The sequence below is a fragment of the Melitaea cinxia genome, chromosome 5 (assembly GCF_905220565.1).
Source record: "Melitaea cinxia chromosome 5, ilMelCinx1.1, whole genome shotgun sequence".
Taxonomy (NCBI): domain Eukaryota; kingdom Metazoa; phylum Arthropoda; class Insecta; order Lepidoptera; family Nymphalidae; genus Melitaea; species Melitaea cinxia.
The window spans coordinates 10,677,749-10,821,927 of record NC_059398.1 but is presented as its reverse complement, the minus strand read 5'-3'; the positions used below and the strand labels follow the sequence as shown (position 1 = coordinate 10,821,927).

Sequence of the window (144,179 nt, the reverse complement as noted above, 5' to 3'; positions counted from 1 at the left end):
ACTTCTTATCATCTTCATACATCTATCCATATAGGGGGTTTATTATGTGATGTAAAACTATTTGTATTCACATGTTTGTCTAGTTTTAAATAGCAGCAATACTAAATTGTAAATATACTAAATTAAAGATCTATCCATTTTAAATTTATATATTATATTTCATCATAACAATATTAAGTATATGCGACATATTTTTATAAATCATCAGTAACAAGCCACTAATTGGGTAGGTATATATTTAAAAATGGTTTTACTTACCATAAATATGTTATTATTTCTCTTGAAAATTTTCCACTTCATAAGCAAAGTTACTTTCATCACATTCGAGTGAAATTGTTCATCCAAATAATAACTCACTTAAATAATTCATTTACTCATAATAAAAACAGCGTAAGTATTTACAATCATATAATGTTTACAGAGACATCAGACTCAATACCACAGTCGAGTTCTAAAAATACTCCAACACGATAAAACAGTATGAATGTGTTAAAACATAAAGCAACACAACGATGACAATGAGCAAATGTGGATCGCGAATCCGGATTAACCACTACGGTTCATCTGAGCATCGATGTGTGAGACGCTCTCAACGACTATTGCTACCCAATACTTAAATGATAAAATACAAACACCAAACATATCTAAAATTACATCTCAAATGATACATTAATTTGAAATTGCTATACACTCAAACCTTAGTTTAGTTAGCAAGTGATAAGTGCCTGACACAGAATGATATAGTAGTGTTAGTTACGGAAATAACTTTAATAAACACTAGAAAGTTAAATGTAAATTCTTAAAACTGAATTACATATTCAAGTAGACCACTACAAACAAAAGGACAAACTGCACAGAGAAGTACTCGCAATAAATTCAACGTGAGCAACGCAAAAATGTACTGTTGCCAATACAGAATACACCATAGCATAGATTATACACTTATATACTGGTATAGATCAGTATAGATACGCCTCAGAAATAAAAATTGATGTATCATGACCTCCCCCACCAACAGATGGCGTGCACGTACAATTTTATTTCTATAATAATACTACAGATGGCGCTGTTTAGTATTAATCAGAAGAATAATTATTATTCAAGTAATATACTGTATGTAGTTTTCACACTTTTTCCACTTATTTATTAATATAAACAGTTTGTATTAATAAATTGGTGGAAATAGTGTGAAAAGTACATACAGTATATTACTTGAATAATACATTAAGAATATTTTCTATTTTTTTGTGTTAAGTATTAAAAATTTGATTTCAAATTAATTCTATTTTACCTAATATTAACAGAAAATCGAGAGTTTAAAAATAAAACACCAGTACCATATATAATTTATAAAACTGTTGTTTATTTTCATCTTTTATTATAATAATCAAATGCTTGTTTTTTAACATGATCATTCCTACCAAAATTTTAAAATTTTCATTGGTTTAACTTCTCTGTATGAGGATATTCCCATTTGGAAAAGCGATGTAAGGGTCCTGAAAAATTTTAATATTCTTAAAATATTGCTTTATACATAAAAGTGATACTAAAGAGACAATAGTGAATTCTAAATGCAATGAAAGGAATAAAAAGAGTTAATTATTACGTCTATTTTATTAAGGGTGTGATTTAAACAGTTTGCAAAGTATTTGTATCACTGTTAGCAAAAACATATTACTGATTAGCTAGTATAGTGGGCAGCAACATACAGTCAGCAAATATTTCTAAATCCGTCTCCATTTTTTATTGTCTCTGAACAGTTATAGTATTTTTTTTTGCGGCTGAATATATGTAAAAGCAGCAATTAGTGACCCACGTGCTGGTAATATAGGCCTTTAAGATAATTATGCCTAAATAGTATGCCAAAAAATACCTAACTGCAAAATTAAATTAGAAAACCAAAAATTTGAAAGAAAGGGATCCCTATTTAGTAATAATGGGATAGTGTCATATATATAGCTTTATTTTTATAACCGTCCCACCCACTTTTAACGAACACTGCTGATATTATTTGAAAACAAAACGTAATCTATTTTTATTGCTAACCAAAATTTAAATATGAATGCCAATCAATCTTGCTCCACCAAATAATTATTTTGCAGTATGACTGTTTTTTTTTTTGCAGATACATAATAAGACAAGCTGCCTGCTTATGTTTAAATTACTATTATTATGATTTTATAAAGAACAAATTTTGCAGCCTGATTTTATTATTACTGAAAAAATCCTTGTATGCTTGCCAAATGATTTATAGGCTGTTTTTCTTGCTAACCCAATTTTAAAATGCCAAACAAATTAATTACTTCTTTTATAAAAAAATTTACTAAGTCGAATAGAGAAGAAAAGAGTAATCTTGGTATAATACTTAATGTCTAAATACTGCTTTGAAATGTTTCTTTAAATAATTTGAATACTCACCATCAATATCACATTTGAAATAACATTTTAATTCAGCTGATTTCAGCATTTTAAAATACTTAATCAAACTGCAAAAATTGTAATCCGTGTAATAAAGAGTCAAGTTATCAGTCATGCAATCAGTCCGGGGTCCAAGTAACAAGCCAGATGATGTCGTAACACGTAGAACATCAAAAAGTCCGTAAACAAGCCAAAACGTAGGGAATAACACAATAAAATTAAAATCACAACGAACACTGAACAAACACAAAAAAACAGTGATTCAAAATTCAAATATGGCCGACTAACGCACGATGGGCCTCAATAATATTGCCACGGCAAAAAATATTGGAGATAAATTAAAATATACTTATATTTTATAATATATTTTTTCATACCTATGAATCGTACAAAACATGTTTGATTGATTATTTAAATTAATTATATTTGCAAAAATTCTCGACTCTACTGCTGCTACTGCCATCTATTTTTGGCACATTAATATATCACCCCGAACTCACCCTCCTCGTCCAAAAGATGGCGTTAGTTTGTATGAATATTTTTGAATTACGATATTGTATGAGAGTTTCACACCCCTGATACACCACAATTACACCACTGAATACACCACAGATTGCTGATTTATCTGTTTATCATTCAAGTCCCAATGAATATTGCAACAAGATGCTGCTGTCTCACTTTTTCCAACTATCCAACCAATGACATATTTGTACCACACTACGAATTTAAAAAATATTTATTAGATAAATTTTTCATTTGAACTTTTACAATTTGTTATAAATATTGATAGTAGTTTGTATGTTAAAATTGAAGCACTCATAACATTAACTTGTACTTCTTTAACATTACGAAATGACTATTAATTTATATTATGCTAAGAAAATGTGCTATATGCTAACTGACCACTAGCCACTGTGCTAGCTAACCACCGAATAATAATTCTCGAGATGATGCTGCGAGAGTCGATATTTTTTAGACAAAATAAATATAGACACGGTCAGTGGGAGATCCAGGTTTCTGGAACGTGGAGGTCGCTGGAACGGTCGATTTTTAATATGATATTAAAAATTGTGTAAAATATAGAAAGTTATTTGGATTCCTTTGAAATAAAATCACAGGAACAAGTACGTTTAGCCAGTAGTAACAAATAATTTACGTAAACGTTGCTTGGATTTCACCTGTAACCTGTCTTTGAAACTTGTAACTAAACTGCGATCTAGATAACCAATCAGTTTTAAAGTACTTGAGAAAATGAGGGGTATAAAATCAAAGGCAGCTAAATCCATTTCCGATAATTTTTCACAAACAAAAAAAAAAGCTTTATTTTTACCACAAACTGGCAACATTGTATGAACAAAACTCATAATAAGTAGTGGGGAAATTAGAACTTGATGAATAGCACACTGAAAGACCACAGCTACGGGTTATTTTTCTGTTGAATAAATTAAAATGGAGTTAGCTGTATTTGTTACCAACTTTTGGATTTAGCTAAGTTTGATTATGACATAAGTGGATATGGCTGGGTTTGTTTCTAATAATAATCCAGTCACGTGACAAAAATAGTGATGTATTAAACACACCAAAAGATAAAATAAGTTTATTTATATGTTTAATTATATCACTAATTCTAATAAGTCGTTGTATTATTATAAGAAATAAAAGGTGTTTATGACATTAAAGCGAAGTAAAACAATAAACAAACACATTTTAATTATGAAATTACAATTTTTTATTCATGAAAAAATTTGTTTCAGTAAAGTTTTGCCTTATCTTTAACTTACACCCGTATACCACACTCTTCGTCTTGAGAGCCCATCTCACAATCAATTTCTTCGGTGGGTTCTTCATCTTCATCGATTTGAACACTCAACACGTTTGTGTAGAACTGCAATTGTTGCAGTTCTGCCCAATTTTCGCCATAATGCTTTGTTAATAGCTGCTTAACATCTCGTAATTTAAGGCTTTTCACCACCACGCCTTTCGTAATAATAGATGGTTTTATCATCTCGGTTGTTTTGCCAGCTTTGCAGATGGTCTTTGATACTCCAGTATCGGAGTTATAGAAAACTTCCCCACGCACCAACACATTTTCTCGGGTTTTAGACCTCTTTAAGATGAATCGTTTGCACTGCGATATTTTGAAATGAAACTGAGCAGTTGTTTTCAAAACTTGCAGTACGCATGTTTTCCAGTCGTAAATGGGTACGCTTGTCAGTTCCGTAATGGTGGCGTATTTGCCAATAATGTCAATGTACTCCGAAGGCGATGTGATAACTTCTTTTTTCCGTATTTCTTTTTCGATGTTCCCAAAAACTCTATCGGCAGGCATGTATGAATGACCGGTAACTGGAAATACCAGCTCAATTTTGTTAATAGATTTGTTATCCAATAGCCATCGACAGCACATAGCTAGCATTGAGCTATTTTTATTCTGACCTCCACATCCATCTGCTATCAGACGGATGTGACTGACGTTTGTGAAGTCGCTTTTATTTAATCGGTCGTAAACGGCGGAAGCTATTTCATTTGCACTTTTAGCAAATTCATTCTCGGTCCATGTATAGGCAAACGACGTATCTTTATTTAACGGATCTTTGGAAGATCCTCGAATCATTGCAAAGTTATACAGGTAAAGTTGTCTGCTATAGTAACAACTTTGATCCGGCAGTTTAGGCAGAACTAAGTTCTTTTGGCAATCAAAAGAAAACGTTGCCATTCCTTCCTTTTTCTCTCTGAGCATGTTAAAGAATGCGCGTGCCTTAAGTCTGTGTATTCTTTTTTCTGTCATCAGGTTAACTTTTACCGATTGATCATTTTCAGTTTTAATTTTTTCACTCAATTCAATACATTTTGAACAGACATCGGTTCTCGGTGTTCCGAAACTCAGGTTAAAATCTGCGTTAAAGATAAACCTGAAGTACGAAGATTTCACAGTACTGTCAGGGTTTTGAGACTTGTATAACTTATACAATTTATTGATGTTGAGCTCGCTTGGGAGATATTTACGCTGTTGCGTTGAACTTCGGCAATAATGTGATTCGACACATTTCAACGATTTTATAAATTCACGGACAGATTGTCTTTTAGCGGCATACTTCTGGGTCTTACGGTCGCCACCCCTTTTTTCGTCAGGAAGTTTTCCTGTGGTAAAGAAATTCTGCATCACAAACTGCACACGATATTTTTTTATTCCAAGTGTATTCAAAAACACTTGTTGGCATACTGGCACAATTTTTTTTTGGGCATATATAGCATACTTTATGGTATATTCTCTGCATTTCCTGACATTTTTTGTAGGCCGCCTGCGACATGTTTTTTTTATAGTACAGCATTTTAGTATTAATGCATCCTGTTTAGCTTTCAATGGTGTTGCGTAGAACCTGTCATGGAATTTTTGTAGATCTCGTACTTTTAATTTCTTACACTGGTAAGTTTTTGTGTCGTGATTACAGGTAATCGGTTCCGGTAAACTGTGCGATGAGTACCTGTAAAAAATACTTTGAGTCAACACTATAGGTAATATAATTCAGATATACTCTGGCCACTCTGGGCTACCCAATGGTCCAGTAATGTAGCTAAATATTGATTAGATTCGATTAATTTCTTGATGTTAGTGAAATTACATGTCGAAAAAATAATGAATTACAGAATAACATAGTATATACTCAGATATTTTTTTATATAATCGGTAGGTACCTACTCATAAATTTTTATAAAGTTTAAGTTTTTATATAGTTTTTTGCAGTACGAGGTAATATTGTATGGATCTACTTTAATTTTGCTCGTTCGATTTTACTAGCTTACATACTTAACTTGGGCATGGGTGGAATTTTTTAGCTCTAAATAGGTTTTTAAAATACTTAACTTCACCAAACGGGTAATACTATCTTCCAAAATGTCGACAACAAAAATATTGAAGCACATCACTAGCGAGTACTAACCTCTCTTTTTTTGCCAAATTTGCTTTCCATTTCTCTGGTAATTTTGGACGTTTTCTGGACTTCCCCGGTAACGCTTCTGTTACAGGCACCTCCATTATACCTTTAATTAAGTGTTCCACTACGTTTTTCTATTCAAGCTTCCAAAATAACAATGAATTTGAATTAATTTAATAAGACACGTTCGAGCTCGACAGTATGCGGACGGCCATTTTGAATGAAGGACAATGAAGCTCTCTTATTGGTCGTTTGCAACTTTAGCTGTGTTTGATTCTCACTAACCTGGATTTAGCTACCTTTGTTATTAAATGGATTTTTCCAATGAGATTTGTGAGCGATTTAGCTGCCTTTGATACATAAAGATTGTCGAAACTAGTAGCAATTTGTTAGACGCATACAATGACATTCACAACTCAAAAATTACAAAAAGTGGATTTAGCTGCCTTTGATTTTATACCCCTCAAATATCCTTATTTTCGTAAAAGAAACTTTACAAGTAGTAAAACCTTTTATAATTGATATAACCCAAGAATTCACAGTGGATGCAGCTATAATAGATAGGCTCATGTCTCAATGGAGGAACATAGTAAACATTAAATAGGAATGTACGTCTTCCACCGTAGAATTCTGGAATGAAGTAACTGATTACAAAGATGCAGCTGACAATAACCCCTTTGCAGATTTATCTCTATTGGCATTATCTTTATTATCGCTACCATATTCTAACGCAGAAATTGAACGCGTTTGCAGCGAGATGAATGTTGTTAAAATTAATCTTCGCAACCGTATGTTGATAAAAACTTTTAAATCCTTTTTATACATCAGATTTTGCCTAAAGAGAGTGGGGAAATGCTGTTATTTTTCACACAGTTCCAGATAGCGTACTGCGCTCTATAGGTACCAAGGAGAGTTATAATCTTGACAATGAGGATTCCACTTTTACAAGTAAATCTGCTGCAGAAGTAGACCAAGATATTAACATTGTATTAGAAACATATTAGATTAGATCGTAAAATTTTGATCGTAAAATAATGAAAAAAAATCGTAATTGATTAAGAAATGTTTAAAAAGATTTTGTTTTGATGTTTATTTGAAAAATATTAGTATATTTTTTAGCATTACCACTTAGCTTTTTTTTTTAACAGCAGTTTAGCAAATTTTGTATTAAACTTGTTGGCAGCACTGTGTCAATGAAGTGACACGTGAAAGACTCGAATCCGGCTCTCAATAAATAAAAAAAAAAATAATGAAGTGACACCTCTTTACTACTTTCGTACCAGTATCCAGTACCTATCCAATTTTCCGTTTTATTCTTATAAACTCTTTGGTTTCTTTGTTTGGTGTCGTTTGCGTAACAAATAGCTCTGATAAATACTGTTTCGTCGTGATTATTTCATGTATATTTTAAGAATATTGAGTTCAACGTATAAGTGCTAATATTCAGATAATTGTATTCAAAAATAAAGCAAAAACAAAATGGGGAAAGGATTCAATAATTATATGTGTAAAAAGTTCTTCCATCCAGCGTCTAGAGATAATTTGAAACGGGTAAAAATATATTTATAAAGTAGCTTTCTAATGTTATCGTAATTATTACTTTACTATTTCTAAAAACATGTTTGGTTTTCTACCTTCAAAATTTATTAATAGTTTAAAATTTTTTAATGTCTAATGTCTTATATGACTCATTACACTACCTGAATGATTTATTGTAATTGTTACAAACCAGGTATGGATGGCAGAACAGAAAACAGAAGCTTATAAAAAAAAGCAAGAAGAATTAAGAGTACAGTATGAGAAAGAGCAAGAATTACATGAAAATAAGTAAGTTTTGAAGACGGCAAACATTATTAAACTTGTTTATTTATCTGTTTATACAAATAAACAAAGCTGAAGAGTTTGTTTCTTTGAAAGCACTAATTTCAGAAATTACGGAGTTGACTTGAAACATTATTTTCGTTTTGACTAGTCCTTTTGCCATTATAAAATCGTAGTAAATTTTCTCCCTCAAATTAACACCGCAACCGCAAAGCATGGCTAATTAATAATAAGTACATTAATACATTTTATATTATTTTCAGAGCTCTATTGAGTAAAGACAGTAAAGATAAACTAAGTTTAAATTTCATGTATGAGCCTCCACCAGGAGTTAAAAAGGAGAGAGAACGGGAAGACAATGAACCTGAATACAAATTTGAGTGGCAACGCAAATATAATGCTCCTAGAGAAAGCTATTGCAAAGGCGACAATGAAATCAGAGACCAACCATTTGGTATTCTGGTCAGAAATGTCAGATGTATTAAATGCCATAAATGGGGACATATAAACACAGGTCAGGTGAACTTTCTTAATAAAATAGGGGGTTGTCAATTCAACTGTATTTTTTTATGTTTGTTACCTCTAGAGATGCACCAAATTTAGGTTTAACCGAATACGACTGACTATTTGGTCCAAAATGTACCGAACCAAATGTTCGGCCGAATCATTCGGTTCAATTTTCCGTGGTAAACAGGTTTGTACATGTCGGTACGACGCTCTGCAAGAGCCGGGCGGCGTATGTAATCGCCCCCTCCCTGCCCTTTGCTGAATGAATTGCGAAAATATGATGACACGTTAGCGCAGCGGTCACAGTTCGGGGCGAGGTGGCGAATGCTAGCACGACCCCATCTAGCCGCACCCAGGCGAACGACTGCTCACACGTGGTGGTTTTGTTGGTCAGTAGGAGTCTGACATAACCCTCTGACGCCCCCGCGCTAGAGGGTATCCATGAAGGATGTTCCCCACGTAAAAAAAGTGACTGTTGCGCTGGCGGTCGCGAGTTCGATTCCCGCTTACGACAGATATTTCTATTGGCCATATAGATGTTTGTCGTGGTCTGGGCGTTTGTTCTTGTGTATTGTGTGTGTTTCTGGATCCCCAACACTGGAGAAAACCATACTGGGGGCCTTTGAGTGTGAAGCGTTTATTTGAATGGAGGCAATAAGGCGAGGAGCTATCTCATTTAAAAAATTTTTAGCACTGCTTCTCCAAGGTCCAAGTGTTTCGACCGCAAACGGCACAAAAATGTAATTTGGAATTAGTGACGAATATTTGTGCCTGTGCTTCATCAAAAAGTGGTGCACCTAGAAGACAAAATGTACTTGAAGTATTTTTAAATTAGAAGCAATTTTATTAAATAATTCCGCTGCCAAATTAATTTTGGAAAGTGGTAGAAGATCTGCGAAATAAATTTAATAAATAATTCTTCTTCTTCTTCTTCTCCTTCTCCTCCTCCTCCCCCCCCCCCCTTCTCCTTCTTCTCCCCCCCTTCTCCTTCTTCTCCTTCTTTTCCTTCATCATAAGAAGGGCGCAAAGGGTACGGTACGAGGTAATTAGTACGGGTAAGGGGTGTAGAGGGAATGGTAGGAGAGCTTTGGGATTGATGAGTGATTTGAGGAAAAAGCTCTATAGGAGAGCTTTGGGATCGGTGAGTGACTGTAGTTAAGGCTTCTAGCCTAGGCGGCGCTTGAGAAGCTGCAGCATAGAATAGCCGGGGCAGATGAGGCACACATGATGAAGCCGCTGTGTAACCAATACTCTCTTTGGTCATAATTAGTTTGATTTGTTTTTGCCTTTCATGCTCTGGACATTTTCATCTGAGACAGAACAGGTTTCGCCAGAGTGAGGTTGAGCACATTTGTAGCATCGGGGGGTGGAACGGCACTGGCCCTTACTATGACCAAAACGGCAACAAGCAAAGCATTGGATGATCGGTAATTGGTGCAAAGAAACGGATGCGTGAAAACAGAATACTCTCTCAGATAAATTCTGTCCGAGAAAGGTTAAGGCAACTGTAGTAGTAGGTAGCTATTCAGGTTTCCAATCGGTAATTCGTTTTTTATTTAGGCGACGAGCTTTGATGATTTTACCGCAGTTATGAGGGTATTCTATTCCCTCGACCATATCTGATAAAGACCATTCAGTGGGCACAGAGCGTACCACGCCAATCCTCGTGACTTGATATTGTGGGATAGAAGCCGCGTAATTATTTGCGGATAGAAGAGGATTATGGACAAATAAATTTGCTAGATCAGCTGACAAAAAACCCACAGAAATCCCATTTCTACCTAGGTTTTTAATGCCTCCGTTAACAATTCCATTTATGGAGTTTTTATGAAGAAACTGGGCAAAATTGAGAAAGCGAATAGATGGACCAGGTTTTTGCACAGATAACAATTTAGAGATATGAACGGAAAAGTGACCTTTATTATCCTGATTATAAGCAACTTTAATACCTGTGAAATCTGGATCAGTATACGCATCTTGCACAGAGGTAGACGGAGGAGAGGCTTTCTTAACACTCGGGTTCAGGATCCATTAATAAGCGTCCTTTATTGCCTCCAACGCCGCCACCTCCCCCATCAGGAGGAGGTGAAGCGTCCCAATCCATATTAGGGACTACCACTTATTACACAAAAAAAAACAGCACTACTATACAAAACAAACCGGCACAGTACACAAAATATAACAGTAAACACAAAAATTTCCACCAAATAACGAAAAATACACTAGTGCGTGTTGACTCTCACTTCCCCTCAAACCAAAAAAACTCATAACTTCTTACTGGGTAGACAGATATTTTTGGTATTACAATTTTGAAAATAGATCAAGGGCAAAAATGCACAATGTTTATTATTATTTATTCATTTATTAAACCAGTTGATGTTACCAAACATTTTAAGTATTTTTTGTATAATAAAAGTATGTGTTTATATATATTTATGATTAAAATATAATTTTTTATTGATTATTGTTATAATATAATTTTTAATTACAGATAAAGAATGTTCGATGTATTCTCTGTCAATGAGCGAAGCAAGAGCTCTTCAAGCCTCAGCTTCTGCTCCTGAAGAAGAAGAAGAAGAAAAACCCGATGTTCCTACATTGATGCAACAAATGAGAGAGACAGGTCTTGTGATGAAGGCGGGAGCTATGCCTCTTGCAGCTAATAGAGTTCTTGATACTGACTCATCACTTACTGAAACTGATCTTATTAGCCAGCTAACAAAGAAACAAAAGAAAAAGCTATTAAAGTAAGTAAACAATACAACACATATATATGTACTAGTTGACCCCGCAAACATTGTTTTGCCATATATATGTTATTAGCCCCCTTAACCCCATAACCCTTTATAACTTAGGGGTATTTAAAAAAGATGTTAGCCGATTCTTATACTAGCTGACCCCACAAACATTGTTTTGCCATATATGTTATTAGTCCCCTAAACCCCATAACCCTTTATAACTTAGGGTTATGAAAAATAGATGTTAGCCGATTTTCAGACCTAACCAATAATATGATAACTAACATTGTGACACTAGAATAAATAAGATAGATATTTAACTTAACATTGCTTATTTTACAGAAAATTGGAGAAACTAGAAAAAAAGAAGGAGAAAAAACATAAACATAAACCCAAACATTAAATATATGTTGTAGAAAAAGTACAAAAGAGGTGTTGCTAAATAATAGTTCTAGAAGTAGGATTATATAACTATAAATCATTTATTTCAATAAAAAGAATATTCTTACATAAGAGAACAATATTTCACACACTTGTTCTTTTATTTTATGTTTATCATCATTTACTTTGTAAAATAATCTTTTACTTTAAAATAAAAAAATAGACAAATATTCTCGACATTATGCATCTTATTTTAAAGTTAATAATGCAAAATTCTTTTTCAGAGGATATAATATATTAACTTTAATGGACTACATTAATTAATTTAATTAATGTTTTACTGTCTTAAATTTGTCAATGTTTCACTTTTTGTTTTTATTGTACAATTAAAGATCCAGGCTAAGATCTAGACTAAGAAAAACCGAATTATGGGGTTTTTGGGTGTGGAGGGCGGAGGGTGTAGGGGAATCTATACAAGGTAACACTGTCACACCTCAAAACCCCATGGTTATAGAGATATCCATGGTTGAAGTTTTGAGGTTAGAAGAAGAATTTAAAGCTATTATAATACCTTTGAGCTCGTACTGTTTGCATTGTGTGACAAATCGACACTTTTAAACAAAAAAACGCGTCAGACATAATATTCTAATAAAATTAGTAACATTGCGTGCTAGAATATAGGTTTAGAAATTCGAAAAATACCCAAAACCGAATCGGAACACCCCACTGTCCACGTGGTCTTGGTCTGTCCTACCCCTTGAGTGTTTTTTTATGCCGCGGAGGCGCGGAGGGAGGGCAGCCCTCGCCCGCCGTGCGAAAGCGCGCGAACGAATGCGTAGTGGAGCGGCTGAGGCTCCGCTGCGGAACGGAGCATGAGTGAGCGTGCTTTCGCACGCAAGGGCGGAAGGGCTGCACTTCCCGCAGCGCCGGAGCCAAGCGTTCCTCTAACTTTCGAAATTCTTCTTCTAACCTCAAAACTTTAACCATGGCTATCTCCATAACCATGGGGTTCTGAGGTGTGACAGTGGTACCAGGGGTAGCGTTCCCCACCCCCCCCCCCCCTTCCCCCACGGTCCCGAAATTCGGTTTTTCCTAATCTAAAGCTTTACCAAGATCCATTTTTTTTTTAGAGAAACGCCATAATCTTACCTCTTCTGTTTTTGTTCAGCTTCCCTTTTTCAGACAAAACCCTATGCCTTTTTTTTTAAATTATTGATTAGTGAAAACATTCCATAATTTTTATTTATTCATTTTGACACTATAAAGAATGTCTGATAATTGTGATGCAAATTAGGGCAGATCTAGATGATAATTCTAACAAAAAATATATTAATTGTAAATTTTATTTCCTTAGTAATATTAACTGTTAAAATGTGTACCTGTAATGAAGATACTTAATAGTATATAATAACACCGTTTTTTCGTACATTATGATTTATTATTTGGATACCACAATATTAATCTTATTTAAATATTATAATTATTATTCATAACATAAAATCACAGATTTTTTAGTTAACTATAATAAGTCTAAATTTTTACATATGTCTTTTCATCAATTTCTATAATATCTTGTCTATCATTTCTTTCCTTCCAGTGAAGATATAATACACATCCTATTATAATAACTATTATTGCAGTTAATACAAAAACACTCTTGAGAATAACCTTACTAGGAGTAACAAACAATTGCGCCCTCCATTGTGAAGGATCATTCGGTGGAGCTGGAATTAATACTATTTGAGAATTTGGAATTATCTGAGTCCAGCTTTTAGAATAACCTGACAGGCCAACGGTTAGTGTATCCACAAAATTTGGTGTTCGGTCGAGTCCAAATATTGAATAGGGTAGCTGTAAAGCAAAGTAAGCTGACTGTGGTAATTGTGCACATACTCCTGTTCTGTAAGTGCCTTCTTGAGACCAAGTGTTGTAACCTATTTTCGGACCTGGTAAATTAGTTCCTGAAATAAAAATATAATTACAATAATATCCAATTGGTCTTAACACTAATTCTAAATAATGATTATTACAAATTATAATCACTTATAACTTACCAAAATTTACTTTCCTAGAGTATAATGTACCATTAATAGTAGGTATTTTCTTATTACTTAGGCCAGTAACAACAATTACTTTAATGAAATTTGTATCATATTCTAACTCATTTTTAAAGGCCTTCATCATATATTTTTGAGTTGAATTTGTAATATTTTTCTGTATATAAATAACATCTAGAACTCCATCCATATAAAAATCATAAAATGTCGCCATAACGACGTTATTTCCAAAGGAACTAAATTTTTCCCACTGAACTTCAAATGTTCTATGAAATTTACACCCGGGTAAATTACACGCAACATTATGAAGAAGAAAGACTTTTGTATTTTTGTTGTTGACAGGGCTAAGAGTCATAAGAATATCGGGATACCCATCCATATTGTAGTCTCCACTCCGCATTGTAATCGTATCTAAGTAAACTTCATCTCTCGGAGGCACAAACCTCCACAGAGAACCTTTACCATCATTAAAATCAATTTGCAAATCATGCCACTGCTCATTGTCATATATCAATATGGTACTGTTTATGCATTCTAAATCATAACAAACTGGTATCACTAGGAAAAATTCTCCAGAAAGTGCAACATCGATGAACAATGCCTGACCATAGATTGTTGGATGTCCAACCAGTAATTCTATACTATTATTATATCTGAAGCCATTAGATTCTTCATTCAACCAAATTTCAACATCTAATGCAGTTGTCACTAAAAGATCTGCAGCATTATCATCATTTACATCTAAAAAGGAATGCGAGTGCGGTAATTTTATCTCCTTCGAACTTCCCCCAGTCATCAATATTTCCAGAGGAGTAGACCTTGTCTTATCAAATACCCAAAATACTCTTTTATTTTGAGCATTTATACCAAATAGGTCCAGAATCATATCTCTATTGTAGTCTAATACTAATGGTTGACCAATAGTTATTGCTTTTATTAGAAGTGCATCAGAACAATTTAACGCAGGCATGCCACCCCATAATATTCTTACTTCATGGATATTAGAACTCACATTTTGAATTTGAGTAGTTATCAGTATATCCATAAATGCATCCCCATCATAATCGCCTGGTACAATACTAGTAATATTGAGATTATTAAAACTGCAAGAATAAACTGATGGTCGAAGAAAAGGTTCTTTATCATGAGCTAAAAATACTTCTATGCTTGAAGCGTTTATAATAAAAGCATCAGTCAGTTCATCTGAATTGAAATCTCCAAAAGCAGCAATAAGGCCCTCATTGTTATTGCCAAATGAACTCTCCGTCATATCACTATTAACTAAACAATGGATGAGCGCCACATTTGACAGAGATAAATAGATAAAGATAAACATTTTTGAATACATAGCAAAACATAAGGCCTTATATTATAGTTAAGTGTTACGAGAAAGTCGATTAATAAGTTTACAATTGCAAAAGAATTAATCACTTCACTTCAGCAACCTTTGTTTCAAAACATGTAAAATCACAATTAATGAATTAACTACCTACTTATAATACATATTGATACCATTATTGCTACTTTATTGGTTTACAACTTTACATTTACAAGTGTTAACTGTCAGAGTCATAGATTATACACTTATATATGGTCAGAGTTAACAACAGTGTGACCAGATTTAAATCGAACATTGTGCCAGCTACTCGTTTAAATTCTGCCTTATTCTGCTACTCGATGGGGTCGTAATTCGTACGAGGATTTAAAAGAAAAAAAGGCAAGTTAATTATTTCAAATATTTATTAATCAATTACAGCTCCTAATTTTATGTGGCGTCCATGTTTTTTATATAAAGTTGTCGAGCTTTATGCTGTCTTTACCATATTTTTTGATGGCGTAAAATTAACGCGTCCACCTTGTTCTGTAATTGCCTGTTTCACATGTAAAATTGCAGCAACATGTTCATTTTTTTAATTTGTTCTGCAGGATTGTTTTTATATTGTTCATTTGTGGAAATAGGCGTTCCCAAGCTTGTATTATGCAGGCAAAATCATTTGCGCCTTTGCATAATCAACCAAGTGCGGATACTTTTTAGATCTACTCGTATCAGCCCTCGTAATTTTTGAAATGTGGCCCCAAAACAATTGTGTTCATACTCATAGGCGTGGGATTAGAAGTTCCTCTATTCTAATAGACCGGTCGCTGCTTTGTCCAAGTTAAGCCCCTGATATTCTGAGTTAATTGTTTGCATGGCAGATTCGTTAACTAAATTAGAAAATTTAGAAACAGTTCTGGCCAAACTTGTGAATTCATTGTAGACAACGTTTTGTGGATTAAAAAATTGCATTTGCTCAAATAGTTTATTATGTTAGGTTAGGTTAGCAACGCAAAACGATTTCTCTAAAATGTGCTCGAGTGCTGCCAGTGCATAAAGAAAAATCTGATATTGTTTTGACAAAAGTAAAATATGTTTTTAATACTACTACCTAACTGAAACATAGCTAATTGTCAAATCCTATTACAATTCGATTGCGAAGGTTTTATAAGATTCCGCCCAGAATTTCCTTATTTTCAGAACTGCGACAATCTGCTAAACCTTAAATTGGGAATCTAATTCTGCTAAAATAGCAGAATTCTGCTAAATCTGGTCACACTGGTTAACAACCAAACACGCAACATGCACGCAACCAAAAGACCGTGACTCTCTCTATGCTTCATGACCGTGACCATGGACCGTGACCATTCGTGACAACAACCAATGCACTTGAGATATGATTCTTTAACTAATTAATAACTTGAATTTCTACGATGGGACAGATTATTATAGTAAGAAAAATTAAGTCATAAATGCGGAAATCTGGTTTTTTTATTATTGATTTAGGCGTAAAAAATCAACCTGACGCAAGAACGAAATTTTCGCAACTATATTTTTTCTTATTGAATTAATACAATTTTATATTTTATTAAAAACATTATAAATAACGGGCACAACGCCAAAAATGTATTTTTTAATCTCTCTTGCTATTGCTATCTCTTGTATATTAATTATTTTAACTTTAGAAACATAAAAATACTTGGGGCAAACATAAAAACATAAAAATACTTAGGGCAAAGGAAATGGTCTTGCTGACGCTAGACCATTTGCTTTGCCCTAAGGTTGCCTGGAAGAGATCGCTTTTTAGCGATAAGGCCGCCCTTTGTACCTAATGAATATATTGTCAATATTTTTTTTTCTTTCTTTGATATGTATTATTTCTGTTTTTGGTGTACAATAAAGTGTATTATTATTATTGTTAAATACTTTCGATTTTGAATACCTACCGTTAACTATCATGAATGCTTTATTTGTGCATATTTCTTGAATGTTTGTAAAGTGACTTACGCGTATTGATATATTAGTGAAATTAGTGTTGGTAGGTTTGACGCTTGACAAGTTGACACATTGTAACTGTAGTTGGGGACAATGTCAAATTGTGAATTCTGATCAATAATATTAAACAAAAATGGCTGATGGAATGTTAAAGCTTAGGCGTAATCGCCCCGGTTCAAAAGCGAAGGTAAATAATTTATACCGCAAGACCTATCAATTAATCTCACAATATTTCAAACGAATCGTTTTTTAATTAGGACTTCTGTCGGTGGCCTGATGAACCTTTTGAAGAAATGGATAGCACTTTAGCTGTTCAACAATTCATACAACAAACCATCAGACGCGATCCTTCTAATTTAGAAGCAATACTTAAAATGCCAGAGGCACAGGACGAGGGAGTGTGGAAATATGAACATTTAAGGTTTCAAAATTAATTATATTTACTTTTAATAACTCATATTTACTTGTGCAAAAAGCTAAATATGGGTTTTAACTTAATACCATTACTATTACAGACAATTTTGTATGGAACTTAATGGTTTAGCAGTAAGATTACAAAGTGAGTGTAAGCCAGAAACATGCACCCAAATGACTGCAACAGAACAATGGATCTTTCTATGTGCTGCACATAAAACACCTAAAGAATGCCCTGCTATTGATTATACGAGACACACTCTTGATGGAGCTGCCTGTTTGTTAAATAGCAACAAATATTTTCCAAGCAGGTAACAGTTTACATTTATTGAAGGTTCTAAACTTTTAAAACATCAAATAACCCATTTTAAACTATTTTTGATATTTGTAATATTTTTCAGAGTAAGTATAAAAGAATCTTCAGTGGCGAAATTGGGATCAGTATGTAGAAGAGTCTACAGAATATTTTCTCATGCGTATTTCCATCATCGTGCAATATTTGACGCTTTTGAAAAGGAAACACACCTGTGCAAAAGATTTACAGAATTTGTTACAAAATACTCAATCATTTCCAAGGAAATTCTAATACTGCCAAAACTGGATGATGAGACACCTATTACTCAACCAGTTGGAGAATCAGAAGCTTAATGCAGATGTAAAAACATTTCAGAATTTTGTTTACTCTTTTTAAATTATTAAAAGGATAAATTTAAACATCTCGAATACCACCAAAAGTATTTCATATTTAAGAACAGTAAAATCATTATTGATTTGTTAATAAAACGAAAAATTTGTGATTTACTTAAAACCTTTTGGTATCCAGTACCAATACTAACATTTATTACTCTTCAATAGTATTGTAGTAAATATATTTATGTAACATGTAACCTGTTTACTACGACAGTTTTTTTTTATTAAATCGAACAAAAATGTGTTGTCTGAATAATATTTATCAATATAATTTTCATTCCCTTTTGAAATAAAATCTTTTATGACAATTTTCTTTTTTTAATAAAATTTATATCCAATCAATTATAATTAGTAGATTTAGTTTTGAAACATTATCTTAAAGGTTTTGAAACTAATAAATAATTTAATAATTAACATTCAGAGTACAAAATAATTTGATCTGTTTTTAGCCGACTTCAGAAAAGGAGGAGGTTACTCAATTTGACTGTATATATATATATATAATATATATATATAAGAAAATAAAAAAATATAAAAGAATATATATATATATACTTTTTTTATGTATGTTCGGGGATAATATTTGGAAATATTACTAAATGAAGATCTAATTTGAAGTAATGTGAAAACAGGTACAATATGTTAACAGAAACATCTGGAAAGGACACTCCAAAGAACTTCACTATGGATAAATTTCATGGAAATGATTTAAAAATAGGGCAATCGGGTGAGCTATTAACAAAATCTAAAGAAGATGTTGAAAGGCGATATTCCACATGCAAGTACAGAAGCACGTGTTTAAATGCAAAGGATTTTTACATAACTTGGGACGAGACAACAATAAAATCAAAAAAAAAAATAATTTATTCAAATAATACATTTCAAATATTCCGTACTTGAAGAAATGTAACAAATTGATATATTTAATTCTATAGTATTTGTAAAAAATGCTAATATACTGATCTTAAGAATTTTAACAATGTACTTATGTTTAATGATGACCAATCTGCAAGTGATGTGCTGAATGTCTATCTGCAAATATCCAAGTGAGAAAAAAGGTATCCATTATTTTATGGCAAACCTTAACAAGATCTTTTGTGTTATTTAAGTTTCATTAGGCATTTAAATTTATAATTGTAGCTTATATTGAGATACTGTTCAATCTTTTAATTTAGATTTAAAATCACATTTCGTATTGTCCCATAATATTTTCTTTTTTGTATATTCTTTATAAAAAAGTTTGTTTGAATTCTTCTTTTAGTATTTAAGGTGTACTTGTAAGTTACAATGCATCATATTACACAATACAAATGCATTAATTTCTGTAGTTTCAAGGCCACACACTGACATATTGATTCAAATAAATTAAGATTATTAATAATGTAGATAGTCCAGATGGACTTTATGACATTTATATCCATTGACTATAAACTTATAGCATTTTCTACTGTATAAAATAGTGATCACTCTTGATTTTCAATTTTCCTTTGTTTATTTGATTTTTTTGACTTAAATGACTGCTGCTTCTTAGGATTATTACTAGAAACGTTTTCCCAAAACTTTTTACCGAGAGGACTTTGGTATCTGAAAAATAAAAATTTTGCAAAAATAAAAGAACAATCAAATAAAATTTGGTACTGACTTTAATGAAGTATATTTTAAAACAAGTTGATTATTTATGGCTCTATTGATTAAATATTATTAATCTTCATACCCAAGTTGATTCACATCTGATATATCTTGAATTGATAGTAATATGTGTATTACAGGTACTTGACGTTTCACTATAATTGTTTCAAGCCCATCTAACTTTGGTTCCCAGTATTCCTCAACACTGAAAAACAGTTTATATGTTAATTTTTGTCAAACATAAAAAACATTTCTTTTATGATTATGTTGTGAAACATGTGACAATAAACCTTTTATATGCAAGCGATGTCACTTGGTGCGGAATTGAAAATTGTCGCTTCAAGATCTCTGCACATGAGATGGCTTTGGCTATTGCTACACCAGCTCCGGTCCATACTACAGCGGTCGTCGCTTTGTCTTCTAAAATGCCAGTTGCGTGGGATATTAAATTAGTCATCTTGCTTCCTCCTTTAACCTATATAACATAAATAATAAAATGATTGTGGATAAAATCTACAATAATAAACAATTATACAACTGTTTATTATTGTGACTCAAAACGTAAGCGAATTTAAAAGTTCTTCAAACCTGCATCCATAAAAAGTTTTCAGGGATATCCTTGAACGGTATTTTACTCCGTTCAATTTCTTCTTCGACATTTTTACCTTTGAAGTAGTTTTCCATTGAAACGATTCACTTTTTAAATCTCAGAACATAATTATTACGATATTTAAAATAGAGGCGTTTACACCTAACCTTTTAATTGTATACAACTGTTTGTGACTTGTGTTTGAAGTTGAAGTGTTTGTTTTTTTGATTGATTTACTTTACTGACATACAAATACCACAGCTTATATAACGTACTGAGTTCAAATGAATGAATGAATATAAGAATATGGAGTTCTCCCTCACGTCTGCATATAAAAATGTTTGTCAAATTGAATTTGTGGCAGAGTAACAGGGTTTGGTAGCGATACGATACGAAGAGTAACTGCGGAGTTTCTTGCCGATTCTTCTCTGCAGAATCTACATTCCGAATCGCTGGTATATAGCTTTACTTCTACAAATATAATAATTAATTTTTAAAGTTTTAATTTGTGAAATGACGATTCGAAAGTGCTCTTGGAGCCTATTTGAATAAAGCTGTGTTTGATTTTGATACTGATAACGTTACCTCTGACGTCACTAAGATGTCCTGCCCGGATAACGTATGTATCTTATGTAAGTTGTTTTAAATAAAATAAATAAATGAAATGAAAGTGATTTCCAAATTGCGATCACGATTATGGGGAGGAATTGATATTACAAACTTCAGTGAAGTTTACTAGTTAAATTTGTGGCGACATCTATCGCGCGAAATACGAACGACTACAAACTACGTAATTAGAGAAAACTGACGTATTCTACATCGCGCTATCAGAGTTTTCAAAGTGATTAAGTATATATACAAGATCCCGACAATGACCGTCGGGGCGTTAGCCCGCCAGACACAACACCCGTCTGGTCGGAGGATCCTCCCTTTGCGATGGCGGACGAGGAACTGAACACCTTGTTTCTCACACATTACCAAACTGGTGATCCCGAGCATGAACATCAGCGCAACCTTCATCGTTATCATCACTTCCTCAAGCTTTCGAGCAGCGAATAGCATCCAGCATCTACTACTTCAGCCAGCCAGCATTTACGGCTACTACGGGTATCCTGACCACCAGCATGCAGCGGACGCGCATTCCTGGTCATCACCCACAGCCTTCTCAGCGACTTTGGCACAGCACACTGCACTTCGGCCGGTCAGCAAGCAGAGACGCACTTCTCTCCTGGTCGACGCAGCAGCAGCCACTACGCAGCACTGCACTACTCCGACTCACTGGAGCATATGCAGCATCACCGCAGACAGTTCCGACTCACCGTGAACTATGCGGCATCTGGTTCCGACTCACTGGAACATTCCACTGGCCCGGCAAGCATCACAAGATGAATGGACGACTTAACATGCTATCGACCTCCGGTCTCGGAGGGGAGTGATGTGGCGACATCTATCGCGCGAAATACGAACGACTACAAACTACGTAATTAGAGAAAACTGACGTATGCTACATCGCGCTATCAGAGTTTTCAAAGTGATTAAGTATATATACAAGATCCCGACAATAACCGTCGGGGCGTTAGCCCGCCAGACACCCCTTTCCCCCAGATCCTCCCTTTTCATTGGTTGATGAGGAATTCAATCACCATGTTCCTCATACTCCCAAACTGGCGATACCCGACGTGATCAACACCACGTTTCCATCACATCCCCAAAAATTTTATAATTTCTCACTTTGAAAAGGTCTTCATTAAATAAAGCTAATATTTCATAATAAGCTACCAATATTTTTTTATATTTCGCTATTATACTTTAAAATAAGCTTCGAATATAATTCCAGAATCATTTTAAAAGGCAGTGATCTGTCCGATACAAGGCAACTCCTCCAACAACTCCGGTGAAAAAACTGTACTATCAAACTACCGACCAATCTCTTTGCTCTCTGTCTTATCTAAAATATTGGAGAAAATGGCAAATAAACGAGTGTAAAATTGTTTAGAAAAAAATTAATTGCTTAGCAAATATTAATTTGGCTTTAGGAAAAATAAATCAACGGAAGATGGAGTGCTAAAATTAACGAATTTTAACATAAGTGACAAGTGTTTGGGAGTCTTCCTATATCTTCAAAAAGCGTTCGACATGGTATCGGTACCAATACTCAGGAGTAACGTTTAGATAATTTTGGCATGAGAGATGTGGTTCTTGAGTGGTTCACGAATTATTTATTGGAAAGAACACAGTGTGTGAAGTTGGCTGGTAGTAATAATAATAATAATCTTTATTCCTTCAAACATTAGTACATCACACACATATTACATCAATTATACTTAGACAAAAAAACAATATATCTCTGGTCCCCATACTAAGATTCCCTGTGTCGTGGGGTCCCTTCCGTTACTTTAAAACAAATATGAAAAGGAATGCATTTAAAGTTTACATTTTGTATTTTATTATTCCTTAATTTGTATTGGAACATAATTGTATGTAATAAGTAAGGCAACAAATGGTGAGTGTGTGTATTTGAGTGCGCGTGCGTGCGTGTGTGTGTGTGTGTGTGTGTATGTGTGTACATCAGTGTCATTGTATATGAATAATAAATAAATAATAATAAATCAATTCAATCTTTATTTTACCTAATCATCAAACTACAACATAAAGATATCAGAAACATGTGCGTTACAGTTATCATATATTTATATATTAGATACAGGCAATATAATAGTTAATAGATACATTATTTACATGAACAAAACAATAGTCAATGACAAGAGAACAAAGGACAACTCAATAAATACTTTACACCAGTGAATTATAAAAGCGACAGCCGAAGGTTGCAAAAAAAAGCAAAGTTTAATTTAAAATTAAATTTATTATTACTAAATTATCATTAATTACACGTGACAATTGTTCGATGTGAGAAACAAGAGTGACTTAAAATTATAGATCGCTCAGTCGGAGCATCGGGTTGTTTTGGGTTCTTCATGTTGGGTCGTTTTCATACGGTGCCCAGGTGCGATGCTCAGGTGCGATGCCCAGGTGGGAAAGTTTTGTAACAAGCTTCGGCTACCGATTTGAGACGTGGGAATGTTTCGAAGCAAACCCCAGTCAGCAAATCCTGGCGTAGAGCGTTTCGTAACAAGTGCGTAAACATAGAACAATCGCATCGTCATCGTAATTTTTTTTTTTGTAATTTGCGGGTAATTGTAAATTACAAGATCGCCAGGACCGACCGCTTATCCGACTTTCTGTAACTGGAGGTTATGGAAATATATTAGTTTCTATAAAATTTCTATAAATTATTATATTTTTCTTTGTAATGCTACGAGTACATGTGTACTGCTTATTTTAACTATCTGAAAATATATTCGTACACTGTATTTTATACCCCCGACGTCTAAAGTAGTAAAGTGTTTGATGAAGTGTGTGAATTGTGTCTGTCTGCAAGTGAGTGTGAGTGAGTGTGTGTATGTGTGTATGCGCGTGTGCGTGTGTGTGTGCGTGCTCGTGTGCCTGTGCATGTGTGTGTGTGTGTGTGTGCGCGCGCGCGTGTGTGTGTGTGTGTATGTGTGTGTGTGTCTGTGTCTGTGTGTGTGTGTGTGTGTGTGTGTGTGTGTGTGTGTGTGTGTAAATTTTTGTACTCTATTGTCATCTTTCTGCCCTTATCCCACTTATGTAGGGTCGGCACAACATGTTTTCCTCTTCCATTCCTCTCTATTATTCGTCACTTCAGTGCTTACTCCTTTCTTTCTCATATCCTCACTCACACAATCCATCCATCGCTTTTTCGGTCTGCCGATCGCTCTTCGTCCTTCGACATTCATCCCTAACATTCTTTTACCGACATAGCGGTCATCCCTCCTCATTACATGCCCATACCACGCTAACCTATTGCTCCTCATTTTCTCTGTCACGGGTGCTACTTTCAAACTTCCCCTTATATACTCATTTCTAATCCAATCTTTCCTCGTTACTCCACACATCCATCTTAGCATTCTCATCTCGGCTGCGTGCACTCTTCTTTCATCCGTCACTTTTGTTGCCCAACATTCCGATCCATACATTACGACAGGTCTTATGATCCTTTTATAGATTTTCCCCTTAAGTTTAAGGGGCATTCGTGGATCACAAGCTGTTCCAGAGACCTGTCGCCATTTCATCCATCCCGCATTTATTCTATTTTTCACGTCACGTCTATGTTGCTGTCATTTTGTATTAATGACCCAAGGTAGCGGAAGTCGGAGCAGACTGGTAGGGATACACCATCCAAGGCAATATGGGAAAAACCGGACGAACCGCTGAAATCGCAGAACAAGTGCTCGGTTTTAGACCTACTTATCCTCAATCCCGCGCCCTCCAGTCTTTCCTGCCATTTTCCCAGTCTGCTCTGTACCTCAAGGACATTATCTCCGACAAGAACAACGTCGTCAGCAAACAGCATACACCAGGGTGCTTCCTCCTGTATGTCTGATGTTAGAACATCCATTACCAGGAGGAATAGATATGGGCTTAAAGCCGACCCCTGGTGCAAACCTACAGCCACACTGAACTTGTCAGTTACCCCGGCTTCGGACCGGACGTGGGTGCTAGCTCTATCATACATCGCCTGAACAAGTCGTACATACTTCTCTGGCACTCCTTTCCCTTTCATAGCCCACCACAGAACCTTATGGGGGACCCTATCGTATGCCTTTTCCAGATCTACGAACACCATATGTAGGTCTTTTTGTGCGAGTCGATATTTTTCGCAGAGTTGGCGGAGTGCAAATATGGCGTCCGTAGTTCCCCGGCCCGGCATAAATCTAAATTGGTCCTGTGTGACCTCACATTCTTCTCTCATTCGTCGCGCTATCACTTTCTCCCATATCTTCATACTATGTGACATGAGCTTTATTCCCCGATAGCTGCTGCAGTCCTGTATGTCACCTTTATTTTTAAAAATGGGCACCAGTGAACTGTAGCACCATTCCTCGGGTATGACCTCTTCTTGCAGCAACTTATTGAAAAATAAAGTCAGCCACTTCCATCCATCCGCCTTCAAAAACTTCCATACTTCCGCTGGTATACCATCTGGCCCAACTGCTTTTCCATTCTTCATACTCTGCACTGCCATCTTCACTTCCTCTATACTTACCTCTTTCACCATTCCTTCATTACTTCGTACATTTTCTAACACTCCGCTCCATTCATTTTCTTCATTCATCAAGTTATTAAAGTATCTCTTCCATCATTACAGCCTATACAGTCCACTGCTGGACATAGGCCTCCACAAGTTTACGCCAAAAATAACGTGAACTCATGTGTTTTGCCCATAGTCACCACGCTGGGCAGGCGGGTTGGTGACCGCAGTACTGGCTTTGTCGCACCAAAGACGCTGCTGCCCGTCTTCGGCCTGTGTATTTCAAAGCCAGCAGTTGGATGGTTATCCCGCCATCGGTCGGCTTCTTAAGTTCCAAGGTGGTTGTGGAACCTTGTTATCTCTTCCAGCGTTCTTTTATTTCCTCATCGTCCGTCAAAATCTTCCCCGCTTCGTCTTTTATACATTTCATATGGTTTACATCTCTTGCATTCATCTCTCTCTCTCTTGATATTCTAAAAAGATTTTTTTGACCTTGTGGGCTCTCTAAAAAAATGATACAACTTATCTTGAGCCTTGGCCCTTGCGATAGCGACTGCTTTCTTAGCCTTCTTTTTAATGTTTTGGTAATCTGATCTTTTTATTTTCTTTTCTCTGTCATTTCCATCTTCCACTCTTTTCCATTCTTTGAAAGCATTCTTCTTTTCTTTCAAAATCGTCTGTACTTCCTCATTCCACCACCATGTATCCTTCTCTATCTTCCTTTTCCCTTTCGTTTCCCCTAAGACATCCCTTGCCACACTTCGCACCCACGTTGCCATCTCACTCCAGCACTCGTTTACTCCCACCCCCACCATATCTCCCATCTCTATCATTTTACCAACCACTCTTTCCCGGAATTCTACAGCCACCTCCCTATCATCCAATCTGTACCATTTCGTTCTAACTGGGGGCTTCGGGCTCTTATTTAAACTCTGAACTTTCAGAGTTAAGTCCAGGAGCAGTAGCCTATGCTGGGAGACGAGACTCTCACTCGGTATTACCTTGCAGTCCTTGGCCGATTTTAGCCTGTTTCTTCTTAAAAGAATGTAGTCAATTTGGGTAAAGTGTAGAGCACTACGGTATTTGATAAGGTGTTGTTCCCGTTTTTGATAGAATGTGTTGGCTATTGCTAAGTCAAAGGCCAAGGCTGCTTCAAGTAGAGCTTCACCGTCTCGGTTCCTAACTCCGTAACCTCTGCCCCAATGCACCCTCTCATACCCGTCATTCATCCTTCCCACATGTCCATTAAAGTCCCACCCAATGTATATTTCCTCACACTCTGGTACTTTCATTATTACCGCATCAAAATCCTCCCAAAATCTTTCTTTCATACTGTCATCGCATCCCGTTTGCGGCGCATACACACTAACGACATTTAAAACCGAGTCTTCAATCAACAGTTTTACTGCAATAACTCTATCATTCACTCTTTTCACATCCATCACCTTATTCTTGAGCTCTCTATCTAACACTATACCTACGCCATTTCTTTTCCCATCACAGCCGCAATAATAAAACTTATAACCCGCCCCTATTTCTCTTACCCTTCCACTTCGTCTCCTGCAAGCACGCTATATTTATCCGTCTCCTTTCCAAAACATCTGCTAGCTCTCGTCCTCTCCCAGTCATCGTACCCACATTCCAACTGGCAATCCTCAAGCTCACCTCCTGGACTCGCCTCTTACGCTGCCCCCGTCCCTGGAGCAGCAACCCTTGTCCATTTCCCACAGACGCCGGGTGCTGCATCTGCGCGTCGCATGTGGGGTACGCCCTAGCATTATCGCATACTCTAATTCCCAAGCTCATGTTGTAATGTGATTTGGCTTGTATATTTTACGACCGGCCGCCTGCCTGAAATCAACCCTCCTTGGGAAATTTAAGGTAAGAAGAAGGATAGGTGAGAAGGATTTATGTGAGAGAAGGATCTGGGGTTGCGGATACCAGTGTCACGGATCACGGGGAGGGGTGTGTGACACTAGCAGCTAGAGTAGTCCGGGGTCGCGTACCCGTAGCGGTTCCAACCAGTTATCGGATAGATATCTAGTGGCCCCACCCTCTGGACTACTTTTGTACTCTATTGTAATTTATTGTAATTGATATAACAATCATTTGTATACTTCGTACCGCTTTTCTATGACCTGTCCTATACCTAAAGGTTATCTGGAAGAAATCGCTCTTTTAGCGATAAGACTGCTTTTGTATGTATTTTCCTCTAATTGTACTACTTTTGTTTGTATCTTTTAATGGTGTGCAATAAAGATTATTATTATTATTATTTGCTGCCTGCTGTGCCCTACCTCAGTTAATATATATCAATGAAAAGAGCAATAAATCAGGATGGTTTATAAAGTATTTTCTATGGAATGAAAAGTTACAATTTATTTTTATGCCCTTCATTTCTAATGCTGGGTAAACTTATAAAAAAGTACTAACATTAGTTTTGTATTGTAGGGCTTGAAAAAATTGCGAAAAAATTGGTGCAGCTTTCCCATTACATAGTCTAATAAAACATATTATTATACCCACTTATATAACAGTATTATTGAAGTATTTGGTGTCTGTTAGTCCCAATACGTAGACAGCTCTAAATACGTATAGGAAGATACAAATGTGCCAACTTGCGTAATTAGGTACATAGAACCGTGCAAAGGTTATCGTTTACGATATATAAGTATAATTGAAGTCATGGTTAGACATTTATCGAAAAATGTTATTAAGTGAGACATAATTTTATGTCGTTACAAAAATGAAACCTGTAAATTGTGTAAAAGTTATATTTATTTGTTTGTACCTGTTCAGCGAAGAAGCAACTGCAAGTCGTTTAAATATTGTAAGTGTATACGAAGAAGCAATATGCAATATTAAAACATCATGCCTAGAGTGTCTGCGACTATCCCAATGTTCCTGGTATTCAACGGAACGCAAATGTTTTTCAGAAAAATTGCTAAAATCTGAAAAATATTCTGAGAAAGAGATAATTCGTTACCCAAACTACGAAAGTGAGTACCGATTGAGATACAGATATGAAAAAAACATTAATGCGTTGTATAAATATAAATAAAATGCATGTGCAGAAACTTAAATTACACCTAAATGTGTATAATAATGAATGTAAAAAAAAAAATTGTTTTTATTTTCAGTGAGTTCAGAAGACAATGCAATATGCGCGTGCACTGGTGGTAAATTGGAAAGAAATTGCCGTCAACCAGATGCATCATCAACAACGCCAGAGTGTTCAGGCCGTGGGTCTTGTATATGTGGAAGATGTTTTTGTGATCCTAATCCTGATCCTGCACACCCGAGCAAAGTATGTCAAAGCAATACCTTAAACAGTATAAAATAACAAAAATTGAGTATATGTTAAATATGTTTTTTAAAGTACACATAAAGATGCGATGATGACGAGACTGATCTGAGTTGGTTTAGATACAATTAATTTTAAGCGATGTAATACTGTTCTACCTACATCTTGTTAAATTGTTTGTATACTTTGCACGTAGTATAATAATTACTGTACAGATAAATGTATGTATTAATACCATCTTTATCATCTTCTCTCGTGAACTTCTCTTTCTTTATATATTTGCCGTAGAAAATATCCTTTTATTACTATATTCATGAAAAATTTATGTCAAAATTATAGACTGATAGTTTGAATACACTGGTTGAAGAAATTTCTTTAATATGCTTATTTTCACGCTTTATTTCAAGACATATTTATGTTATGTGAGTTTTTGTTTTATTATCCACATTACAATAAGTAATTTTGATGATAAAATTTTTCAGGTAATAATGGGAGAATACTGTGAATATGACAATTTCTCATGTGACGATCCTAAATGTAATGAAGGCCCTTATTCAATTTACGAGATGCTGGCAAATGAACAAGCAAGATTTTTGGAAATTGAGAAGCAATAGTTACGATTTTTGACCACCTATAAAACCATATACAATATACGTACAAAATTTTAACCTAATCGGTCAAGCCGTTTAAGAGTTCAGTGACAAACACATGTACAGAAGAATTATATATATAAATAAATAGTATTGTTTTAGCTCTTTTATTAAAAATAAAGATACATTTAAATAAAAGTAATGAAAAATTTGCAGGGATAGACGAGGTATATATAGCACAAATCCTATTATATAGAAATTAGCTGACCCGGCAAACGTTGTTTTGCCATAGGGTAAAACCGGGATAGATGCCTCACTTTTTGAAATAGCCACCTAATTTTAAAAATATGATTTTTATACGAATAATTTTTATTAATGTAGCTAGCTCAATCCTTTATGTTGAATTATGACTATTTTTTTTCAACCTAGCCAATGCAGATTAAGCAGAAATTAGCTCTTCGTGAACCCTTTTTTTTGAGGATAGATGCCTACCTATATGGATAGTTGCCTCGCCATGAAAATAGTGAATAGGATAGATGCCCTTTAAACCGTGTAAACGAAAACCCAAAAAACCAAATGTTAGGTTAGGCTACTCCTAAAACATCGATTGTCTCCAAGAAACATGGGCAATAGGAATGAAAAAAATTTGTGTTTTTTTTATATCTCTTAATTGTTATAATTATATTTTTATATCACACAGATTACTATATATATAAATTTAATTAAATTTTACAAGCATTTATTCAACAAAAGTATAAATTCTTAATTGTTGGTCTAAAATATTCATATCTAGTGTCAACATGCACATTGCACAATCATACTTCCAAGAACATACTCGAGCTCGCATTTCTTCCTTTCTTTTATATTTTCGTGGCATAGTTCTGCTAGAATCAGTAAAACATCCAAACATAAATATACCTAAATACGTAAAAAATATAACAGACACAAAAAACTTATTCATATAAACTTAGTCTGTATATGGTGAATGAAGGGATACTAAGGGCACCTATAACTCAAAAAATCAGGGCAACTATCCTTTGTGATTGGGATAGATGCCCACGTATTTTTTAAATAAATTATAAACAAAATAGCATCTATTTACAACTATATGCAGACGCAATGACCCAGTATATAGACGCGATAAAAAATATAACGGAATTTATTACTATTTAAAAAATTATACAACCTTAAGTAACTAACCTTTAAAACTTTGACGTGTTTGTAAATTTCGCCACGGAGAAAATTACACACACGATCCAAACGCGTCCTTGCCACACGAATATCTGTGGATATCTGAGGTACGGGGTGTCTTCGACTCCTACTTATGCGATTAATTTTTATTTGTGAGTTCGGGATGTTAGGTTTTTAGAACATGAGGCATCTATCCCACTGCGGCATCTCTTCCGGTTTTACCATATATGTTATTAAACCCCTTAACGCCCCCCCCCCTCCTTACAACTTAGGGGTATGAAAAATTGATGTTGTTCGAATCTCAGACCTACCCGATATGCACACACAATTTCATGAGAATCGGTCAAGCCGTTTCGGAGGAGTTTAACTACAAACACCGCAACACGAGAATTTTGTATATTAGATAAAAAATTCTTGTTGACAATATAGGTACATTAGGGCATAGCTCGCTTTAGCCAGTAATATCCCACTGCTGGGCTTTGGCCTCTTTCCCCATGTAGGAGAAGGATCAGAAGTTAATACACCACGCTGCTCCAATGCGGGTTGGCGGATATATTACTTATTATGACTAACGAACGCTATCAGTGTACATGATAAAAACCCGGGACCGATGGCTTAACGTGCTCTCCGAGGCACGGTGGGGAGACCCACAAGGACTGCACAAATACCTAGACCACGGCAAACATCTATATGGTCAATACAAATGTTTGTCATGTGCACCAAAGCCACAAACCAGTGCTGTGACCATTGCGCCAACGATCACAGCACACATGGGCATAGCGGAAGATTATTATTCAAACATCTGAAATATAATAAGTAGTCGTGTATACCACGGTCGATTTTTCTAGGGCAGCTAAACAGTATTTCAGGACACTTCTCATTTTATCCCTCTCCTTACGCCTACATCGATTTTTGCACTTTTATGTTTAGAAATATTTACATTTTAAGTAAGGAAAGTTGAAAATTGAACACTTCTCTGTCTTCTCAAGACCTATCAAAAATTTCTGTAGCTTTTTGAGTGTCTCTTGACATTCTCTTTAGTGACACAATAAAATATTCATAATTTTTTTGTTTAACTTTGAACTGCATTTACAAATCTTCGTTGATAAATAAATAATATTAGCGTAGGAAGCAAGTTATAACGCTATGATGGGAAGAAAGCGCGCTTCAATTAAGAAATTGATATGAGGCGGGCGTCTGTCGCCGATAGCTCATCTAGTTCAAGTGATGCCTGTTATGGTTACGCGAAATTAGATTTCAACGACTCTCTTTTCTTTTCTACCACTTTTTTACGCCTTTATTTCCACTAAAACTTAAACGGTTCCCACTGAAATGTTGATAACTAGGTGCCTATTAATAACTTACTTTTAATAAATAAAAAATTTCAGGTTCGATTTGAATTAAGTACCTACCTATAAAATAGTAAGAAGTAGGTAGTAGACATTTCTAAGTATTCTGATATAGCTACTCGTACTTACGACTTTGACGTATTGACAAAATTATGGTCTTAACAAAGTGTAGTAAGTATGTTTTTAATAATGCTGCAGCTCAAATTAGTTCTATTTTCTGTTTACTCATAGAGGCAACTCGATTTTGCGTTCAATAATTTTATCGGAATGTAGTCGTGGTGAAGCTCGTAGCGAACAATTCAATTAAGGAGAGACGCCTAAATTGTTTTAAAATTGATCACCATCATGCACAAAACTGGTAAATGTCGAGACGTCTTTACCACGCTTGTGACATGACTTGAATAATTAATATTCGTACACACTCATGTGCGTATGTTCTATTTTTTTCATACACATAGGTGTATGTTTTATTTTGTTCAGCGAACTTTTTGACCTCATTAACAAACATTATGGTTCCCATTTCCATGTTAGACTTTAAAATTGATAGATATATTAGACTTTTGGCTTTATCATGATTCAACTATACTATTATAAAGCTGAAAAGTTTGTTTGTTTGTTTGTTTGTTTGAACGCGCTAATCTCAGAAACTACTAATCCGATTTGAAATTTATTTTAGTGTTAGATAGCCCATTTATCGAGAAAGGTTTTTTTTTTTATAAATAAAGTTATGTCCACAGGCTTAAAGTGCCCATGCTTTTGTTATTCCGATTTTTAGTTTTATTACTGATCGTTTACTTGTTACACTACTGCAGCTTACATTAAGAGAGCTAATTATTCTGTCTTAGTATCCCTAATGCAGACGTGAGTCCACCGACCAAAATTATGCTAAACTTAATTGATATCTTACATGCAAAAAGACATAGAATTATATTGCGCCTTACTTTAATTATTGTTGTCACTATTATAATTATTATTATTATCTATGTTTATATATACACTTATTTGCTATCTATAATATATGTACACTTATTGTCTAGTTAACGTATATGTACACTTATGGCCTACTTGGCCTACTTACAATATACACTTAACCTATGTAATTATTAGTAATTTTTTTTTTTTTTTTTACTCCTAGGTTTTTTCCTTACATTAAATTACAATTTATTCCTACAAATAAGGTGTGCTACAATTTTAACATTTCGAGCACACCCTCAATGACGGCGGCATCCCTGTGGTGAATCGCCATCCTGAGGCTGTGCTCGAGGATGTCTTTTTCAGAAGTTTCCGCTGCCTTCTACACAAAGCGACCAATTGCGTCGTCACGGTCGTCGGTGTAATAGACACAGGTGTTGGTGTGCCTAGTCACCGCGACTACAGCGTGCGAGACGCTGTCGTGAATCTTGAGCCTCCTTGTCTTCGTCTGGAGGACAATGACGTCCTCATAGGTCTGGCCCTGCGCCTCATGGATAGTTAAGACGCGCGATCCCTCACCGGACCCGTATCCCTGGTCAGTCAGCAATCTCTTCTCCTCTTGCGTAAAGACCAGGTACAAGATCCGGTCCCTTCCTACAGGAATGCGCGCGCCCGTGAGGCTCTCCTCTTGCAAAGATCGGATCTTTGTGCTTGAGCTGTACACGGTCTTGTAAACCTCACTGATGGCAAAGGCGACGTCTTTGGGGTTACGATGCGTGCATGACAACTCACATGAGATGGTTGTTAACAGGGTTGGTCTGCGGTATCGCATTTCGAACAGGTTGTCCCTGTCGATGTACGGCAGCTGATTTATATCTCCAATGAGGACTACCTTCTCTGCTCCCGATAGTCGGGCGGCCATTACTATGGCTCCGAAATGGTTCATGAGGGCTTCGTTCACCGTTAGGCGTTTGATTTTTGAGCCCTCACGGAAACCATTTACCAGCATGGATGCCATAGTGCGCACCTTTTGCTTGGCCTTGTTGCCATAGCGGTGCGCCAGTTTTTCCTTTAGGTCTTTGGCCGCCTCGACTGTGGTCGTAATCACGACCTCCGTGTCCTCATCGAAGTCCCTGACTATGCGAGTTGTCTTACCGCATCCTGGTACACCGTTTATCCACTCCAGCGATGGTAGCCCCCAGGTCACGGACGGTAAACCAGCTTCCCGGTCGCCCGAGATGGTTTTCGCCATCCGCAGCATCCGGTCCCCCAGCATTACTTTCGTGCATCTGGCCACTACCACCACCGGGTCCCCTTCAGGTGTGTCGAAGGTTTGAGACTCCTCGTCACTCCCCTCAGACTCGACCGCGCTCACGAAACCTGCTGTGATGTTATATGCAGCCATATACCTACCCGACATCTTGCCCTTGAGTATTTGTCGGGTTTTGCTGTTGTATATGGCTGCTTCGGCTTCCTCGAGTTCCACCTCCAGTAGCCTTTGGTGATCGTACTGGTAGGCCGGCATGATCTTTTTGCAGGTGGCCAGGCTTACCTCGCGGTTTGCCTTTATTATGGCCAGGAACTCGATTAGGGCGTTCTCCGCATGTTGAAACGGTGTGGACGCAGGTCGAAGTCTTGGTGGTTCTACTTGTCCCATATCGGCCCTAGTTCGAGCGGCGAGTGACGCCTCCGGGTGCCTCGGACTGTCGTCTTTGGTGAACCCGCTCAGCGCCCCCGATAGTCGCTCTCCCTGTCCAGCCTTTTTGGGAGAGGGGTGATGCGGGAGCTTACCTTGTTCCGGGGAGATGGTTGCCTGGATAAAGGTCGCCAATGACATCGAGCTCGGCTTAGACTCAGGTGCGGCCCTTGCTTTGCGTTGTTCAACCTTCTGGCTCTCGATCTTTTGTTGTAGGCGCTCCGAGCCACTAGGTGCGGGTTCGCTGACAGTCGGCAATGCAGGGGATGAAGGTGTTTTGGATTTCGGTCTTAAGTAACCAAGATCCTCCCCCCTGTCTTCGTAAACAATGACCTCGCTGTTCTGAGAAGCCATTAGGCAACCGTACCTATCCGATATGTTGCCTCTATCATAACCGACTCTCATCGAATCGACACTGATTCTTCCGGGGATTCCCCCGGGGATCTCGCCCAAGCGCTGTAGCCACAAGCTGGACTGCGCGAAGGCGGACGTCTCTCCCCATTCGAAAAGTGCGATCTCTTTGTTTTTCAACCGCAATAAACGATAGGTCGGGTCGCCCTCCTGCTCTTGCGCTAGCGCTGTGATTTTTGTGCGCTTTATGCTTGTTTTTTGGGTACTACCGTTTATCAGTAAGGCGAGCCCCGGCGAAATCGTCAGCTGATTGCGTTCTTCAGAGCGACAGAAGCTTATCCCCATCCTCTCCGTTTCGCTGTCTATGAATAGAGCCACGCATCTGGTCCTAATACCAACTTCTCCACTTCCGTTCACTTCACTGGGCGAGGATTGTGTCATCCTGCTCTGAGTCGGTTGCGGAGGTGCGTTTTGGTTGGCTCTATTCCTGAACAGGTTCTGCAGTTATGAAGACATGGTCCTAGTTATTTGGCCCAGAAGGGTGCGGCCAGGAGACATCCGCGGAGCTGTGATGTTGTCCCGCTGAGTTACTTGTTGGACACGGTTTTGTTCTATTTGTGTTTGTGTGTTGTGTGTCTGAGTGTGTGTTGTAAGAACGACGGTGTTGGTATTCTGCGTAGGTGTTAAAGCCAGTGGTGGAGAAAGCGTGCTGTTCCTCTTTGCGGCTGTATTGACGGCCTTTCTCGCGAATGTGAGGAAGGACGTTCTGCTAGTCTCGCTCTCCAGGATGGTATGGAGCGATGGCTGGTCTAATTTAATCTGGAGTTTGAGTTCCAGATCCAGCCTTTCCTTACTGAACCTCGGGCAGCTCAGTATAATATGCAGAACTGTCTCCTCACAATTCGGGTCGCAGACGCACGAAGGACTGTCAGTGATGTGGAATCTGTGAAGATACGCCGCAAATCCTCCGGGCCGGTCAGAATTTGTGTGTCGACAGATGTTGGTGCCGATTTCCTTACCAGTCTGCGAGCGGTCTTTACATCCGGTAAGAATATTTTCGTGACCGAGCCAGTCTCCGAAGAATTGTATCTGTGTTGCCACACCCTGGCAGACGCTTCCCGTATCTGCCTTTTGACATACGAGAGTGGTACTCTGTCGTAGTCAGGTGCCGTCTTTTTCGTTAAAGCCGCCCTTTTGGCTAGTTCGTCCGCTCTCTCATTGCCCGGTGTTATCGAGAAAAGGTGTAACGAGAAAGGTGTATCGAGAAAGGTTATAGGCTATATATAATCACGCTAAGACCAAGGAGCGGAGCACCAATGAAGAATGTTTGAAAATCGGGGGTTCTTTTTTCCTTTTGAGAGCTTCCGCTGCGTGCGCTGTGAAAACAGTTAAAGTTTCGCAAAAATCATGTATGACAGAATTGATCCTCTTTAAAAGTTCAAAAAAAAAAGTCCGCGACAGCATATATCTATCTTTTAAGGTTGGCTCACTATAACCTTTTTATGCTAACCAAGTTTGTTCTAAAATAATGCATTATTTGCGAAGATGTTTTTATAAACATGATATTAATCCTTATCTTAATAAATACGTTATTCATCACAAGTATTTAATTTAAAACCAAATAACCTTTACATTATTTGATTTCAATGAGAATCTCAGGAGATACCAAAATAATGATCAAGTATTGTGCGCGCCTTTGTTCCACGCGGACGAAGTCGCGCGCACAAGCTAGCGTCATATAAAATTCTTCCACGTATCATGGTAGATTAGGTATATCGACAATTATAAAAATATATTAATTACATTACAACCCAACAATTATCACAAAAATTAGTTTATTGATATTCTACCTATATACCAAGTTATTACAAATATTGTTATACCCATAAAAATCAAAAGATGTCGCTGTTAAGAAAAACCTAATATAAGCTGTATACATTATCAATTGTTAAGTCAGTAATTACTGATATATACTGTTACCCAAATAAATGAAGTAAATAATAACATCTAATAAATATAGACGTAATGATTTAAACTTCAAATGTTTTATTTCAATATTCGAGTGGAAGCGTGATGTGACAATTAAGTACCTTCAAAAGAAAGAGACGTCAATGAGCTCACTATGAGTAGATATGGAGCACAATAGAGGAGATCACACATAATAATATGCCATTGGTATTCCGGAGCGAGGAAGAATGCACGTTCCAGTGAGGCGACTTCCCGGCGTGCCTTCGAAAGCACCCTCCGCCCTCTTTCAGAATTTTTTTATCACGATTTCATTATTTAGATAATACGTTTGCCTGATAATATTTTAAAATTGAAATGCAAACGATAATGTTAAACGTGTTGTTCTTATTAATTAAGTAATACCACCAATACCAATATTTTAATTCGATAAAATTTATAATAAACGTTATAATAAATTTTTATTAATGTCTTAGTACTTATACTCGTATATAAGTTACTCCGTAAGTGAATTATAAATTATTGTCAGTAAGAAAAGAATCTTAAACCTTAAAACTACCTACTAGTCCGTATGTAATATTTCATAATTTCTTTATTACTTAATTTACTTGTTACACGGGAATAGAATATAAAAAACTAAACCTACTAATATATATACCAGCAGTTGCCCGCGGCTTCGCTCGCGTTGAATTTGATAATGTTTACAAAGGAAGAACTTTTTACTTTCAGACTTATTCGAACTCGAGTATCACATATACATTAAATTATTATTTTCTTAATTTTAATTAATTATTTATTAAATAGTTTACATGTACCCTAAATAATTCATTCCTAACCTTAGAACGTATTTTAATAGGTACTAAATTATAAAACATGTTTATTTTATTTTTTGCATTTATTCACTTCAACCTATCGCCGTCCACTGGTGGACATAGTCCGCTCCAAGCTCACGCCAGACATCCAGACATTGTATTTATTATATATATAACAATATATATATTTATTTTGTATTTGATTTTAATATCCTCATCAAACAAACTTGTACAATTATTACATGAAATGTAAGATAAACAGAGTACAAAAAGTAATCGCATAGTTTGTTTTTATAATGAAATCAGACTTTCAGAAAATACAACATAAGAACATCACAGCTAGCTGCTAGACACACAAGCAGGAAACCTACAATGAATTAAATAGTAATAACAAATGGTGAAATATAAGTTTGAGAAACATTGAGTTCTTTCGATGAATATAATATTTTTTATATTCATTTGAGCTTGAGATAAAATGTACATAATATGAATAGATTATAGAACTACCAGACTACTCACAGAGCTTGCTCTCGATCACTCTAACATTGTTAACGCCCACCCCCACAATCCTTATTAGGTAGAGTTATCATAAAATCCGCTCATTGATCATTTCTACATCACATAGGAGATTCCTATCAAATTTGGAGTAGATAGGCTTAAAAACGGGAATTTTTCATTGTTAACGCCCCGCAACCCCCTCTTGTGGGTGGAATTTCTTAAAACCCTTTCTTAGTTAACCTCTACTCGACGAAAGAAATATTCCTACCAAATTTCAAGTCTCTACGCTTTACGGTTCCAGAGATATCGTGATGAGTCAATATATAGGTGGAAATCTCATATATATATATATATATATATATATATATATATTACTATTAAAATTTTTATAACACACGGTAAGAAACATGACAACATAAATGTTTTAGATTTTATTGCTCTGAACTCTTAACATTATTATTTCTTAATTATTCTGTATGGTTGTAAAGGTACATTGTACATATTATTAATCAGTCTGCTTCTAAACCAAGTTAATTTTTAAAAAACGAGTGGTCCACACGACTGAAGTAAAACTTCCGCATAATAGGCCTGCACTGGAAGACTGCATATGAAGTTTTACTTCAATAATATCTTTTTAAAACAACTTAATGATTAAAAGTAGGTAGTAAAATGAAATTTCTAGTAGGTTCTATTTCTAGTAATTTCTAATACTTGAAAATTTTGTTTTATGAGATCACTTCAGCCAATCGCAGTCCATTGCTAGACATAGACCTCCCCAAATTCGCACCAAAGATCAAAATTTAGACATAACGAAAGTTTTATATGATATTGCTCATAAATTAAATATTTTTTAAATTTGTACTTGTTAAGATAAAGACAATTTAACAATATTTGTGCTTATTTTGTGATTCACAATTCACGAATTTAATGATTTTGCTCATCATCTAACAAAAATGTTATGCAAAGGAGAATGATACGATTCCATACATTCTATTAAACTACAACAAGAAACTGTCGAGTTAGTAAAGAAGATAAACTTTTACCTACAAAAACCCGATAAAAATGTAAATGTTACGATAAATGAAGATAGAAAAAAATCTGCCAATTTCTTAACGCTCTTTCTTAATGTTATTAAAAACGCATATCTTTCAGAGTTCTGGAGGGTTTTGGTTTTTTTTTTGTTTTCTAGGTGTCTATAAGCTAGGACATATAGTTGTTTGTCGACCTATTTGCATAATAATTGTGTTTGCTCGCAAACGAAAAAAAACCGACTTCAATTACATCGACGAGTGATACAACGTAGATCGACGAAAAAATAGTCAAGTAACTGCGCGTTATCAAAGATTACTCAAAAAGTAGTTATCAGATCTCAATAAAATTTATATGTGACCACATGACAAACATCAGCTTTCGATTAAATTAAAGAAGAATAATACCAGAATAGAGTAGAGCTCGAAGAATACCAGAATAGAGTTCTCCAACCATATTCTGCTTCTGCAAAAATGTTCACGCCTAAAAAGCAACAACGCATCATGCAAAAACCAACTTATGCCGATAGAGCCCTACAAGACAAAAGTGAACAACCTTCTAAACACACCGATGCTAGCGCAGTTTTGAATAATAGCCCCAAAACTTCAATAATTGGGAATGACACTGAAAAAGAATTGTCCGGTGATATCACGATTCGAAAGGACCAGCAGTGGACTGAGGTCAAAAAACGGAAGAGCCATAGACCTGTTTCATTGTGTGGCACGGCTGGACCGGCGGTAAAAACGCTAAAAGCCGTAGAACCAGTCAAATACCTACACTTGTGGAACATGGCCTCAGGCAAGGACGAGGTTTTTCAGTACCTGAAACAGTTATGTCCTACGGGATCCTGTACTGTAGAGGAACTTAAATCTAAAGGAAATTACAAATCCTATAAGATAGGAGTGCCAGTTGCCTACTACGATAAATGTTTTTCAATCGATATCTGGCCTGTCAACGCTAGGATTAAAGCATGGATTAATTTTAGAAAGCCGGTGAATAGGATGACCCCTTCGAGCGAGCAGCCATTTCGTGGTTCAAGTAAAGTCCCATAAAACTGATGACTTGCATGCTCTATACCAGAATGTGCGAGGGCTGAAAACCAAGCTCCCCGTGTGGCGTAATGGACTTGTGTCACTATCAGAATATGACCTTGTTGCCACAACAGAGACATTCCTCGATACCTCAGTGGAGGATGCAGAACTTACAACTGCAGGTTGGAGTGTGATCCGACGGGACAGACGCACGCCATGTGGAGGAGTCCTGCTGGCCGCACGTGCCCCCCTTAAATTACGGCGACGACAGGATCTTGAGACGGACAGTGGTGAGGATTTGTGGGCGTGTTTTACATGGCGTGGCCGCAATGTCCATGTGTGCGTTGTGTACATAAAACCTACTTCTAGTGATGACGATTATATGACATGGTTTTTTAAAGTAGAAAGTTTTATTAATAGTTTAAAAGGTATTGTTTTAATTTATGGTGACCTTAATTTAAATAGTGCTTCACTGAATATTGTTAATTATTATTGTTACTTTTTGACATATTGTAACTTAACTGAAAATAATGTTGTGACGAATGTGCGAGGTGGAATGTTAGATGTGGTTCTGGTTCGGGAGAGTACGGATGTGCGGGAGATTCATATTACGGCAACAGAGGGAATAGTACCACCTGACGATTATCACCCTCCCCTAGATATTACTATTAAGATCAGAACATATCGTCCTACGGATCGAATCGAGCCCACAAACATTGAAACTACCAGGGACTGGAACTTTAGGCGAGCAGACCTTGATGCAATATTCGGTATGCTTTCTAAGGTATCGTGGTCTGACCTAGTCAAATTGAGGAGTGTGGAGTTATGTACAACATATTTTTATAACACAATATACAATATCTTTGATGTATGCATACCGAAAAAAAGACGCCAATTGAACAAAAACAGCCGATATCCTGTTTGGTTTACTCGGGACATAATTAGCGATACAAACCGGAAACTAAAATTGCACCGCAACTGGAAACGTAGCAAATCGGATGATGCATATCAGGCTTTTTCTGATTTAAGAGCGGAATTGAAGATACGAATTTCATTCGCATATGACTCGTATTTAACTAATATAGAGAAAAATATTAAAAGCAACCCGCACCGGTTTTGGCGTCACATCTCGGGCCTGCGATCCAAGGGTGGTTTTGAGCCAACGGTTGAATACAGTGGCAACACTGTGAGTGGAGTTGAAGCTGCTGAAGCATTTGCTCACTTCTTCTCCAGTGTATTTTTAACTGAACTGCCTAAACTTGATACGACAAATATAATGAATCAGAATGAGCTGTTCTCGGGTAGGTAAATTGGCATAAATGAAATCACACCTGAGGATGTGGCATCGGGACTCAGGGCTCTAAAATCAAGTACGTCCGTGGGTCCTGATAGTGTTCCTCCATGGTTCTTAAAACAGGGTAAGGATTTTCTGACTGAACCTCTATACCATATATTCAATGTCGCATTAAGAACTGGGCATTACCCCTCGCGGTGGAAACTGACTAGAGTGGCACCTATTCCAAAGAGTTCCAACAAAGCTAGTGTCGAAGAATATCGCCCGATAGCTATACTATCAACCGTTGCGAAACTTTTCGAACATATTCTTCACGCTAAGATTTACAAGCAGGTGGAACCGTTTCTATGTAATGAGCAGCATGGATTTAGAAGGAGACGATCAGTCAACACCAACCTGTTAACCATTGTTGACTATATTTCTAAGACACTTGACCATGGAGGCCAAGTGGATGTCTTATATTTTGACTTTCGGAGAGCTTTTGATAGAGTAAATAATGACGTACTGCTGGAGAAGCTAAGCGATGTGGGCTTAACACCTGGACTCCTCAAGTTTATCGCTGACTACCTGCGTGATCGTCAGCAGTATGTCAGGCTCGGCATTTACGAGTCGCAGCCCTATCACACGCGTTCCGGAGTCAGTCAAGGATCAATACTCGGTCCTCTTCTGTTCATATTAATGATCAACGACATCCCCACAGTCATCAAACATGCGAAATGCCTCCTTTACGCTGATGATCTGAAGCTTTTCATGGAGATTAGAACGGAGGAGGACTGTTTATTGCTTCAGCGTGACATTGACTCAGTTTTTCAATGGAGTGTGGACAACAGGATGGAGTTTAACCCCTTGAAGTGTTCGGCTATGACCTTCTCACGAGTGCGGCGCCCAGTCAAATTTGATTATAAACTTGACAAGGACACCATAGCGAGACCGGATACGTCGAAGGATTTGGGTGTGACATTCGACTCAAGGCTCACATTTCATGACCATATCACTGCGGTAGCTAAGGAGTCATTTCGACGCCTTGGCTTTGTTCTACGGAATGCAAAGGAGTTCAAAAACACGACAGTGATCAAAATAATTTTTGGAGCCTTGGTCCGAGCCAAACTTGAGGCGAGTGCTTGTGTATGGAATCCACATGAGACTAAATACGCGCTTATGTTGGAAAAAGTTCAAAAAGCCTTCCTAAGATATCTTTACAAGCGTATGTTTGGGTACTACCCTAACATGTACCCGACAAAATTTCTTCTTGGTATGCTTGGATATAATTCCTTAGATGTAAAAAGATTGAGAGACCAATTGGCAATAATGTGCAAAATATTGAGAGGTTTGGTTGATGCCCCAGATTTACACGAGGAGCTGTGTAGACTTTTTGCGCCTAACAAGTACCTTCGAAACAGAAAGCACTCGTTGTTTGCTGTTCCGATGTGTCGCACAGTGGCTCGTTCGAGGTCGCCCATTCCGCGGTCACTAACCGCGTTCAATACTCTCCTGGACGCTGATCCGCACTGTGACCTATTTGCTGATGGATGGAAGATGATTTTGTCGGAGTGCCTGAGGTACTGTGAAGTGAATGCGTGATTTGTGTGTGTCTTAAAATATAAGTGAATGAGATTGTATGTGAATTATTATTTTACTTTTTTTTTCATAAACTGACATGGAATTTATCTTTTTATTGCTTTTTATTACTTGTTTAATTTTGACTGAATCTTAATTCTACTATTATTATTTATTTTATTTTTTCTGTTTTTTCTTTGGTTTGTTTTTATGCTTATTATTATGATCAATTTATTAATCTAACTTGTTATTGTACGTTATTTTTTTATTTTTATTTTTTTTTTTGTGAATGTTAATTAATGTGACTTATTTGAAATGTTAATTAGTGTAAGTGGTAAATCCGTACTGATTAATAAATAAATAAATAAATAAATAAATAAATAAATAAAAATTATTAAAATCGGTACACCCAGTAAAAAGTTATTGCGGATTTTCAAGAAGTTCCCTCGATTCCTCTGGGATCCCATCATCAGATCCTGGTTTCCTTATCATGGTACTAAACTTGGGATATCTACTTTCCAACAAAAAAAGAATTATCAAAATCGGTACATCCAGTAGAAAGTTATGCGGTATAATACAACGTAGGTCGACGAAAATCGCGTCAAGTAAAAACGCATTATTAGATATAGCTCAAAAAGTAGTTGTTAGATCTCAAATAAATTTAAATGGGACCAATTGGCACACACCACCTTTCGATTAAAAGAAAATTTGTCGAAATCGCCCCACCCAGTCAAAAGTTCTGATGTAACATACATAAAAAAAAAAAAAAATACAGTCGAATTGAGAACCTCCTCCTTTTTTGGAAGTCGGTTAAAAAAAATTGGTTGTCGGTGTACGGACGATTGTTTTACGTGAGAACGAACATTATAAAGAAACATTAATGAAAAATTGCATACTTTTACGAATTGAACTGAATTATTATCACTATTATTTCGAACTGCTAGCTCTGACGTCACGCGAGAAGAGAGATAAATGTGTTACAAGCCGACGCTTGGGCTGATCTGCGCTCTATCGCTTGTTCCGCATTCTCGCTTGCACGCTCTGGCTTAGGCGGAACGTGACAGTTTCCATGGGTGCAGCCGGTGTTTATCGATTTATAAGACGTTATCACGTCAAAAATATCTGGTGCGAAAAACTTCAAAAATTCGCGCTAATTGTGCAGTACTTTCTTATATAAAGTATACTTTACATAATCCAGAGTTCTAGCTCGCGGTTTCATAAAAAATTCTTGATTTTCGACAAAGACACAATTTTTGAAAATGATTATGTATTTTTATATAGTTAGTAAAAATGTTAATCACATATAGTCGATAGTAGCAAGAACTTTTTTAATCATTACATTATTTTTATAGGAACATTAGTAGGAAACTTAAGAAGGTACTGTCATTGGAATCTCTAAAGATCAAAACCTTTTCAGCAATTCTGTATTCAAAACACACGTGTATTGAACTTAAAAAAATTTCGAACGTTAAAAATTTCTAGTTTTCATACTATTTATAATCAAGTCATATGACAGACCACCCGGTTAGTTCGGTTAACGATGTAGTGGTAAGGAACATTTAAGGGCTCCGTTCAGGATCTTTGGGTGTAAAACCCTCAGCGAGTTTTTTGGAAAATGCATATTATATTTTTCTATAAAAGTATGATCGCAATTTTAACAGCTTATAAATGCACTGTGATAAAAAAGAGTATTTTATATCAAGGAAGAATTTAAGCTCGGCATCCAAACTACATGAATACACACGTCTTGGAATTTGATTCGGAACATGTCGATAATGATGTCTCGTGATCTTTTTTCTTGCATCGAGTACGACATGAATGTAAGAGTAATGTGACTTTTAAAAACTTAGACTGAATCTGAACTTGTCACCGTCGTCGGTTCAATTCACTGATATATTGTATTTTACCATCTCGTCTTTCTGACAGACGTAGTTTGAAGTAAATTTTTTTTATGCATGCTTGGCTTAGGGAGTAAGCTGGTGAATGCGTGACGATAGCGTTACAAAAAGTGTGATTGAGTGAGGCCAACAAAAGTTGAGAGGGATATACCTATAAGTTAGTGAAGATAGAAAGAGAAAGTTACATTTCGTAAGTTTTACTACAGTCATGTACACACGTTTTTTTTTAATTTCATGTGTTTCGTATTTATTTAATTTTAAAGTGTAATGTTATTTTAATTTACCTATATGTGCATCATAGACGGTAAAATATCTCAATTTGTTTTTGATGTCTCAACTATTATGGCAACTATGCAAACTTATTAACTTATAAGAAAGCCTACGCGAACTAGTAAATTAAAAAGAAAGTCAATAGCTCTATCAAAATAGCTAATTTAATATGAGTCAAACCATTAACTATAACTAGTATACTTGTACCTATTAATAAGTCCCATATCGCATTTTCTTTGAAATCCCTCATTAACTTTTTAAATGAAGAAGACGTTTAAAAACCATTGTTTTCGTTTAAGAGTTAAAAAGGAAAGGATGAATATTGTTTTTATCTATACATCATAATAAATGTACCTACGTGTATAATTATTACTGTTGCCGTATTATTATAGTCTTCTTTGAACTCTGAGGTTCTGACTCATACTAACGTTACTTAATTTACTTTTAAAGTTCCTTTGATATTTTTTGCCTCTTAAAATAGTTATATTTTTCCAATAACAATGAAAGAGAAAACGAAACATTGTTTTTGAAATTTAAGATGATTTCGAAAAATGCATACGTATTATAAGAACGATGAGCTTTCAGCTGACTCAATGAAGTGTCGGCGAGAGGAACGTCGCCGCAGGGCGCGCCATGAGAGGCAGCGGGTGGACAATGTAGTGAAATTACTTCAATAAATTTAATACTTAATGAATGAATGCGAAATGATTGATTTAAATAAATCGTATACACTATACTTATACTATAACTTACAAATATTTTTTTTTAATAAATAATATCGGATTTATTACTTTCATAAAAATATTCTGGAAGCATTTTTTTGCTCGATGGCATATTAATTAAATATATAATATTTGACCGACTAATCACTTTATTATGGTTACTTAAGAATTATCAAAAGTTTCAGTTTTTGGTGAAGTAATGATACAAAAAAGAAAATATTAGCTCAATGTGTCCTAACCCTGAGAGTCTCAGCGCTAACACACGCATCCGCTCCCCGCGCGCCGCCTGTCTCTCGACCAAAGAAGTGCTGCGGCTTGTTGGTTGAGTCGGACAGAGTACGCCGCAGCGTTGACACCGCATCCTGGATTCCTATTCTCTAACTCACACTTAGAAGAAATATCTCTTGAAGCAAACCACAACAAGTACCAAGCCTTAGAATGGACGCAGAAGAGTTCCGCGTACGGGGTAAAGAAATGGTGGATTACATTTGTACCTATATGAATACGTTGCGGAAACGACGAGTAACTCCGTCTGTGGAACCGGGCTACCTTCGCAATGCGCTACCTTCAGAAGCTCCGATGTACCCGGAGCCATGGGACAATGTAATGAGCGATATAGAAAGTAAGATCATGCCAGGCGTTACTCATTGGCAACATCCACATTTTCACGCTTATTTTCCAGCTGGAAATGGATATCCATCTATTCTTGGTGATATGCTGTCATCAGGTATTGGCTGTATCGGATTCTCATGGGTAATTATGCCTTCTAAATATTTACTTATCCCTTGTATTTAAAAATTCAGGGCCTTACATCTTCCAATATCTAAACATTAGAAAAATAGGTTAATGAGAATATTATATATTATCTCAGAATTTTTGATGTTTAAATAAATTCTTAGAACTACTGAAATTAATTTATCTATATCAACGACTTGAAAATCGGTTAAATTTGAAACATTTTAAGTGCATTAAATTTTCCGTAACAATCCTTAGAATAGAAAGTGAAGCTAAAGGTCAAGATCAGGCAAGACAAAAATGACAAAATAACTTTTAAAATGCGATCAATTTTTTAGTACAGTTTTAGTTGTCACAACAAAGTAGATTGCTCTTTCTTAAAAGAGTGATTTTAATTTAGTCTTCCCAAAATATTTGTAAATCAAGCTTACAATTATAAATCCTTCTTATAGAAAAACTTAAAAACTTTTCAGTTCTCTCAGAAAATACTTATAACACAAATTGTTTTAAGGAAGTTTACATCGAATAATTTAGAATATTTGAATGAAAAAATAAGTAAAGCATTATTACCTTTTTAACCGACTTCCAAAAAAGGAGAAGGTTCTCAATTCGACTGTATTGTTTTAATGTATGTGACATCAGAACTTTTGACTGGGTGGACCGATTTTTTAATCGATAGGTGGTGTGTGTCATTTGGTCCCATTTAAATTTATTTGAGATCTAACAACTACTTTTCGTTTTTACTTGACGCTTTTTTCGTCGACCTACGTTGTATTATAACTTAACATACCACATAACTTTTTACTGGATAATTTTAATTTAATCGAAAGCTGATGTTTATCATGTGGTCACATATAAATTATATCGAGATCTGATAACTACTTTTTGAGTAATCTTTGATAACGCGTAGTTACTTGACTATTTTTTCGCCGATCTACGTTGTATTACTTGTCGATGTAATTGAAGTCGGTTTTTTTTTCGTTTGTGACCAAATACAATTATTGAGATATATATTTTCACCGACTATCAAAACTTAAAATTATATAAATGTCCGGCATTAAAATGTTTTTTTTTTGTATGATAAAATATTTTAAATAATAAACACCGTTTTGGGATGTCGCAGAGAAATCCCATATGGAACCCAAAGGTAATAGAGCTTTTATTACTTATAAATACAATAATAATTGTATAATTATCAAGTCGGTATTAAGGTGGCTAGAAGTTTTTTTCTGAGCTAACGCAATTTTCCAGATAAAATAGACCGTACCGTTGCTTATTAATAAATAGTAATAGTGACACTGCCCACTAACAAATTATTCGTAATCAAAAATGACTCTTTCAAATAGGTTTAAAAAAACTTTTGAATTATTTATTTAATAAAAGTTAAAATGAAGAAGGCGAGAAACTCCGCAGTTACTGTTTTAATAAAACTGTTTTTCATTATAAATTTAGTCATACCAATTATAAAAACGCGATAACGCTTATAATAAAAACGAACTAACTAAAGGTATAAAACATTCCTTTAGTTTCGAAGTCGAATTTGCTGGTGAGACATGTAGAGTAGCATAGTAATCATAGTGTCCTAGTTAGTACCAGTTTCTCAATTCTTTATTCCAGAAGATTATTTCAAGTTGTTGATTTTCAATATTTAAATTAATTTTATTAATATAGTCAGAAAAAATTGACATAAAGGAATAAGATCCAATGACTGGCCATTGGCCAATATCATTGACTAGTAAAAACGAGTACTGTAAATTCCTTGCTATTACTTTTTATTTTCCTTGCTTCCTATTGGAATGTACGTACGTTTAGACGGATATGTTCCCTAATATAAGTAACGATCGCTATCAGGTATTTTTGATAACAACCGGGACCGACGGCTTAACGTGTTGTCCGGGGTACGGTGGTAAGACCACAAGGACAGACATCCAAATCGGAAAAAAGGATTTACACAAATACAAATATATGGATATTGCGTGGATGGCCACGTAAGCCTTATTAATTTACGAACTATAATACTTATGAATATTATAGTTATTTCTCAGATAAAGACGTAATTTAACTTTTGACACCTCTTTCAACAAACAAACCGTTCTTTTAAATGTAGTACTTATTATAAGTAAACGCATAAAAACGAAAATAAAATGTACATAGAATATAATTTTTAACAATATACGATATAATAAAATTTATATAACAAACCAGTCATGACCGCGACTTTGTCCGCGTGAAATTTAAGAAAAAGTTATTGTTCACTTCGCAGAGTTATACTGTTAAAATAAATTAATTTCTAAAATAAAAAGTAGCCAAAGCTACTCCTTATTACATCAGCTATGTGCCAGTGGAAGTCTCTTCAAAATCGGTCCAGCCGTGTCAGAGATTAACCAGAAAAAACAGACAGACAGACAAAAATGGTAAAATATGTTAATTTGGTTTATTTACCGCCAGCCCCGGATCAATGATTTTTCTTTTCGAACCGGGGCAAAAACTTAATAGAGGCGGCCCCTCCCTTCAGCGTTTGAGAGAAACTGACAAAATTAACAAATGAGTAGCATTTTTTGACCATTTGAAAAAATAATAATTCTTTAATTAATTTAAACTTTCATTATCTATTAACTAATAACTTTCATTTCGGACATAAAACAGAAACACTGAAAAAATATATAACCAGGAAAGACAACAACTTTACACGGCGTGCTTTCTTTTCTGCGAAGGAATATATTAGCTCCTCAAAGTCCCCACATAGGCAGTTTTGTTTTCAATGACTAGGATCGCGTGGCCAGATAGACGCTCCTGACTTATTGTTGAAAGTATATAAGTTTTAATTATTTTCAGTTTTCTGGAGCTTCGATCACAGCTTGCAGATGTTGTTGATAATGTGCAATAAATTCCTAAAGTTTTACTATCATTTGGAAACGCTTCTTGCAAGTCATGCTTTTACAAATGTTGTAACAGGTCGACGGCACTTGATTTTTCTTGATCTTTGATAATTTACTAGATCTCATATGATACGTTCCTAAAACACTTAATTAGTAGGTGTTCAAAAACAACCTGGGCGTATGGAAATACAGAAGTTTGTTTTTCAAATATATTATTTTACGAATCGATTACTTAATAAAATATATGAAATTGTAGGAAAAATGGCTTCACTTGTTCGATATTTCAATTTCTTGTCACAAGGATTTGGTGCCCCGATGAAACTGCCGCTCGGGGCAGGTGCCCGGTTTGCCACTCCTTAGATCTGGGGCTGTATACCGTATATACATCCATATGCATTAGTAAAAGCGGTTATTTTAATATTAAAACAGACACTCCAATTTTATTTATTTGTATAGGTATACTGGATCACCAAGATCAATAAAATTAGATTTATCTTGCTATAAACTGGCAAATTAATGAATGAAAAATAATAAAAGTAGTAAATATAAATTTAAAACTAATATTGAAACAGTTACAATACAATACAATACAAATACTCTTTATTGTACACTATCAGAGAAAAATTTTACACCGTTAAAGAAAATATAGACATGTACAAAAGGCGGTCTTATCGCTAAAAGAGCGATCTCTTCCAGACAACCTCTAGCATGAAAAGGACATGACTAAAGAGTTAGACGGCATGGAGGCAGTTAAAATATACTTTCAAGTTTGTTAAGTAAGTAAACTTCGTAGAGCGTTATACGAGCTTCACACAGAGGGGAGCAGTTCTACTTTTTGAAGTAAAACTTCTTTACGCACGCTTTACTTGGGGAGTACCTAAGCTGGTGAATTCCTGAAGAGAACTTTACGAAAAGTGTGATCGGGTGAGGCGAACGGAGCAAGAGAGAGAGAAACCGAGCACACTTTTTCTTTCTCTCTTCCTCTCATAGCCAGTTACGTTTCGTATATCTAAGATATTGTGCAGAAGTTTTACTTCAGTTGTGTGGTCTAAAGCACAGTTGTTTTTTTTTAATCAAATTAAAAGAAATAAAAAAATAAGTATTTAGTGACTTTTTGGATTTTTGAAATAAAGAGAAGTTTTCAGGAAGTATATGAAACTGATAGCATTTTGTTAAATATTAATTCTGAAATTGTTCTCGACCATAATTTATCTTAATGGAATATTAATTTAACATTATCATATAAATGTAATAAAAATAAAAGATTATATTACAGAAAATTAAATCGCTATTTACGTTAAATAATTTTGCTTAAATTGTTCACACAAAACGACTATCATTGCATTGGATAACTTTAATTATACATCTGTGAGAAAAAAGAAGAATAAAATAAAATAATTCTGCATGCTGACATGAAATAATGTATGCATACTGAAATTACTTGAGTTTTAGATAATTTAGTTTGAAACTAAACGTAGAAAAAGACTAATGTCAAATAAAAAACCAATGCTTCGTCACGTTTTCAATGTTGTGCTTTACGTATGCTTAAATAAAATCCGGAAACTTAAATTCGGATGGAGTACGGATTAGTTATGAAATACGCTTGCCATATTTTGCATTAAATAAGACATTTAGGTGAGCTTGTAAAAAAGTTCGAGGTAGTTCACTATATGAATCTTACCATAGTTTTTATCTAGAACATACATACATTTTGTAATGAAACAGCTACTACACTACTACAACGTAGTAAACCGCAAAAAATCTGAAATAATCGTTTCATTATAATGAGTGAAATTCGCGTAAACATTAGAAAATAATATGTAGATATTCTGTATTCATACGAGTTCAACTGCAGTATCAAACTATTGAATTACAACTTTTTACGCACGCTTGACTTGGGGAGACTGCATTTTCTGAGAAAATTTACCATAGTTATGTATATTTTTTTGAAGCCATCAATCAGAAAGTAGATATTTTAATGAACCGACCGACTGAATCCAACCGACTTTTTTGAAAAAGCTTATATTTTGAGATAAGAATTTTTAATTGAAAATTAGGGAGCTTTTTCGATATTGGGGTCAATAAGGTGGAAAAATAAATCTTTTAAATAAAAATATTTACAGTGTGCGTAGGACATAAAAAGGTAAGTTTTCATTAAATTTTATTACACTACACACGTTACACAAAGTGAAGCAGATAGGTGGACTAATTTCCAATATAACTTTCTCTTCCTATGACCTAGCTCATTACGTTCCATTTTCAAGTATTCCTCAACCTTATTTTTAAAACTAATATGTACTAGTTAAACCCTGCCAAGCTTCGTTGTTGCTTAGTATCATATTATCATCATCATCTTCTTGCCCTTATCCCACTTATGTAGGGTCGGCACAACATGTTTTCCTCTTCCATTCCTCTCTATTATTCGTCACTTCAGCGCTTACTCCTTTCTTTCTTATATTCTCAGACACACAATCCATTCATCGCTTTTTCGGTCTGCCGATCGCTCTTCGTCCTTCGACATTCATCCCTAACATTCTTTTACCAACATAGCGTTTATCCCTCCTCATTACATGCCCATACCACGCTAACCTATTGCTCCTCATTTTCTCTGTCACGGGTGCTACTTTCAAACTTCCCCTTATATACTCATTTCTAATCCGATCTATCCTCGTTACTCCACACATACATCTTAGCATTCTCATCTCGGCTGTGTGCACTCTTCTTTCATCCGTCTTCTTTCGTCCGTTTTACACGTCACGGTCTATGTTGCCGTCATTTTGTATTAATGAACCAAGGTACCGGAAGTCGGAGCAGACTGGTAGGGATACACCATCCAAGGCAATATGGGAAAAACCGGACAAACCGCTGAAATTGCAGAATAACTACTCATTCTCAATCCCGCGCCCTCCAGTCTTTCCTGCCATTTTCCCAGTCTGCTCTGTACCTCAAGAGCATTATCTCCGACAAGAACAACGTCGTCAGCAAACAGCATACATCAGAGTGCTTCCTCCTGTATGTCTGATGTTAGAACATCCATTACTAGGAGGAATAAATACGGGTTTAAAGCCGACCCCTGGTGCAAACCTACAGCCACATTGAACTTGCCAGTTACTCCGGCTTCGGACCGGACGTGGGTGCTAGCTCTATCATACATCGCCTGAACAAGTCGTACATACTTATCTGGTACTCCTTTCCCTTTCATAGACCACCACAGAACCTTACGAGGGACCCTATCGAATGCCTTTTCCAGATCTACGAACACCATATGAAGGTCTTTTTGTGCGAGTCGATATTTTCGCAGAGTTGGTGGAGTGCAAATATGGCGTCCGTAGTTCCCCGGCCCGGCATAAATTCAAATTGGTTCTGTGTGACCTCACATTATTCTCTCATTCGTCGCGCTATCACTTTCTCCCATATCTTCATGCTATGTGACATGAGCTTTATTCCCCGATAGCTGCTGCAGTCCTGTATGTCACCTTTATTTTTTAAAAATGGACACCAGTGAACTGTACCACCATTCCTTGGGTATAACTTCTTCTTACAGCAACTTATTGAAAAATAAAGTCAGCCACTTCCATCCATCCGCATTCAAAAACTTAGTATCATATTAATTATTCACAATTTGCTAAGTATAATTGTGTTGCTAGGAAATATTTGGCTTTCAAAAAAGCTAATCAGTTCCCGGGGGAGGTTCAGAATAAAAATATATACAAACACTCTTGAAAAAAAGTGTAAGGACCTACTGACCTATACTCCATTGAAAAGATAGTTTTTAGTTTTGTAACCACTATTATATACTGCTAATTTATGTGTAGGTACTGTGTTTATATAATATACATAAAATAGCGATCTCTGTCCGTCCACATTTTTTACAGGATAAGTAATCACCAACATATCATATACTAAACCCTTCTCATATATGTATAAGTATTATTCCGATTGGTTCAGTAGTTTTCACAGTATAACTAAACAAAAAAACCGGCTCTCCATTTATTAGTATAGATTATTAATGAAATCCTGAGCCAATAAGTCATGCACTGCACGTATTTCTAATGCGCAATAAACTACATCGAAGTGTATTGTAAAATGTTTAATTTTACTTTGTTAACTCTTAAATGATGTTCTCCATGCTTATTAATTTTATGTAGCACATTTCAATTCAAAAGATAAAAAACCTAGATTAGTAAAAAAATACATAATTGATAAGACTTTATCTAAAATAAAACTTGTTTTAACTGCAGTTATTAATTTTTATTACTTTTATATTTACACATTAGTTTCCAAATTATTTATATGCCTCCGAATCTACATTATATTTTTTCAAAATATTTAATTAGGCTTATTAATATTAGATGCTATTAAATTAAACAGCAATTGGAATAGATTTTAAAACAACAGTTTTCCGGTGCACGAAATGCTGTATAAATTAATAGTGAATCTGAATTTCATTAGTCCTCTAAAAATGGCATTACTGGGCGAAGACCGTCTCTTAGTAAAAAGTAGGGTTGAAGTTTAATCTGCCACATTACTCTCTTCGGCTGGAATCGCGATTCTAAGCAACTTTTAATAATAAGTATAATATGTAAAGTTAATAATTATACAATAGTATCTTCTCGTAAACCGCAGTTGTTTTAGTCCAAGCACAGGTTATAAAACTGAGCCAGATTTTAGTTGTTAGAAACTACTCATACAATACCTACATAAAAAAATAATAAAATCTGCACATTTTTTGCTTCTTGTGAAACTAATATTTTTATCGCTAAAAGGTCTTTAATTATTTTGATCCTCATTACTTAAAGTGTACCTAAGCCTTATTTCGGTTTTAATATAGGTTTTATAGAAGTGTTGAATAATATTTAAAATTTAATAAAGTACTTGAATAACGTTATAAAAGATTCGCGCTTCGCTTTACTTTAATACCTATCCATCCTATTCTATCTATATATTGTTATTTCTATTCTTATCTTATACTTACTGCTGTTAAATTTCATTATAAGGTAGGTAATTACTTAGAGTTGACTAACTAACTATTTTCAAAGTTTTTTAAAACATAATAATATTGTTGTCATAATTATACAAAAGCTTTAACCATTGTTATACCTTGCCTTTGGATACTTTACTGTCTATGAAATTATCTTTATTTAGACTACTTAAAAAAATACAAAAAAAAAAAAAAAACTAAATGTATTTCCTATTTAGGCTTATAAAAATCAGTACCTGGGTAATCGAGTTTAGCTCGGTATTTTTAATAAATCGTGTTTTTTGGAAATCATATTTAATATGACATAATAATGAAAAATATAACGAGTGGAATTAGATAAAAAAGGAAAAAATGATCAATCTGGAGACATGGGGATTTCAACCGTGGTCTTTTCGGTCGATCCCGACCGGCCAATTTTACACCTGAGCTATTACAACTTTCTTGACAATCATGAAATTTTCCTTCATATTCTAACGATATTGTAGCCATTTTATCATTGCCTAAAAACAGGGATAAAACGAAATTTTCTAAAAATAAATCCTAACTATACCGATTTATCTCCCCCGAAATCCCCTGCATACTAAATTTCATGAAAATCGTTGGAGCCGTTTCCGAGATATATATACCTACAAGAATTGCACAAGAATTTACAATTTATTAGTCTTGGTATAAATCATGTCCGCGTGGAATTATGCCAAGAATGCTGGCAGAATTTCCCCGTTGAATCGCTATGCCGATTTTCTGTGCAAAAAATGCACTAGACCTCTTGACACTAGTGGAGGCAATAAGACGAGAAGTTATCTCATTTAAAAAAAAATTTAGCACTGCTACTCCAAGGTCCAAGTGTTTCGACTGCAAATGGCACAAAGATATGATTTGGAATTAGTGACAAATATTTGTGCCGTTTAGTAATTTCAGCCTTTTCCGCTGCGACTCCCGCTTTTAAGATCGTTTCCCTGACGTGAGACAGAGCAAGTGTGTCAACGCAGGTTGCGTCCCTCAAAAGAGCCTGTCCCTTTTCCCAGGGAACCAATGTCAATCCATCAGGTCACTTGCCATCATCGCCACTAATTCTAGTTAGCTCGATAAGAGCAGAAACGTCGATGGTGGCAAGAACTCTTTTTATGGTATCATTAAGGGAACCGTGGCAGGAAAACCTACCTTAACTCCTGTTGTAGGAAAGGCCGTGTAATCCGAAAGAATTAACCTCTTTTCTGCACGGACATCTGTGTTCAAAGCAAAGTAAAAATATTTTATGTAATATATTTATTTAATAATATATTATTATATATTTAAAAAATAATGTTATTTATTTTTAAAATCATCCATATTTAAAGAATCTATTACTTTATTATACCTACTTACCTACTACCTACACTCGGGTGGGGTGAAAAGTAGCCAAAAACAAACGGCGAAACAAGATTTTTAACAATTCATGTGAATATGCTTCTTGGGGGATTGGGGATTGGGTCGGCAACGCGCTTGCGATGCTTCTGGTGTTGCAGGTGTCTATAAGCTACGGTAATCGCTTACCATCAGGTGAGCCGTACGCTTGTTTGCTGACCTAGTGACATAAAAAAAATAATAATAATAATACTACATGAAAAATTCTAGTAGTGTATCTTTATATATTACAAAATGTTGTGCTTATTTTTTGTTTATTATATTTATTTCTTGTTTTAGGCTGCTAGTCCAGCCTGCACAGAATTGGAAATAATTATGTTAGATTGGTTGGGTAAGTATTGTTTAAGAGTCACGTTCGTATAAAGTAAACAAATAATATGTTCACCTAAATTTTATTGCATTTCTTAAACTGAGACAAGCTGTTAAATACATAATACAGACGACCGATACATCACATGGAAGACATTTACAGTATTTAAATTTCTATTTTAGGTAAAGCTATTGGACTCCCTCCAGCTTTTTTACCTTTCTCTGAAGGAAGTAAGGGTGGCGGTGTCATTGAGGTACGTCGTCGTAGTTTAGTCTTTAGTATAATATCATTCCATTGTGGATTCCATTTTAGATGCGTGAGTTTAACAATAGAAGCAAAGATGTAATCTTATATAAAAGTACATAAAATACAATTAGACTCATATTAAATTACGCACAGATATCGACAGACTTTATTATGTTTAAATTAAAATAAAATAAAAACGTTCCTTTTATAATCTAATATCACAAAAGTTTAATAAACGGTTTTTATAATGACTTTATGGCTTCTTAGTTGAAGTCTTAAACTTGACACAATTAGGTAAGCTTAAAATCAATTTATTTTTCATCGTCATACCTTTACCACAGGGGTCAGCAAGCGAGTGCGTCCTCGTGTCAATGCTCGCCGCGAGGGCGGCCGGTATAAAACGGTTGAAGCATCAATTTCCCACCGTCGATGAGGGTCTCTTGCTGTCCAAGTTAATCGCATATTGTTCAAAAGAGGCTCATTCTTGCGTAGAAAAGGCCGCTATGATGAGCTTCGTTAAGCTACGCATTTTACAACCTGATGAGCATGGGTGCTTGAGAGGTGAAACTTTAAAGATAGTAAGTATAATACTTGATAACCTCTATTTATACTGATGTCGTTTTATTATAGTCTTACTCAGGGCCGGATTTAAACTTAATGACGTTCCTGGGCATCGGAAAAAAATCCGCCCCAATACTGGAATTTTAGTAAACTTATAGTTTTTTTTTTCAAAATTAAAATAACTAACTTATTGCAGAAATTTTAGTATATATTGTATATTCCAAAAACATAAATAAATATTTTTTTAAAGTTTATGTTTTATTTATTTAATTATTTATTTATTTACTTATAAGGGATGGTACAAAGCACAGAAAAAATTATAAAACAAACAATAATGAAATATAATCAAAAAGGCCAATTACGACCATCCATCCGTTTAAAATTTAAATTAACAAACGTGAAAAAATTAAAATAATTAAAAATAATTCCGAAATATTTTCAAAAAAAAAACTAATTAAATTTCTTTAATTCCAGAAAATATAAAAATTGATTATTATTTTAATAAATTGATTAAATAAATCATTTTGATTATTAATTTTTACTAAAAGTGCAAAAATTATAATTCAAAAATATTGTATGAATTGAATTTCTTGAATTATCAATTAAACAGAAAATTATTAATTAATATAATTAATTAATTAAATTGATCTGAATCTTGATAAGACTAAAAATAATGTCAATTATGTCAATTTAAAAAATTTGCCGCCGTAAAAAATTTGCCGCCCTAGGCACCTGGGCCCCGTGTAAATTCACTGCTGGTCTTACTAATGAAATGTCCATGCTTATATATAATATTGAAGTAGGTATTTCTAGCTAGCACTAGAATATTTACGAGTAGATATCTAATTTTGTTATATCACATACTCCGGTTATCACTACAGTACATGGTTGACCGAGCTTAGCTCGGTATTTTTTTTTTTTTTAGTAAATCGTGTTTTTTAAAAATCATATTTAAATACGGATTAGGTATTGATAAAATATGAATAATATTGTACTTACCGACATAATAATAAAAAATATGAACTGGTTATTTAAATAAAAAATCACGACTGCAATTATAAAAAAAGGGGAAAAATAATCGATGTGGAGACCGGACCGGAATTTTTTCTTTTCGGGACCAGCTGATTTCCCACCTTAGCTATTATAACTTTGGAAACAATGGCGAAATTTACCTTCATATTCCAACAGTATTGTAGCAGATTTTCACTGCCTAAAAACACCGATAAAACGAAATTTTCTAAAAATGAATCCTAGCTTGATCGATTTATCGGCCCCGAAACCCCTGTACACTAAATTTTAAGAAAATCGTTGCAGCAGTTTCCTATATATATATATATATATATATATATATACATATATATGTGTGTGTTTATATACAAGAATTGCTCGTTTAAAGGTATTAGACAGTATAAAACAAAGTCGCTTCCCGCTGTCTCTGTGACAGACATATAGAACTTTAAAACTACGCAACGGATTTTGATGCGGTTTTCTTTAGTAAATAGAGTGATTGTTTCTAATGTGATGTCGTAAATAAACAAATTTTTTTTGCGCTTACATTGCAAACGTTTTTTTCTGGCTTAGCCCTACGAGATAGTTTAAAATAATTTACTACAGTATTGTACACTTTAAAAGGGTCTATAAAAAATTCCGCAGTGGTGTATGTCTATCTCTTAGGGTTAATAATCCATAATAACCACTTTTTATCCTTTACTTTTTGCGAGAAATAATAGCTTATTTGCGAAGCTGTTTTAAAAAGTATCTTAAATACATTATACATTTAATATAGATCAATATAGCCCTTTACAGCGTGTAATTTAAATTAATATTTTCGAAGATATTATAGATTTAAAATGCTGGGACATAGCGGTTGCATATAAAGACATTTTGTAGTGTATCAGCATTGCACAAAGCCAGTGCGAGTCGCTAGTCTTGTATATAATATTAAAACACCAAACACAAATACTAAAATATGTAGAAACGACAACGACTAATCGTAACGTTAAACGTAAAAAAGAAAGTAAATTCATCATTTTAACTATTTTAAGGTGTAATATTTTTATTTTAAGGTGTAAGTACTTACTATAATATAGGTATACTAGCTGACCCCCCAAACGTTGTTTTGCTATATAAGTTATTAACCCTGTTAATCCTCCCCGTTTATAACTTAGAGGTATGAAAAATAGACGTTGGCCGATTCTCAGACCTACCCGATATGAACACAAAATTTTATAAAAATCGATTCAGCCGGAGGAGTATTGTAACTAACATTGTGACGCAGGAATTTTATATATTAACATAAGATATTTTACAATACAATTATAGCAAGCGCGATTGATTCTGTCGTGTTGTTGATACGTTCAAAATTAACGCAAAGCATGGTAAAAAATTATTTATTTATTTATACTTTATTGTACACCCCGACTACATTTTAGACAATAAACACATTAAAAAAAACATTTACAGACTGTGAAGTACAATGGGCGGACTTATGGCTATTTAGCCATTTCTTCCAGACAACCCAAAAATTATTATTTTTGTGATGCAAATATATAGTAAAGTTTTCATCTCGCTTGCACATCTCCGACTTGATTTACATATACTATTACTTTTCACTGATTTTTTTGTTCAATAACAATAAAATATAGCCTATATCACTCCTGAATAGTGTAGCTTTCAATTAGTGAAAGAATTTCCCTACAAGCAAACAAAGTTAAAAACTTTATCTCTTTATATAATATTACTATTGATGAAATCTTAATAATAATAAGTGATGAAGTAACGAAGCAGGTAAGACGCGATGAGGTTCAGATAATCGAGCAGTAATTGAAGAGGCGAGCTTCGTCATAATATCTTAAACTCCGACGTCGTCATCTCGCCCTGCGTTCGTCGTTTAATGAATCGCCTGTAAATGCCGGAAATACGTGGCGAGCCGAAAGGCAATATGCCGCTTTTCGCGCTACTTTCTAAGCTTCGAATACTGAAAATTCACAATTCAGCCCTCTTATGAAAGAAGCGATTTAAATAAAACCCGCTTAAAATCAAAATTGTCTTTTGTCTAACAAAGATGATAGGATCTTTAATTATTCTTCTAAATTAAATTTTAAAATGACTTGAAATTGAAACGGCTTATTTAATGACATATTAACTTGTATTATGATAACACTGACTTAGCGACTGAGCTTTGGCTTTTATTTTGGTTCCGTACCCAAAGGGTAAAACGGGACCCTATTGCTAAGACCTCGCTGTCTGTCCGTCCGCCCGTCCGTCCATCCGTCTGTCTGTCACTAGGCTGTATCTCAAAAACTCGCAATAGCTGGTCAGTTTACATTTTCACAAATTATGTTGCCGTTATAACAATACACATTAAAAACAAAGCAAAACAAAATAAATCTATAAGAGGGGCTCCCATTCAACAAACCCAATTTTTTTACCCCTTTTTGCTCGATATCAATAATGGCAATAGGTGGGCACTTGAAATATTCACGAAATCTCTTTGCCTATTTTTGCTTGATATCAATAAATGGTAACAGTGAAGCACTTGAAATATTTACAAAATACATGATTGTAGATTTATTTAAATAATAAATAATTATACTATAGTACAAGTATTTAGGCGGGACTTTCATACAACAAAAGTGACTTTTTTGCCGCTTTTTGCCCGATATTAAAATCATCACTAGGTAATCCCTTGAAATATTTATAAAGTAGTTAGCTTTATTTAATAATTAAATATTTTACAGAAAATTTACTTATATTTAGTTTACTTAATGTACGGAATCCTTCGTGCGCGAATTCGACTCTCACTTGGCCAATTTTTTTTTACTTATATCGCATCAATCAATTTTATCCAATTATAAGGTGAAATATATTTATAGATAAATAATAAAAGCCTTACAGTTTAAGGCTTTAGTACTAGGTACTTACTATTGTATTTCTGTTTACGTACATTACAGTAATAAGCTAATTTATTTGATCTGAGAAATTCTTTATCCTTTATAATGAGTACGTACAAATAAATGAGTACAAAAATGTTAATTATCTTAACGCTATTTTAAAACTTTGAAAATATTAAAATTTTGTTTTATTCAAAGGCAATGGAAGAAGACGAAGAAGCTGGCTTAGTGCCTTTCTTTGTATCAACTACATTAGGCACAACATCCACCTGTTCATTCGACAACTTGCTCGAAATAGGACCTGTGGTACGAAAATTTCCTTCCGTGTGGCTCCATATCGACGCTGCGTACGCAGGAAGTTCGTTTTTATGCCCTGAGCATAAATACCATCTAGCAGGAGTCGAATACGCGGATTCGTTTAACACGAATCCTAATAAACTCATGCTCACTGCATTTGACTGCTCCTTGCTCTGGGTAAAAAATAGATACCTACTAACATCAGCACTTGTAGTGGATCCACTGTATCTGCAGCACTGCTACGATCACACAGCCATTGATTATCGCCACTGGGGAATACCACTAAGTCGTCGATTCCGCTCGCTCAAATTATGGTTCATGTTAAGAAGTTATGGTATTAGCGGTTTGCAGAAATATGTACGCCGGCACTGTGAACTTGCTAAGTATTTCGAGCAACTTGTTAAAAAGGATTCACGATTCGAGGTGGTAAACCAAGTGAAGGTTAGTATTTTTATAACTTTTACAATCGCAAAAATAATAAAAACCAAAGTGTAAGCTCATTTTTTTTTCAAATTTTAGTTGGGCTTAGTATGCTTTCGATTGATTGGAAGCCCTGACGAAAATCATCAACAAGTGGACGAACTGAATAAGAAGTTATTGACTAACATTAACGCTTCTGGGAAGATTCATATGGTCCCAGCTTCTTTCCGCGATCAATATGTTATTCGTTTTTGCGTCGTTTACCAATATGCCACACGTGAAGATATCGGTAAGACACGATATAATTTATTTACAATTAAAATACTCATTCTTTTTAATTCGTGAAACAATTTAATTCTGTTCCAGAATACGCATGGGATGTTATTACTGACTTTGCAACAGAATTGATAGAAGGACCTGATAAAGAAAGGGTCAGTATTTACAAAATTACACACAAGTACGTATATAATGGTAAATGTTGTCTTGTACTCAGTGAACACATTTATGTGAAGTTGACGTCAGAATAACGTCCTTCAATGTCTCGATTTACGTAAAATAAAGGCCACATCTGCATCATAATTGAGCCACACCACTTCTTGACGTATCGGTCTTACGTTATATATATATGACATAAATATGACATCCAATTAACATTACTATGACTTAGGTGTCTAAATTACATAACTCTGATGTCTTAGTGATATAAAATAATTAAGAAATTGTGACGGTTGATATAATTATTATCATTTAGCTTATGTCTAGATGACATAACTCGGATGTCATAGCTATGTAAAGTTACTTCCGACTACGTACAGAAACATTATCATACTTATTAATATTGCGTTTATTCCACAATTTAGCTAAACGTTAATAAACAAAAAAAAATATTTTTTTATTTTAATGAAAACAATGCATAAGTAAGAATAAAAAAATTAAAGGTTAATATAATTAGCATATTTTGATACATGTTATTTAAAAGGCTTGTTTAACTATTGTTGCTGTTTGGAGTCTAGAATGACAAGCGAAACAGAGATTTTTTAATTACATTGCACACACTTTATAACCCAACTTATTATTAATTAATAGACAGCAATTTTTAAATTATTTTTTAAAATTCTTTAAGAAAAACAACCCGAAAAGTAAAAATGACAATCACAAGCGTTAATTCAATTACTGGGTTTTAATACTTATATTTAAAAGTTTTGTACATGTGAAATGTTATGTTATGAGAAAAATTAACTATACTGCGCATACTTTATAAGTCAACTTATTATTAATTAAAAACATCGCAAAGATCTCTCCGCTACAATGTTTTCGCGAGAAACCCCAGCCACACTCTCTATACAGAGAAATGGTTGCAGCTAAAATAAAATTTTACAAATGGTGACAAATATGGCCAACAAAGACTCAGCTTATAATCCCAGCTCTTTCTGATCGAAAACACCCGTGTGGCTCGTTTGATTGGGCTCACTTAGCGCTAACTAAATATGGAAACATAACAATTTTTATACCAACCCACTATTTATAGGGGTAAAAATACAATTTTTTTATAGAAAAAACAATATAAAATACTTAATACAATTTTTATAAATCTACAAAAATTAAATAGCTTAAATATATCGTAACCTAGTTTTTGAAATTACTCCCAGAAATATTAGACAAAAGCTATAACTCTCTCGTGCTCATCCCAAATTTTTTAAAAGATAATTGTGTTTGCTCGCAAACGAAAAAAAACCGACTTCAATTACATCGACGAGTAATACAACGTAGATCGACGAAAAAATAGTCAGGTAACTATGCGTTATCAAAGATTACTCAAAAAGTAGTTATTAGATCTCAATAAAATTTAAATGTGACCACATGATAAACATCCGCTTTCGATAAAATTAAAAATTATCAAAATCGGTACACCCAGTAAAAAAAGTTAACATATAATTATAATTAAAGTTAATATATAATTATAAGTTAAAAGTTATTGCAAATTTTCGAGAGTTTCCCTCGATTTCTCTAGGATCCCATCATCAGATTCTGGTTTTCTTATCATGGTACCAAACTAGGGATATCCCCTTTCCAACAAAAAAAGAATTATCAAAATCGGTACATCCAGTAGAAAGTTATGCGGTATAATACAACGTAGGTCGACGAAAAAAGCGTCAAGTAAAAACGCATTATTAGATATAACTCGAAAACTAGTTGTTAGATCTCAAATAAATTTAAATGGGACCAATTGGCACACACCACCTTTCGATTAAAAAAAAATTTGTCGAAATCGGTCCACCCGGTCTAAAGTTCTGATGTAACATACATAAAAAAAATACAGTCGAATTGAGAACCTCCTCCTTTTTTGGAAGTCGGTTAAAAACTTTTCAAATTTAAAACCTATGTAGATCTAGTGAAGTTCTATCGAATTTAATAAAATTTGAGGGGGTTGTCTCTTTAAATTTGGAAATAATAAATTTTGACGAATAGCTAAAATTTTGAAACTGAATATCTCTGGAAGTACACACTTAAAATTATGCCTGATGTGCCAGCGTGCTTGGCTCGTTGCGCTGCGTCAAATAATGTACACTAAGTTGCCCGTGCACACTGGGAAGTCGGAGCACTTGGCCACGTGGTACTTGTTTTTTTGCCGATTTCTCAGCGCTCATGCTCGAGAAAAATCTGGCAGTGATATCAAATTGTAGGCCTTTGTAAGTTCTTCCCAACGACATATATAAATGAACCTTTGAATGAGCCTTAGAATCGGCAGCGTTTGTCTTCGAAATTTTTAAATTGTGATATTTTCAGTTTTTTGTTTTTTAAAAACTCAATAAGGACGCGATTAGGCTTAGGTTAGGTATTTTTAAAAGTTTTTAATTTTCGGCATTCAAACACTTAATACGCATGCGTTTCCGATAGCGGGCGATTGCGAAGAGGGAAAGGTTGTCAATTTGATTAATTTTTTTAACATTCACACACACACACATCAGCCTATCGCAGTCCGCTGCTGGACATAAGCCTCCACAAGTTCGCGCCAAAAATGGCGTGAACTCATATATTTTGCCAATAATCACCACGCTGGGCAGGCGGGTTGGTGACGGCAGGGCTGGCTTTGTCCCACCGCAGACGCTGCTGCCCATCTTCAGTCTGTGTATTTCAAAGCTAGTACTTGGATGGTTATCTTGCCATCGGTCGGTTTTTTAAGTTCCAAGGTGGTAGTGGAACTGTGTTATCCCTTAGTCACCTCTTAAGACACCCACAGGAAGAGGGGGTGGCTATATTCTTTGCTGCCGTAACCACGCAACCTTTTCAAAAACTTTTTAACACTGTGTGAATCAAAACAATTAAATATTAATTTATAAACAAGAATATTATTCCTGTATGTTACACTTAATTTACTGCTGCTGATTATTATAAATGAATTATATAAACATAAAAGTTAAAATGAAAATATATTTTGTAACATTTAATTGCTATGAATGAGCTTACGAACGCAATGTTTGATGATGGTATGTGAACTGATTTTATGTAGCAAGTTATGCAACTAGTGTACAATGCTGATTGAGCGATATGGATGTGCGGCTGAACCGTACATGCTCCTGGGTGAGAAGATGTGAGCTAAGCTAAAACAAAGGTAAAACCGACAAAAAAAACTTAACAGCTAATTTACAAGGTGGACCCGACAATTGTTTAGTTAGCGAGTACGACTAAAATTTCATCTTAATAAAACGAGCGAAGTGTTTTTGTAAACCGATCGAGTAGTCTAATTTAGAATATCTTGACCGAGAATACTGACACTAAAATCACTTTGCTCTCCTTTTACTCGCACTTTTACACTTTAGATTTTTCGAACACACACAATGTATCCTGCTGATCACTGCTCGGAGACGGGCGTACGGCTCAAACACATCTGCATGTCACCTGCAACCACTTGCTATCCACAACCGCCAGCCCTGCGGCCGCCATACAGTATATAGCGACATAGTGATGGAAATCGTGATAGTTGAGGCTATTTACGAAGCCAACTTTAGCCGCTTAGTATTCTTGTCGATATTGTCTATATCTTGTCCGACACCGTCTGATATGTTCATCGTATAGATAGAAATTGATATATTACTAATACTATTGACGAGTGCGATCTCTGGTGTAAAGATTATCGACTCGATATTTATCTCATTAGTCATTAGTGTAGTAGTAGTATTGTTTCAGTTATGAGGCGGATTTAAGCAGAGAAGCTTACGCTTAGAATCATTTTTTCCTTGTTTAGAAAGATCATTCACATATTGCTCAATTATTTAACGTACATTATAATTTTCTGTTTTGCTTTGCTTAATTCACTTCAGTTTGTAATATCCTACTGCTGGGCATAGCCCTCTCTACCCATGTAGGAGAAAAATCAGAGTTTAATCTACCACGCTGCTGCAATGCAGGTTGGCGGATATATTTCATACTATAAATATATGGTGTAGAGAATAACAACCGGGACCGACAGCTTAATGTACTCTCCGAAGCACGTGATCCATAAGGACTGTACAAACACCCAGACCATGACAAACATCTGTATGGCCAGTACAAATGTTTGTCCTATGCGGGAATCAAACCCGCAACCGCCAGTGCAACAGTCACAAACCAGTGCTGTGACTGTTGTGCCAACACGTCATCATCTTTATGGACAATAAAATTAATATAAAATTCGAGCGATAAATCAACATAAAAAATAAATTTGCTTAGAATGAAGTGAAATATAAAAAATGGAAAAATATTTTTTAAGCGATACTAAAACAGCAATAAAATACTTTAAATGATATAAACAGTTGTGTACCCAAACTACGAAAAATATGAGTTCATAATGGTACTTGGTGGCGAATCCGTTAGTCAGTTACGAATTCATATGGTTTACAATAACGGTCACACCGTTGCGTCAAGGCGTCGTCATTGCTTAATTGGTTCATTATTAAATATCGTAATTTAATGCTTTTGTTTCTAAAAATTGTCGTTAATATTTTAAAATTGTTATATATATATATGTGTATATATATATCTCGAATGCTTCAGTAGGTCGATGTAGTCGTTGTGAGTATATAGACGATCACGGGGTCCCAATTCTCTATGCTGACTCCCAATTTTTAATAGCATAAAAATATAATAAATTTGTAGGTGGTGTCTTAAATCTTTTTAATGCAATTGCGGACTGTTGCTGTTTGCTGAATAACAGGCTGGTTAAATAGGATATTCATATGAGATTTAAATATATTTTTTGTGTTACTGTAGCGGTTGTTTAAAAATTCTCAACATACTTGATTATCCGTAGATATGTGCCATTATTGCACTAGTTTTTCTGCTTTATCCTTTAACTGACTTTTCAGAAACTGCATTTTTAGGCTATCAAACAAGTCTTTAAACGACAACCACTAGTTTTTAGGGTGGCTTTCTCCCGATAAAGATCAGACTACATTTTGCTGTTTATATTATTTTTGATGTCGTTAAATTTCTGTTCATAGCTGCTGAGTATTTCTTCATATTATCGTCAGGATCGTCTTTGCTCTCTGTTTCCTATCGCGACGCGATAATGATGGCCCAGCGTGATTTTACCGACTTCAAAATATCTTCGTCTTCCCATTTTTCCCATTTTGTTGATGCTGCTAATAATTGTACGCTGAAAAGCCTGAAAATTGCTTTTTGGCCTACCTAAGATGTTCCAAATTGCTATTTCTTTCTTTCTTTCTTTCTTTTTTTCATTTGCAAGGGGGTGGCTAGCTTAAGTAGACTTTTTTATTTAAAATCACCGTAAAAGTATGAGTTAATAGCGTGTTTCAATATAAAAATCAGATATTTTCTTATAACAATTTCGAACGAAATATTCCTTTGGTTTATCACTAGAATCACAAAAACTCAAATAATTATTTTGAATCCTTAAGGAAGGAGTTTCAAAATAATCTTTCTAAAGTGCTGAGTCGCTTTCAATATGAGCCGGTGTCTTGCGATGGTACCATCTTTCCTAAAAATTAATTAAAAATTGATTCATAGCCTCCATGATTTGGGTTTGACTAACTTGAAGATCTTCCATTTTTAGGAAATGATACAAATACTGCTGATAATAAAGAACTGTAGACTCACTAAAGCTACTACTGGTTGACTTACGTGGTGGCCCTTTCTGCGTTCGCAAAAAACTCGCAATATAAGTTCCACTGACAGTAAGTTCCAAGGACCAAAAAAGATGTAGGTTACACCTAATATGCTACTCCTAATTATTCTAAATAAAAGATATAAAAATAAAGGTGAAAATGCAAATATATTTTATAATATTTAATGGCTATGTGTGAGCTCACAAGCGGACTGTATCATGATGACACTTGAACTGATTTTATGTAGCTAATAAGTTGTGCACCTAGTGTAAAATGCTGATCGGGCGGTACGTATCTGAGGCTGAGCCGTAAATTATAAACTTAAAACTGTTGCAACAGTTTTAAGTTTGTAAATTTTGTAAAATCGAAATATTTGTTTGTAGCAAAATTCTGATGACTTTGTTACTGTACCCTTATTACAATTCACAATACAATAACTAATTATGAAATTTATTTATACTTTTTTGTTCCATTTGAAAACACAATCATAATTCTTCCACATATTTAACAAAAAAAATAATATTTTGAAATTGTATAATAATATTAATGATCTATCAATGCTGCTCAAGCAGACATATTATTTAGAGTTTGTATTTAAAGAGAATTTGAGGTAAATTTCATATCTACATATACGAATAAATATTACCTGCATATAATAATGAAACAACTTTTTCAGATTTTATCGCGGTACAATTCGAAGAAGTTTTTTCATTATAATGAATGAAATTCGCATAAACATTAGATAACATATAATTTTTACTTATCGAGTCAATTTATATAGTTCAAAAATAAGAATATCATTTTTTATAGAGCCACGACTTTAATGTAACATAAATTGTATTTAAAAGGATGACTTAAATCTGACATTTAATTATGCCGTTCTTGTGTATAAATTTTACATACAATAATGGCTTGGTTTTTATGTAAAGATTTGATCATATTATTATTTAACTTTTACTTTAGAATATTACTTGTTAATTATGTAATTGTTTAATTTAATTCGAACGTAAATGTTATATAAATTAATGATTTTGATATTAATTACATCACATATGATGGAAATAGTAAATAATTTTTACGTAACATATTAATCACCATTATGACATCATATAAAAGTCATGAATACGGTCACCTTTATATCATATCTACGTAAATATTTAATGATCTATATATGATCTGCCTTTGACGTCATATGTAAGTCATGTGTTCACTGGATAATGAGTAAAATATTTAATCTCATTTAGGACTTGAATGAAGAACGTGCTCGACAAACCCGAGCGGATCTTGCCCGTAAGCGCTCGTTCTTCGTCCGCATGGTTAGCGACCCGAAGATTTACAACCCGGCCATCAATAAGACCCCACCGCCCTTCCCCACCAGTCCCGAGACTCCACCGTCTGCGGCTACTCCGGACACCCCATCCGACGCTGGCTCCATTGTACCCACTACACCGTAAGTGACCTCATATTAATGTGACATTCTTATATTGTAGTTTTATAACAACTAGTGGTCGCCCAGTGGTCGAAATTCGACCATAATTAAAAATTTAAATTAATAAATACTATGTATAATATGCGTGATTTAATATATTTTTATATATAATTTAAAAAAAAAATAGTATTCTGCACTCCTTCTCTATATAAACTAGAAGTGTACTAAATTTCAATATACACAATTTTTGCTTCACGTATTAATGTATTGTGTGTGTGAGATATTAGAATTTTAAAACAAAAAATTGAAAAATCGTCGTTATGACGACTTTTATTTATAAACAATCTGGAGTAAGTATTTAGCTTTTTTAACCGACTTCCAAAAAAGGAGGAGGTTCTCAATTCGACTGTATTTTTTTTTTTTATGTATGTTACATCAGAACTTTTGACTGGGTGGAGCGATTTCAACAAATTTTCTTTTAATCGAAAGGTCGTGTGTGCCAGTTGGTCCCATTTAAATTTATTTGAGATCTAACTACTACTTTTCGAGCTATATCTAATAATGCGTTTTTACTTGACGCTTTTTTCGTCGACCTACGTTGTATTATACCGCATAACTTTCTACTGGATGTACCGATTTTGATAATTCTTTTTTTGTTGGAAAGGAGATATCCCAAGTTTAGTACCATGATAAGGAAACCAGGATCTGATGATGGGATCGCAGAGAAATTGATGGAAATTCTTGAAAATCCGCAATAACTTTTTACTGGGTGTACCTATTTTGATAATTCTTTTTTTGTTGGAAAGAAGATATCCTTAGTTTAGTACCATGATAAGGAAACCAGGATCTTATGATGGGATCCCAGAGAAATCAAGGGAACTTCTTGAAAATCCGTAATAACTTTTTACTGGGTGTACCGATTTTAATAATTTTTAATTTAATCCAAATCTGATGTTTGTCATGTGGTCACATATAAATTTTATTGAGATCTGATAACTACTTTTTGGGTAATCTTTGATAACGTGCAGTTACTTGACTATTTTTTCGTCGATCTACGTTGTATTACTCGTCGATGTAATTGAAGTCGGTTTTTTTTTCGTTTGCGAGCAAACACAATTATTATTTTTATCCTTTAAGGGATGAGTTTATAATACGGTATTTTATTCGTAACTACTCGTACTAAGTACCTATATAATGTTATTTTAATTACACTGATGATGAGGATCTGCTTGAGCTTAACCGTGGAAAGAAGTCTTTTTAACCGACTTCCAAAAAAGGAGGAGGTTCTCAATTCGACTGTATTTTTTTTATGTATGTTAGTTCAGAACTTTTAACCGGGTGGACCGATTTCGACAAAAAATTTTTTAATCGAAAGGTAGTGTGTCATTTGGTCCCATTTAAATTCATTTGAGATCTAACAACTACTTTTCGAGTTATATCTAATAATGCGTTTTTACTTGACGCTTTTTTCGTCGACCTACGTTGTATTATACCGCATAACTTTCTACTGAATGTACCGATTTTGATAATTCTTTTTTTGTCGGAAAGAAGATATCCCTAGTTTGGTACCATGATAAGAAAACCAGGATCTGATGATGGAATCCTAGAGAAATCGGAGGAAACTCTCGAAAATCCGCAATAACTTTTTACTGGCTGTACCGATTTTAGTAATTTTTAATTTATTCGAAAGCTGACGTTTATCATGTGATCACATATAAATTTTATTGAGATCTGATAACAACTTTTTGAGTAATCTTTGATAACGCTTATTTACTTGACTATATTTTCGTCTTCCTACCTTGTATTACTTGTCGATGTAATTGAAGTCGGTTTTTTCGTTTGCGAGCAAATATAATAATTATAAGTATAAGTTGTACGTACTTACAACAAAAGAGTCGTTCTCAATATAATATTATGTCTTTTACAAAGCAATCTATTTAGCAAATACAAAAAAATAATAATAATAAACGCTTCACACTAAATGAAAGTACGCTGTTAGGATTTAATTCGTCAATCTAGAAAACACACATACCTTGCATAAATAACCATTAGCACTTACCCTATTTCGACTCGAAATTAATAATAGAATTTTTTGATTTATAATACAAGTAACAAATATATATATACTAGCTGTGCCCGCGGCTTCGCCCGCGTTTAAATCAGTTTGTCACAAAGTTTTCCCGGCAAACTTCCAGTGAAACTCGCATCAAAATTAGCTTAGCCGTTCCGTAAACCTTCCTCTTGAAGCCCTCTCTCCATTGGTGAAACCGCATGAAAATCCGTTCGGTAGATTTTGAGGAAATCGATCACATACGCCTTTGGGGACTTTGTTTTATAATACACTAACTGTTGCCCGACTGTTGACGACTATGTCCACGTGGTTATGAAGATATACATTACTATTAAGATGCTTAACGCAAATTAATTTTTTATTTCAGTCACTTGAAATGCTTATCACTTTGAGTAACTTTTTGAAAGGCACAATTTAGTATAATTTAATAGTTATTTTTATAAAACCTCTCTATACAACACATTTTTAGTTTTATTTCCAGGCTGCAGTATAAATAACCTATCAGGCGAACTTGTAGCTGCTGTATATGTTTCATACAAACTATCAACCCTAATTAAACCCCTAAACGGTGGAATATCGCAAAATCCGTTCTTAGCGGACATCTAATAACTATAATCTACTTCCCTGTCAAATTTCATCTTTGTCAATCTTGGGTGGATGGACCATCCGGCGGTTTTTGAGTTCTCGTGATGAGTGAGTCAGTGACCTTTCTCTTTTATATATATAGATTACGATGTATCATTTGGACACTTCCTCACCATCTATAGAGCATACATTTTAAATTTCAAGTCTCTTACTTCAAAAACATAGGACTTTCATACAAACTTTCAACCCCTGTTTCACCCTCTTAGGGGTCGAATTTCGTAAAATCCGTTATTAACAAATGTCTACGACCTATAAGGAGCCTATCTGCCAAATTTCAAGATTTTAGGTGTTATAGTTTCGGCGATTTTATGATGAGTGAGTCAACCTACCATCCCCCGTTTTAACCCCAAAAGGGAGTTGATTTCTAAAGATACATTATTTGAACACCTTTTCACTATCTATAGAGCATACATTTTAAATTTCAAGTCTCTTCCTTCAAAAACATAGGACTTTCATACAAACTTCTAACCCCCGTTTTACCCCCTTAGGGGTTGATTTTCGTAAAATCCGTTTTTAGCGGATTTCTACGACCTATAAGGAGCCTAGCTGCCAAATTCCAAGATTTTAGGTGTTATAGTTTCGGCAATTTCGTGATGAGTGAGTCAACCTACCATCCCCCGTTTTAACCCCAAAAGGGAGTTAATTTCTAAAGATACATTATTCGAACACCTTCTCATCATCTATAGAGCGTACATTTTAAATTTCAAGTCTCTTACTTCAAAAACATAGGACTTTCATACAAACTTTCAACCCCCGTTTTATCCTCTTAGGGGTTGAGTTTCGTAAAATCCGTTCTTAGCGGATGCTTACGTCTTATAAGGAGCCTACCTGCCAAATTTCAAGTTTGTAGGTGTTATAGTTTCGGAGATTTCGTGATGAGTGAGTGACCTTTCGCTTTTATATATATTATTATAGATATATATATATATATATATATATATATATATATATATATATATATATATATATAAATTATAAATCATATTAAAAAAAATACATAATACTCGCAAACGAAAAAAAAAATCGTTTTCAAGTACATCGACAAGTAATACAACGAAGACGAAAAAATAATCAAGTAAGTACGTGTTATCAAAGATTACTCAAAAAGTAGTCATCATAATTATATTGATCAAATTACTACAAGATAAGCATCAGCTTTCGATATCATTAAAAATCCCAGTAAAAAGTTATAAATTATAATACAACATAGGTCGGCGAAAAAATAGTCTTAAGTAAATACGCATTTTTAGATATAACTCGAAAAATAGTTGTCAGACCTCAATAAATTTAAATGGATCACATATTAATACGCATCACATGTCGATTAAGAAAAAAAAACATCTAAATCGGTCCATCCATTAAAAATAACGCTTCAGCCTGTAATATCCCACTGCATAGGCCTCTTTCCTCACGTAGGAGATGGATCAGAGCTTAAATCACCACGCTGCTTCAACGCGGGTTACTAATATTACCTACTATTTAACTATATCGTCGACAACCGTACTCTAAATTAGCATTGGTTCTTTTGGGAAGGGAAAATTCCCAAAAAAGTGCCCGGCTATAGTGCAAAAGCGCCGGGTTCTGTGGGTTTTTTACCCCCTACAAGCCATGCCATGGTCGTACTCGACACGGAGTTACGCTAGCACGTCCGCTGTCATTTTCACCACTCGTTGTTTGCGGAGCTCGTCTCGATGGGGGCAAGTACAATTTGGTCCTATTACAAGCCTATACCTATATATATATCCCATGGCTTGCAATATTTATTGTGCCGCGGTTGGAATAGGGGTAAGGAGGCTAAGGCTAGGTCCTCATAGTTATATATTCTGAGGTGCATTGGCCATCTTCTGATCCCTCTCAGAAGTGTCAGCTAGAGATATAATAGTCTCATAGAAGGAGATAAGAGCCTCCCAACCGAATCCCTAAGAAATTTTGCTGACACGAAGTGATATATCCTGCCCAATCTCACGGACAAGGACCCACCGCTTAGTTTCCCAAGTCGGAAGCACTTCTGATCTAACACCTCTGGCCGGTCTTAAATAAAATTGAAAAAGAAAAGAAAGGACATGCCTCGTCGTTTTCATCTTAGCCCGGCTTCGAACCCTGTAACTAGATGGTAAGATCACTTGAACTACTCGTTCGTTCGTTTTCGTGTATATAGCTTTTCGTTAGAGTCCGAGAGGTCAGATGCTGTTATCGTTTGAGTAATTTGAACGCACTGGAAAAACTGATTAAGCTTTCAGTGCTCTCAAAAAAGGCAAGTAGAAATACGACGACGGTAGTATTTTAGGAATCTTCACTTCGAAAGAAGTACTTTAAAAAGTTTAAAAATAACAGTCTCTGGTAAAGTACCTACTTACGAATAAAAAATATAATGTACATTTAAGATAAAAGTTCTCGGCGCAGCTGGAGCTGCTACTTGCACTTCAAATTCTAGGACTAACTTAGGTTCTTACTATATACTTGTAGTCTGCTATGTATCGTAAGTGTATATTGTAGTTTATATATTTACTAGCTGTGCCCGCGACTTCGTCCTCGTGGAACTTAACAAAAAAGTATTGTTTAGTCCGCAGAGTATTAAAATAAAAAATAAAAAATTAAAATAACAGTAACCTAAGTTACTCCTTTTTATATCAGCTATCTGTCAGTGAAAACCCCGTCAAAATCGGCCCGGCCTTTTCAGAGATTAGCCGAAACAAACAGTCAGACAGACAGACAAAAATTGTAAAAAATGTTATTTTGGTATATGTACCGTGTATACATCCATATGATTTTAGTAAAAAACGATTATTTTAATATTACAAACAGACACTCTAATTTTATTTATTTGCATATAGATGTATAGATAATGTCAGTGCCCGTCATTCTGAATGAAATACTTAAGTTGATACGTATTGTTTCGTACTCTTAGTATTTTTTTCGCAGTAAGCTATACCTAATTGTTTTTAATTTATTTATATATGCGATTGAATTTTATTCTTTTTTGTTTGACTACTCGCTAACTAAAATTAAAGCAGAGTGTTTGGATCCGCAGATTGATCTGTCAGTAAATATGTAGATACATAGGAAACAACATAAAGCAGGCTTCACTGTATATCACTGCGTCTGACTTCTATGAAAAGTTTGCAATAAATTTTAACTAAAGCCATTTGCAGACAAAGATTCAATGTAATCGGTATAATATTTGGCACAGGACAAAGAAACCAACATCACAACAAATACATACATCCTTTAAAAAGCCTTATGATGTATTGGATACAAAAAACTGTTTGGTTTACAGGAAACAATCGTCTTGGATAAGCTGGCCACTTGCTTTCTTCTTCCAAAGCGTTGACCATGATTCCAATGATTTGCCACTGAGGTAAGTATCTATACTTATAACACTAGCAAATTTTTAACGTCTTGATTTCAGAATATCTTAATCATGATGTGTGTGACTGTGTGTGTATTTTATAAGACGTTCTAGTATGCTGAGGTTTAATATGATGAACAAAAGTACTGAATCTAGATAAAAATTAAAAATAACAATTAATAGATTTTTCCCTTTAGGTTCCGCCATCTCGACACAATGGTGCGACTGAAGAGTCCCAACCAAGGACGCCGCGGATCGTCGCCGGGAGCTTCTCCCGAACGCCGCGCTCCTTCGCCCTCCGCTAATTGACCGCGCTTGCTTTATCGACATTGAACATATTACTGTATTACATTATCAATAAATAATTTTCCTTGCATTGATATACTTATTTCATTTATGAAACTAGTATTTTTCTGGTTGTGATTGTGATACTTAGGTAATAATAAATATTCTTCCTACGTACAAAGCTAGAATAAGTGTAGCAACCTTGTATATTAATAAATCATGTGATGACTATACTTGCAATTAAATAAAAAAATTAACTTTTTTTAGTTTCAAATGTTAGTTGTCTGAGTTTTAGTACACGGTGTGTCGCTATTTTGCAAGTTCATTCATGGTTTAGTTAATATTCGCATTGATGCAACAATCAACTATCTAAAAGGTTATGTAGCCTTCTTTCCAAGATTTTAGCAAATACTTTTTTAGCGAAGTAATTTTAATTGAATATTGAAAGTAAAGCCGATCGATGGCGGGATAACCATCCAACTGCTGGCTTTGTAATACACAGGCCGAAGACGGGCAGCAGCATCTTTGGTGCGACAAAGCCTGCGGTCACCCTGCCCAGCGTGGTGACTATGGTCAACACACACGAGTTCACGCCATTTTTAGCGTGAAGTTGTAGAGGCATGTGTCCAGCAATTGACTGCGATAGCCTAAAGTGGTGAAGATGATGGCGATGATGATAATTGAAAGTAATATAATTTATTTTTTGTGCTAATCGAAGATTATAGGTACCTACATATTTCTGCATTACCCTTTTATAAGTAAAATTTATTCAGTTAACTTACAATTCGAGTTTTTTCTTTCTGACTGTAAAATAATTATAATAACATTCTTTATTGTAAACCACAGTATAACGCTTAAACGCTACGCTTCAGCCTGTAATATCCCACTGCTGGACATAGGCCTCTTTTCCCATGTAGTAGAAGGATCAGAGCTTAGCTGAGCGTAGCTCTGATGCGGCTTGGCGGAGAGTATAAACAAACAAGTAATTATATTATGTAGTATCAGATGTAAAAACGCGGTCTTATTTAAAAGAGCAATTTCTTCCAGACAACTTTTGGCCATAGGACACAATAAACTAGAAGCGGCTATAATCTATCTATCTATAATATATATAAACGCGAAAGGTCATTCATTACGAAATCTCCGAAACTATAACACCTACAAACTTGGAATTTGGCAGCTAGGCTCCTTATAGGTCGTAGAAATCCGCTAAAAACGGATTTTACGAAACTCAACTCCTAAGGGGGTAAAATGGGGGTTGGAAGTTTGTATGAGAGTCCCATGTTTTTGACGTAAGAGACTTGAAATTTAAAATGTATGCTCTATAGATGATGAGAAGGTGTCCAAATAATGTATCTTTAAAAATCAATACCCTTTTGGGGTTAAAACGGGGGATGGTAGGTTGACTCACTCATCACGAAATCTCCAAAGCTATAACACCTAAAAACTTGAAATTTGGCATGATGGCTCCTTATAAGGCGTAGACATCCGCTAAGAACGGATTTTACGAAATTCGACCCCTAAGGCGGTAAAGGGGGTTGGAAGTTTGTGTGAAAGTCCCATGTTTTTGAAGTAAGACACTTGAAATTTAAAATGTATGCCTTATAGATGATGAGAAGGTGTCCAAATAATGTATCTTTAGAAATCAACTCCCATTTGGGATTAAAACGGGGGATGGTAGGTTGACTCACTCATCACGAAATCTCCAAAGCTATAACACCTAAAAACTTGAAATTTGGCATGATGGCTCCTTATAAGGCGTAGACATCCGCTAAGAACGGATTTTACGAAATTCGACCCCTAAGGGGGTAAAGGGGGTTGGAAGTTTGTGTGAAAGTCCCATGTTTTTGAAGTAAGACACTTGAAATTTAAAATGTATGCCTTATAGATGATGAGAAGGTGTCCAAATAATGTATCTTTAGAAATCAACTCCCATTTGGGATTAAAACGGGGGATGGTAGGTTGATTCACTCGTCACGAAATTTCCGAAACTATAACAGCTATAAACTTGAAATTTGGCAGGTAAGTTCTTTATAGGGCGTAGACATCCGCTAAGAACGAGTTTTACGAAACTCGACCCTTAAGGGGATAAAACGGGGGTTGGAAGTTTGTATGAAAGTCCGATTTTGTTTAAAGTAAAAGACTTGAAATTTAAAATGTATGCTCCATTCATGGTGAGGACGTGTCCAAATAATGTATCTTTAGAAATCAACTCTCTTTTGGGGTTAAAACGGGGGATGGTTGGTTGACTCACTCATCATGAAATCTCCGAAACTATAACAGCCACAAACTTGAAGTTCGGCTGGTAGGTTCCTTATAGGGAGGGCGTAAACATCTGCTAAGAATGGATTTTACGAAACTCGAGCCCCAAGGGGATAAAACGGGGGTTGGAAGTTTGTATGAAAATCCTATATTTTTGAAGTAAGAGGCTTGAAATTTAAAATGTATGCTCTATAGATGGTGAGGAGTTGTGTAAATAATGCATAGCAATGTATATATATATAAAAAAGAAACGTCACTGACTCACTCATCGCGAGAACTCAAAAATCGCCGAATGGTCCCATCCATCCAGGATGGACAAAGATGAAATTTGGCAGGGAGGTAGATTATAGTTAGTAGACGTCCGCTAAGAACGGATTTTGCGATATTCCACCGCTAAGGGGGTGTAATTGAGGTTGATAGTTTGTATGAAACATTTACAACAGCTATAAGTTTGCCTGATAAGTTTTTTATACTGCAGCCTGAAAATAAAACTAAAAATGTGGTGTATAGAGAGGTTTTATAAATATAACTATTAAATTTTACTAAATTGTGGCTTTTAAAAAGTTACCCAGTGTGATAAGCATTTCAAGTGACTGAAATAAAAAAATAATTGCGTTAAACATCTTAATAGTAATGCATATCTTCATAAACATGCGAGCGTAGTCGCGGGTAACAGTTAGTGTATTATAAAACAATGTCCCCAAAAGTGTATGTGATCGATTCCCTTAAAATCTATTGAACGGATTTTCATGCGGTTTCACCAATGCAGAGGGGGCTTCAAGAGGAAGGTTTACGGAACGGCTAAGCCGATTTTGATAATAGTTTCACTGAAAGTTTGCTGGGAAAACTTTGTGACACACTGATATCAACGCGGGCGAAGCCGCGGGCACAGCTAGTCTAATATATAAAATTCTCGTGTCGCGGTGTTTGTAGTTAAACTCCTCCGAAACGGCTTGACCGATTCTCATGAAAATTTGTGTGCAAATTGGGTAGGTCTGAGAATCGAATAAAATCTATTTTTTATCCCCCTAAATATTAAGGGTAGTCCACCCCAATTTTTTTTTAATTTTAAGATAAATTATTTATTATTTATTTTATTATGATTTGGCACTGAAAAATACGTACAACCCTAAATTTTCACCCTTCTACCACAAACCCCTATTTTTAAATAGTGTTTAACGGCAAGACAACGCTTGCCGAGTCAGTTACTTACGAGTATTATATGTAATATTAGAAATTAAAACAAAAATAATATACTATAAGTAAACATACGATATATACATATAAAATACATACACACACATACATACATACAGACAGTACATAGGTAAATACTATACTAACATATTAGGGGTCGTCCAATAATCACGTGATGTTTTTAACAACTTTTTGAGCACCTAGTTACACCTTGGTGATATTTAGTGAGGTTTTAAACTACACAAATCTCTTCATATCTGTTCGTAGCCGCACAACGATTCTACAAAAAGTTTAATAAAATCTTAATAACTCTACTGGCAGACGCTGAGTCCCAAATCTTCCAATTACTCTGACTTATTAAACCATATAAAACGTTTCTTTAACTTCAGTTCTAGTTTTTTCAGATAAATTTTTCCACAAGGGTATTCATCGTCAGAATTCAGACAGATTAATTGTTATTTTCTAGTTTATTTTTCATTCACGGAAGTTTTGAGATAAGTTTACGAGATTATCATCAATCAATACTACTTAATCTATACATATAATAAAATGGTAGGAAAGTCAAAACTGTACATTGAATATTTTTTTAAAAGAATACTTGGGGTGTGATCTACAATCGATACCGAAGCCAAAAATATAGTTTTTAGAATTTTGGTCTGTTTGTCTGTATATATGTCCGGGATAAACTCAAAAAGTCCCGCATGGATTTACTTCAAATTTGGCACGAATATTATTAAGAAGTCGGGCCAACATATAGGCTACATATTATCATGCTATCACCCACCGGGAACGAGCAGTGAACCTTTATTTCCTCAAAGCATTCTGTAACAACGTGTAATCTAACGACGCATATTTGAATGTTGTTGTTATTATGTTAATAACCATGCTATATAAGCTAGCTTCACACTATAAAAATCACGCAATATAAGTAACTAAGCCGATAAACATAATTAAATAAATGTAAATAGACAAGACAATTTTAAAGCAGCGCCATCTATGAGATTATTCTGTAGATATGAAATGTAAAGAAGAAACGGGTAAATGAATGTTATTTTAAAAGGTATAATCGTAGTTATTTTTGGCGCTGTATAGCGTTCACGCAGACGACGTCGCGGGCAGCAGCTAGTATCTATTATATAAAGAGGTAAAGTTTCTAGCTCTGTCTTTTTTTATGTCACTAGGTCGGCAAACAAGCGTACGGCTCACCTGATGGTAAGCGATTACCGTACATAGCTTATAGACACCTGCAACACCGGACGCATCGCAAGCGCGTTGCCGACCCAATCCCCAATCCCCCCAGGAGCTCTGGTCACCTTACTCACCAACAGGAACACAATACTGCTTGAAAACAGTATTATTTTGCTGTGATCTTCTGTAAGGTCGAGGTACTACCCCAGTTGGGCTGCTCCATATTTTGAGGAGGAAATTCCTGCTGTGCCCTACCTCAGTTACGCTTTCACGCAAAAACTACTAAACCGATCATCATAAAACTTTGTGCACATATTCTTGGACGTATAGAAGTAACATAGGACATTTTATAAAAAAAAGTTCAATGCAAGCGAAACCGGGAGTAAAAGCAAGTAAATTATGAAAATAGCAGATTGTTACTTGGTACCACCACAGCTTTCATCAAAATCTAAAATTATATGTTTACAAATATAGTTACAAACACAATTCTTCAAGTGATCACATGAATTTTTAGGTTTCACATTCTAACTGCGCTTAATAAGGTAGTAAACAGGAAGTAAAAGTATTGAATAGACAATATACTTTTAATAAAAAAAGAATGTTTTATAAAAATATATTTATGTCAAATAGCAATATTGAATTAATGAGGCAGTTTGTGAGTCTTCAAATTGCCATCCCAACCAACTGTGTGTAATACATTTCTGTCATCACTGTCCCATACCATTCCCCTTACAAAATTACTGTGTAAATTTCTGTTTTCATAGATTAAACTGAGTTTCAAATCTTCACTAATTCCAAATACGGACACAATCTTGTTATCACAGCACACAGAAAGCCTATTACATCTGAAACAAATTGATTCAACTTTTAGGCGATTACCTCACTTTTTTTTGTACCTGTTTTAATATTTTATTTTTATAAATGCATCTAATAATATTCATGTACTTTATTTAAAATTGTTGTAAAAAAAATGATTGACTAACTTCAAATTTATAATATAATATTTTTTTATGATAACAACATAATATAAAAATGACTTTATTTTGATTGTACTATAAGCAAATAATCCTTAAATTTATAATTCAATATAGGTGAAAACAAATAAAATTAAATAAGAACTCACTTAGGTTGTACAACAATCTTATGAACTGCGGCAGGAAATTCAATAAGTTTTGTTGCCTCTCCTGGTTTTCTAACATCTATCAAACTGATAAATCCTGCTTCATCTCCAATAATCAAATGGTTCTCATCAATCCAGTGCAAACAACGGATACCACAATCATTTTTGAATAGATCTAGTAAGGAAAAAGGAATTTTATAAACATACTAGGTGACTTCGCAAACATGATTTTGCCATATAAGTTATTAACCACCATAATACCCGCCACCTTATAACTTAGGGGTATGAAAAACAGATGTTCCCAATTCTCAGACCTACTGAATATGCACACAAAATTTAATAAAAATCTGTCCAGCCGTTTCGGAGGAGTATTTTAACTAACATTGTGACACGAGAATTTTATATATAAAATAAATGATTTTTTTGCCTATAATATAAATCTTATTTTTATTTACCTAAAGCTGCTGAATCAATATTATCATCCCACATAGACACATAATAGTCCAAAGAGCCTGATGAAAACACTGTTTCTGAATAAGGTCGAACAGAAACACTTTGGACAGATTTACCGTGGGCTGCTGAATAGTTTCTTATGCAGATTAAATCTACTGTATCCCAGACCTGCAAATAAAACAAATAGGACTAATTTTTACATTACATCAAATAAATACATTTTTGTACAAATGTTTTTTTTTTTTTTGATGGAGATAAAACACAAGTATGAAATTAAAGAATACCTTAATATTCCCGTCTGCACCTGCAGTTATATACTCTTTGTTGGGAACTAAACAATCTACACTCATCACAGCTCCGTCATGTTCAGCCACTGACAAATCTTTGTTCCATAGATTCCACGCATCATTCTCTATTCTTGACCATATACTTACAGCCCCATCATCTTCACCAAGAAATATCTGCAAATGAATATTTTAGGAGTTAGCGCTATATATGTTACAATACATATAAAACTATTAAACTTTTGTATACATTAAAATGCTGTGCTGTGTGGTTTCGGCACTAAAGAATTTAGCCACCCCATCTCTTCCCGTGGGTGTCGTAAGAGGCGACTAAGGGATAGCACAGTTCCACTACCATCTTGGAACTTAAAAGGCCGACCGATGGCGGGATAGCCATCCAACTGCTGGCTTTTTAAATGCACAGACCGAGGACGGGCAGCAGCGTCTTCGGTGCGACAAAGTCAGCCCTGCGGTCACCAACCCGCCTGCCCAGCGTGGTGACTATGGGCAAAAACCCCCATGAGTTCGAACCTAAAAATAAGGCCCTCAGTTCCCGGCAGCCCCACTATTCCCGGCTACGGCAGCGGCCGTGGTAACGGTGGGGTAGAGGGTGCTAAGAATCACCGGGGTACGGGAGGCTGCCATAGAAAAATATTCCTGGCTACGTATAATGGACGCACGCTACGGTTGGACCATCACCTCACCGAACTTGAGGTAGAACTTAGTCACATTAAGTGGAGCATACTGGGGTTGTCTGAAGTCCGAAGAGAGGGAGAGGACACGATGATCCTGGACTCCGGGCACTTGTTCTACTTCCGTGAAGGTGGTGGGCTTTCCCAAGGTGGCGTCGGTTTTCTGGTTCACAAGACTCTCACTAACAACGTTGTGGAAGTCAGTAGTGTGTCGACCCGGGTAGCGTACCTTGTACTTAAGCTCACCGACAGGTACTCCCTGAAAGGTATACAGGTATATGCGCCGACCTCGGCACACTCTGACGATGAAGTCGAAGCCTTGTATGAAGATATCACAAGGGCCATACATGGCACTACTTCGACCTTCTACAGCGTTGTTATGGGAGACTTCAACGCTAAAGTGGGAGTACAAGGCCGCGACGGATCGAGCATCGGACCACACGGATTGGGGCACAGGAATCACAGGGGGCAGACGCTTGTCAACTTCCTCGAATCGGAGGGGCTCTTCTTGATGAACTCATTTTTTGAGAAGAAGCCCCAAAGGAGGTGGACATGGCAAAGCCCCGATACTGTGACGAGGAACGAGATAGATTTCATCATAGCGGATAAAAGGCATATATTCAGAGATGTCTCAGTGGTTAACAGGTTTAATACCGGCAGCGACCACCGGCTAGTACGGGGCACTCTGAATATATGTCTCCGAAAGGAGCGGACCCGCTTGATGAAATCTACTCTCCGACCTACGCTGCCCCAAATACTATGTGGCTCCGAGCAGTTTCAGTTGGAACTCCAAAACCGATTCGATTCGCTGGAAACTACTAGCGACGTGGACGAGATAACCGACAACGTGGTGAAGACGGTGTGTACACTGGGTCGCAGGCACTTTCCACCAACAAAGCCAACGAAGCAGTCCAAACTTTCTCCCGAAGCCTTGGATCTGATGCGGCAGAGGCGCGAGTTGCCGGCTGCTTCGCCAGAACAGAGGGCTCTTTCCAAGAGGGTACGGAAAATTATTCGCCGAGACCTCCGCTGCTCAAATACGAGAGAGGTTGCTACTCTGATTGAGCAGAATAGGGGGTCCAAAGTTTTCCAAAGACCATTGGGGAGAAGCCTTCTTGCGAAGCTTAAAACAGCAGATGGCAGAACCGTCTGCTCTCGCCCTCAGGTCCGAGAACAGGTTGAGAATTTTTATGGACAGCTGTACTCGTCGAGCGCACGCAAGCCTGCGACTTGGGACACCGAAGATCCACGGGCACCATTGTTGCGCCATTATTCGGAGTGTATCCCGGACTTCGAAGAAGATGAGATTGGTGCAGCGCTCGGGCAGCTTAAAAACGGAAGGGCCCCGGGGGATGACGGAGTTACCACTGAACTCCTTAAAGCCGCAGGGCGACCTGTCCTGAAAGCCTTGGCAAGACTATTTAACGCCGTCATCCACCGAGGTACCACGCCGGAGGCGTGGTCCAGGAGTGTGGTGGTGCTGTTCTTTAAGAGAGGCGATAAGTCTCTGTTAAAGAATTACAGACCGATCTCACTTCTGAGCCGCGTCTATAAGCTGTTTTCGAGGGTTGTTACGAATCGTCTCGCCAGAAGACTCGACGAATTCCAACCACCAGAGCAGGCTGGGTTTCGAAATGGCTACAGCACCGTGGACCACATCCATACTGTTCGGCAGATTATCCAAAAGACGGAAGAATATAATCAACCGCTGTGTATGGCATTTGTGGACTACGAGAAAGCCTTCGACTCCGTCGAGACCTGGGCTGTCCTGGACTCTCTGCAGAGATGTCATATCGACTGGCGATATATCGAGGTACTAAAATCTATGTACGACGCGGCGACGATGACCGTTCATGTCAATGACCAAAGAACAAGACCTATTTCCCTCCGGCGCGGGGTAAGACAGGGGGATGTAATATCACCGAAACTGTTTACCACTGCGCTAGAGGATGTTTTTAAGACCTTGGATTGGGGGGAACGGGGCATCAACGTCAACGGTGAATTCATCTCTCACCTTCGTTTCGCCGACGATATTGTCATCTTTGCGGAGACGCTGGATGAGTTAGGCCAAATGCTGGCCGGCCTAAACGAGTCCTCCCGACGTGTCGGTCTCTGTATGAACTTGGATAAGACGAAAGTTATGTTTAACAACCAAGTCATACCGATACCGGTATCGGTCGATGGTACCCTTCTCGAAGTTGTTCAGGATTATATTTACCTAGGCCATACTATCCAACTAGGCCGCAACAACTTCGAGAAGGAGGCCGATAGGAGGATTCGGTTGGGCTGGGCGGCGTTTGGCAGGCTCCGTCGAGTCTTCACTTCGAAGATTCCGCAATGCTTGAAGACAAAAGTTTTCGAGCAATGCGTCCTGCCTGTGTTAACATACGGAGCCGAGACGTGGACACTGACCAAGGGACTGGTCCACAAGTTTAAAGTCGCTCAACGTGCAATGGAACGGGCCATGCTTGGGGTCTCTCTCAAAGACAGGATTAGAAATGAGACTATCCGCGGGAGAACGAAAGTAACCGACATAGCCCACAGAATTAGCAAGTTGAAGTGGCAGTGGGCTGGTCATCTGTGTCGCAGGACCGATGGCCGTTGGAGTAGACGGGTCCTAGAGTGGAGACCGCGTCTTGGCAAACGCAGTGTGGGACGTCCTCCGGCCCGTTGGACCGACGATCTACGTAAGATTGCCGGTGTAGGCTGGATGAGGATTGCGGAAGACCGGGATGTGTGGCGCGAACTTGGGGAGGCCTATGTCCAGCAGTGGACTGCGATAGGCTGAAGTGAGTGAGTGAGATACATTAAGAACTTTAACTACATTCATAAGAAAAAGTAAATGTTTTTAACTTGTAAATTGTAAAAATATTAAAATACCAAATGTATTATTTTTTGTAATTTTAGATTGAAATGCTCATCCTAGTATATTACCGCTTTCAATAAAAATTTTGTGGTATAATGTAATTCTACTATACATTTATTATGAATGAAAATGGTAAGATTTTTCTTGAACATAAATGACAAAATGAGATCTAATTAGTTCTTCCATTATTAAATATTTATTAAGTCCTCACATCTTAGTCTAAAATCTGATACATTGAAGAAAAAAAAATTAGATATTGGCAGTAAAAAATAGATAACAATAAAAGTAAGCTAAAACTGAATTAGTTTTGCAACCTTGCGAGAATTTTCAGTGAAACAGCCATCTGCTGACCCATTAGTTAAATATATGTCTTTCCTTAGTGTTTTATGGCTTTTATTGTCAGCAGAGTTTTTTTGAAAAATACTAGCAGCGCCATTCCAATATCTTCCTGTGAGTTCTGAAGATCCCACCAGCATTGTTCCATCTAAAATTGTAATATTTTTAAAATACTAAGTATTCTGTTCTTTAACATTAAAAATTAGTTTAAAATGGAAAACTTTTTTAGATTCAATGACTAGTTTTATTTAAATTTAAATATTATTTTAAAGCTAAAATTTGATAAGCCAATGATAGATACAAATAATGCCGGCTATGTTGAAAAGAAGGAATAATATAAATAATTTACCGGGATGTAAACGAATATAGTCAAAATATGATATAGTGCTTGTTCCAGTTGCATCTGTTCTGTAAACTTCGGCGTTTAAATGCGGTGGTATAATTTTGTTACTGTTTTCCATGTCGTTCCACGTGAAAACTTTATATTTTTTATGAAATAATGAGTTATTACAGTAACAACTTTATTATTACAATTATTTAACCATCACAGAAACAGCTGACGGAAGTAGAAAAATTACTTTTTTTAATGTGTAGTAATTTATTCTAAAAAAATTAGTTTTTAAATCAAATAGTCCTGTCGTAAGTTCGCGACTAGGGACACGAAAAAGTATCGACACTTTGTGCTATCGAGTACGTTACTATTCGATACCGATACTTTTGCACTCTATATTTTGTATACTATTATACCTTTTGTTTTTTGTTTGACTGAAATTTGTATGATAATTTGAAACGACAACCTCTTTTTTCTAGTTGTCGACACTGAAATTTAAACAGTTCTACAGTATTTATGCGATAATTTGAAGAATTTTTTTTGGAAGTCGAATCAATACGTCTAGGTATCGAGTACTTTTGTGTTTGTACTCGATACCTTTAAGTATCGATACTTTTCTTCGATGATGCGATGAGTACGTTATTTTTTTTCGATACAACTCAATAAGTCAATACTCACAGTATCGATATTTTGTATTCGATGCCGTGTCCCTATTCGCAACTAAAGTTGATTGATTGATTAGTTTAATGCTTGGTTTAATGGCTTTCAGTGACACACAATTTTGCTTGATGAATGACAATGACAACGGCATATTAAATAACGCACATTTATTGATATAGTAAATACACCACTATAGAGATAAAATAGTTTTTTTTTCACACAATCAATATGTATTGTTATATTGAGATACGATGCTACATATAATATTTAGTTTGTTTTCAGGCTTAAGTCATTATCAAATAACATGAAGAACACTAATAATTATAATAAAAATTAAAATCTAATACTTTTCTTTTACCTCGCATTAAATCGTATTGCACTTGCGTATATTATCTAGTTTTGGTCTGGTAAATTTTTACTAGGGCAAATCTGTTAAAGATTTTGTATCTATGCTCTACACCGGATATTGTAATTGGCTTTGGTATGACTGTAGTCGTGTTGACGTATAGTCTATTGTTAACTTCACTTCCGTTCTTCATCTTGAATCGTTCCATCTGCTTGTGACAAGTTGTTAAATTAATTGTATTATTGTATTTTACTTTTATAATCCGACAGTGTAATGCAGTGATAGTTTATTGAAATAAAACTCACATTTCATTACAAATTATATTTGTTATTATTTCGTGCTGCTACTCTCTTCACGATCTCCACAACGCAACCTAACTTTGCTAACAAAATCACATGTAATCGGTACCGAGTAACAAAACGTTAGTCACGAATGCTTTTCGTTACTCGCATTTTTTGTAGTTTGTTTTAACTGAGGTAGGGCCAAGCCCTCGACCTTACAGAAGATAACAGCGAAATAATACTGTTTTCAAGCAGTATTGTGTTCCTGTTGGTAAGGTGACCAGAGCTCCTGGGGGATTGGGGATTGGGTCGGCAACGCGCTTGCTATACTTCTGGTGTTGCAGGTGTCTTATAACCCACGGTAATCTCTTACCATCAGGTGAGCCGTACGCTTGTTTGCCGACCTAGTGATATAAAAAAAACTTTGGGTACACAACTGTTTATTTCATTTTTATGTTTTATTTCATTCAAAAAGTATTTGGATGCTGTTTAATATTGCTTAAAATATATTTTTCCATTTTTTATGTTTTACTTCATTCTAAGCAAAATAAAATAAATATTTTAATGTTGATTATTACACATATATTTTTTATGTTGATTTATCGCGAGAACGTTATATTAATTTTATTGCCTATAAATAATTTTCGATACCTATTTGTTGCTTTTTAATTATAATCGATGCATGATAAAGGTTAAAATTTCAAAATATTACCTACAACGCCACGACTCGACGTTTTATATAGGTAGGTATGTCATGAGATATTGAGATATCAAAAATAACGTAACGATACAACAGTAACGAGTATTCTACCTACGGGTTCCCTTCATGTCATTACTTTTACACATCTAAGTTTTACAGCTATGAATAAATTAAGATTTATTCGCACTATGTCACTATGCTTTATAATAATAAATACTCTTTATTGCACACCACAAAGAAACATTACAAAAAAAAGTGATACATTCAAAGAAAGATGTACAAAGGCGATCTTATCGCTAAGAGCGGTTTCTTCCAGACAACCTTGGGGCATAGGACATAGCGTAGAAAAAGAGAAGCGGTAGGGGAAATATACAAACAGTTGATAAAGAATTGGCCTATAGTTAACAAGCAATATGACATTAAAAGAAGTAAATATACATTTAAATACACTTAAGGTACCTGGGTCGATTATGTCCACCTTAAGGTTTGTTATCGTTTTTTTATAATAACAAAGCTAAAAAAGGCAAGTTTTAGCATTTGTTCATGAAGAGTGGCTATTTATCTTTATAATAAAGGAAAAAATACAAAGACTATAAACGATAAATAGTATTTTAAACAGTTTAAAAAAAGTTCCAAAGTTGTACAGCTTTAACAGAACAGGAGTTTGAATAAAAGAAGGAGTTTTGAGAGTTAAGGTTGAAGATGACGTAAAGGGAATTACAACAATAAAGTAAAGAAAGGATGTTAGTATTCTTGCGAAAAGGGATAAGGAGCCACTTGAATTGATTAAGAAAATCGGACACATTTGCGAAGAGCAATTATGAACCGTATTCAGATTCTGGAGGCACACAAACTTATTTAACTGCTCCTCTTTAAGATATAATAATATAAGTAACAAATATTAGCATAGTCAAGAGGGGTGACTATGCTAACGCAATTTTGGTTGGCATAGGAAGGAAATATTGAAGCCGGCGCGGCGGAGGGATCCGATAATATGCTTTATATCTTTAATGTGAATATAAATCAGTTATATAGCTTTAAGAAATATCTTCAATTATGATAATAACTGAAGCTTATGAAAAGTAGATCATGGGACTATTAGAATTTTCGTTTATCAATAGAGTATAATATTAACCGTGCAGTGAACGATACTTGATCAATACTTGATATGATTTCTAAACCAAAAACTAATGTTTTCTTAAAGAATTATAAATATAGTATTTTGTAAGTAATTAGGTTTCATTCAAGTCCAGCTCTTCTTCCTCAAACAATGCGAGGTAGTAGGTAAAATTTCGACTTTTGTATCGACAACATGTGTGTTTTTCGCAGTATTACGTGTATAACTGAACTGACTCTTTAACCGACTTCCAAAAAAGGAGGAGGTTCTCAATTCGACTGTATTTTTTTTTATTTTATGTATGTTACATCAGAACTTTTGACCGTGTGGACCGATTTCGACAATTTTTATTTTTTTAATCGAAAGGTGGTGTGTGTCAATTGGTCCCATTTAAATTTATTTGAGATCTAACAACTACTTTTCGAGTTATATCTAATAATGCGTCTTTATTTGACGCTTTTTTCGTCGACCTACGTTGTATTATACCGCATAACTTTCTACTGGATTTACCGATTTTGATAATTCTTTTTTTGTTGGAAAGGAGATATCACTAGTTTAGTACCATGACAAGGAAACTAGGATCTGATGATGGGATCCCAGAGAAATCGAGGGAAACTCTCGAAAATCCGCAATAACTTTTTACTGGGTGTACCGATTTTAATAATTTTTAATTTAATCGAAAGCTCATGTTTGTCATGTGGTCACATATAAATGTTATTGAGATCTGATAACTACTTTTTGAGTAATCTTTGACAACGCGTAGTTACTTGACTATTTTTTCGTCGATCTACGTTGTATTACTCGTCGATGTAATTGAAGTCGGTTTTTTTTTCGTTTGCGAGCAAACACAATTATTGTAATAAAACGTATCCATTGTTAATTCTAATACCTCCAAGAATATGTGTACAATACAAAGTTTCATGATGATCGGTTAAGTAGTTTTCGCGTGAAAGCGTAACAAACAAACTTACATTCACATTTAAAATATTAATAATAATTAGGGTTTATGTACTGTTAGAATTATGTATATAGATATATAAGATAAAATATATGTACCCACAGACACGTGGTGTGAACTTGGTCCAGCTCCGCTTAGTCCGCTACTGCGCTCCGTAATACTTGCTCGCTTCGCTCCGCCTAAATGGAAAGGCAGCCTAAGAATCCACAAATACAGGGTAGTTGTAAAGCCGAAACTAAATTTTTGGCCGAAACTGACCGAAACCGAAATTTTGGTCAATCGTTAATATTGCGTCTATTAGGAACTTTTTAAATTAATGAACACATGAAAAAATAACAGAATAGTTAACTTATATGTAAAATTGTCGTGTCACAATGTTAGTTAAAATACTCCTTCGAAACGGCTGGACCAATTTTCGGGTAGGTCTCAGTTAAAAGTCAACTCCTAAAACATGTTCGCTTCAGCCTGTAATATCCTAATATATGTATATTACAGGCTGATAGGCAGGCTGGCTACCCCGTGATGAAACAGAATAAAAACATTTTCATTATGGTTAATAGTAATAGCTGTGGTACATTCACACATATCACTAAAGTATAATAATAAACTACATTTCTTGTGGAAGCTTTTTTTAATGTCAAGAAAGGAACAATAAAAACTTAAAAATATTATGCACAATTAAAAGCTTATGCAAAACTAACTGCGTTACGCGGTTTACACCCGTAATATCCGATTCCTTTGATAAAAGTAGCATAATATGTTATTCTGAGTCTCGAGTCCGTCCTCTTTTCAACTACGTATCAAATTTTATTACAATCAATTCAGTAGTTTTTGCGTAAAAGAGTAACAAATATCATATAGCATTTATAACATTAGTATGATAGTAGGTACATAATCCAAAGTTTTAAGGTGTGGCAACATTTACGAAACGTCTTCTAAATACTTCTGTAACATGTTCTTCATTCGGATATTCTATTTTCTTCTCAGCATTAGGAACGTAAGAAAATCCATTATAGTGAGTGAACTCTCGGGCTATGTGGTCCTCTAGGCAGTATATCCGAAATGGTGTTGTAACTGCTATTAAATTTTCTAAAAAAATTAATAAATAAGTACTATTGGATAAATACACGACAAAATTATTTTGAGAAATAAAATTAGGACAAGATATTAAAATTGTCTTTCACATTTACCAATCAGTACCTATGAAATTGCCGTTTTTGATGAAATAAGTTAACGCACTTTTTTTCTATATTTCTTATTTTTTTATTCAAAGTAATTAACCATGGAATCAATGCATTTTTGCCAACTTCTTAAAAACTCTGCTGGACGGGAGGCAACAAACTCTTTAAAGGCATTTTGTACTGCCTCTCGGGTATTGAATTTTTTTCCCGCCAAAAAGTTACCCAATTCTGGAAAAAGTGGTAGTCTGTATGAGCAAGATCTGGTGAGTACTGTGGATGACGAAGAATTTCCAACCTCAGCTATTGTAAATGGGAGACAATCTGCTGTGAATTATGAGGTTGCGCGTTGTCGTGCAGGAGTAGTGGAGCCGAGCGATTGACCAAAGCTGGTGGGAGACGTCCGAGCTTCCCAATTATTGTGTTTAGTTCTTCACCGTACACATCTGCAGTATAATGCTCATGCCGTTTGGTAAGAAGCTGTGATGAATTACTCCGGCGCTAGACCACCAAACAGTTACCATCACTTTCTTAGGGGTTATTTTTCGTTTAGGGAATTGTTTAGGTACTGAACCAGGATCTAACCAATTAGCTGAGCGCTTGCGATTGTCGAATAGAATCCAGTTTTCGTCACAAGTAACAATGCGATTCAATATGCGTTTGTTAGATCGAAATTTTTGATATATAACGGGTACATGGTTCTATAGCTTAATTGGCTAAAGCACCGACACGGTCAGTCGGAGATGCAGGGTCGATCCCCGCTGGAACGGTGGATTTTTGATATGATATTATAAAATGTTTAGAATTTCCTAATGTGTGGGCAACACAAAAATGAAATCGTACAAATCATCATCCTCCACAATCGCCTTCAATTCGTCGTTGTCGACCAACATTTTCAGCTGACCACGTGGTTCGTTTCTTAGGTCAAAATTTCCGAAACGAAAGCGAGCAAACCAATAACGGGTGGTACGATCGTTAGTAGTGTTCACACCGTAAACGTCGTTGATGTTGCGTGCCGCTTTGCTATAACGACGGAACTCATACTCCATAATCAATCATGATCATCAATTTTTTAATATATCCATGATGACGAAAAACACACAAATGCGATGTAAATAGAACGCTAACCATGAAACAATTGACTAATTATAAAAAAAAAGAATTCTATATTTTTAAAATAAAAAATAATTTGTTATTTGACTTCTTAGCGTGTTTTTTTTTTAGATTTGAAATAGCCAGTATGACGAATGGGCAATTTCATAGGTAAGGACCTAATATTATATATGGTAAATTTTATATTTGCTATGTAAAAATCTAAATTCATAATATACTATATGAATTTAAAAAAAACGGGATCGTATAGAAACAAAGAGCGATAGCAAACATGTTTTTTTACCAACCAACCAAACCAACGATAATTTATCGAAGAACTATTATAAGACCAGAAACACCAGAATACCAGACAATAGTGGTACCAAAGACTGGCACTAAGTTCTAAGCTAAACTAAATAGTTTGAGTTTTTTTTTTTTTTTATAATTTAGCCTGTAACATTCTGTTGCAGAGAAAAGCCTCTTTTATACAATATATATTTTTTAAATATCATTTTTTATTTAGCTGTTAAGGCAAATGAGACGAGAAGTTCCAAATTTTTTAGATTTTTTTTAGTTATATAAAAAAAATAGTCCAAACTTTTTATTTGGCGGTTTTACTAATTAATCGCTTAGTTAGTTTATTTCGTGCCCAACAAAACATAAGTCAATATATAACTTAAACATATTAAAAGAAATGTTTTGAATGTAGATATTTCCTTAATCAAAACAAATTCTATTAAAATACAATACATTATTTACCTTGAGCGACAAATCTCTCTGATTGATCACCTGCAATAACGCGATAAAATGGTTGCTCCCGACCAAAGTATAGATTATTATCAATCGGAATCCTTAGGTGGGCGCCATTATATTCCCAACCACGGACACAACACATATAGTTATATAGCTTGTGATAGCATATCATGCCCACGGCATATTTCACAGAATCACGATGTTTTTTAACTTGAACCTTCAAAGACAAAATTATTTTTTTAGAATTTAAAGTGGCTTCATATTAGTTACAATTTTTCATAAGTGGTAGTCATCCATTAATCACGTAAGACCATTTTTATGCTCTACCCTCTACACTGGTGCTACATGTTGAAATTCTAAGTACCTATTGCCTAACATTTTTTATATGACAATTTTTTTTAAGTTTAGCTAATATGCCTTTGTTGAAATAGTTGCATTAATAATTTTGCGCATATATTGGAGAAATTCACTTTAGCACGATACTTCAAATGGATGTAGTTAAGAGTTTTAACATTAAGAATTGTAACATTTTGACGTCACGTTGGTAACCTTAGTATTGTGTGTCGGACTCGGTATGAACTTGGACAAAACGAAAGTTATGTTTAACAACCAAGTCATACCGATACAGGTATCGGTCGATGGTACCCTTCTCGAAGTTGTTCAGGATTATATTTACCTAGGTCATACTATCCAACTAGGCCGCAACAACTTTGAGAAGGAGGCCGATAGGAGGATTCGGTTGGGCTGGGCGGCATTTGACAGGCTTCGTCGAGTCTTCACTTCGAAGATTCCGCAATGCTTGAAGACAAGTCTTCGAGCAATGCGTCCAGCCTGTGTTAAAACACGTAGTCGAGACGTGAACACTGATGAAGGGACTGGTCCACAAGTTCAAAGTCGCTCAACGTGCAATGAATGGAACGGGCTATGCTTGGAGTTTTTCCCAAAGATACGATAAGTATTAGATGCAATAATATAATTTCTTTTCTTAAAATGTAATAAAGCAACCTTTGTTGCAGTAACGTAATGCATCAGGATTTTGATTAATATTGTGTGTGCAAAATTATTAACCTTTTCATCAGCCCTGGCTAAATGGTCGAAATGTATTGAACTTTGAAGTCTAATTCTTCGATAGCTAGCTTAATCTACCTTAATACTCTTTAAAAAAATATGGTAATGTGTGGAATACTTTTTTGTTGATACTTAATTTAGATTTTATTGCATTTGTATCTCCGTTTATCCATATATCCAAATAAGTACAATTTTAAAAGCGATATTTTTCTTAGAAAAGTAAGAAATTTTAACGAAATATTTATACCAAAGTAAACTTACATCATTTAGAAACATTTTTTTTTTAATATTGAATTGTTTTTAATACCTTTTGTATTCACAATAAAAATATATAATATAATACCACGCATCAAACCCAGTAAATGTGTCGAGCGCCAGCGCTCTTAGAGGTAAGATCTACGGCACATTCTGCACAGCTGTCTTTTTTGCTCACACGCGCCAAGCGACTGTTGTTGTACTGTGATGATATACACCGCATTTAATACTTTCATAAAAATAAAAAATATGCGAAAATTACTATCTATATACGGAGTGACTGGTGAATTACTATTCATATTTAAGGAAGATACTCGGTACATGATTCTCATTCGAATTATGTAAAAAAATAGGTACTAAATTTTTGACCAAATTCCCATACATTTCAATTTAAATAAACGAAGTGTAGGCACATTATTGTAGCCTTACCGGCGGCGCGTAAGGCCTTGACCTTGTACTGTGCCGTTTGCAACCGCCCAACGCAACCCCCTTCAATTATAATTCCCGTTAAATTCGATTAGTAGGTCAGTAGGGCGAACGCCACCGTAAGGTTTGTACTTTGTACGGAGTACGTCCATCTTCTTTTTTTTTATATCACTAGGTCGGCAAACAAGCGTACGGCTCACCTGATGGTAAGAGATTACCGTAGTTTATAGACGCCTGCAACACCAGAAGCATCGCAAGCGCGTTGCCGAGCCAATCCCCAATCTGCTCCCCAGGAGCTCTGGGCACCTTACTCACCAACAGGAACACAATACTGCTTGAAAACAGTATTATTTTTATTTATCTTCCCGCGAATACCTACATAAATCGTGCAGGAAATGACGGCATATCCAATCAGAAGTATATTAAAGTGTGGTGTGTTTTAGCATTTTTCGTATTTGTCTTAGGGAAAGATTTGATTTGATAGTCAATTGGTTTATTCAAGAGGATGTTATTATAGAATTAATATTCACATGTTTATATATTTTTAAATGAGGGTTTGTGTACCCCACGTGATTATTGGAAGATCACATACAAATAAAACTTAAATAAGATGTGTCCGGCTAAAATCGCACAAGCCTTACGATTCACCTGGTACTATCCCACGGCTGGGCATAGGCCTTTTTCTAAATGTAGGAGAAGGGACGGAGCTTAATCCACCACGCTGCTCCACTTCTTAATGTTAATAATACAGAATTTAAGGCTATTTCGCTACGACCCGCTCCTCGATTTGCGTTAATGCTCTGTTTGATAGCGCGTCAGCTGCATATTTTCCTACTGCGCCGTTGATTATAATACGATTATTTTATTTTAATTATTAATTTATCAAACTATATAACAATTCCATTTAATGTTTCAGTGATACCATTTACTTAAATTTAATTTAGGTATCGATTGCAGAGTTTTTATTTTTTGAGTAAATAAAACTTTATATTTATGCTAACGTTCGAAAATTTCATAGTAAATTTGATGAATTAAGATGTATAATTCAATCTTTTATTAAGATCATTTATGTGTGATAGTACTAGTTAAAACGTGGATAAAATCCGAAAATGAAGGCGAATCAACTACAAACCGACAACAGAGGAGGACGGGTCTCAAGTGTTTATTCATAGCAGTTTAAAGCATCACCTTATTGTATTACAAAATAAAAATAACGAGCTTAGCTTAGGATACCTAGATACCAAAACCTAGATAAAAAAATCTGTAGATACCGGAGCAGCTTACAAATCTCGAAGTTCTAATAGTAGACTTTATTGATACCTATGCGCAACCATCTCAGTATAGTAAGGCAGCTATTGTTACTGGAGATTTCAACTGTAATTTACTACATTCTGACCAATTGTCAAAAAAAACACAAAGACAGAATAATAGAATGTGGGTATAAATTGTTAAACTAAGTTAACAATAAATATTGTACTCGTTCAAAAAAGATTTTCGACCATGTTTGCACTAACTTGAAAGAAAATATTTTTTACTTAGCACAAATTGAGTCGGCGGTGTCAGAACATAAGCAGCTTTACCTGGAAATAAAAGAGCTTCAACTCCAACCGAAAGTGACTAAGGAATACGCATGTACAAACTATGCAAAACTACACACGATTGTAAACGAACCCAATATAACACAGAAAATAACTATCAACAATCACAAGATAAGCTGAAGGACGGTGTTACTTCTAGCACGGTGAAAAAGACAAAAATTCTCAATCAACCCAGAAAGCAACGAGCAAAATAATTAGTGAAATCGGCAAAAGAAAACATTATCTGGTTGCAAATGAAGAGAAACCAAACTAACGAGAAAGTTGTGTAAGAATTAAAATCTATTCGAAATAGCGTAACATTACTGATCCAATCTGCTATAAAAGTATATTATCACAATACTTTTATGAAACACAAATCTAAACGTAAGAAGATGTGGGAAATAATAAACAGTCTCTCCCACAATAAGATGAAGCAATCAGTTTCGCTTCTTAAACTACTGACACAATTAAGAAGAATAATGAAGGCTAAGGGAGTTTGTTATTACTTTAATATTTTTTCTCAAAAATAGGTATGGTGCTTGCAAATGGAATTCCAAGAAAACATTATATCATTGAAAATAGTATCGAAGTACCGAACATAATCAACCACTGATTCTTAGTGAATCAACTGCATGCATTAATAAATTTCTAGAACTTGGAACATTCCATGACAAACTTAAAAATTTAAAAATTACTCCGGTATTCGAAGCAGGCAATTAGTCTGACGCAAATAACTATCGTCCTATTCAGTGTTTATAACCTGAACCGAGACAGCTATCATACCAGAGCCGTAGAATTATCATATATGGATTAAAATGATCGTATCCTTCAAATTAGTGTCGATCTAGATCGATGTACGATACTAGGGTACTATCGTACACCGTAAGCAGGCATGAAATTATCGCACATGTACGATAATTATCGTACGGTTGCAAACACTGGTCCTATTTCTTCAATCTTGAGAAAACGATACAACTTTGCACTATTTTCGCGTCAAATTTAACTCCTTACGATGAGGGATTAGTAGCACCTAGCATCTCTGGGTGTAGGCACGCGATGCATAATGTGCACTTTGAGTTAAATACCGTTTGTCAGGTTTTGCTTTGCCTCGACGTCAAGAAGTTTATGCTCATGCTTAAGATGTGTAAGGGTGACACATCACAGGTCCATTTAATTGCTATTAACTCCTTGCTTTCTAAAGTGATGGAGCGGGTAGTTAATAGTCAGCTCCTTCCTTAACTGGAAGATTGACAGCTAATAAGCGACCGACAAAACGGATATCGTCGTGGTCGTAAGCGCTGGAGATCTTACAATGGCAAATGGCATTGAAAGCAAGGCGCAAACTATGGCAGTCAGCCTTGATGTTGCGATGACCTTCGACCGAGTCTGACATAAAGCTCTTTTAGCGAATTCCATTCTACGGTCTTCCCGAGGGATTATACAATTGGATAACCAGTTTTCTTTTATCATGGTTGCCACCGATAAAGTATGCACGGAACACCATGTCTATTAACGCCGGAGTTCCTCAAGGCTCTACTCTCACTCATTGTTTATTCTGCATATTAAAGATATGTTGCAAACCAGATATATTCGTCGCTATGCAGATGATAGTACGGGTGATGCCTTTTACACTGACCGAGCTAATATTCCGCGGGCGGAAGTGGAAGAGAGGAGATTACAATTTGTGTCTAAAATCGAGACATCCTTCGAGCAAATCTTCGAATGGGGTAAGCGCAATCTCGTCCAATTTAACCCCTCGAAGACAAAAGTTTGTGCGTTTACCGCTAAGAAGACTACACGTCGTAAAAATATTGGGATCCTTGAGGTAGATATTACGTACGAGAGCATATGTTGCAGATGTCCATGGGTGACGGTAACCATTTAACATAAAATGGTGTCGTCGGTTCGTTTGCTTCATTGTTATGAAAAAAAGGGGTCTTCACCATTTTTCAAGGTAGTCTGGACTGACTATGCTTAAGTCCATACCTTCCTTGGCATTTCATATTCCACATACTTACTTTAAGTTTAAGCTTGCATAAAACAATATTTAAAAAATAAAAAAATATATGCATAAACTACAATTAATTTATATTTTAGTCATAAACCTTACGAATTCGAAAAAAAGTCCAATCTTAGCCGAACGCACCTTAGTTGATTTAGAAGTATTGGTTTAAAAATTAAAAGCTAAAATATACACGAAAAAACATATATAACGTGAATAATAAGTAAAATATTATCACTTGGTGGTACGCGACTTCCGGAGGAGTATTTAAGTTTGATAAAGTCAAAATGAGTTGCATATGGTCATTTTGAATCTGAAACAAATAAATTTGATTAAGTATTGTATATAAATAACGTAATTATTATAAAATAGCGTCAGTAATAATGCAATACCGCGTATCGACAAAAAAATAAAGATTCATGAAAAAAGAAAAAGATTTCATGCGTAGTGGCTCTTTATAGCAGTTGGCATCGTCCCATGAGATCAGCCGAGTGCTTCGTCTGATATACAAGACAAAAAGTCAAAACCACGGGAGCAACTTTCATCTAAAAATATTTCCGAAACCGCATATCTGCGTATTACGCCACAGAAAGAACGGTCGTTTTGTTCGTTACTCGTGAATATAAATGTATTTTCAAAGAAAATTTTTACTTTAAAGTAAATCACTTAGCCTATCGCAGTACACTGCTGGACAGAGGCCTCCACAAGTTCGCGCCAAAAATGACGTGAGCTCACGTGTTTCGTCCATATTCATCACGCTGGACAGGTGGGTTGGTGACTTAAAAAAACCTTAGTAGATTATTCTTTTGATAAATATAAAAGATAGTTTTCCAAACATTGTACAACATACTGCAATTTCTCTCTGTCCGACATAAATAACGTACAATCTTTATTAGGTAGCGATAATAATTTCATTTTAAACGGTTTCTGGAAAATCCTTAAATCGCTTTAAAGGGAGATACTGTAAAAAAACGAAAGGTTATTCCCAAAACCTGGACAACACAACTGAAATTAAACAAGAAGGATCCTTCTTGTTCAATAGGGGATCGGACAGTTATCAGATTAAAATATGTAATGTAGTTAGATAAAATAAATATACTGTTTTACGATTATTTATCGAATAATTTAATATAATTCATTTAAATATTTTTAAATGAAGAAATAAAATGTTGTCATTAACAATATTTTTAATTTGTACTGAAACACCAACTACAGTACGTGACGTCATTTGTAGGATCAAGCATTGGCCGCGTTCCACTAAGCGTCCGCAAAGCCCGCATCATATTTTCACCGTGCTGCCATATTGCGAGTACACAGCTGACGCCTGACACATAACAGCGCCCAAATATGCGTTCCACTTATAAAATTCGCCCACAACGCCCGCGGCATTTTTTACGTTAGTTAAAAGGCAATTTTAGCGGTCGTGATCGATGGCGTTGTGGACCTTAGTTGGAACGCGCCCATTGACGCGCCATATTACCCCAAATGATGTCACGTGCTTTTAGGTGACATAACATGGCGTTTTGGCGGGATTTTTAAACAAACATTATTAAAACATGATTTTGAGTACCTAAAAGGCTATAAATAAATAAAATTTATGTTTTATGGAAATAAGTATCCATAAAGATTAATTTAAAACGCTTTCCGAAAATGTGTCCGATCCCCTATTGTCTTATCCGAAAAAAAACGTATGTCGAGCTTAAGATATTCGATAATAAATGCTATAAAGTGGGACCAATTATTTTGTGTGCATGTAACTTATTATTTTGTGCTCGTAGTAAAAATTTATTATCTAACTAACACTAAATTTTCAAACGTGTTCGGATTATGACATGGACGAAGAAACAAATCTCATGTAAAAATCAAACTGAACAATTTCGACGCTGATTTTTCTTCATTTTAAATAAATTCTGTATAAAATATGTCATTCTTGCCAAAATTATTATTTCCCATTCAAGTTCAAAACACTACGCAGAATTCATAATAGAATCAAAGTCGCAATAGTATAAATGTTGTACTGTGTGGCTACGATACTAAAGAATATAGCCACCCCCTCCTTCCCGTGGGTGTCGTAAGAGGCGACTAAGGGATAACAAGGTTCCACAACCACCTTGGAACTTAAGAAGCCGACCGATGGCGAGATAACCATCCAACTGCTGGCTTTGAAATACACAGGCCGAAGAAGGGCAGCAGCGTCTTCGGTGCGACAAAGCCAGTACTGCGGTCACCAACCCGTCTGCCCAGCGTGGTGACTATGGGCAGAACACATGAGTTCACGTTATTTTTGGCGTAAACTTGTGGAGGCCTATGTCCAGCAGTGGACTGTATAGGCTGTAATGATGATGAATCGTATAAATATGAACAGGCGTCGTCGTTACCTAAAAGTAAGAAAGCCTTTATTTTACATATCTATTGGTAGAGAAAAACATTTTTGTGTCAACCTTAAAATATATAAGGTCATTTCGGAAGAAAATCACCAGAACCACACATGCTAGACTTTATACTTGGTTTAGGAAGGTTTTCAAGTTTCACACTTTTGTGTCAACATTAATAATAATTATAAATGAAATGAATAATATAGTAAACTAATTGATTGGAGTATTTCTGTCGGTTACATTATGTTGTCAGAATGTTAACTGTAAAAAACGTTCCAGGAGATAATGAAATTTAAACAATCGTATATTTTCTTCCTTGTAACTATTCCGCGTAATTTGCAGAAACAGTCAATTTCTATAAGTCTTTGAAGATACAATATAGTGAAACGGTTATTTAATCCACATATTAACTAATAAATGGTTTAACGACTAATGAATAAAGGTAAATAAATTAAAAAGGTACATTAATTCAAGGTACATCAATTCAAATTAAGGTACGTAAATTCGTAGTCATATTATAAGTTCAGTCGACTTATGATGTACAAATATTAAGTCTTTTCCTTCTAAAATTTGTCACTTACGTACACACACTCACGTACTTACAAGCTTCTTGCCACTGTTGGTTACGCGGTATTGCAGTATCAACGAGGACATAATTATATTATACTTACGAATTTCATATTTAAGCTTGTAGTCAGAGCCGGATTTACGTGGTCAACCAAATAAGGCAAGAAATTTCTATAAGGATTGTGATTTAATTGTCTTGTTTCAAGGAAGTCCAAAAGGTGAATCGCATTTTGCGTCTTACTGCAAAATAAATTATTTGTTATAAAAACAGTGTTTAAGAAATAAGTAAATTTTTGAAATTATAAAAACATTTATTTACCAATCTCGTAGAGCACCCTTTGATTTCATGTATGATGAATAAACATATTGTAGTAGTGAGTCAGGACTATATTCATATCGACTATAAGCACTTTGAGAGAAGGGGCACTGTCTTTTAGGTTTTATTTCTCCAGTAATTAGATCTACCGTATACAGAGGTTTATGTGGCATGTCATTATCTTGCCATTCCAAGAATAAATGATTTGGAAATACTATAAGTTCACATTTCACGCCGAGCCTCTTAGCAACTGCTTGATAAATGACTGCATATGTAATCGCGTTGCCGTTACTTTTATCTATTACCTATAAAATTTTATTAAATACATTTATTTTTATATTATGAAGCATTTGTTTACAAAGTTTTCCTCTTTCCCAAATTTTAACAATTACCAAATTTATAAGTACATAACAATTGAGATTATTTATTATTATTATTGTATTTTTAACACAAAACGTGTAAATAGTTGATGCTATTTTTTAAGTTAATTAACCGAGGTAAGGCACAGCAGGAAACATCCTGCTCAAAATCTGGAGCAGCCCGACTGGGGAAGTACCTCGACCTTACGTTTTAAGATTACAGCTAAATAATGCTGCTTTCAAGCAGTGTTGTGTTCCTGTGGTGAGTAAGGGGGCCAAAGCTACCGAAGGGGATTGGGGGAGGGTCAGCAGCGCACTTGTGATGTTTCTAGTGCTGCAGGCGTCTATAGGCTATGGTAATCGCTAACCATTAGATGATCTTGTTTGCCGACTTAATTGTATATTTCGCTAGTGACTATTAAAAACGTCGGATGTGAAAAACAGCAACTTTACAGGAGAGCGATTCAAAGTGTAAATTGCGTGTATCTTTTTACTTATTTTAAGCAGGATCATGAAATTTTAAAATAATGCTGTCCAGGCTATTTATGTTTAATATCATTACTAGCCGGTATTTAATGTGTAAGTATGAGAAAAGTCACTTGTTACATTTTTAACGGGTTAAGACTAATGGGTACTGATTTATCAGAAGTACAACAACTAAATAATATATGCATAAAATAAAAAAATTCTCTTCAGCTGATGATAGACTTGGTTATTTGGGAAAGTTTTATGAAATAAACAAAAAAATGCAATTTTGCAATTCCGACGAAGTTAATAGTTACTAGCGATTTAAAAAAAAAAACGCTCTTATCCTAATGTCCTCGCGGTAACATCGTTTCTCACCACCAGGGGTAAATCACAGATCTAGGTATCTCCACCAGTTTAACTACCAGTATAGAGAATAACTTCACCATTGCCAGCATTTTTTGCCAATATGATTTGTACTTATGTTTTAAAGTGCAATAAAGAATTTAATAATAATAATAAACAATTAAATGACTATTTTTGACGTCATAATGTTAAAGCAATTTCACGATGGTACAGTTTCAATGGCTTAAAAGTCAAAACACTGCCTCAGCTCATCAGCTGTGTGCCAAAGTGAATAGAAATTAACACTATGACGTCACATGCACACAGGTTTAGTTGGGAACTATCAGCAAGTTTTTAGTACTGGATTAAAGTTTATTTTTACTTTCATATACCATTTAATACAACGGAAAAAAACCAGTAGTCATATAACACATATGATCTTTCCATTTATTGCAAAAAAAATATATTTCAAAGCATTTAAGTAAATAGGAAGTTTTTAAATGACATTCTCTTGTTGTATTTTCTCAGTAAGTGAACTTGTATAATTCCTTAGAGAATTAAAACTTATTAAATATTATTACATACTTTTGCTATGTTTAAAGTAATCACTTTTGTACTTGATGATATAGAAAAGTTTTCACTCTTGTAAATAACTTGAGACAATGCTGAGAGTATTTGTTTATCTGAGTACTTTTCCACATCTTGTTCTCTGTTTTTCTTTGAATGTACATCTCTTAGAAAACCTTTGACTTTTGTTACTAAGCTCTGGATCTAAAAAAATAAATATTAGTTATGATAATTTTCTATATAACATACAACAATAGATTACCATTATGGGGAATTTGTAGAAAATAACAATTTTTCAATTCTTTGCCTTTACCTATTCTAGTGTTTCAGAGTTTTGCATGTAAACAGATACTTATTTATAAAGTATCTATCGGCGCAAATATTGCCCTACATAGAATAGCAGCAGCCAAATTTGATTGCTGATATACCCACAGCAACGACCTACTGGTCCCAATTGTTTTCAGACCATCACCATCCATGAACCAATTCAAATGTAACCAACACAAGTAATTTCAACCAAATCGGTCAGTCCATATATTAAGATAAAGGAGTTTGGTCATCTAAATTAATTTTTATCTTTTTATACTAATATGATATTAAAATCAACAATAGAAACTATGAAACAGAAAATGTGTACTCATTTTGTTCCAAATACTACAAAATTTTAAGTATATCATTATTCTTTTACTAGTGTAGCATATATTTTTAATAGCGCCTGGTTTCGTTCCTGCTGATGTATAATAGCACAGTTATGCATTAGCGTTGCTATTTACTTTTTCTAGGCGACTGATTTAATTTTGGAATACCCTCGTATTGTATTACGTCGCGGTTCACCTTAGGGGGTAGTAGTGTCGCGACGCGCTGGGTTGGCGGTATATAAGCCTCAGGGCGAGTGTTTGCGGGCCTTTTGCTCTTTTCTTTTTTTGGGTTGGATTCTCTCGCCGTCTTAAGGTCTGAGTGCAATTTATTGTGGGTGAGTCATTGTAGTTTCTTATGGTATAAGCTTTGCTTTAGTGAAGTTGGTTTTGTGAGTTTTTGAAAAAGAAGATTAAGATTCGGTAGGATTTTTTTTACTCTCTCTCTTGTGTCTCGTGTTAGGAGTTGTGGGTGTCTCTCTGGCCCAACAGCAATTTTTTAACACGTAGCGCTGGCGCCCAGCGTAAATTCTATAATATTTAAAATTATTTGTTTGTCGGTGAATTATTTTAATTATTTTATTTTGTAGGGTATCGCATTGGCACTCAATTTTTTTTTTCTTATTCCTGGCAAGTGGTTTTCTGTGGGTATGTAAAGGGTCTTGTCCTTGTGTCTTTGTGTGTTTTGTGTTTTGTGAATTGTGTTAAATTATTACTTTTCATTTTTAGTAATTAAATTTGATTACTGTTTCGTTTAGGTTGTGTATTTATATTAGTATGTTTAAAATTTAAAGTTAATATTTAAAAGTTTTTATTTGAATTTAAAAGTTTTGTCCGAGCGTAGTCACGGTTTTTGCATTGTTAATCGTTCCTTGCTAAAAATTTTCAGTTACCTACTTTTTGTATTAATTATTTCTTGCTCAATAATTTTTGCCGTAACTAAATTTTTTTGACTACCCTCTATTAACGAATATTTTTGCTTACTTTGTACTTCTTTGTTACATTTTAACATTAATTTAAATCGAACTTTTATTTGTACTTTTTGTTTCGTTTAAATTTTATTATTGTGCTACGATGACTCACTCAATAAAATTCGTACCCCTGCCTAAGGCTGAGTTAGAATATAAGGTGGTTGTTCGGAATGAGGAGCCAGCTGCCACGGTTTTAGCTTTACGTAAACAAATATTACAATTGTCGGAATTGTTACCGTCAGAGGAGATTTTGGTCAGTCCGTTGGATATTATAACCGATTTGGCAGGTATTAGTGACACTTTGATAAAAGTGAAATCAATTATTAATATATTTTAGTTATAATAAATTTTAGTTTTCGGTAGGGAGTTAGTGTCGTGTGGTTCGCATTATTTGGACTCTGATAGTATAGAAAATATGATTTTTACTCCTCGTGACTGTTATGCGGAGAACTTAGGTCAGTTGGCGAGTATTTTCGATAAAGTTCAATTTCGGTTGTATGCCGCTCATTTAAAAAATACTTCAAGTTATAATTTGCGTCGTAGGACTGCGGAATTTAATGTTGGTGATCTTGTTTATAAGAAAACTTACTTCTTGAGTGATAAAGATAAATACTTTTCTAAGAAATTAGCGCCTAAATTTATCAAATGTCGAATTGTTGGTAAAAGATCTCCTCTTGTATACGTATTACAGGATATGAATGGTAAAGATCTTGGGGTTTGGCATATTAAAGATTTGAAGTTAACAGGAAGTTCTGGTAGTAAGGGTAATTGATATTTGTTTTCTTTTTGTTTTAAATCTATATTACGTATTCCATTTTTGAGACGGGTGATGATCTCATTTTTTTATTTTTTTTTGTGTGCTTATACAAGTACATGACTTATGATAGTTGTGTGTTGGGTACATCTCTAATGTACTTTTGGTGTTTATTTTTGTTGAGTTATTCCACTGAGCAATAACTTAATTTGTGTGTGTTGGGTGCATCTCTAACGTATCTACCCACTCATATTATTTTGTTTAAAGCCTACGCCATAAGTTGTTGTTGTTGTGTTACAACTTAATTCTGGAACGGGTGGCGATTCCACATCTTATTTTATTCTATCGAATATATATTCGATTCTAATTGTGTTATGCACATTCTAAAGCCTACATCGGGAATACGGTATTAAATATGGATTAAAAAAAAAAAAAAAAAAAAAAAATTGTTAAATTAAAAATTTTAAGTAGCTGCTGAGTGGTGCTCATTTATAGACCGTCACTCTGAGTGTCAGGGCGTTAATTGTCTAGGTCGGTTAACGCACATTGATAGTTGAATTTCAGGATGTTGTATGTTAGTGACGTATGATTGGGTCGTAAGACAGTGTTGCAGTGAATTCAAAATTATATGTGGTGTTTTTGTAATTCGATTATCTCTCATGATTAATCTATCAAAAAATTTTTTTTTCTCTTAGTATGGAGTTAAATTTTATAATCTCTTCCTGAGCTTACCAGATTCTCTCCTTACATTAGTTTTTTTTTAGAATTTTGCCAGAGATGCAAAATTCTTCTCTGTCGGGGGGGGTATTGTAGCATATATTTTTAATAGCGCCTGGTTTCGTTCCTGCTGATGTATAATAGCACAGTTATGCATTAGCGTTGCTATTTACTTTTTCTAGGCGACTGATTTAATTTTGGAATACCCTCGTATTGTATTACGTCGCGGTTCACCTTAGGGGGTAGTAGTGTCGCGACGCGCTGGGTTGGCGGTATATAAGCCTCAGGGCGAGTGTTTGCGGGCCTTTTGCTCTTTTCTTTTTTTGGGTTGGATTCTCTCGCCGTCTTAAGGTCTGAGTGCAATTTATTGTGGGTGAGTCATTGTAGTTTCTTATGGTATAAGCTTTGCTTTAGTGAAGTTGGTTTTGTGAGTTTTTGAAAAAGAAGATTAAGATTCGGTAGGATTTTTTTTACTCTCTCTCTTGTGTCTCGTGTTAGGAGTTGTGGGTGTCTCTCTGGCCCAACAGCAATTTTTTAACACGTAGCACTAGCTGTTCCCGCGACTTTGTCCGTGTGGAATTTAACAAAAAAGTATTGTTTAGTTCGCAGAGTATTAAAATAAATAAATTTCTAAAAGAAAAGTAGCCTAAGTTACTCCCTATTACATCAGCTACCTGCCAATGAAAATCCCGTCAAAATCGGCGAGGCCAATTAAGAGATTAGCCAGAATAAACAGACAGACAGACAAAAACTGTAAAAAATGTTATTTTGGTTTATGTACCGTGTATAAATCTATATGCATTTAGTAAAAAGCGGTTATTTCAACATTACAGACACTTCAATTTTATTTATTTGTATAGCTAAAATTAAATTATTATACCTTATTTTCGACTTCCTCGTCACTGTATATACAAGTCGGATCTACCCATTGCACGAAGAATGTTATGACAACTTCAGGTGTCAACTTTTGTCGCATGTGCAAGTCTACCCATTTAACAGCAAGATAGGTTTGGATCAAGTGACGAAGGGCTATCTTGGCATAATATACTACTGTTAAAGTATACAAAGGTCTGAAACACATTTTATATAAAAGACTGGTTTAAAAGAATATAGTATATTTTTTAAGAACTTTATATATTTTATATCAAATTGTTATTACATTGTTTTTAACATGTTGACTGAAAAAGGATTACTCCTATCCTATATTTGATACATATTTCATTTTTGTTGTTATAAAAACTATTCAAATAATCATTTCAAATTATTATATTATAATTTATTGTTTAAATTATCAAAAATGAATTTTTTTTAACAAAATGAAAAGAAATGAACTTGTTGAAAATAATTTTTTAAAAAAACTTATAATATTTAAATTTATTTTTTGTAACAGCATAATGATGCTGTTACAAAAAATAAATGTATCATACCACTGGTATCATTACCACAATACTTTTAATTAATAAATTTATTTTCTGGCTATTAAAAATGATTCAAATTCATAATTTTTATTTGGCTCAGAATTGAGCTGATTGAGTGAGATTGCCTGTAAGCCTCTTTCTTCATAAAGGCTGAAGCTTACTCCAGAATTAAGTAGCTAACATAAAAATATATTATCATCATCATCATCATCACCATTTCAGCCGATCACAGTCCACTGCTGGACATAGGCCTCCATAAGTTTACGCCAGAAATGGCGTGAACTCGTGTGTTTTGCGTATAGTCACCACACTGGGCAGGCGGGTTGGTGACCGCAGGGCTGGCTTTGTCGCACCGAAAACGCTGCTGCGGCCTTCGGCCTTCGCTCGCTCGGCTTCTTCTTGTGTATTTTAAAGCCAGCAGTCGGATGGTTATAACCCCCATCGGTCGGCTTTTGTAAGTTCCAAGGTGGTAGTGGAACTGTGTTATCCCTTAGTCTCTCGCCTCTTACGACACCCACGGGAAAAGAGGGGGTGGCATAGCCATTCTTTACTACCGTAGCCACACAGTAGAAAAAAATATTACTTACTTTAAAATTGTAAAATTATCTAAATAGTAATTTCCTGTTTTAACAATGTTTTGAAGGATATAAATTGTGTAAAAGAAACTTAAATTCGTCTCTGTTGCGAATGAAAAAAATATTTTTACATCTTCAAGCGACACCTCATTAATTCGCCTACAAATAAACAAGATCATTATTTATTTATACAATACATATAATTAGTAATAAACGCCTCTGCCTAATCCCCTAGGATTTTTCCTGTGTTGTGGGTCTAGAAACATACACAATAAAATAATTTTTTATGCCTTTGATACCTGGTATCTGCCAAAGTAACCATGAGTTAAACTTCATATATGGCCATTGCTATGACCTGTGGGAGAGACCACTGAGAAACTTTCAGCTTTTATAAAATGACAAAGGTCTGGCCCTCCCGGGCTCTTGGGTTATATAACATTAACAAAGTTTTTGTATATGTAGTAACATTTCATAGTAACAAGTATCATCATTTAATCATATCAGTTCAGCCTATCTCATTCCTATGCTGGACATAGGTCTCCACAAGTTCGTGCCAAAAATGGCATGAACTCATGTGTGTTGCCCATAGTCACCACGCTGGGCAGGTGGGTTGGTGACCGCATTGCTAGCTTTGTCGCACTGAAGGCACTGCCCTTCTTCGGCCTATGTATTTCAAAGCCAGCAGTTGGATAGTTATCCCGCTATTGATTGGCTTTTTATGTTTCAAGGTGGTTGTGGAAGTGTGTTATCCCTTAGTCGCCTCTTAAAACACCCACAGAAAGAGAGGGGGTGGCTATATTCTTTAATGCCGTAACAAGTATATTAAACACAAATCAGATCTATATATCTTTTTTTCATAATACAGAAATCGATAAACATATTATTAATTATACACAATAATACTCACCAATAATATTTAGGAGACATACAAACTAGTTCAATATAATTTTTCCTTTTAAGTTTGTAATACTGAATGATCTCTTTCAACCAGTTACTATTACAATGTTCTTCAACGATTTTCACCATTTCTTTAGGAAATCTGTGTAATATTAACAAACTTTATTTTAGATATTGGTAAATAATTATTTAATTAATCTATAAGGCTATTCGGACACTAGCATAACTACAGCAGTAATTTAGCGTGTCTGGCACTACAGACTACAGTAGTAGTTTCAAATCTATTGTTAGGAAATTTACAATTGTCTCTGAACTGTCAAGATTTGTAGTTCTGTTTCCTTAAATAAATCACGCTGAATACCCCTAGAGTATTCTTTAGAAGCTGGAGTCAAAGAGGGACAGCAGCAACCGCACGCTGTAACAATACGGAGACACCCGTGCGAGCGGGGGTGTCTGCATTGTTACGCATGGGTGAAAGGGCTCACCTTCGGAAGCGCCGGAGAAGTCACGGAACGAAATTATGCCGATGAACGGTCTAATTTGTAGGTAGCTCTCTGGGATTTTTTTTTCAAGAAGTTCCAGTCACGCTAAATTACCGTGGTAGCTAGGCTAGTGTCCGAATATCCTCATTTATAATTAAAAGCTATTAAAAAATACAAAACACACATACATTTCGGAATACTTGATTTTCCAAAGGTAGTCATTGCAAATTACGTTCTCATAAAATTGTTTACATGTTACAGAAAATCTGATGATTTCTCGAGGATCATTATTTTTTAATATCAATGATATTATTTCATCGGGTAAACACGTGATATTGGTATTATTAATACCTTCCATTTTGCTTATATGTTCTGTTTATTTAAAAATAATATACGTATAACACACTGATTTATCTTATTTTCATTATGAATTATATAATAAGATAAGAAACGTTAAACAATACAGTCCTTATTGATGTTATTAACACTAAATAAACACAAATTTTAGTAAATTGAAAGAAGATTGAAAGTTATTATAAACATTTACAATGCTGGACCATAAACTAATCAGTCACGGTCAAAGAGTATATAAAGTAAAGCCGAGGTAAAGACCTACCCCACCCCAGCCTGCAAAATAATGATATTTGTAATAAAAAAAATACTAATTGATAGATTTTGAATAGCTCAATTCAACTACGTTGTCCTTTTAAATTGCTCACCTCAAATTATATAATTAAAAATCAAAAATTTAAAAAAAAAAATCAAATATTTTCAAACTCCTATATCTTTCGATGTATACAATATTTTAAATTGCTCAAAGTGTTAAAAAACTGCTCAAGTTGCATTTATAATTACTCAAGTATAGTTTGGAACAGATCCACTTCCCTTAATTTTTAAATAAATATAGTTTGAACAAATAAAATATTGATATTTGTAAAAAAAAAATACTAATCGATACATTTTCAATAGCTCAATTCGACTACGTTGTCCTTTGTCCTAAATTGCTCACCTCAAATTATTTAATTATAAATCAAAAAAGTCGTTGAAAAATATTATTTTATCAATATTTTCAAACTCCTATATTTTTTGATGTATACAATATTTTAAATTGCTCAACGTGTTAAAACCCTGCTCAAGTTGCATTTATAATTGCTCAAGTACAGTTTGGAACAGCTCCACTTTCCTTAATTTTTAAATAAATATAAATAGTTTGAACAAATAAAATAATGATATTTGTAAAAAAAAAAATACTAATCGATACATTTTCAATAGCTCAATTCAACTACGTTATATGAAAAATATTTTTTTCAACGACTTTTTTGATTTTTAATTAAATAATTTGAGGTGAGCAATTTAAAAGGACAACGTAGTTGAATTGAGCTATTGAAAATGTATCGGTTAGTATTTTTTTTTAAATTTCAATATTTTATTTGTTCAAAGTATTTATATTTATTTAAAAATTAAGGGAAGTGGATCTATTCCAAACTATACTTGAGCAATTATAAATGCAACTTGAGCAGTTTTTTAGCACTTTGAGCAAATTAAAATATTGTATACATCAAAAGATATAGGAGTTTGAAAATATTTGATTTTTTTTTTAATTTGATTTTTAATTGTATAATTTGAGGTGAGCAATTTAAAAGGACAACGTAGTTGAATTGAGCTATTCAAAATCTATCAATTAGTATTTTTTTTTTATTACAAATATCATTATTTTGTAGGCTGGGGTAGGTGTCACGAAAACTGTCAACGAAAAAATTGAAACAATGAAATTATCTCTGTACCCATTTTAATATGTAAATCACTAAGTATTAGAATGAGACAGGTATACTTTTCTTATTGAGGTTAATATTAACATAGTATAAGTATAGGAAAAAATTGTATATGTATCCACTTCATATTTTATCTATGGTTTTACGGTATTTAAATTTGACAGAGTCATCTGATTACGATGATGACATTTGTAAATACTATAGAATTAGATTTATGCTGCGAGTGTCGTTAGTAATAAACAAAGAGTAAAATAACTTGCTTATATAAGTAATAAAAATGAATTGCATAATATCACATCCCTAGTCATGTTGTACTGACAGATGTCAACGTCATATAGACAACTGTCACCCGCACCATGCTACAGCGCAAACAGTACCTATAATTTTTATCGTGGTTAAAGCTGTATAGTTGTTTAAGCAAGTTATTTTACTCTTTGCTGTATAGCATCACTTGTATCATTGGTCTGTGAGTTTGAGCGCATAATAGTTTACATAAACTACATATTATTAGACTATCAATTTCAGGTTAGTTTTATTTTGTATATACGAATTAATTTAGAGGATATCTATATTTTAAATAAACATATATAATCAATTATAAAATTTATGCAAAGGTTATTATTGTATAAATAAGTAAAACAAAATTTAATAATTTCTACAACTTTTTTAAGTAGTGCTTTTAGTCTTTATTCACAGTAACTAGGAAATTAGTTAAATAATCAATCGTAGCTATTCATCTTCTAATTAGTTACAAATATTTCCTTTTATTTTGCCTTTAATTAAGAAGTTTATACAGAATTTTAGTGAAAAAGAAGTCTATAAAGAAGATGGCAAAATTAGAATTACTTCAAACTTTAAGTGGGCACAAAGGAATTGTTTGGAATGCGTCATGGCACCCTCTTGGAAAAATGTTTGCATCTTGCGGTGAAGATAAAATAATTAAACTTTGGAATAAAGAAGGCGAACATTGGGTTATGAAAACTGTGCTAGTAGATGGGCATCAGCGTACAATAAGAGAAGTTGCTTGGTCACCCTGTGGTAATTTCTTAGCTTCTGCAAGTTTTGATGGAACTACAGCTATATGGGACAAAAAAAGTGGTGTGTATTGAACAATATTGGCTTGTTACCTAAGTACAGACAAATTTCTATATATTTTTATATTTCATTAGGTCAATTTGAGTGCAATGCCACTCTTGAAGGACATGAAAATGAAGTTAAAAGTGTTTCATGGTCTCCGTCTGGTCAACTATTAGCTACATGTGGCCGAGATAAATCTGTATGGGTGTGGGAAGTTGCTGGAGATGATGAATATGTTTGTGAAGCAGTTCTCAATCTTCACAACCAAGATGTTAAAAAAGTTTGTAATACATTAAAATGAAAATGCACATATTCTTTGCTGTATAAATATATAATTGTAAGCAATTCCTGTTTGTAGGTAACTTGGCATCCATCCTCTGATATTTTGGCTTCTGCCTCGTATGATAACACAGTTAAAATGTATAAAGAAGATCAATTGGACAGTGATTGGACTTGCATAGCCACGTTGCAGTCACATGAATCCACAGTATGGAGTTTGGTGTTTGATAAAACTGGTAAAAGATTAGCAACTTGCAGTGATGACAAGACTATAAAAATTTGGCAAGAATATGATGCTGATAATCAAGAGGGTGTCATTGTTGCAAACAAGGACTCAATATGGAAGTGTGTTTGCACACTTTCAGGGTACCATACAAGATGCATATATGACATTACTTGGTGTCACACAACTGACCTCATAGCAACAGCTTGTGGCGATGATATAATTAGAGTTTTCAAAGAAGCTGATAACTCAGATCCTAATGCTCCTTCTTTTGATTTATTATGCACTAAGCCTAATGCCCACTCTCAAGATGTGAATTGTGTTCAGTGGAACCCCTCTGGAAACCAAGAATTAATTTCTTGCAGTGATGATGGTGAAATAAAAGTGTGGAAATTTACTGAAGACTAAGGCAAAACGTTTAAAAAAAAGAAACAAAAATGATGTTATAATGTTTAATTTTAAATTTTGTTAATCTACAAATAAATATAATAAGAGCACAATATTGTTAATTACGTTTTTTATTTTTACTTAAAAAAAAATCAAAGTGAGAAATAATAAGTAATGTCACTTATGTTGAAAATGTTTGATATTTCATTTTAATTTTTAACACTCCTTCCTATTTCAATGTAACTTTAGTTGTTATATGTAAAAAATGTTTTTTCAGTTTCATTTTAAGGCCCTATCTAATGTTTATAAAATTAACAAGGCAACAGGTTTTAAATAACATACATTTGAGGAAGTATTGCACAACAGCCGTCAAGATGAGTGAAAAATCAAATGGTGTCAAATTAAATGATGTAATATCAGTACTGGAAAAGTTTGCACCTAAACTACTTTCCGAAAGTTGGGATAATACTGGATTATTGGTTGAACCCTATACACCCAGGTAAATTATTTTTATAGGTAGGTACTTAATATAAATAAATATTAGTTTACTTATTAAAACATTAAATAGCGTTCAAAATTTATTGCAGAAATATAAATAAAATTTTACTAACAAACGATTTAACTGAAGCTGTAGCTCTAGAGGCCAAACAACATAATTGTGAAATGATTATTTCCTACCATCCTCCGATATTCGCGCCTTTAAAAACTGTCATTCAGAGGTACATAATTATTATTGTAATAATTGTTTCTTGTATGTATGAACTCTTTTTATTCTTGTTTTCTTTCTGATTTCAGCTCATGGAAAGAACGAATCGTGTCATTACTACTAGAACATCGCATTTCATTGTATTCACCCCACACAAGTTGGGACTCTGTCAAGGGTGGTGTTAATGATTGGCTTGCTTGTGCTTTTCCCTTTGTTGAATCTATTCCAATAATGCCTGGCGAAGACCCAAATACAGGAGCTGGACGGTATTTATTTTTATTAAATATGGACCTCTTAGAACTTTAAACCTGTTATTTTTACTGTTCTTTTTGCGCACGTAAAGGCATTGTTTAAAATCGGTTAAAAAGGTACATACCTATTATCTTCTTGTGAGTTCGTTTACTTAATAATCTTACATATTAACTCAACAACTACAAAATAATATCAAAACTACGTATACAGCCATGTTTACATCGTGGTATTTGATTTCTTATAGAAAAAAATCTGTACCCAGCAGTAGGCTCCTAATTAATACGAGTTTACTTTAGTACTTAATTTGTTTAAATATTAGTATTTTTTAAGTTTAAGCTGTACGGCAGTAAAGAATATAGCCACCGCCTCTCTTCCCGTAGGTGTCGTAAGAGACTAAGGGATAACACAGTTTCACTACCACCTTGGAATTTAGCAAGCCTACCCGATGGCGGGATAACCATCCAACTGCTGGCTTAGAAATACACAGGCCGAAGACGGGTAGAAGCGTCTTCGGCGCGACAAAGCCAGCCCTGTGGTCACCGACCCGCCTGCCCAGCGTGGTGACTATGGGCAACACACATGAGTTCACGCCATTTTTGGCACGAACTTGTGGAGACCTATGCCCAGCAGTGGATTGCGATAGGCTGAAGTGATTTTATAAGTTTAAAATGTCAAATAACAGCTTAATTCGCAATTTTCTATAATTATTTCTATAATAATAATTTTTTTTTTTTTAGCTTTTTACGTATAGAATCTGGATTTAGTTTATCCGAAGCAATAAAAAGTGTGAAAATTTTAACTGGCTTAAAACACGTGCGATTAGCCCTTGGCAAAGAAAGAACTCTAACGGATAATATAGGAAGTGTAGCCCTTTGTGCTGGTTCTGGAAGTTCTGTGCTCAAAAAAGTTCCAACTGCTGATTTATTTTTAACGGGTAGGTAATTTAATTTTCGCAATCTGTATTAACATGGAATGAAAGCACCATATTTTTTTTAAAGAAGGGTGAGGAAGGGTAGTGGTAAAAAACTAAAAGGTAGTTCTAATTGCAAATCTAATAATATAATAAAATGGTAGGATAGTCAAAACTGTACATTGAATATTTTTTTAAAAGAATACTTGGGGTGTGATCTTCAATCGATACCGAAGCCAAAAATATAGTTTTTTTTTGTCTGTTTTTCTCTATGTATGTCCGGGATAAACTCAAAAAGTACTGCATGGATTTACTTCAAATTTGGCACGAATAATATCAAGAAGTCGGGTCAACATATAGGCTACAAATTATCACGTTATCACCTACGGGGAACGAGCAGTGAACCTTTATTTCTTCAACGCATTCTGTAACAACGTGTAATCTAACGACGCATATTTGAATGTTGTTATTGTTAATAACCATGCTATAAGCTAGCTTCATACTATAAATAAAGACATTCTGTAGTATATTTAGTATCAGCATTGCACTCGTGCGAAGCCGGGGCGGGTCGCTAGTGATTACATGTAAACCTTAACCACTTTCGACCGGTTTTCAATGATCCTATAATCTTTTTTATCAAATAGTCGTTATCATCTTGCAATTTTTGTTTTTACGTTATAAAATAATAATAATCAAAAATTAAAGTAGTTAACCACTTGTTCTTGGTTTTAAAATATCTAACATTGTAAAGTTACTTTTAGATATTTTGAAATAAAATGTGAAAAAAATGTTTAAAATTTCAACTATTTGCTATTGAACGAATAATTTATCTATTTAGGTGAAATGCTTCATCATGACGTCCTCGACGCGGCACAGAGAGGAATATCAGTAATTCTCACGAATCATTCCGATTCTGAAAGAGGCTTTTTAACCGGATTTTCATCTCATCTTCAAAGCCAGCTCGACAACAAAGTCAAAGTAATCGTCAGCGAATTTGATAAAGATCCTTTGTCTACAGTATAAGGTATAAAATAAATTAAACAAAGTTTATGTTCTTTTTTATTATTATTATTATGTTATGTAGCAGCAGTGTTAGGCGCACACTAAATTAATATTAAATATTTGTGAGATCATTATTATAACATTAAACGATAAAAACATTAAATATCCACGACTTTTCTTTCGATCAACGTTATTTAAATAATATTAAATACATTGTATAATGAAATAGAAGAAATACTTTGTTATAGTATATGGCAAGATCTTTTAAAATAGTCCCTTGATATCCATTTTCTGTTCTTGTGATCGTCTTTGCCTTTCATCGACTTTCCATTGTTGAGCTGGACTGAAATGTTTATGTTGAGGTGGTCACATATCTGCCTTCCTTTTTGTTATTAATAGCATGCAGAAGTTTACTTTTTCAAAGCAATTTTGTTTAATCTGTTATTATTAGTATGTTCTTGGGGGCTTTTATTTTCAATTGAAATCAATTTTCTAGTATACGTACCAGGTACCGACTTTATTTTGCAAATAGAGGAAACGGTTCCGTTTTTATCATCGTAATTTATTACATATTTACTACGTTTAGGCTTTGAAGATTTTTCCGATTTGGCATTTGAAGTTGAGTTCTCGACTTTTTTATCACTATTTAATTTAATAATTTGTTGGTTATTGATTTTATCTTCATTGGGTTTTATCGATATTTTATTTTCACTAGAGCTGTCTTTTAGTTCAACGGTCCGATTAACATAATTTGTAGTTTTATGATTGCTTACACTATTGTCAGATAAATTATTCTTCAATTCGTGTGTTTTATTAGATTTACTGATATTATGTTCAACCATTTTCGTAACATCCTTACTAGGTTTTTTTCTAGAGGAGTTAGTATTATAGGTTTCATACTTATTATGTCTATATCCAATATTGTTTTTGTCGTGAGAGCGTTGTCTAACACTCTTTTCTTGTAAATGGTCTGGAGTAATTAATTTTTCCGTCCGCCGAGGGTTCGATTTTTTAGTTTTCTGACTATTTTCATGTAGTAATTCATCTCTACTTCTAACTCGGCTGTTCTCTTTCACTTTATCAGATATATCGTTTTTGTCAACCTTTGTAGTACTTTTCACTAAGTTAGTGTAAAGCTTAGATTCAATTGTGGCTGTTGGATTTCGCTCATCACTCGATTTGTAATTTTTATTTCCTGGTGACTGAAATATTTTTTCTGATTTTGATTGTAAATTAATATACAAAGGAGCATCTAGCTTACTTTTTTCTGTTTTTATATTTGTGGAATGGTTTTCTTTATTGTCCTTAACTTTTTTCAAAGATGCAGTTTTGTTCTTCCTGAAAAATAAAAGATAATTTTTAAAAACTCGATTATACGCTGTTTGTTGCCTTAATTTCAATTCTTGTTTGATTGATTTAAATTTTGGGCTGTTCGCTATAATGAATCTACACATGTAAATAAAATTGGAGTGTTTGTCTTCGATTTTAAAACAATTGTGTAAGTAAACGTCTCTCTATGTTTTTTTGTTTGTTCGGGCTAATATTTAAAAGGATTTAACCGATTTTATGGGACTTATACTGCTTTCCGTTATTAAAGATGATTAAATATTTAATTCAGTTTTTGTGGAGATTCTACCCTTAAATGAGTGAAATAGGTGTTGACATTTTCTACTGATTAAATACATGTCTCATACGTTTGTGGAACTGCTACATAAATAAATAAATATTCCATTAGTAATCGAATTTAGCGCCCCATATCTAAAAGTATGACTATCATATCGTAGGTTAGAAGCAAGATTTTTTTTAGGGTTTTGATTGCGTATTAAATAAATAAGAATTCCAGCTTTTGCTTAAATTCTGGCTGGTAAATAGGGAATTAGTTCGTATTACTGAAATTATCTAAAAATGGCTGGAGTAGATCTAAGGAGAGACTTTTTTTCGTACAATTACTATATTAAGCCTGATCAAAATTGAACTCTGCTAGTCAAAAGTCGATACAAGTGGAAAACAAAGAGGTTCTAAATTATTCTAATATACCTAATAACTACGCACTACTTTATCAGCTCTTAGTAAATATAATCAATATCTACGCGAGCAAAGCCACGGGCCAGCTAGTAATAACTAAAAGCTTTGGATTTTTTATCTTTCTTGATGAATAATTTGAATTTGCACATACAAACAAACAAATTTTATTGTTTAATGTAATTAAAAAAATAAATTTGAATTACTCTTGGAAAACTTACTCTGTTATTGGATAATCATTTGCAACACTTCTCTTGACGTCTTTATGTTTTGATACTCCTTCTTTTGTGATTTTAGTAGGTGACGTGTTACCAACATACAATGGTTTAGACGTGTCATTCCTTTTTTTGGAAAGTGATCGACCGTCATCAGCTGATCCTATTTTTTCAAAATCTTGTTCAATGATTGGTTTCAAAAGCCTTGGTTCGTTTCTTTTGCGTACTTCATCGCCATAAATCGATCGTGGTTTCGGAGTAGGTGTTACTATGTACTTAGGCAATATATTTTGATATTCAGGCGCTTCATCAGAATCTGCTTCGCTATTACAAACACTATTGGATATTTGTTTTACCAGTTTTACAGAATGAAATATTTCTTTTTGCAAATTGTCTTGTGTATGGAGATTTTTAGAATTTTCGTTGTTATCGATTCCAAAGTATGCTAAGTCACTTCCTCGAAGTTCTCTTATCTTAGGCTTATGTTCTGTCCGGGACAATGAAGAACTTTTTAAATTAAATGAGCTGTCTTTAAGCTGTGTGTTTAAGTCTGAAGTTGTAGTTGTAGTGTTCCTATGGGTTGAGTTCCCTCGCAATTGTGGACCTGTAATAAATTTTAAAATTTAGCGAATTTTGTAGTGAAAGCAGTGCAGTGCATAAGGGAATTCAAAATGATAAGATCTATAGTTTTTTTATATAAATTATTTTAGTGATAGTATTATCGGAAAAAAAGCTTGTTGAATTGAAACTAATGTGAAATAAAGAATATCCAAACTGTAAGAAATTCAAAAGCTGCTTAGAGTGAGAGTAGGGGCAATTTTATTGTAGGTATGGGTAACCGGGGTAAACATTCAGGAGAACAGAGGTTGGATCTATATTTATTAATATATGTTATTTTGCACACAATAAAAAAACCCATGAGTTGTTTTTCTTGTAAGAATTAGATCACTTATGTGCTCACAGACTGCTGCAGCAAATTGATTTTCTCAATGTAATCTATATTATAAACAATGGACATCAATGGTCATCATGTTGGTCATGTATCTACATAACCAACATGGCCCATCGTAGGTGTTACGAGATTAATTTGTAGATGATCAATCTAGCCACGATAGCCTAGCCTAGTCTTTGTCTAGTGTAAAAACTGACTTGCTGGCTAAAAAACTGGATGGCTAACAAAAACATATATTTGTTAAACTCTTTGTCTAATAGTTTTAAAATTCTTCATATAATGCTTGAAATGGATAACACTATTAAATTGTAAAAAAAAATATTACGATAATTATTTATTAATTTTATAGTATATGTGTAATATAACACTGTACCTACCTCTAGATCCTGTCCTCAAGGAATTATCGAAGGTCCCACTAAGTTCGCTCTCGCTTGCATTGCTAGAAATTGTTTCGTCGCTGTGCCGCCTCTTTGATAATTGTTTATTAATCAAAGAAACGGCACTTAAAGTTGTTGAATTTTTGCTGTCACTAAAATCCTTTGTAATATCACTAAAATTCCCAAATACCATGTTCTCTCCTAGAAGATATGGTTTGGGTTTTGGGATTTTATTTTTGAGAATACTTTTTGTAGCTGCTGTATTCTCATCGGCATCCCCAAAATCGCAACTAATATTATTTTCTTCGACATTGTTTTCAGATAATTCAGTTTTTTCTCCAAAAAGAGTAATGGATTTTTCAATTCTTTCGTTTAAAGGTACGAAAGCACTTCTTCTTCGTCTAAAATCGTTGGAAGGTGGCGGTTTTTCATCAGTGGCTATAATATTAACCGTGCCCGTATCTACTGCAAAATGCAATTCTGTTTTACAAAATTCCACTTTTTTAGTTCGTCGATCACAGTCATCAGATTTTAATGTTTTAGTATATCTTTGTATATCTTTGTGACTTTCTATAGGTAGAGTTATAGTTACCTTACCAGCAGATTTTACTGCAATTTTATCTCCATTCCTTTGTGAGTCGGGAGTATTAATTTTTTTAGATGGCGTCATATCTTTGTAAGTTTTTAATCTATTTCTTGAAAGCCAATCTGTAAACGATTCTTCTTGTTTATCGTTCGTTTTTTCAGAAAAACTTGTATACTTTTTACTATTAAAGTGATCGTTGACTATTTCTGATGATTTACAAATTCCACTATCAGTAGACGAGTCCATTGTAAATGAATCTTTTTTATTCGATATATTTTGAGTGATAGGAGATGTATCTTCGAAGCTATAACTTTTTCTTCTATTATTCCATTCATCGTTACCGTTCAAAAGGGAAGTATACTTTAATGTGCTTAGTGCTATAGGTGCATCTAGTAAAGGAGAAACTCTTGTGTTAATGTTATGGACCCTTTGTACATCTTCTTTATTTCGGAAACTTCTCCTTAACGTGCTTCTGCTACTCGCTCTAGAATCGAGATCAATTATACTTGCATTATCTGCTGAAGATGATTCCTCGCTGGGCATTCGAATTGAATTGTTTCTAGACGAAGCTCTCCATTTTGACGGCTTAGATATATCATAGTCGTCAGGTTCAGTGACTTTGTAATTCTCTTTTTCTACTTCGCTGTCAGGTGACGATTCTAAGGGAGTTGAAGATATTTCTAAAGGCTTAGACGGTAGAGACGATGGTTCTAAAAAGTTGTACCCGGATGATATAACCTGAAATAAAATAAAAAACATATCTTGAAATGTTTAGTTCTAACGTGAAATTTATTATATTACAAAAATTGATAATTATGTACGAGCATGAGTATATACATTTTTATCATCAGTATTTTTAAATATTCCATATTTTATTACTTTACTATTACTGATTTCAATCCCTCAATTTATTGACCAGCGGGATCCCACCCCTCCAAAACGCGGATTCGCGGATCCCGCAAGCTTAAAAACGAGCGCTAAGTCTTTCGGGTAAAACTCCAAAAGTAAAAATATATAATAGTTTCATTTTAAGTGGAGGCAACGAGGAGCATGAAAGGAACGTTTTTAAAAATACACCTTTAGTTGGTACATCTTCAACTGACTCAGGTACTGTTTTCCTGTTAAAGAAAGAATTGTAAAAGGAGCTTCAACAAAAAAAAAAAAAACGAATGTTAAAAAAAGACATACAACAACCGTCAGGATTATGAAAAAATTTTGGAAAAATAAATGACGTGCTTTGAGTCCGATGGATTCAGAGACCGTTCGAGAGTAAAAAACCCGATCCGCCCTCGCCGATCGGTTATTGAAATACTAAAAGTAGAAAATGGATTGAAATATAATCTCGGCCGGCAGATTAGGGATTGGGGTTGATGGTCTAAGATCCCGCTGCAAATTAGTGCATGCATCGAGGTTTTGCTAAAAACCAAATTTTTATGTATATTTATGATGAGGAGAATGTAGTTGCTACTGGGGAATTAATAATAAATAATTAAATACGTAATTATACAATTCACGTTACATCACTATTGATACCACTTACTTGTCGGGAGGAGTGCATCAGGTAAGAGGAGGCCGGTGCTCCAGGTCCCGCGGAGGAATGGTACGCGGCGCGCATGACTCGCATTCTCGCGCCCGGAGCAGTCGCGTGCAGGACTTCCATTGCGCGCGCCACTTGTCGCGTCACCCCTCCTTCTATTACCTGGAATTTAATAATTACCCAAAATATTAATAGTTCCGTAGGGACTGTAATAGACACACAGTTGTAAGTGTGCATGTTTAATGAATCTTTGGATACGAGGATGACAGCACTGTTACGGAGAGATACGTGTCCGGTCCCCGAGCTGGTGGGGCTGAAACTCATGAGCATAGAGAGGCCCTGGTTGAACGCATGAATTTAGCTTTGAAAGAGGTATCCGATTGGGGTGACGCCAACCTAGTCAAGTTTAATGCTTCCAAAACACAAGCGTGTCTTTTCACTGCTAAACGGAGTCCATTCCCATTAGCGCCGACTTTCCGGGGTGTATTTGTACCGATCACCGATAGTATTGATCTTCTAGGCATAAATATTTCGTCTAATATGAACTTCGGACAATGCATAGAGTCCAAGGCAAAAATTGCTGGTAGGAAACTTGGTATCCTCAATAAAGTCAGGCAGTACTTCACACCGGAACAGCTTCTTACTCTCTACCAAGCACAAGTTCGATCGTGTATGGAGTACTGCAGCCACTTATGGGATGGCTCTGCCAAGTACCAGCTCGCTGCTTTGGATTCTGTGGATCGACGCGCCAGAAGACTCATCGGTGACAAATCGCTGGTTCGCTCTAGACTTCAAAGTCTCGAACATCGGCGCAAGGTTGCTTGTTTGTCGGTATTTTACAGATTATATTTCGGAGAGTGTGCTCTAGAACTATACAATTTGGTTCCACCATCACCTTTCTACCACCGAACCGCAAGGCATCGCATGAATCTGCACCGCTATGTGGTTGAAATTCCACGATCTCGCACTAAACGATTTGCTTCCTCGTTCCTAATACGCACCGCAAAAATTTGGAATGCCCTTCCGGCTTCCGTTTTTCCAACGAACTATAACTTGGGTATCTTTAAATCAAGAGTGAATAGGCATCTTCTAGGCAAGCGCGCACCACCTTAGGCTGCATCTGCACTTGCCTTCAGGTGAGATCGCAGTCAAGCGCTAGTCTATATATTTAAAAAAATAAATAAATAAATGAATAACTGTTAATGAATTATTGTATAAATGTTTAAACTAGTTTAGTAATATTTTACACCTATGAGAACATCATCAAACTAATTGATTAATCTATATAAATAAAAATGAATGTTTGCCTGTATGTCCTTTATAGAATCGTAAACTATGCATTTAGTTTATATAGAGGAGTAAGAATGCTAATATATTTTTAATTTTTTTATAAAAAATACATTATCTACAAAAAAAAGATACATCCACTACCATGTATTTGTCACACATACGCATTTATTTTTTATTTTTACTTAAAATCTTACTAGTCATTATTGGTGAAACTTGGTCAAATAAAACACGGTAGTCACGAGTCTAGGGCTAGCGGAGTTGGCTCCTAGGACTGTACGCCGAAGTGGAGGGCAGAGGGGTGTTGTAAGTTTTCTGGGCACCTTCGAGGGACTCTAAAATTATTATTTTTCTAATAGTGGTGGACAATCTATTTTATTAATAACTAGCTCCTGGACGAAGTTAAAATCTATGTATGCAAATGTTTCGGTAATAGACGGTATTTTAAAATACTTTAACCGCTCGTTGTTAGACTTCAACTGATTTGCTAGTCTCTGCGAGTAGGTAAGTTGCCACAAAAACCTCTTCTGAATCCGTTCAATTCGAAACATATGTACAGCATAATGTGGACGCCATACTACACTAGCATACTCCAACAGACTTTGTACTATACTAAAATAAAGAGTTATCCTTATTTGGGGTCTCATAAAGGCTCTTCCATTTTTAATAACAAAGACCAACATCCTCGATGTGCTTTTCACAATTTCATTAATATGTGGAACAAAAGACATATTTTTGTCGAAAATAACACCTTAATCTCTAACCGAATCCGTTTACTCCAATTCAACAGCACCATAAGATAGGTACTGAGTTCGTATGGGAGGACTCTTTCGGGTGAATGTAATTTTTATGAGCATTTACCGGGATTAATTTGCATATCGTTTTTGTCATTCCATTTCTTTAAATTATTTAAATCTATCTGTAACAGATCGGCGTCTTTACTTACACTTATAACTCGTAGCAGCTTAAGGTCATCGTATAGCGTATAAAAGAGCAGAGGCATTTTTAAAGCATCGGCTAATGTCATTCAAAAACACTTCTTAAACAATGTGCAATGTAGAACCTAGTCGAATGCCTTGCAGAAGTCAGTGTACAACGACCACTTGAGTATTTTTATCCAAAGCTTCAACCAACGAATTCTCAAACAAAATCAAATTAGTGACCGTTGATCTTGCTTCAACAAAACCAGGTTGATCTTCTGAGAAGCATTTTCTACAACAAGATCGTATGTATGGGCATATCAGTGACTCAAATACTTTTGCAAATATACACAACATAGATATTGGCATGCCGTGTGGTGTCGGCCGAGTAGAATAGCCCTGCCCTTTCTTCTCGTGGGGGCGTAAAAGGCGACCGAGGGATAAACCTGGCTCAAAATCATCAGGGTCCTGGAGAAGGAAAACTTCATTTTAAACCCGGAATGGGGTCTCCCTCAAACATTCGTGGCATAGCTCTAAAATGCGAAAGACTCCTACAGCCGAACTGTCTCCACACGTATCGAATCGTCGTTTATGTGGGCCTAGCCAGTGAGATCGAGAAGGTGGCGCAGAGCTTAGGCAACTTTGCGTTTTCTTGAAGAGTGTCCTAGGCGACACAGTGTCTGTCTGACACTGTTTAACGTCTGCAATAGACGGACTGAGGCCAATGATGATGAAATTTTGGCCTATAGTTTGTGACATAGTTGGATCACCACTGCACTGCAGCGCAGCAGCACAGTGCTGTGCAGCACGACATCACACCAGCACAGGTGCTCTGCAGAACAGCAGAATGGCTGCAGCACTGCAGCATTGCAGTACATAGGACTTGTAGTTTAGCCGTAAATCGAGATAAACCGTTTTTTACCCCCATCTCCCTACCACTTCCCGAACTCGACTGCCCGTAATTTATTTTTCCTTTTATTTTCGTTGTAATCTCTTCCTTTAAATTAACGCAAGCGCGATGCCGACCCTATCCCCTCATTAAAATTTATCCCACATTTAAATTAATCGAAAAATCTCTTAAAGAGAGAAAGAAAAAACTGTGTATACTGATTTGCGGCTTATTCTTCGTAATATTTATTTTAATGTCTTACTTTACTATAAAGTAATAGCCTGTAAACAATCCACTACTGGACAGAAGCCTCTCCGTGAAAGTGAAGGCTTAAATCTAATCTTTCACGATGCTGACTGCGGAACTACTCGGTGAATTATTCTCTTAGACTTTTTTATTTTCATCATTTTAGACTTTTTTTTATGTTGGATATGAAATGACCTGCGACACGCTATAATTCTAATAATAAGAGTGAACCAGTAGCTATTAATACATTTATATGTCAAACAGTCAAGTTTTCAATATTTTTAACGAATATAAATTTATATTATTCATGAAGAAAAATTATGTTTGTCTTTGGCCATACATAAATTACAATAAATTATATTAATGCATAGTATTGATGTTATTCCGCGTGTAGCTTTAGAATGGATGTAAATAAATTACCAAACAAAGATTAAATGACTGCGGTAACAGAATATCTAATCTCGTAAATTAGATCAAGTTTGCGCAACTTGCAACGTAAACTTGCAAATGAATAGATAAAAATACTTATATAATATATATCTGATCGACTTGAAGACAAACCAATAACTGTTGTACTCGTGTACCTACACGTAGATATAGGTATACGTATTCAATAAAAAGGCTATTTTACTAAATCATTGTACAATTATATTAATTACAAAAATTGTATGCGTATGAATGTTATTATTTTATAATAGGCATGTGCGATTTACCCTAAGGTCAAAAAGGCCATGTCCCGAGCGGCCTGACCGTACAACAATGGATAACTAAAAAAAGCTTTTTACTTTTTCCCTTAATTTATGGGGTGGCAAATTGAAATGACCCGGGACTCTGGATCTAAAATACGTCACTGATAATTGGCACCTACTTTTGGCTTTATAGAATCTAAGATAAATTAAAAATGTTTTAAAATAAAAGAAAGCTCGCTATGGTTAAAAAACTAAGTAGGTATTACTAATTAGATATTTACTTTTATATGATATTTACTTTTATGCAGATATCATATACGAGAATTGATCTAACCCGATTCGACTTTTTATAGGTACATCTTACATACAAAATTATATTGACATAAAAAAAAATCCCAAAATTTTTTTATTTTAAAATAGTGTCTTTTATCATTTTTAGTTTACATTATTTACAAATCGTTTCAACGCAATTCACTCAAATAATTCGAATTTAATTCAAAGTCGTTCGTATATTAGTTTATTGTGATTTGTAACACAGAATTACTGTCAAAGTTGTACAGGTTACCGTCAGTGTATACTCCGGTCTTTTGTAAAATGCCTAGGAAACGAAAAATTTTACTTCGTCAAAGAACGGATATATACATATTTACAAGCAGAAACATAACCTTTAATTTATTTTTTATAAACGTTCGCCCAGTGGACACAGCTCTAGCTAGTTGCGCTGGCGGCCGCGGCTCCTATCTTCCGTTCATGGAAAATTTGTATAGGCCATACAGTGTTTCCCATGGTTAAGCTAATCGTTTATACTTTTTTTTTGTTTTTTTTTTGGTATCCCTTTGGGCCGTCCGACACAAGTATTCACCAAAGCAGCCGTGCCCGGTGAGAACTTGCGTCAGACGGAAAGTCCTCACCTTGCTTGGGCTTGCGCTTACGGCGCATCCACCGCTCAGGGACTGGCGCAATGCAGCCGTTACGCGTGTGCTATACGGCTGCTCCGCCAGGTCCTCCTCCCACCTCCGCATTAGCGCTTCTTACCCCATCCGTCGCACCCATAGGATCCCGTCCAACGCGGGGTTCTCACCGATAGCCCCCCTACCCGAGACGTATGAGTAGGTCTCGGCAAGAACCTCCGCCACGAGCTCCCACGGGAGGTCGCCGGCTACAGCAGTAGCTGCAGCCCACGATACCGTACGGTACCCCCGGATCACCCTCACCGCGATGATCCTCTTCGCAGACCGCAGTGCGGCCTTATTCCTTGCAGTGAGGTGATCTGCCCAAACCGGGGTACGTCGCCATACTCCGGCAGACTTCGGAATATAGCTGCCTGCGGGCGGCGCTGGGTCCTCCGATTGATTTGGGGACTCATCCTGACCCTTTCCTCTCCGATCTGCAGGGTAGCTCCCAGTGGGGGTCCCTTGCGTCCGGTCCCGCGATCTTTATGCGGCTGATCACAAGGACAAGTCCGACCTTGGCCAGCCGCACCGCCTCCTTGTAGTCTCGTCCCCGGGAGTAAACGAGGGTGTTATCCGCGTAGCAGAGAGCAGAGTATCAGCGCAGAACATCCCGGGGAGGAGACGGCCTCGTAGGACCCAGTCGTACACGATGTCCAACAGGATCTGGTCCAGCACCGATCCCTGCGGGACACCACAGCCCGCTCGCCGCCACTCTACGAACCCCGACCGATTCTCGAGGCCAAAGCGGTTACACTTGTGACACATATATATATGGATATGGAGCAGCCCGACTGGGGTAGTACCTCGACCTTACAGAAGATCACAGCAAAATAATACTGTTTTCAAGCAGTATTGTGTTCCTGTTGGTGAGTAAAGTGACCAGAGCTCCTGGGGGGATTGGGGATTGGGTCGGCAACGCGCTTGCGATGCTTCTGGTGTTGCAGGCGTCTATAAGCTACGGTAATCGCTTACCATCAGGTGAGCCGTACGCTTGTTTACCAACCTAGTGACATAAAAAAAAACATATTGTGCCAGACCCTCGACATAGAAGAAAATCTTATAATTTGGTTAGGGGCCTTAGGGGCCGTTGAGAGTGAGGCGTTTATTATTTTATTATATTTGTCTTGATTCGGGTGAAGTATACACATGTAACCCGCTGTCATACTGTACCCGAAAAAGAATCCCTAGCTTGTCGTTCTTTGATTGCATGTCTAGTAAGTAGGTTTTGATGTGAGTTTAATAAGCTACACATTCTCATTTCGACCTTCATTCGAAAAAGATAAGTACATATTTATTGTTGTGAATGACGTGAACGTTGAACGCGGGGGCGAAACGAAATGGTGACTGTGATTGCGATATTTAAATTAAGCATCGTTGTAACCGCGCAATTCGCTGATATTGCCGCGCGCATTAAAGTAACAGAGCAAAACATAAAAACTAAATTCCACTTAGATACTTATGTACTTAATACTTCTATTGTTAAAAGAAGTCTGTTATAGAGCTATTAATATAAATAATACATTTTAATTATAAAAAAATTAATGAGTAGGTACCTAAGAATGTTTTAAATATACTTATATATATTTACTAGCTGTGCCCGCGGCTTCGCCCGCGTTAAAATGAGTGTGTCACAAAGTTTTACCGGCAAACTTCCAGTGAAACTCTCATCGAAATTGTCTTAGCCGTTCCTTATACCTTCCTCTTGAAACGCATGAAAATCCGTTCAGTAGATTTTGTGGGAATCGATCACATACACTTTTGGGGACTTTGTTGTATAATACACTAACTGTTGCCCGCGACTACGTCCGCGTGGTTATGAAGATATGCATTACTATTAAGATGTTTAACGCAAATTATTTTTTTATTTAAGTCACTTGAAATGCTTATCACACTGAGTAACTTTTTAAAAGGCACAATTTAGTATAATTTAATAGTTATTTTAAAACCTCTCTATACACCACATTTTTAGTTTTATTTTTAGGCTGCAGTATAAATAACCTATCAGGCGAACTTATAGCTGCTTTATATGTTTTATATAAACTATCAACCCCAATTAAACCCCCTTAGCGATGGAATATCGCAAAATCCGTTCTTAGCGGACGTCTACTTACTATAATCTACCTCCCTACCAAATTTCATCTTTGTCCATCCTGGATGGATTAAAAACCACTGGATGGTCTCAGCGGTTTTTGAGTTCTCGTGATGAGTGAGTCAGTGACCTTTCTCTTTTATATATATAGATTACGATACATTATTTGGACACCTCCTCACCATCTATAGAGCTTACATTTTAAATTTCAAGTCTCTTACTCAAAAACATAGGACTTTCATATAAACTTCCAACCCCCGTTTTATCCCCTTAAGGGTCAAGTTTCGTAAAAGCCGGTCTTAGCAGATGTTTACACCCTATAAGGAACCTACCTGCCAAACTTCAAGTTAGTGGCTATTATAGTTTCGGAGATTTCGTGATGAGTGAGTCAACCTACCATCCCCCGTTTTAACCCCAAAAGGGAGTTGATTTCTAAAGTTACGTTATTTGGACACTTCCTCAATATCTATAGAGTACACATTTTAAATTTCAAGTCTCTTACTTCAAAAACATACGACTGTCATATAAACTTCCAACCCCCGTTTTACCCCTTTAGGGGTTGAGTTTTGTAAAACCCGTTCTTAACAAATGTCTACGTCTTCTAAGGAGCCTATCTGCCAAATTTCAAGTTTGTAGGTGTTATAGTTTCGGAGATTTCGTGATGAGTGAGTAAACCTACCATCCCCCGTTTTAACCCCAAAAGCGAGTTGATTTTTAAAGATTCATTATTTGGACACCTTTTCACCATCTATAGAGCTTACATTTGAAATTTCAAGTCTCTTACTTCAAAAACATGGGACTTTCACACAAACTTCCAACCCCCGTTTTACCCCCTTAGGGGTCGAGTTTCGTAAAATCCGTTCTTACCGAATGTTTATGTCATATAAAGAGCCTACCTGCCAAATTTTAAGTTTGTAGCTATTATAGTTTCGGAGATTTCGCGATGAGTGAGTCAGCCCACCGTGCCCCGTTTTAACCCCAAAAGGGAGTTAATTTCTAAAGATACATTATTTGGACACCTTTTCACCATCTATAGAGCTTACATTTTAAATTTCAAGTCTCTTACTTCAAAAACATAGGACTTTCATACAAACTTCCATCCCCCGTTTCACCCCCTTAGGGGGCGAGTTTCGTAAAATCCGTTCTTAGCGGATGCTTACGTCTTATAAGGAACCTACTTACCAAATTTCAAGTTTGTAGGTGTTATAGTTTCGGAGATTTCGTGATGAGTGAGTGACCTTTCGCTTTTATATATATTATTATAGATTTATCTTATCACATGTCACATAAACATAAAAAAAAATAGAATATTATTTCAATGCACTGAGAAGAAGCTTTGTAGTAGTCGTTTGTAAAGTGTGTTTACTGGAATATCCTTAAAAGTTACTTGACAGTGGTATTTGGTGTTGGCTTCCATTAATTATATTTTAATTAAGTTTGAAACAAACAGATATGTCTAGTTAAGTACATAAAATAATCGAGATATTGCTCAAAAAATGTGTATTAATTTTCATATAAATAATTATATCATCATTTATAATCATCATTCACATTATAATAACAAAATCATACATTCACCTCGTGTCACAATGTTACAATGTAATTACAAATTAGTTGTCACAATGTAGTTACAATACCTACTTCTCCGCAACGGCTGGACCGATTTTTATGAAATTTTGTGTGCATATAAGGCAGGTCTGAGAATCGGCCAACATTTATTTTTCATACCCCTAAGTTATAAGAGGGGGGATTAAGGGGGTTAATAAGATATGTGGCAAAACAACGTTTGCGAGGTCAGCTAGTCTTATATATAAAATTCTCGTGATACAATGTTAGTTACAATACTTCTCCGAAACGGCTGGACCGATTTTTATGAAATTTTATGTACATATCGGGTAGGTCTGAGAATCAGCTAACATCTATTTTTCATACCCCTAAGATATAAGGGAGGGGGGGGGATTAAGGGGGTTAATAACATATAGGACAAAACAACGTTTGTGGGGTCAGCTAGTAAATATTTAATATTCTTAAGTTACCTACTATTACACATTTTTAAATAATTTGTACACATTTTACTAATACGATTGGATTTTCTTTTTTCATGCTTAACGCCAACATGCAAATATATTTTTGATGCTGTATTATAAGTTTATGACACTTCTGTTTTAATTTTTCGATATGAAAACAAAAATTAAAACAAAGCGAGACCAACTCATCCATAAATATATTTTCACTTTGTTACTGTATCAAACATATTTTAACCGATTTTGATTAAACGTTTGATTGATTTGATTAAACGTTGACGTTTACCTACAAGTGATATCACGTTTTATGTCTTATAAAAACGGGCTGTAATCATCGTGATATGAGTAAAACCGCATGGGTTAATATGCCTATAAGTATTAATATTATAATATTTACTGGTTTTAATAATGGATCAAGGTAAGGTACAGATCAGATGACGTCATGAATATACCAAATGAAAACAAAACTAAGGTCGCAACTCAGTCGTCATATCGTATGTAGTGGCATTATTTTTTTTTAATAGATAACGGTCACTTGTTACCTACATATACATATGTTTCGTAGTCATTAGCATTGTGTGAATTTGAAATAAAAGACACATGAGTTCACGTTATTTTTGGCGTAAACTTGTGGAGTTCTATGTCCAGCCAGTGGACTGTATAGGCTGTAATGATAATGATGATGATGATGAAATAAGAGTATTGAGCACAATGAGCGGATGTGGGGACTGCAGTACCTAATAGGTCGATTCTTGGTCATTGACATCGGTCTGGTTAAACACCCCTACAAATATAAAGAAAATAGGCGCAAAAACTATAAACGAATACATTTTAGTATTTTTTACATTCGTTTGTTTTTTCTATATCGCATTCAAGTTTAGGATCTTGTAAAATTGAAAACCTGTGCTGTGTGGCTACGGCAGTAATGCATAGTAAGTGTGTACCTTATTTACCTATAATGAACAAAAGGATAAAAAGATGTCCGGTAAATCCTACGAAAACAGCGTTTGGACGAAAACATTACAATCACCATGCTCCAACTCTTTATAATAAAATTAACACAATTTTCAACATCAGAACACTTAATAACTATACATTAAAGGAAAAATTACTTGCCTGGTTAAAATGCCTAGATTACAACGCTACAGAGAATCTTTTAATAACAGTTAAATAATAACTATTGACTGACGTGATATACACAGACATATATACAAACACAAACACACACATACACACACACACACATACACACACACACACACACACACACAAACTCACACACACACACACATACACATGGTAATAAATAGTGAACAACTAAACACACATGGCACATGTTTTCCATCTAAATGTTAATTATAGTTTAAAGTTATTAATGTTAATGTTAACTAGTTTTGATTTTTTTTTCGTACCATTGAATTGATAATAATTGGTTTTTAAGGGCATAATTTGTTATTAAATATATTTAAGGGGAGGATACTGGCTACTGCAACACAGTGCAAACTAGTGCAGGAGTCAGGGTAATCTGTATTGTATAATTTATGATTGTGTCCAATAAAGATTATTATTATTATTATTATTATTATATAGCCACCCCCTCTCTCCCGCTAGGTGTCGTAAGAGGCGACTGGGTTAACGCAGTTCCACTACAACCTTGGAACTTATAATACCGACCGATGGCGGGATAACTATTAAATTGCTGGCTATAAAATACACAGGGCGAACACGGGCAGCAGCGTCTTCGGTGCAACAAAGCCAGCCCTGCGGTCACCAAACCCGCCTACCTAGGGTGGTGACTATGGGCAGCACACATGAGTTCACGGCCGTAAATCGGATATTGGGTAAAATCCGAACACTGGGGCTAGAGGTAGCATTTATCCCTTATATACGTCGAAGGCTCTCTGCTTCCATGGACCTAGAAAAAGTCCTCCACGAGGTACTCACATAGTTGTAGACGGTGTTCCGATAGAAGTAAAGTCAGCCATACGACATTTGGGGCTTATTACTAGTACTCTCTGACGCGACTGACAGTCGATGGTCCTTCACTGAGTATTTTTGGCAACTAGTCCTACGGCTTGTCTCAGCTATTGGTGCCCTCAAAAGATTAATTCTTGGGATTGGTATACCGTATGCTGGTTGTAGACGGCTATACTCAGGAGTAATCCGATCAATGGCACTATATGGCGCTCCTATCTGGGCCGGTGACTTGTCAGCTAAAAACAGAAGGATACTTCGGCGTCCGCAGTACAGTAATTATTTAAGGCGCTACCCTGACCAAATAACCTTGAGCATTCGTTCCCTCTTTGCCGCACCCCACCTCTACAATACTTCGTAAAACACTACTAGCGCCATTTGGTAAACAACTTACGAATATGCGTAAAAAATATAGATCTTGGAATCCGTAGACATGGCATTCATTAAAAAATTTTTTTAATATATATGTATATATATATATATAATATGTTTTATTTAATATTAGTATAATATATAATATATTGCTGTGTACAATAAAAAGTAAATTAAATTTATTTTTTTGGTGCGTAAATAATTTTAGTAATGAATTCAGTCACTACACTTACGTTCATAATGAATACTTTCAACTTTTTAACCGACTTCCAAAAAAGGAGGAGGTTCTCAATTCGACTGTATTTTTTTATGTATGTGGATATCAGAACTTTTGACTGGGTGGACCGATTTCGATAAAAAAAATTTAATCGAAAAGAGGTGTGTGTCATTTGGTCTCATTTAAATTTATTTGATCTGATGATGACTACGTATTGTTCAGTATTCAATTGTCTATCAATTGGTGTCGGTTGCAAAATAAAATAATGTTTACTTTACGAGGAGATGCATATTATCAATCACTATTTCTCATTTTTGTGGTATCGTTGTAAGGAGATTATTTAACATCTATTCCTTCAAAAAAAAAAAAAAACTCTACCATTGTATAATCAAAATTATGCAGAATTTAACTGTGTTTTTATTAGTTTGATTCTTTTTTCCATTAACAAGTAGATAGCTCCTAAAAAGTGCACAAAAAACGGCTAGCGCGGCGTTTTGGTCAGGGAGGCGCCTTAAGACCGTTAACCTACCGGCTGATATAAGTCCTCTCAGGGCATGGTTGCTTTAGGGGCTTCTTTGGAAAATTGCTAGAAAGGAGCCAACACCACAATGTCATTAGTATGGTGCTATTGAAGATACCTCTCTACACGTTCGTCGGGAGTGTCGAACATGCGAGGAGCCACAGCAAACAGTGATTGCTGTTGTGGGTTCAGATCTCTCGCTGCTGGCCTTAGAAATAAATAATAAATAATTTAAATCTATAGTCGAAAGTGAGAGATCTTCGCAAAGTATGCTCGTCTTCTGTGAGACTGTAATCTGACAGAAAGAGGAAGCAGAAAGATTGAGAAAATCCGATGTCTCAGCGGAGTCTATTCGCCGCAAGATAGTCGAGACGCCGCGATAACGCCAATTTCTTGCCCCCGTAATGAGGATGCACAAGACCTCGTGAGATAAGACGACAAGCTAAATTTTAGTTGGCACGTTTGTCGATATAAAATGAATAGACTTGGGAAGTTGAGGAGTTCAATCTTGAACAATGGCAGGCGGGACTGTGGACGATGTCGAAAGCGTACCCGTAATCACGCTAATTGCGCTGCGATGGTACAACGCAGGTTTAGTCAGTAAGTGTCTGACATAACTCTCCCTCTACCCCGGGCGGAGAGTAACCATAAGGATTTCTCTATGATAAAAAAAGGATCTGTTACAAAGACTTAACTACATTTACGCAAATTGAAAACGAAGATAGTGCCCTCTGCACTAGCTTCGTTTTCGCGGGCTTCGTGTTTCATTTAATATTAGTTTATTAAGTTAAAATTTTATACGCTTTTTATTAATAAAAAGATGTTACAAATACAATAATAACAATTCACAGTTGAAACTTCATTTTAGACTTTTACCTTTTAATTAACTTCGCCGAAAAAAAACAATAGGTACCATAGTAGTATTTTTTTTTAAATCTACTGATATTGATTTAACATCTAACAATAACTAAGCTAAATCAAAACCTTATTTTCTTTAAGGTATTAGATTAAGTAGGTACTTAATAACCTAGTATTTTTAATTGGCATAACCAGTTTTATGGGTTTTTATGTATTTTATAGGATTCATAGGATTCAATATTAATAAGTAGGTACCTAAGCTACCTATGAGTGAAATCCCCGAGTTGTTATTTCAAAATAATATGACGTTAAAAAATTAATCATCACCGCGGAGAACTAGCTTTTTCTGTATATATGTTTACGCTGATTCACATTATCGTCATTATATATTCATGAATAAATTTAAGTACTAAAAAGAGTCAACTCTTTTATGGTATAACAGATAAATCAAATCTCAGACTAATGTATTATCATTTTAGTGCAAATATAAGTATTTAATATGTAACAATATTTTCCTGATGTGTTGTTTTTGTTTCATATTTCTACGAGTGATATTATGAACAGTATTCAACATAATTAAAACATTTAAATACATTCTTAGCGGATATACCTACAACCTACATCTCTCGGAAATATTCGTAACATGCAGGTTTCCTCAAGTTGTCTTTCACCAACGACTACAAGGTCAATGCAAGACAAATTTAACAACGGTAAAATCGTATTCGGTTTAATTCGTCATTGCTTTACAATAATGGTATTCAAAATAATGATGCACACAAAAATAATGTTTGGAAGCCGTAACCTCAGAACGGCCTTTACGCAGAATTTCCGGCATATCACACTATTATCCCCATAAATCGTGCCATATCGTACACATTAAGTTTTGCTTACGACTAGGTATAAAAATATAGAATGTCTTAGAATATCATATTAATTTTTATTAAGCAATTTACTATAAACAAATGCAGCATTTAGTTATTTCTATTTGGTGTGATGCGTCCCAATCACTACATAAGTTTTTTTAATTACAACTACAATTAAAATTTCTTTATACTCAAATGGAAATTACAAGTTTCAGATTTCAAAATTATTTGATTACTCTTTTGAAATAATGCATGTCGAATAAAAGACATCAACGCGCTTAGCGCTAAATAATGAAATGAGCGCTTTTGAGCAACTCTAGATATATATATATCTCTTATGTTATTAATTTTGACTATAGTACGAGTAGTTTAGAGAATGTTAAAAAAAATAAAAGAACAAGTACATAGCTTAGCAAATAAAATGTAGAGTCGTCGCCAACAAAACGATGTCATAACTGATAATAAAAATTATAAATTATAGAAAAACTTTACTATTGGAATAAGCACACAAATTCTACATAATGAAAAAGTTTCTTCTCAAAAATAAAGTACAAGACGTAAGAAATAGAAAATTCCTCACGTAACGCTTTCTCTATTGACAAATGCTTCCACCTTATATTAAATTCATTACATACCTCCTTTTGTTACATACTGACGATGAGATCTGTTTACCTAACGATGGGAAGAATGATGTTCTTCTACTTCCGGAGCTAATAACTTATCGGATAAAATAAGTTCCATATTAAAAACTCATTCCACGTACTATACCTATACTCGTATAGTACGGTACCTACATTTATCTCATAATATGTATCTAAACATAAATATCTCTATTGTATACCATCTAGAAGTCTACGTGAACAGTGAGCTAATATATAGACTCGTCGTCACACAAGTTGAAAAATCTTAAAATCGCATTTAATGATAATTTTTCTGTATACATTTTAATATTAATATTGACATTATAGCATGAAAATTTATAAAAATGTCATTTTCAGCAACAAAATAAAAAGTATTGTCAATTTATTAAAAAAAAAATCAACTATGACAGGATCACAAATCAAATTTAACAACAATGCTGGAATTTTTCTAGATTATTTTTTGGTAAGGTAAGGGTAGTATATATCTATGTATATATTATAACGATAAAAAAGTAATTGTTATAGGCCAAAACCTGGGGTCATTTTAAGGATTCAGATTTAGAAGTGATAGAGGAGCAGAACATTATGTCTCTGATCGATATATATGTAGTATAGCTAATCCGAGTGCGATTAAAAAACCGATCTTCGAGTGTTTCGAGGCGCGATATTCAAGTACTACATAATTAATTTTTCAATTATGTTTCTAATGAATGAATTAGTTAACTCACTTTATTTTAATTTATCGTAAAATTATAACCTTAATAAATAATTAAGGATCAAAATCAAGTTTTAATTAAAAAAATATAGTTTAAAAATCTATATTTTTTAAAATTTGCTTGGGTCGTTGCGCGAGGCCACTGCAAGAACGAGGCCCCTGCAAGAACGAGGCCCCGGGCGATTGCCCTGTTAGCCACCCCCTAACCCTAAGGCCGCCACTGATTACATTTTCAAATAGCGTTATCGACACCTGGTGAAACAAGCCGTAAGGGTAATTTAGAAACACATTATGCATCACAAAATATTTGTTTATCAACTAGTCATTGATTAAGCAAAGCTAAATGCTGAAAACTTTTGGTTTTTTAAGAAAAAAAATAAATAGAATTTGCCTTCAAGTGTGGCGGGTTATAAGAGCGTTAACTAACGAAATCTTCGAAGCACGAAGCTCTTTTACAATTTACAAGTTAATTAGGCTTCGGTATGAAGAGCGGTTATAAATACAAGTTTTGCAAAGACAAGTGTACCTATGTACTTTAAGTATAAGAAATATTATTACTTCTTGTTCGTATTTTTGGGAAGCTTTTCCATTATTTTACCATATTAATTAAATACTATGCTAATTAAGTAATAACAGCATAACGCAATGTTTGAAAAAGGATTATTGTGAAATCTATACAAATAAATAAAATTGTAGTGTATGTTTGTAATATTAAAATAACCGCTTTTTACTAAATGCATATGAATGTATATACACGGTAGATATACCAAAATAACATTTTTTACAATTTTTGTCTGTCTGTTTGTTCCGGCTAATCTCTGAAACGGCTGGACCGATTTTGAGGGCATTTTTACTGACAGATAGCTGGTGTAATAAGGACTAACATAGGCTTTAATTGCTTTAGAATTTAGAAATTTACTTATTTTATAACTCTGCGAACTGAACAATAACCATTTGTTAAATTCCATGCGGACGAAGTCCCGGGACCAGCTAGTTTATTAATAATTTAGACAATGTGTACAATTACAATAAAAAAATGTTCTCGCAAACAAAATAGATTGGCTTTATTAAGCCGAACGGAACTTCTACAATATTTTTATGATTTTTGACCTTGTTAAGAAATTCTCGGTTCGTAGTGTATCTATACATAAACATAATAATTATGTAGCAGCAATGTATTTCCGTTGCCTCTTCATGTACCTAACAAGTTTTTAAACAAAGAAACAATACGAAATAAATTTTAGTATTCCTATACCAAGTCAATTAAGATCTATTTTTATCTATTTATTGTTAATTTTTTCTTCACTAAACTGGTTCAGTCCATCTACATGAAACGAACTGTTGTTGACCTTTATTTCATCAGTGTGAATGATTCATTTTCGCCTATCAACAGAGACTACCTACTACCTGAGCGGTCGAGTCACGTTGAGTTTTTAAACCATATTAGGAAATGACAAGTTTACACTTTTGGCAATGACCGCTTGTAAACTTAAATGCCATAATCTTTGCTATAAGAATTACAGTCATCTAGTTCGAAAAAGGAAAGTTTCAGAAACTTATATGAATATATTTTTTTAAAAAAACCCTATTAAACACAGACCTACCACTATTTAATGCTTATTTTATTTTATTTAAATTGATTAGCAACTATGTTTATATTTATAAACAAAGTTACGTCTGTGCATTTCAGTAAGGTTTAAAAAGTAATTTATTTGGTATAAATATTCCATTAGCTTTACCTTCCCGTATTCAGCGGTTCCAGCCCATTCTCGGCGCCATTGACCCGTTCCCGCTACCTCCATCCTTGGTAAGTCGCTGTGTTCGATTTTTTCGTTCGCTGCAGCTACACTCGCGGTCAGATGACTCGCACTTTAATAGCGCGATCACGTTCGCTGTTTGCGCTGGCGCGAAGCCTACTGTCGGCTCTAAACTACAGCACACGCAAAACTTATCATACACTTTTAATAACTTTTATTTCTTCTTCTCGCTAAATCACTATAGGTACGAATTGGATGTCAACGCCCACAACGGCCACAACACCTTATAACTAGTACTCAGACCCAGGTCATTACCTACGCATTTTGCTTTGTTGCAACCATATGACATGTAAGTACGTTATATGTACATTTCTTATTTATACTGAACATCTAAAACTTGTATTGCATTGTATTACAAGTAAATCAATAATAAATATATTTTCTTTAATATATCATAGTTTTTTTTTGTTTTAATATTACGTAATTTGTGAGGACATTGACCTTACACTGCTTTTCAAAATATATATGGGATCCTACTTATTTAAGGACAAAATCCACGTTAAATTGACTCATTTATTCAAAGTTTAGTAAAGTGAACTTAAAAAATTAATGAAACAGGAGCACTAAGAGCAGCCTAAAAGTTGGGTTTGTTGGAATATAGCATGCAGAGTTCGGCATGCTCAATTCCAGTTTATTTATTTATTTTGTTTTAAGACGTTAAGCAAAAACCTGTTGTGGTTCATAAAATCAGATGTGATCCAAATGAGTAACGTTTTCTAGAATCAAATCAGGGCTAAACATGTCCTAACCTATGTCTAGATTTTATGAAAATTTGTCGATATTGACAATATCTATAATCATGTAACTTATAAGTACCTAAATATGATTATATCCAGGGCCTGTTTCACCAGTTGGATAGTTTTATCATGCAAAAAAGCTACAATTAGACTTTAACGAGAGAACAGCAGGAGGAAGAATAGGCATTAGGAGCTGTTTACCCTGGTGAAAATATTTGTTTGAATTTTTTTTCCTAATAAGTCTTAAAGCTTTTAAAAGTATAATTTCGGACTCCGAAATAAAGTCTGGAATTTCAGAGAATATTTGATCTTTTTAGAGTTTTACAGAGTTGTATTGATTTATTATTTTAAAAGTATTATTAAGACATGAAGTATTCTTAAGATTTTTTGCAAAGTTACGAAGACTTTTTAAGATTTTTTAATACTAACTTCAGTTAATAAACTACAGCTTATAGAATTATTTTTGCATATAGAAATATCTGATAAATACAGTGGGATTCGATATTGAGAAAGAATAATACTTACATCAAAAACTTTTACCTATCGTTGAATATCGTCATCCGTCCAATAGAGTTTAATATCCACAACTGGTGAAACAGGCCCCTTATCGCATTATAACACTAACATATGTAATTATATAGTATAAAGTAAAATGTTTGTTTTAACGCGTTTGTGATTATGACGTAATGGTACGAAACACTTAACAATTTAGATTAGACGTTCACGTTTCTTGCTTTGCTGTTGTATTTTAATTTAGATTTAAACGTAATTAAACAATAAAATAAAGCACTTAAAACCTTGAGTAGCGCACCTTGGCTCACAAAGAATATTAAAGTACATGAGTACCCGCAAATCCCAACAGTCAGGGAATTCATAGAAAAGTTCTACATTATATATAATTTTTTTATATATAATCCGCCAACACATTATATATATAATCCGCCAACCCGCATTGGAACACCGTGGTGGATTAAGCTCTGATCCTTCTCCTACATGGGGAAAGAGGCCTATGCCCAGTAGTGGGATATTACAGGCTGAAGCGCATATAAGCAAAAACTTCAACAACATAAAAAGTAGCTCGCTGTGACACTTCTGGAATCCTCAGACTCTATCTACAGGCTCAAGAGGAAGCGAATATAATTAGTCTTAAGGGATATTATAATGAGATGACGCATTGCTGGATATGAAGAATCTCGAACTGCTACCTACAGAAACAACCAATCTGATCATATCTCAAGGGCAGATTGCAGATAGAAAGGTTTAAAAAAAAACGTAATTAAACAATAAACATTATTTATCACGCACATAACAGTATAAAAAACAGAAGAATTTTTTTAAATTGATTTAATAGATTTATACTGAACATCAAGATCTGATCTCTAAAAAAAGTTTCTTAAGAAGTATAACATTACGACCGATGGCGAGATAACCATCCAACTGCTGGCTTTGAAATACACAGGTCGAAGACGGGCAGCAGCGACTTCGGTGAAACAAAGTCAGCCCTGCGGTCTCCAATCCGCCCGCCCAGCATTGTGACTACGGGAAGAAACACAGGAGTTCACGCCATTTTTGGGGCGAACTTGTGGACGCCTATGTCCAGCAGTGAATTGCGATAGGCTGATGTGTGTGTATTTGTCATTACCTCGCCGATATAACATTATACGTCTGTCTGGTCCCTGCTGAAAGTTCCAGATAGAACCAAATCAAAAAGGATGATTGATGGGAAGTTATTGTAAACTATTGTGTGTTTGAAATAGGGATTCCAAATATTTTATTTAAATTTAGATACCGTCAAATCTGGCAACTTTGCCACTTTAAACAACTGTTACAAAATCAAAGTTAAATTTCAACCAAAAATCAAACGTGTGAAATCACAGAAGTATGTATGGCAGATAGTATATTTATCAAAGAGTACATAGATGTAAATGTTTTTGAAATAAAATAAAGGATATTTTGGCAAGGGTTAAAAAAATAAAATGGCAAAGATACCTATACCATCTGGTAACTTTGCCAAATAAATTTAATTTCCTGGAAAATGTAAATTCTACTTATAACATTAGTAAAGAATCATCAATAATTTGGATACAATACTTAAGGAATATGACCCATAAGATATATTTATTATAAAGTAAACCACAGAGTTATTGGCAAAGTTGATCACCCTTTTCTGAGAATTTCATAGAAATTCCGTGAATACGTTCAGGGTTGACAACGAAAAGATATTATGTAGGTATTTATTTATTTTATTACTTACGAGTAATTAGGTACATAGGAACATACAAAGCACCAATAAAAGATTTGTCAAAAACGAAACATACAAAACTGTAACATTATTATAAAAACAAAAAACAATACTATAGCATTATATCGAAGAAAATATTCTTTATACCAATAAATTTTATTAGGAACAATTAATTATGTCATTATTTATACATTGTTTAATAAGTTGTATCAGTAAACAAATAAAATGTAAAAATGTTTAAATCGTTTAAAAAAAAAAAACAAATTCTAGCAAATAATATAGGAAAGAAAAATTACTGGCTTTCATAATCGTCAAATAAATAATCAAATATTTAGACATAAAAAACCTTAGACCTTAAAAATAATGTTCATCACATTTCTCAACCAAGTATTCTCGGTTTTTTTTCACTAAATTTAATTTTATAGCTTTGACGATAAATGAAGATGGTACGACATCATAATCTCTTTTGCAAACTATAAATCTTAAGTTAGGCTTTTTAACAGTCTTTAAATAATTAATCGAATAATATGTTTCTATTTCTTGTACGTCTATCTTCTCTATGAATCCTACGTAATATTTCCAATTATTACGATTGTAGTATCTAACTAAAACGCTTTGTTTTTCGTAAAATATGGTTTCTTTTTTATTTTCTTGTATTTCTGAGATCACTTCTTGTTTTTTCTCGTGTATATTATCAATATCTTCATTTTGGTTGAGATCCAAATTTTCAATCTCTTTCACACTTCCTTGTTTTTCATGTTTATTAATCTTTTCAGTTTCGAATGTTTTTATTTTATCCATATTAAAGTCTATAGCAGTACTTTCTTCTTTATACTGTTTATCCGTCTTTTCATTTATTTTAAATTGTTCATTAGTCGAGTTCACACCTATATTATCAGCTCTTTCCTTTGTTCCAATATTGTTCAAGTCCGAGTGCATACGTTCTTTTTTCTCATGGTCATTTATACATTCATTTTCTTTTGTTTCAATTTCGCCCATATTGAAGAATAAAAAATTTTCAGCTTTTTCATTTTCATTCATTTCTTTATCATCTATATCCAATATTACATCATCTTTCTTACCTATATCGATATTTTTCCGTTCTGGTATATTCGTTTCGTCAATTTTTGAGTGTAAATCCTTCATTTCACTTAAACTGTTGTTCAGATTTGTATTAATTTCATCAATACCCAACACTTGCAATGTGTTGCTTATATAATAATCAGTCTCGTACTTTTTACTATGTTTTAAAATGGCACACAAAGCCATGTCTTCATCTTCAGACATGACCATTTCCTCATCTGAAGTATCTCTTAGTGAATAATTATCTTCATTTTCCTCGTCACTGTCATAATTAACTTTCCGTTTTTTTGTTTGTATTGGGGTTTTCTTTTTGATCACTTTACAAGTCCCAGAAGTTGAGGGTACTGGATGTTTATATGGATTTATATATTCAGTTTCTTTATTTTTTAAAGGGAGTTTAGATTTTGCATCTATTAATTTTAAATCAAGACTCCTACATTGATTTAAATCAAAATAAGCTTGGTTTTCTGGTGAAAGACGA

General features: G+C 34.9%; 12 protein-coding genes and 1 long non-coding RNA gene across 13 annotated transcripts; 6 read left to right on the top strand and 7 right to left on the bottom strand.

Moving 5' to 3' along the window:
• Positions 1–353: 353 nt before the first annotated feature.
• LOC123653587 lies at positions 354–922 on the bottom strand. The gene is made up of 2 exons (XR_006743123.1): positions 815–922; positions 354–451 (listed from the first exon to the last, which is right to left on the bottom strand). It is a non-coding gene; the product is annotated as an uncharacterized LOC123653587 (long non-coding RNA).
• Positions 923–7,697: 6,775 nt separating this feature from the next.
• On the top strand, positions 7,698–11,951 carry LOC123653584 (corepressor interacting with RBPJ 1). The gene is made up of 5 exons (XM_045589576.1): positions 7,698–7,904; positions 8,086–8,180; positions 8,438–8,688; positions 11,173–11,428; positions 11,762–11,951. Exons 1-5 carry the CDS (start codon positions 7,833–7,835, stop codon positions 11,820–11,822), a joined length of 735 nt encoding a protein of 244 aa, XP_045445532.1. The 5' UTR covers positions 7,698–7,832; the 3' UTR covers positions 11,823–11,951.
• A 1,306-nt stretch (positions 11,952–13,257) lies between these two features.
• Positions 13,258–15,193, bottom strand: LOC123653842 (T-cell immunomodulatory protein). The gene is made up of 2 exons (XM_045589821.1): positions 13,855–15,193; positions 13,258–13,761 (listed from the first exon to the last, which is right to left on the bottom strand). Exons 1-2 carry the CDS (start codon positions 15,191–15,193, stop codon positions 13,331–13,333), a joined length of 1,770 nt encoding a protein of 589 aa, XP_045445777.1. The 3' UTR covers positions 13,258–13,330.
• A 2,025-nt stretch (positions 15,194–17,218) lies between these two features.
• LOC123654043 (MOB kinase activator-like 4) lies at positions 17,219–18,479 on the top strand. The gene is made up of 4 exons (XM_045590005.1): positions 17,219–17,354; positions 17,425–17,588; positions 17,683–17,892; positions 17,983–18,479. Exons 1-4 carry the CDS (start codon positions 17,301–17,303, stop codon positions 18,227–18,229), a joined length of 675 nt encoding a protein of 224 aa, XP_045445961.1. The 5' UTR covers positions 17,219–17,300; the 3' UTR covers positions 18,230–18,479.
• A 633-nt stretch (positions 18,480–19,112) lies between these two features.
• LOC123654042 (ribonuclease P protein subunit p25-like protein) lies at positions 19,113–20,737 on the bottom strand. The gene is made up of 4 exons (XM_045590004.1): positions 20,489–20,737; positions 20,191–20,375; positions 19,986–20,105; positions 19,113–19,855 (listed from the first exon to the last, which is right to left on the bottom strand). The coding sequence occupies exons 1-4, from the start codon at positions 20,582–20,584 to the stop codon at positions 19,735–19,737; spliced, it is 522 nt and encodes a 173-aa protein (XP_045445960.1). The 5' UTR covers positions 20,585–20,737; the 3' UTR covers positions 19,113–19,734.
• Positions 20,738–23,719: 2,982 nt separating this feature from the next.
• LOC123653841 (craniofacial development protein 2-like) lies at positions 23,720–27,408 on the bottom strand. Its single transcript, XM_045589820.1, has 3 exons — positions 27,147–27,408; positions 26,286–27,079; positions 23,720–23,737 (listed from the first exon to the last, which is right to left on the bottom strand). Exons 1-3 carry the CDS (start codon positions 27,406–27,408, stop codon positions 23,720–23,722), a joined length of 1,074 nt encoding a protein of 357 aa, XP_045445776.1.
• Positions 27,409–28,273: 865 nt separating this feature from the next.
• Positions 28,274–29,527, top strand: LOC123654041. The gene is made up of 3 exons (XM_045590003.1): positions 28,274–28,601; positions 28,743–28,909; positions 29,389–29,527. The coding sequence occupies exons 1-3, from the start codon at positions 28,349–28,351 to the stop codon at positions 29,518–29,520; spliced, it is 552 nt and encodes a 183-aa protein (XP_045445959.1). The 5' UTR covers positions 28,274–28,348; the 3' UTR covers positions 29,521–29,527.
• Positions 29,528–46,509: 16,982 nt separating this feature from the next.
• LOC123653583 (tyrosine decarboxylase) lies at positions 46,510–75,775 on the top strand. Its single transcript, XM_045589575.1, has 10 exons — positions 46,510–46,824; positions 56,350–56,401; positions 56,563–56,633; positions 56,968–57,204; positions 61,279–61,818; positions 61,897–62,086; positions 62,164–62,228; positions 69,146–69,351; positions 75,324–75,404; positions 75,593–75,775. Exons 1-10 carry the CDS (start codon positions 46,510–46,512, stop codon positions 75,702–75,704), a joined length of 1,869 nt encoding a protein of 622 aa, XP_045445531.1. The 3' UTR covers positions 75,705–75,775.
• A 5,122-nt stretch (positions 75,776–80,897) lies between these two features.
• Positions 80,898–86,552, bottom strand: LOC123654040 (methylosome protein 50-like). Its single transcript, XM_045590002.1, has 6 exons — positions 86,428–86,552; positions 86,057–86,226; positions 82,185–82,361; positions 81,903–82,068; positions 81,451–81,622; positions 80,898–81,172 (listed from the first exon to the last, which is right to left on the bottom strand). Exons 1-6 carry the CDS (start codon positions 86,537–86,539, stop codon positions 80,968–80,970), a joined length of 1,002 nt encoding a protein of 333 aa, XP_045445958.1. The 5' UTR covers positions 86,540–86,552; the 3' UTR covers positions 80,898–80,967.
• A 4,531-nt stretch (positions 86,553–91,083) lies between these two features.
• LOC123653582 (F-box only protein 21-like) lies at positions 91,084–110,638 on the bottom strand. Its single transcript, XM_045589574.1, has 10 exons — positions 110,454–110,638; positions 109,794–109,925; positions 108,899–109,045; positions 107,774–107,963; positions 103,835–104,020; positions 102,084–102,385; positions 101,869–102,004; positions 99,061–99,135; positions 93,501–93,711; positions 91,084–91,560 (listed from the first exon to the last, which is right to left on the bottom strand). The coding sequence occupies exons 1-10, from the start codon at positions 110,621–110,623 to the stop codon at positions 91,376–91,378; spliced, it is 1,734 nt and encodes a 577-aa protein (XP_045445530.1). The 5' UTR covers positions 110,624–110,638; the 3' UTR covers positions 91,084–91,375.
• A 1,745-nt stretch (positions 110,639–112,383) lies between these two features.
• LOC123653580 (probable cytosolic iron-sulfur protein assembly protein Ciao1) lies at positions 112,384–114,125 on the top strand. Its single transcript, XM_045589572.1, has 4 exons — positions 112,384–112,562; positions 112,834–113,135; positions 113,207–113,394; positions 113,473–114,125. Exons 2-4 carry the CDS (start codon positions 112,865–112,867, stop codon positions 114,022–114,024), a joined length of 1,011 nt encoding a protein of 336 aa, XP_045445528.1. The 5' UTR covers positions 112,384–112,562; positions 112,834–112,864; the 3' UTR covers positions 114,025–114,125.
• Positions 114,126–114,265: 140 nt separating this feature from the next.
• Positions 114,266–116,921, top strand: LOC123653581 (NIF3-like protein 1). Its single transcript, XM_045589573.1, has 5 exons — positions 114,266–114,502; positions 114,591–114,722; positions 114,799–114,975; positions 115,699–115,895; positions 116,710–116,921. Exons 1-5 carry the CDS (start codon positions 114,303–114,305, stop codon positions 116,892–116,894), a joined length of 891 nt encoding a protein of 296 aa, XP_045445529.1. The 5' UTR covers positions 114,266–114,302; the 3' UTR covers positions 116,895–116,921.
• Positions 116,918–139,747, bottom strand: LOC123653579 (serine-rich adhesin for platelets). The gene is made up of 6 exons (XM_045589571.1): positions 139,559–139,747; positions 122,566–122,724; positions 120,440–121,763; positions 119,117–119,714; positions 117,379–118,211; positions 116,918–117,216 (listed from the first exon to the last, which is right to left on the bottom strand). Exons 1-6 carry the CDS (start codon positions 139,619–139,621, stop codon positions 117,116–117,118), a joined length of 3,078 nt encoding a protein of 1,025 aa, XP_045445527.1. The 5' UTR covers positions 139,622–139,747; the 3' UTR covers positions 116,918–117,115.
• Between the last annotated feature and the right edge of the window lie 4,432 nt (positions 139,748–144,179).

What these genes read in the sequence shown, in the direction of transcription:
- LOC123653584 (XM_045589576.1), top strand. Translation starts at nt 7,833, where the DNA reads ATGGGGAAAGGATTCAATAATTATATGTGTAAAAAGTTCTTCCATCCA. An exon ending in CTAGAGATAATTTGAAACGG is followed by an intron (nt 7,905 to 8,085) that starts GTAAAAATATAT and finishes GTTACAAACCAG; the next exon opens with GTATGGATGGCAGAACAGAA. An exon ending in CAAAAGAAAAAGCTATTAAA is followed by an intron (nt 11,429 to 11,761) that starts GTAAGTAAACAA and finishes CTTATTTTACAG; the next exon opens with AAAATTGGAGAAACTAGAAA.
- LOC123653842 (XM_045589821.1), bottom strand. Translation starts at nt 15,193, where the DNA reads ATGTTTATCTTTATCTATTTATCTCTGTCAAATGTGGCGCTCATCCAT. An exon ending in CTCTAGGAAAGTAAATTTTG is followed by an intron (nt 13,762 to 13,854) that starts GTAAGTTATAAG and finishes TTTTTATTTCAG; the next exon opens with GAACTAATTTACCAGGTCCG.
- LOC123654043 (XM_045590005.1), top strand. Translation starts at nt 17,301, where the DNA reads ATGGCTGATGGAATGTTAAAGCTTAGGCGTAATCGCCCCGGTTCAAAA. An exon ending in GCCCCGGTTCAAAAGCGAAG is followed by an intron (nt 17,355 to 17,424) that starts GTAAATAATTTA and finishes TTTTTTAATTAG; the next exon opens with GACTTCTGTCGGTGGCCTGA. An exon ending in TGGAAATATGAACATTTAAG is followed by an intron (nt 17,589 to 17,682) that starts GTTTCAAAATTA and finishes TTACTATTACAG; the next exon opens with ACAATTTTGTATGGAACTTA.
- LOC123654042 (XM_045590004.1), bottom strand. Translation starts at nt 20,584, where the DNA reads ATGGAAAACTACTTCAAAGGTAAAAATGTCGAAGAAGAAATTGAACGG. An exon ending in AAAACTTTTTATGGATGCAG is followed by an intron (nt 20,376 to 20,488) that starts GTTTGAAGAACT and finishes TATGTTATATAG; the next exon opens with GTTAAAGGAGGAAGCAAGAT. An exon ending in ACATCGCTTGCATATAAAAG is followed by an intron (nt 20,106 to 20,190) that starts GTTTATTGTCAC and finishes ACTGTTTTTCAG; the next exon opens with TGTTGAGGAATACTGGGAAC.
- LOC123653841 (XM_045589820.1), bottom strand. Translation starts at nt 27,408, where the DNA reads ATGAGCTTGGGAATTAGAGTATGCGATAATGCTAGGGCGTACCCCACA. An exon ending in GCAGGAGACGAAGTGGAAGG is followed by an intron (nt 27,080 to 27,146) that starts GTAAGAGAAATA and finishes GAAATGGCGTAG; the next exon opens with GTATAGTGTTAGATAGAGAG.
- LOC123654041 (XM_045590003.1), top strand. Translation starts at nt 28,349, where the DNA reads ATGAAACCTGTAAATTGTGTAAAAGTTATATTTATTTGTTTGTACCTG. An exon ending in TCGTTACCCAAACTACGAAA is followed by an intron (nt 28,602 to 28,742) that starts GTGAGTACCGAT and finishes TTTTATTTTCAG; the next exon opens with TGAGTTCAGAAGACAATGCA. An exon ending in ATCCTGCACACCCGAGCAAA is followed by an intron (nt 28,910 to 29,388) that starts GTATGTCAAAGC and finishes AAAATTTTTCAG; the next exon opens with GTAATAATGGGAGAATACTG.
- LOC123653583 (XM_045589575.1), top strand. Translation starts at nt 46,510, where the DNA reads ATGGACGCAGAAGAGTTCCGCGTACGGGGTAAAGAAATGGTGGATTAC. An exon ending in AGGTGGTAAACCAAGTGAAG is followed by an intron (nt 61,819 to 61,896) that starts GTTAGTATTTTT and finishes TTCAAATTTTAG; the next exon opens with TTGGGCTTAGTATGCTTTCG. An exon ending in TGCCACACGTGAAGATATCG is followed by an intron (nt 62,087 to 62,163) that starts GTAAGACACGAT and finishes ATTCTGTTCCAG; the next exon opens with AATACGCATGGGATGTTATT.
- LOC123654040 (XM_045590002.1), bottom strand. Translation starts at nt 86,539, where the DNA reads ATGGAAAACAGTAACAAAATTATACCACCGCATTTAAACGCCGAAGTT. An exon ending in CTATATTCGTTTACATCCCG is followed by an intron (nt 86,227 to 86,427) that starts GTAAATTATTTA and finishes TTACAATTTTAG; the next exon opens with ATGGAACAATGCTGGTGGGA. An exon ending in AAGATTGTTGTACAACCTAA is followed by an intron (nt 81,173 to 81,450) that starts GTGAGTTCTTAT and finishes AATTTGTTTCAG; the next exon opens with ATGTAATAGGCTTTCTGTGT.
- LOC123653582 (XM_045589574.1), bottom strand. Translation starts at nt 110,623, where the DNA reads ATGGAAGGTATTAATAATACCAATATCACGTGTTTACCCGATGAAATA. An exon ending in TTACTTTAAACATAGCAAAA is followed by an intron (nt 102,386 to 103,834) that starts GTATGTAATAAT and finishes AAAATTTTATAG; the next exon opens with GTAATAGATAAAAGTAACGG. An exon ending in AGAGAGATTTGTCGCTCAAG is followed by an intron (nt 91,561 to 93,500) that starts GTAAATAATGTA and finishes TAATTTTTTTAG; the next exon opens with AAAATTTAATAGCAGTTACA.
- LOC123653580 (XM_045589572.1), top strand. Translation starts at nt 112,865, where the DNA reads ATGGCAAAATTAGAATTACTTCAAACTTTAAGTGGGCACAAAGGAATT. An exon ending in TATATGGGACAAAAAAAGTG is followed by an intron (nt 113,136 to 113,206) that starts GTGTGTATTGAA and finishes ATATTTCATTAG; the next exon opens with GTCAATTTGAGTGCAATGCC. An exon ending in ACAACCAAGATGTTAAAAAA is followed by an intron (nt 113,395 to 113,472) that starts GTTTGTAATACA and finishes TCCTGTTTGTAG; the next exon opens with GTAACTTGGCATCCATCCTC.
- LOC123653581 (XM_045589573.1), top strand. Translation starts at nt 114,303, where the DNA reads ATGTTTATAAAATTAACAAGGCAACAGGTTTTAAATAACATACATTTG. An exon ending in CCAAATACAGGAGCTGGACG is followed by an intron (nt 114,976 to 115,698) that starts GTATTTATTTTT and finishes TTTTTTTTTTAG; the next exon opens with CTTTTTACGTATAGAATCTG. An exon ending in TGCTGATTTATTTTTAACGG is followed by an intron (nt 115,896 to 116,709) that starts GTAGGTAATTTA and finishes TTATCTATTTAG; the next exon opens with GTGAAATGCTTCATCATGAC.
- LOC123653579 (XM_045589571.1), bottom strand. Translation starts at nt 139,621, where the DNA reads ATGGAGGTAGCGGGAACGGGTCAATGGCGCCGAGAATGGGCTGGAACC. An exon ending in AATGATTATCCAATAACAGA is followed by an intron (nt 118,212 to 119,116) that starts GTAAGTTTTCCA and finishes TTTATTTTTCAG; the next exon opens with GAAGAACAAAACTGCATCTT. An exon ending in CAAAATAAAGTCGGTACCTG is followed by an intron (nt 117,217 to 117,378) that starts GTACGTATACTA and finishes TAAACATTTCAG; the next exon opens with TCCAGCTCAACAATGGAAAG.